The following is a 108,992-nucleotide window of genomic DNA, read 5'->3' as shown; positions in this document are numbered from 1 at the left end:
TAGGGGCTCTCTCTCTCAGTTCCTGAAATTAGCATTGCAAGGAGAAGCAACCAAGATGGCTGAGTGCTGAAGACGAAGCCAGTTTGTGCAGAGTTTGTGCAGAGAGAAGGAGATGGGGAACAGAGGTGAATAAGGTTGGTGAGATACAAACCTTTGATTCTAGGAAACTTGGATAACTCAGTGGCTTTGGGAGCCCTGAATGGAAAGGGAAGTGTTTTCTCACTGTGTGTATTTCTCGCTCACTGGGTGCAAGCTAGTATTAAAGCTAATGGCCCACCACTTCTTGGCTCTGTTGTTTAATTACCATCTGTCCGAAACTAATGCGAACCTGCATGCGCCAGGTGGCTGTGATTATGGCCGTAGCTACTGGTTTTACAGCATTTTATTTAGATGGTCAGCAATTTGGGGAGACAAGGGCTGCATTCTGAAATCATCTCAACTCCCTATCCCCTGCCAACTATTTTATAAGAAGAAAAGGGTAGGTATAGGTTTTGGGATTTCAAGGCTGAGTTAATCAGATCATAGTCGAAGTTCATTGGATCAAAGCAAATTTCTTTCCTTGGAGTACAAAAGTTTTGCTTGCAGTCCACAGGGGCATAAAGGTGGGTTGCTCACAGAAAAAGGGATCACTATCAGCTCCCTGAGGCACAAAGGTGGATCACTTGCAGATCTCATTAAGTCCTTTAGTCCTGTTCAGTTATCCCAGTTCCTGGAAAAAAAGATTTTATTTGCATTAACCATTATGCCCACTGACTATTATCAAAGCCAACATTACTCAAGGTAAAATTTAAACTCTTAAGTTTCCCCTATCAAAATTACATAGGTTTCAAGTGTAGCATTCCATAGCACATCATCTGTACATTGCACCACTTGTTTACCAACCAAAGTCAAGTCTTCTTTCCATCACCATCTATCCCTCCTTTACCCTCTTGTACTCCCTGACCTCCTCTTTCCTTCCATAATCACCACACTGTTATCTGTGTCTATGATTTTTTTTCTCTTAATCCCTTTACCTTTCCTTCCCCTGCAATAGCTGTCAGTCTATTCTCGTATCTATGAGTCTGTTAGTTTATGTTGTTCATTAGATTCCACATATAAGTGAAATCATATGGTACTTATCTTTCTTGGATTGTGTTATTTCATGAAGTCACTGGTTCTACTGTCTGCCCAGTGTCCTGTGTTTCAGATGAGTAGTAAGATGTCCATAACTGTGAAGAATCTGTTAAAGAAGCACAAGTGTTGTTATTGAAGATTGTTGGGCAAGTAAGTTTTGTAAAATGTGTTTTTTAGGTTTGCTCGATTATATTTTGCATTGGCCTGAAAGAGCCCTGTGTATTAGTCTACGAAAGGCTGCAGTGCTTGCCCTCAGGGTAGCAGATGGCAAATTGCAAATTGCAGATTACCTTCCTGCTTGGGAGGGGCATTGTATTGCTAATGTTTTCTGGAAAAGGGATTTTTTCCCCCATCTTGGGTTTTGCAGGAAGGGCAGAGGTGTGCAGTTGTGGAACCAGAGCTGAGGGGCTTTGGGAGCTCTGCTGAGGTTGGTGGGGGCCTTTGATTCCAGGAGGAACAGGAGAAGGTTTTCTGGGTTGTGGAACCGGAGAATGTGACAGGGCTTTGGGAGCTCTGAATGACAGGGACGTGGTCTTCCCTGCCTGTTTGCTTGTCCACTGGTACAAGACTTTAATAAACGAAATAGCCCACCATTTTTTGGCTCCACTGTTTCTTTACCATCTGCCCAAATCCAATGAGAACCCGCATGGTCAGGCACTGATCATACGAAGATATATAGATTCAAGCTTAATTTGTGGTAAGGTGCCAGAGAATTAGTATTGGCAATGCCATTTTAAAAGAAAAAGTCAGGCTTTCTGTCCTGTCCTTTCTTTGGAAAATGGAGGGAGAAGGATATGAAAGTCTCCTGACTTACAAGGACAACTGGGTCATTTGGTTTTAGTTCTCTGAAAGGATTAAGGTTTCTGAAGAGCTTCCTTTCCCTTCCAATAAAAGGCAAAATTTACATACCACCCTACACTGATTTTGGTTCTCTTTTCCTTCCTGGAATCCCAAGATTAACTTGTACCTCTAGGCAAAGGAGGAGAGATAGACACTAAAAGGTTTATGAATGTCTTTGATTGTGTTACTTGAAAGTTTTAAACATTTTTTAAATCCCCTAGACAAATGTTATAATCTTGTTCATGACTGTGTCATACTGTCATGCCTCCCCCCCAACCTGTATGTGGTCAGAGGGTATATACCAGCCTCTGAGATGTATTTGGGGCTGCATGATTTTGGTCTGCTATGCCCTGTGTCAGTCATATGCAGCTGGCATATTAATAAATCTCCTCTGTAAAGCCAGAAGCCACGGCCACGATCAGAGCAGCCCAGCTCATGCAGGTTCGCATTGGATTCAGACAGTCGGTAAAGAAACAACGGAGCCAAAAACTGATGGGCCATAGTCTTTAATCCTAGCTTGCACTCAGCGGGCAAGCAAAAAACACACACTGGGCTCCAAAACCCACTCACATTCAGTGCTCACAAAGCCACTGACTTATCCGAATTTCCTAGAATCAAAGGTTTCTAGCTCACCAGCCTTATTCTCCTCAGTTCCCCATCTCCTTCCTTATCCCAGATACAAACTCTGCACAAACTGGCATCTCACTCAGCACTCTGCCATCTTGGCTGCTTCTCCTGGCCACATGGCCTCTTTCTGCTCTCTGCTCTGCTCCCTCTGCTCTCTCATGCTAATCATCCCAGGAACCAAGAGCCTAAGCTCCCGCTCCATCCCCATTTTATAGTGTAGAAATCCAAACCCTTAATCCAATATACAAAATAGGGAAGTCTCTAATACAAAGTCACTTTCTGAGGCATGATTGTATTGTACCACCCCACATCAAAAAGGGTAGGAAAGGCTTAATCCCAAAACCAAGCCCCAGGCTACAAGGATTCTGCCTGCCTTTAGCCCACCCCAACACACATTAATATCACCTGGGCGACAGCCTCCTCATGCTATCTTTAACAAAGTGAGCATAATACATTTTATCTGCCCAACATCCTCCTTTTAATAAAACCCTTCAAAATTCATCTGGACTTGGTGTCTCTGTAAAGCCAGTAGCCACGGCCACTATCACAGCAGCCCAGCCCATGCAGGTTCGCATTGGATTCGGACAGTCGGTAAAGAAACAACGGAGCCAAGAACTGATGGGCCATCACCTTTAATCCTAGCTTGCACCTGGCAGGCAAGTAAAAACACACACTGGGCTCCAAAACCCACTCACATTCAGTGCTCACAAAGCTACTGACTTATCCAAGTTTCCTAGAATCAAGGTTTCTAGCTCACCAGACTTATTCACTTCTGTTCCCCATCTCCTTCCTTCTCCCTGCACAAACTGCACAAACTGGCCTCTCACTCAACACTCCGCCATCTTGGCTGCTTCTCCTGGCCTCCTCCACGTGGCCTTTCTCTGCTCTCTGCTCTAATGTTAATCTCAGGAACCAAGAGGGCAAGCTCCCGTCCTGCCCCCATTTTATAGTGTAGAAATCCAAACCTTTAATCCAATATACAAAATAGGGAAGTCTCTAATATGAAGTCACTTATCTGGGGCATGATGGGATTGTACCACCCCACAGCAAAAAGGGTGGGAAAGGCTTAATCCCAAAACCAAGCCCCAGGCTACAAGGATTCTGCCTGCCCACAGCATGCCCCCAACACACATTAATATCACCTGGGCAACGGGTTTCTACGTGGGCAGCGCCATCTTTAACAAAGTGAGCATAATATATTTTATCTGCCCAATAGTCTCTATGTAAAACCGCAGAAGTAAGGTACAGTACTTGTTGGACAGATAAAATATATTATGCTCATTTTGTTAAAGATGGCGCTGCCCGCGTAGAGGTCTGTCACCCAGCTGATATTAATGTGTGTTGAGCTGTGGGCAGGCAGAATCCTTGTAGCCTGGGGCTTGGTTTTAGGACTAAGCCTTTCCCACCCTTTTTGATGTGGGGTGGTACAATCCCATCATGCCTCAGATAAGTGACTTTGTGTTAGAGACTTCCCTATTTTGTATATTGGATTAAAGGTTTTGATATCTGCACTATAAAATGGGGGCAGAACAGGAGCTTGCTCTCTTGGTTCCTGAGATTAGCATTAGAGAGCAGAGAGCAGAGAAAGTCCACATGGAGGAGGCCAGGAGAAGCAGCCAAGATGGTGGAGTGCTGAGGGAAAAGCCAGTTTGTGCAGAGTTTGTGCAGAGAGAAGGAAGGAGATGGGGAACAGAGGTGAATAAGTCTGGTGAGCTAGAAACCTTTGATTCTAGGAAACTCAGATAAGTCAGTAGCTTTGTGAGCACTGAATGTAAGTGGGTTTTGGAGCCCAGTGTGTGTTTTTACTTGCCCGCCGGGTGCAAGCTAGGATTAAAGGTAGTGGCCCATCAGTTTTTGGCTCCATTGTTTCTTTACCGACTGTCCGAATCCAATGCAAACCTGCATGGGCCAGGCGGCTGTGATAGTAGCTGTGGCTCCTGGCTTTACAGTACTTTACATCATTTGGGGGCTCGTCCAGGATCTAGTGTTTCATTAAACCAGGTAGAGACACCCTGAATCGACTGGTTTCTCTGGGGGGGCTGCCTGACCCCGCTGGAATCTCGAGGAGAGGTGCTACCTGAGACGTTTTCAGGGCTCCCCATTTTCCTGTGGTTTTGAACAGTTCTTCAGTAGATGCCCCCAGTTCCCAAATTCATCAATTTGGCAGAGAAATCAATGAGGTAGGTAAAGCAACTCTTTTACTTTACTGAATTCTAGCTTTTCTTCTGTTCTGAATTCTAGCTTTCCTGTTTGGGACTGGTCAGTTTGGGCCATTGCATAGAGGACTGGATGCAGTCACACTCTTGCAGTGGGCTCTCTGAGACTGAGATGTCAGTGATGAGGTTTTAGGTCTTGCCACAGGCTTTGCTGGGAGATGTCTGGTTGCACTCTGGAAAAGACATCCATTTGTGTTTGCACATTTATTTGTACTCTAGGAAGACAATTAGTGGGAACTGAGTCAACCAGGTTGATCAGTTCTGCCTCGGGCTTCCAGAGCCGTCTGTTTTTTGTTGTTGTTTTTTTTTGGGTTTTTTTTGTATTTTTCTGAAGCTGGAAACGGGGAGAGACAGTCAGACAGACTCCTGCATGCGCCCGACCGGGATCCACCCGGCACACCCACCAGGGGTGATGCTCTGCCCACCAGGGGGCGATGCTCTGCCCCTCTGGGGCGTCGCTCTGCCGAGACCAGAGCCACTCTAGCGCCTGGGGCAGAGGCCAAGGAGCCATCCCCAGCGCCCGGGCCATCTCTGCTCCAATGGAGCCTCGGCTGTGGGAGGGGAAGAGAGAGACAGAGAGGAAGGAGGGGGGGGTGGAGAAGCAAATGGGCACCTCTCCTATGTGCCCTGGCCGGGAATCGAACCCGGGTCCCCCACACGCCAGGCCGACGCTCCACTACTGAGCCAACCGGCCAGGGCCCAGAGCCATCTGTTTGTGTTTGCAAATTTGTTCGTACACTTAGAAGACCATTAGTGGGGACTGAGTTCTGCCTTGGGCTTCCGGAGATGTCCATTTGTATTTTCACATTTATTCATGCTCTAGAGAGACAATTAGTGGGAACTGAGTCAACCAGATTGATCAGTTCTGCCTCAGTGTAAGGCCAGTATCCATGGTCACCATCACAGTTGCCTGGCCCATGCAGGTTTGCATTAAATTTGGGCAGTTGGTAATGAAACCACGGAGCTAAGAACTGGTGGGCCATCATCTTTAATCCTAGCTTGTACCCAGCGGGCAAGTAAAAACACACACTGGGCTCCAAAACCCACTCATTCAGTGCTCACAAAGCTACTGACTTATACAAGTTTCCTAGAATCAAAGGTTTCTAGCTCATCAGACTTATTCACCTCTGTTCCCCATCTCCTTCCTTCTCCCTGCACAAACTGGCTTTTCCTTCAGCACTCCACCACCTTGGCTGCTTCTCCTGGCCTCCTCCATGTGGCCTTTCTCTGCTTTCCTCTCTAATGCTAATCTCAGGAACTGAGAGAGCAAGCTCCCAGTCTGCCCCACTTTATAGTGCAGAAATTAAAACCTTTAATCCAATATATATACAAAATAGAGAAGTCTCTAATACAAAGTCACTTATCTGAGGCATGATGAGATTGCACCACCCCACATCAAAAAGGGTGGGAAAGGCTTAGTCCTAACACCAAGCCCCAGGCTATAAGGATCCTGCCTGCCCACAGCCCGCCCCCAACACACATTAATATCATCTGGGCGATGGCTTCCATGTGGGCAGCACCATCTTTAACAAAGCGAGCATAATATATTTTATCTTTCCAACACTCAGGCTTCCAGAGATGTCTATTTTTGTTTGCACATTTGTTTATGCTCTGGGAAGACAATTAGAGGGGACTGAGTTAGCCCCAAACTTCCAGAGGCATCTAGTTGTGCTCCCAGTAAAAGATATTAGTGGGGACTTTGTTCGTGTTCTAGGAAGGCATAGTGGGGATTGAATTGGCCAGGATTAATCAGTCCTGCATCACACTATGTAAAGCCAGTAGCCAGGGCTACCATCACAGCCGCCTGGCCCATGCAGGTTTGCATTGGATTCAGACAGTCGATAAAGAAACAACGGAGCCAAAAACTGGTGGGCCATCATCTTTAATCCTAGCTTGCACCTGGCGGGCAAGTAAAAACACACACTGGGCTCCAAAACCCACTTACATTCAGTGCTCACAAAGCTACTGACTTATCTGAGTTTCCTAGAATCAAAGGTTTCTAGCTCACCATACTTATTCACCTCTGTTCCCGATCTCCTTCCTTCTCTCTGCACAAACTCTGCACAAACTGGCTTTTCCCTCAGCACTCCGCCATCTTGGCTGCTTCTCCTGGCCTCCTCCATGTGGACTTTCTCTGCTCTTCTCTCTGCTCTCTCCTCTAATGTTAATCTCAGGAACCAAGAGAGCAAGCTCCCGTTCAGCCCCCACTTTATAGTGTAGATTCATACCCTTTAATCCAGTATACAAAATAGGGAAGTCTCTAATACAAAGTCACTTCTCTGGCGCATGATGGGATTGCACCACCCCACATCAAAAAGGGTGGGAAAGGCTTAGTCCTAAAACCAAGCCCCAGGCTACAAGGATCCTGCCTGCCCACAGCCTGCCCCCAACACACATTAATATCACCTGGGTGACAGTCTTCACGTGGGCAGCGCCATCTTTAACAAAGTGAGCATAATATATTTTATCTGCCCAACACACTGCATCAGTGGAGACTGAGTTAACCAGGTTGATCTATCTCACCTCGACTTCCAGAGACAGTTTTGTGTTTGTCAGATCTTGGTCTTTGCTTTTAATGTTTCTGTCTAAACACCCTGAGTGATTGATATGTAAGTGGAAATCTCTGGTGCTATGCACCTGAGAGGCCACTAGGGGGAACCACTTCCTTTGTCTACTGAGCTGTGTGAAGTAATCTGTTTTGTTTCTGTCAAGAAAATCTCTGGTATAATTTTAATTAGAATAAGTAAAATGTGCTCATTTAAATTTCTTGATTTGTGATTTATGTATATGAACTCTTTGTTTAATGTTTAAATGTTTCTGATTTTAAGGCCTGGTTTAAGTTCTTGTGTCAAAAATTGGAGGTTTCTGGCTTAAAACTAGAGGGCAATCTTTAATGGTGAATTGTCTGAGCTGTAAATTCTCTTTGTTACATATCTTTCCTTGAATCCAAGATCTATAGCTTCAGGGCACTCTGTCAGACTTCTTCCCTGAAGAAATTATTCTCTTCTGTTGGCTTCTTCCCTTTGTCTTGTGTAATAATTAATACCTCTATAGTCAAACATCTTTTATTCTGAGTGCTAGTTCATTATTGTCTGTCTTATCTTTTTTGCTTTTATTGGTGTGCTAATTCCTGGATTTTCCAGGACCATTTCAATTTTGTAAATTGGTGGCCCTTTGCTATTAAATATGGAAGGAGGGCCCAATACACAGAGGACCCCCTTAGGTTATCTCCTGAAGCACTTTCAAGAAGCTTATGGAGACATCCATGGGTATGGAATTAAATAGTCCAAAAGAAGGCTTCACACTCTCTGTGAATCAGAATGGTGCACCTTCGGGGTTGGATGGCCATCAGCCAGGACTTTTAATCTCCGGCTAGTAAGGGCAGTTTGGAACATCATAACTGAGTGTTGGGCAGATAAAATATATTATGCTCACTTTGTTAAAGATAAAACGAGGAGGCCGTCACTCAGGTGATATTAATGTGTGTTGGCTACAGGCAGGCAGAATCCTGTAGCCTGGGGCTTGGTTTTGGGATTAAGCCTTTCCTACCCTTTTTGATGTGGGGTGGTACAATCCAATCATGCCTCAGAGAAGTGACTGTATTAGAGACTTCTCTATTTTGTATATTGGATTAAAGGTTGTGAAGCTACACTATAAAATGAGGGTAGAACGAGAGCTTAGGCTCTTGGTTCCTGAGATTATCATTAGAAGAGAGAGCAGAGGAGAGCAGAAAAAGGCCACGTGGAGGAGGCCAGGAGAAGCAGCCAAGATGGTGGAGTGCTGAGTGAGATGCCAGTTTGTGTAGAGTTTGTATTTGGGATAAGGAAGGAGATGGGGAACTGAGGAGAATAAGTCTGGTGAGCTAGAAACCTTTGATTCTAGGAAACTCGGATAAGTCAGTGGCTTTGTGAGCACTGAATGTGACTGGGTTTTGGAGCCCAGAGTGTATTTTTACTTGCCCGCCGGGTGCAAGGTAGGATTAAAGGCTATGGCCCACCAGTTTTTGGCTCCATGGTTTCTTTACCGACTGTCCGAATCCAATGCGAACCTGCATGGACCGGGCTGCTCTGATGGTGGCTCTGGCCCTGCCTGCTGGCTTTACACTGAGGATCCAGGCCACCCTGATCAGTTTCTATACATTGATCAATGGCTAAATTTAACAATAAATCCAGCACAGTGGCTAAAAGCATGCTTGATACAGAGAGGGTGCCACATCCTCCTAGTCAGGCCAGATTTGAGTCTGAAACAGAATAAAAAAAATAACTATAGTGACAGTACAACACTTCAAGAAACAAACTCTTTTAAGGGCAAGGGGCCCCTAAGAGAGTGAAATATAAAAAGAGGGGAAGAAAAAGATTTGAGAACAAATAGGACTCTGCTAGGAAAGAATCAATGTGCATATTGTAAGGAAGAAGGGCATTGGAAAAATAAATGTTCCATATTACAAGCAGCCAAGGAAAGTGTTTCTCCAGCCTCTGGGGGGAAGGGCTTGCCAGTAAGCGGTTTGGGTGAGAGAAAAGCAGGGCCGGGATGTGCTGTAGGCAGAGCAGTGGAGGAAGGGCTCTGGAGTAAGGTGACAGGGAAAACCAAGGGTGAGGTGGCTGGAGGAAGTATAGAATAGAAACTAATTTCAGATATTCAGATATCCACCTATTGACCAGAAGAAGTTTTGCCCATTTGGAAAATACAGGGTAGGAATAGCATTAAAGATTAGAACTTTGCTTTAGAAAAATCTTAGGAAAAGAAAAAAAATAGGGCCTAGGTAAAAAGGCTTAGAAATTAACAAACCATAGGTGTGGACCTTGCTAGTTATCAGTTCCTTGAAATAAATTGCAACTCCAGGATGAGTGATTGAATCATGAGTAACAGGATTATAGGGATGGGGTTATCAGAGACAAGCCCTCCAGCTGCCTCTCCCCTTCCCCTCCCTAGGACATAGGGGTCGTGTAGGCCCTCCATGGGTTGGGATTAATGGCTTGTTGTCCTCCACTGGTGTGTGAAAAAATATGAGAAAAATATTTTCTATGTTAAAATTGTATATGTTATTTCAAAGGCCTTTAGGTTAATTCTCTTTTTTATTTGCTGTTTCATAGCCCTGTGATGTTGAAATCTTGGTTTGGATATTTAGGAAATATGTAATGATTGTTAATAATGTCTTTTTATGTAATGTTTGGTTTATTATCATTTTTGAAGCAGTATTGTTCAGTGTTAGATCACCAAACTCCAGAGAGACAGATATTACTATTGATTAGCCTAACAGTTTGAATGCTAATGTAGTGAGTTATTCAGCAGTGGAGAGACTCTGGAATCCTACAAGAGATGCCAAACCTGTTTTTTCCTGCAAACTTCTATCCTCTTTTATTTCAACCAGCTAATAATGCTGTTTTGTCTTTCTCCAATCAGTTCCAGATATACAGAAAAAAGTTTATATAAGCAGGTAAGGACTCTCAAGCCCCTCAGCGAGTTCTTCTGAGCATGGATTTTAAGGTCTATAATGACCAAAGGAGAAACAGAAAAGGCAAATAGAGCCCAAAAATAGATCAGGTAAAATACCAGCTCTTGGCATACACCCTTAAAGGAGCTAATGCCCCAAAGGGGCTTCATAGGACTCCATCAGGGCCTTTCTTCAAGAGTGGAAAAGAAAGTCTTTGAGCTAAGGTCTGCCAGGCTTCTCAGCCCCCATCAGGGACATACCTTTGCTATGGGAAAAAGGGACACTGGAAGGTAAGCTTCCCCCTCACTCCTTTAAGAGAGGGTTCAGTCTTTTCCAGCTCTGCTCCAGCCACTTGTGACCTGACCTTGCCCAGCCTACTGAGACTTGCTACTGAAGGCTAAAGGTGTCCTGGGAAGTTGGCCCCATCTCACATCACCATGGACAAACCTAGGGTATTTCTTCTAAGTAGCAGGTAAACTGATCTCATTTCTTGTGAACACAAGGCCACTTACTATGCCTTGCCTGAGTATTCAGGGTGTTTTTTTTTTCTTTTTTTTTTAATTCTATTTATTTAATTTTCTCCTCTGTCCTGTGTGCATACGTTGTTTGTTATTTGCCTCTATTTTAGCAATTTGTGTCTTTCTTTTTTTACAGAGACAGAGAGAGAGAGTCAGAGGGATAGACAAGGACAGACAGACAGGAATGGAGACAGATGAGAAGCATCAATCATTAGTTTTTCGTTGCGCGTTGCGACTTCTTAGTTGTTCATTGATTGCTTTCTCATATGTGCCTTGACCGTGGGCCTTCAGCAGACTGAGTAACCCCTTGCTGGAGCCAGCGACCCTGGTGAGCTTTTGCTCAAGCCAGATGACCCCACGCTCACGCTGACAACCTTCGGGGTCTCAAACCTGGGTCATTCCACATCCCAGTCCAATGCTCTATCCACTGCACCACTGCCTGGTCAGGCTCAGGTTTTATTTATCCCTCAAAGATCTCTGTCATGGGTATTGATAGTTCTATTTTCTGCTGTTTTTTTTTAATGTATAGTGTCTGCTTTATTTCTCTTGTCTCAATGCCCCATGCTTATTTTAGTCTAGGACCTGCTCCTAATTTAGACAAATTTACCTCTGCCACCTAGCATAGTGTATCCCAAGGTTCTCTTCACCACGCCACAGTTGCAGAGCTCCAGGGAAAGGTCCCCTGGGTTCATCCCTCCAGTTTAAAGAAAACGAAAGCTTCATTTTCATACGTGCTGTGGACAGCTTTTCCAGTCTACCTGAATCATTACCAGCTAGAAGCAGTGGTCATTAGAACCTGGACTCTAACTGCAAAGTGTGGAAGTGTGACCACAACTCCAGTGTCTTGTGGACTTTTCCCAAATATATGTGACTCCTGCTCCTTGGGACAGTTCTCAGACTGGAGTGGGGTTGGGTTACATTTACAAATAATGTAAAGCAGTAATAATGTCAACATGGACTTGGTGAAATTACATTAACATGTAAAAGACATTTAAGACTGTAAGAATTTTAGGCCCTGGCCGGTTGGCTCAGCGGTAGAGTGTCAGCCTGGCGTGCAGGAGTCCCGGGTTCGATTCCCAGCCAGGGCACAGGAGAAGTGCCCATCTGCTTCTCCACCCCTCCCCCTCTCCTTCCTCTCTGTCTCTCTCTTCCCCTCCCACAGCCAAGGCTCCATTGGAGCAAAGATGGCCCAGGCACTGGGGATGGCTCTGTGGCCTCTGTCTCAGGTGCTAGAATGGCTCTGGATGCAACAGAGCAAAGCCCCAGAGGGGCAGAACATCGCCCCCTGGTGGGCATGCCAGGTGGATCCCGGTCGGGCGCATGCAGGTGTCTGTCTGACTGCCTCCCCGTTTCCAGCTTCAGAAAAATGAAAAAAAATAAAAAATAAATAATAAATAATAATAAAAAAGACTGTAAGAATTTTATTTTAGATCCTGTTGTATTAGTTAAGATTTTGTTTAATAATCTAATTGGCTTTTATCACTTCATTGTATTAGAACACTTGTTATAGTATCTGTTAGCATTGGCTATTTTAATTTTGTTGTTTATTTTATGTTTTTCCAGTCTGCTTCAGAATCAGAATATAGGAACATAGGAATTCAAATAAGTATGAAGATACTACCTAAAACCAGTGGGGTTTTTAAGAACTTCACTAAAACCCTTGTTAGTAGAGGTTTATTAGGAACCAATCAGAAAAAGATTTTACCAGCAGGAAAGGAATAATTAAAAAGACCAGACTTAGAATCTATTACAGAGGCATAATATCTGAGTGTTTAGTTTATGCCCAAGTAAATACTAAGCAAAGTAAGAAAATTGTGAAAAGAGACAGAGAAAGAGGAACTTTTCCAGGTAAATATTTAGAAACAGACCTTAATGAAATAATTAACAGACAAATAGAAGCTTTTCCTACTGGGAGTGGGGCCACAGTGTCAGTTGTTAGGAAGTTGCTGTGTGGAATTCTTTCCAAATTTAGCTTGCCCATTCTAATGTTAGGCCTGCATTTATGTCCAAAGTCTCACAGCTAGTAGAAAGAGAACCCAATATTAATTAGAAACTAATTTGAAGGTACATTGTGCCCACAGGCCCCAAAGGTTCAAGGCAAATAGAATGCATAAATCAAATTATAAAGGAAATGTAACCACTCCTTCCTTAAGTACTTGCAGGGTCTGCAAATTACTCAGCAGGCTGTTCAAAAGACTGTCCAATAATCACTTGCAGCACTGCCAGGAGATCCAGTACTTCCTTTTCAGCCTGGAGACTCAGTCTGGGTAAAGAAGTACATCACCCAAGGACTGATTCCCACATGGACAGATTCATACACCATGATTCTAATCACTCCCACTACTGCCAAGGTAGAAGGCATGCCTGCCTGGGTCCACCATAGCCGGCTGAAGCCTGCAGTCCCATCAGAGACACCTTTGTGGACAGCGAATACTGACCCCACCAACCCTTGTAAGTTAGCCCTGAGAGGGATGGCATGCCCTGCTCCAACAACAAACCGGAAGCTGGTTGGTCTATGCATGGCTAATACATGAAGAAACTCACTAAGGACTCTTTTTAATTAGACTTTAAGAAAAAAGGGAAACTAGGGTAAAAGAAAAGCCAGCTTAGTTGTCACTAAAGGTTAAGTTTATTAAGAGTTCTGACTAAAAGGAATTGTATAGTAATAAAAGATATAGGGTAGAGCAATACTTTTTGAAAGAGAAAGAAAGAGAGTAAATTGTTGTAAAAGCCAGTTATTTCTGAATAATTAATAAAAATTATAAAAATTAAGGATTGCCTCATGCACCTCATTAAATTAAGTCAAGGATTTGACTTAGGATATAAAACCAGTGGGGAATGTGGTAAGGTGCCAGAAAACTGTAAAACTTACTATTGGCAACACCATTTTAAAAGGAAAAGTCAGGCTTTCTGTTCTGTCCTTTCTTTGGAAAATGGAGGGAGAAGGATATAAAAGTCTTCTGACTTACAAGGACAACTGGGTCATTTGGTTTTAGTTCTCTGAAAGGATTAAGGTTATCTGAAGAGCTTCCTTTCCTTTTCAATAAGAGACAAAATTTACATACCACTCTACACTGATTTTGGCTCTCCCTTCCTTCCTGGAATCCTGAGATTAATGTGTACCTCTAGGCAAAGGAGGAGAGATAGACACTAAAAGGTTTATGAATGTCTTTGATTGTGTTACCTGAAAGTTTTAAACATTTTTTAAATCCCCTAGACAAATGTTATAATCTTGTTCATGACTGTGTCATACTGTCATGCCTCCCCCCCAACCTGTATGTGGTCAGAGGGTATATACCAGCCTCTGAGATGTATTTGGGGCTGCATGATTTGGGTCTGCTATGCCCCAGTCAGTCATATGTGGCCGGCATATTAATAAATCTCCTTCTTTTAATAAAACCTTTCAAAATCATCTAGACTTGGTGTCTCTACATAAAGCCAAGTAAGTGAGGTATGGTACTTTACAACATTTTGGGGTACAGTACTTTACAACAAATTAAAGTTAAGATAGGGGGAGGAGTATATGTCATAGGCCATAATGGTACTCATTGACATTCATAGGACAATGAAGATCAATATAAAAATATATATTTTCGGCCTTGGCCGGTTGGCTCAGTGGTAGAGCGTCAGCCTGGCGTGCAGGAGTCCTGGGTTCGAATCCCAGCCAGGGCACACAGGAGAAGCGCCCATCTGCTTCTCCACCCCTCCCCCTCTCCTTCCTTTCTGTCTCTCTCTTCCCCTCCCGCAGCCGAGGCTCCACTGGAGCAAAGTTGGCCCAGGCACTGAGGATGGCTCCATGGCCTCTGCCTCAGGCGCTAGGATGGCTTTGTGGCTTCTGCCTCTGGTCGCAACAGAGCAATGCCCCAGATGGGCAGAGCATCGCACCCTGGTGGGCATGCCGGATGGATCCCGGTCAGGCGTGTGCGGGAGTCTGTCTGCCTCCCTGTTTCCAACTTCAAAAAAATACAAAAAACAGCCTGACTTGTGGTGGCGCAGTGGATAAAGTGTCGACCTGTGTAAAGCCAGTATCTAAGGCCAGGGTCACCAACACAGCAGCCTCCTGGCCCATGCAGGTTCGCACTGGATTCAGACAGTCGGTAAAGAAACAATGGAGCCACAAACTGGTGGGCCATAGTCTTTAATCCTAGCTTGCACCCGGCGGGCAAGTAAAAATACACACTGGGCTCCAAAACCCACTCACATTCAGTGCTCACAAAGCTACTGACTTATCCGAGTTTCCTAGAATCAAAGGTTTCTAGCTCACCAGCCTTATTCTCCTCAGTTCCCCATCTCCTTCCTTATCCCAGATACAAACTCTGCACAAACTGGCATCTCACTCAGCACTCTGCCATCTTGGCTGCTTCTCCTGGCCACATGGCCTCTTTCTGCTCTCTGCTCTGCTCCCTCTGCTCTCTCATGCTAATCATCCCAGGAACCAAGAGAGCAAACTCCCGTTCTGCCCCCACTTTATATTGTAGCTTCACAACCTCTAATCCAATATACAAAGTAGGGAAGTCCCTAATACAAAGTCACTTCTCTGAGGCATGATTGGATTGTACCACCCTACATCAAAAAGGGTGGGAAAGGCTTAATCCCAAAACCAAGCCCCAGGCTACAAGGATTCTCAACACACAATATCACCTGGGCGACAGCCTCACGTGGGCAGCACCATTTTAACAAAGTGAGCATAATACATTTTATCTGCCCAACAACCTGGAAATGCTGAGGTCGCCGGTTCGGAACCCTGGGCTTGCCTGGTCAAGGTACATATGGGAGTTGATGCTTCCAGCTCCTCCCCACCTTCTCTCTCTGTCTCTCTCTCCCTCTGTCTCTCTCTCTTCCTTTCTCTCTCCTCTGTAAAATGAATAAATAAAATAAAAAATTTAAAAAAAATACAAAAAGCAAACAAACAAACAAACAAAAATATATATATACATATATATATATTTTCTAGACAGAACAGAATTGGAGAAAGAAAAGAACATCCTTGATATTGTTTTTAGAGTTAACTTCTGGAGCAGGAACGAGTATTAACAATATATTTTTTTTAAAGTTACGTATGTTATTCAAAGCAAAGATATTGGCTTAAATATAATATGAGACACAAAAGTTGAGAGCTGCCTACTATAAGCTTGGCAGATAACAGAGTGGAGTCTCTCCCAAGACAGAGTTCAAATCCACATTAGGATAGTTACAATATATTTGTGAAGGAAGTTAAATGATAACTGGGTCATTTGGTTTTAGTTCTCTGAAAGAGAACAGGTGTGGCAGTAAAATGTTAATTCACTTAACACAGCTATGACTCATTTTTTTGACAATCAGAGTCCAAGAAAAGGAAGCCTGATACTTTTGTAATTGCTTGCTTAGATAGAAACAAGCCAGGATAAGACTCATGCTTTCATACTGCTCAAAAAAGAAAACCCTGATTCAAGGGTTTAGGGCATGAGTGGGTATTTGAACACCACCAAATTACAACCAATTTGGAATTTGTCTGATTCTTTTTCAGGCAGAAAGGAAACTCCTGAGCAGTGGCAAGGAGATAAAATGAGCCGTATTGGAATGAGTACAGCCCTTCTCTGGCTCTTACGCTGTTACTTCTGCTCTTTTCTGTTGGCATGTGACTCATGGAATTTGTTCATTATTTGTACTGTATAATACCTCTTGTGCTTTCATTATCTTCTCTAGCAGAAAGCAGAACCTAAATAGTAACCGCTATTGGGGCAAACACATATTTGTCTGGCCTTTCATGCTCTTATCCTGCTTCTCCTTCTGAAAACTTGCCCTGTTTGTATGAGCTTCCCTTTGCAATGGGAGTGATAAAATCCACAGGGTAAGTCTTTATTGAACTTATTGACCTAAGTTATATGGTGCCATTTTAGTTTATGGCCTGAGATTTAACTTAAATTTAAATGGCAGTAGGATCAATCTCACTTATTGAAGTTTAACTCTTTTTGGAGAAAGTTTTTAATACTAAGTGTAAGGTCGGTGGATAATGGGGCATGGTCGCGTGGGGAACTCAGACCCGCCCACTTTGGCTAGGACCACCCACAATCAAGCCCGCCAAAGGAAGCTTCCCAGGAACCATTTGGAAAGAAGCGGTCGTCTGCCAGCCAGTGAAATTTCACCACGTCATAGTAGCTCCACCTCCCTAGAGGGACCCTTTAAATATCTGCCACGCGGTTTAATCTTTGCAACTTCCCTAGCCTCCATGTTTCTTTCCTCGGGGCCAGGGAACCTTGCCGGGCGGGGTGTGCGCTCTGTACTCAATAAAGCCGTTTATTATTCCACACTTTGCGGCTCCGGCCCCGTTCCTTCCTTCTCGGCGGGGAAAAATACCTTACACTAAGAAGTGGCAATTTTCTTAGCCACATCTACATTCATCATTTCCCATGAGAATATTGTTGGTGTAATAAGTGGTTAGTAAATAATGCAAGAATTCAGATTTGGTAACTCTGCCTAAATGTCTTCACTGTTTTCTAGTCTCAGTATCCATAGTGAAAAGAAATACTTACAAAAGAGACTAAAATTTAAGTACCTATGACCCATGTGGTGGGAAAAACCTCTAGAATTAAATATCAAACTTAAAGCAAAATGATACACGTTTCAGTAAGTGGGATTTTTATTCACTGGCCTGGAAGGAGAGAGTATGAAGCTTAGATGTGGTCTCTATTCTTTCTCACTGTATAACCCCAGGTCCTTAAATGAACTACATTGATTTATTAATCACAGACAAGAACGATGATTGAGAAATTAATTAAGAATTGGAGTCTAGGCCAAAGGTGGGATTCAGTCAGTCACACCAGTTTGGCAGAACCGATACCTCATTTTCTGTTGAGTATGTTGTTGTTGAGTATGTTTTAACAACCAAGCCGGTTGCTAAAATGGCACTTGTAATCAGGGTTCTCTCTCAGGTGGGTGCCTGGTCAACAGCCCAATGTGGCAATCACAAATTTACATCCCTTACTCTTTTTTAACATCCATCTGCCCAACAGTGTATTCTAAGCGCCTATTGTAATGCTCATTTCGTCCATAGGTGAGAAAAATTGCAAATGAGAATGTCAACCAAGAAGCAATATGGAAATCTCTTAAATAACAGTTTTATTGTTTTTTTCAGGTATTATTTAATATTTTAAAACTCTTATAACATAATCTAGTTTTGTGGACTTCTTTTATTGTTCTTATAAGCATTAAATAATAAACTACTTTACAGTATATTGTTTTTTATGTTAAAACGGTCATTAGGGCAGAGAACCAGTTGTTAAATTATTTGAATCTCACCACTGGTCTAGGCATTCAAAAGGTATCAAATAAGTCTGCACTGGTTGCTGTAGCTTTTAAGTCATCACATCTGCTCTTTCTTTTTACTGATACTGACTCTTACAGGGGAATTACACATGATATGGATGGTATCTCCATACATGAGCCTTTATTACCAGATCATAAGTTTTAGCTGAAGGAAAAGTGCCATCAAAATGTCAAAAAGAATATTTTTTGTGAATCTGCAGCAAACTTACAACAATTAATTGGTCAACAGCTAAGTATGGTGGGGCTGAAGTCTTTCTCTGTTGCCACTGAGTCTTTAATGTAGATGGTAAAAGCCTTACTCCCACACTTATGTGTTCTTTTATCAGTGAAGAAGGATTTGGGAATTTAGTGGAATAAGCACTTAGCAAGGCATGAGGTAAATTCTAAAATGTCCTCATTCTGCTTGCTGGTGTAGAAAAAAAAATATGGATAACCCAAGATTCCTTTTCCTTTTTCCAGAGCTTATTTGATCCTATAACAGGAGTTTCAGTGTGCAGTTTAAAGACATAGGGATTCAGGTGGAGGTAGAGGAGATAACATCATCAGATCTCCCACCCTCACCATCTCACTTACCTCTCAGGGTATAAAGTAGACCAAAAATGAGTAGGGTGAAAAATATCATCAGTGTAGTCAGGATCACAACCATATCATGCGTCCAAGTACTATAGAATAGGGCTAAGTCATCCAGACCAAAGACTGCAAAAGAGAGAAAAAGATTTAAAAAATAGTACATATTTTAAAATAAAACCAAATAGAGACTGGAAAAGATGAACAGATAAAGAAAACATATCCCACTTAACAAAGGGAAGAGGGCAAGTTCACAAAGGAAAATCTGCCTTCTAGCCCTCATTTAATTTTTTTCCTGAGCCTAATTTGGGATAGCAACTCCAGGCTTTATGATAGGATAAGACTTGATAGTTCATCTGAGCCATGAGGTGCTGAGCCATAAGTGCAAACTGCGAGGCGTCTACTCATGTATCCACAGGTAACTGAGAACACGCTCTCACGTGCTTTCATACCCTTGGTTAGGAGCTGGAGAGGCAGAATGGTTTAGAAAGGTTATAGAGATAATAGATTGGACTTCTGAGAATTTGAATAAAACAAAATTGTTTGTAATTTCAGCTCAGAGGTAGAAAAGAAAACTTGAATATGCAATGTGCACTGGATATAATCATGATATTGAAGGCACTCAAGTTCAATCCACTTAAGTAACAAATGGACAGACTAAGATAAAAAAGCTATGATTACTAAATTCAAATCTTTCAAATGCAGTCCTTGTGACAAGACCCTATAAGGACCTATACAGAGGTTAGAGATTGTAGTTTGCATTTCATTAATGCCAAACATTACCACTAAAATATAAGCTGCAGAAGGTCAGGATATTTTTTTGCTCAATCCCAGTATTTAAAAAATGTGCCTAGCACATGTAGATTAGGCCCTTATTAAATATCTGTGAAATGAATTAGAGTTGTAAAGACCACAGTAAGCAGAAATCAGAAATAGTTGCTAAACCATTTTAGGTTATGAGACAGAATATTATAAAATACACATATATTTTTCAAAAATTGAAAAAGACAAGTTGAAAATATTTGCAGGACAGAAAATGATTTTAAAAAATAACATGAGAAAAAAATAACATGAGACATAGTATGTTTGAAAAATTCTGATATGCAAGAAAGAATAAATATAAAAAATTGTAAATATATGGATAAATATAAATAGATAATGCTATGTAAAACAATTATAATAACCCTTAAGAGGCTTCAAGATCATACAATTAAAATCTTCAATGCCTATACTAGTAACTCAACAGAGAAAAATTGTAAAGGTGCTCCAACGTACTTGTTTTATTTCCTGAGAGTATTTAAGGTATTGATTCACTTTGTACTTAATAAATTATGCTTAGACTTGAATGTTCCTCTTGCAAAAAGTGCATGATAAGATTTAAATCTTTTAATCTATCCTTCTGGAAATAATTCTACTTAAACATATTATCCCTTTTGCTTATTGATGATTCAAATTTCTAACATTATCTTGTGCTTATTTGACCAATCTCTTCTATCTATATATTTCCATTCTTCCTTCCTTTAAATTCAATCATTAAATCTAATCATTTCATCTGTTTTCATAATTGAGTAAATTCTGTTGTTTATAAGCTACCCAATCTGTGGCTTTTGTTATAGCACCCTGCATGGACTAAGACATCCACTTAGTCTTTCTATGTCTGCTGTTGTTTACAAGGCCAAGTGATAATACAACATAAAGAGAAATAGCCAACTGGGTTTTTTGTTTTTGTTTTGAAAGAGAGAGAGAGAGAAAAGGAGAGAGATGAGAAGCATCAACTCATCATATTTGCATTATTTTGGATTTCTTGGGTTGTTTCTCATACATGCCTCGACTGCAGGGGTCAAACCAGCCTAGTGACTCTTAGGTTTCATCTCTTCAACCCTGCCAGTAAGTCTGTTTCAGGGCTCGCAGCAGATGACCAGCCACAAAGGAATGTCTGATGTCACAATCCGAGAAGTCTTGGCAGACTTCCATAAAAGACAATCCTTTGTCCAGCAGCCAATTAAATGCTCCATGACCCTTCCTACCCCCCCCCCAAAAGCCCCCTTAAAACCCAGGTCCCAGGCTATGCTTAGCACGTGACTCTCCCTTGCAAGTCAGCCTGGCAGGGTTCCTTTCTTCCTTTTAATAAAGCCTGTAACTCTGGTCTTTTCAGACTACCGTGGATTCTAACATTTGGTGCTGAAACCTGGGACAGGGTACCAGATGCCTGGACGATCCTCTTCACCAGCCAAACTACTACCAGGGAAGCAGTGGGCAGCGGCAGCTCATGCCAGGCTAACTCCCTGATTCTGTTTGGCTGTGTGAACGTAGGTTGATTGGCCAGTGATCTGATCCTGTCTCGAACCCCTGCTGGACCAGAAGGTAAGGAATTTCTGCTCTTTCCCATCTCTGGTAGGCCTCTATTTGTCTCTCACTCTCACTCTTTCTCTTCTCAGGGTCGCTAATTGGGAAGTCTCTATTCCAGGCAGCCTGAAACATGGACTTTCCTGAAAGTCTAGGTGCCTAGCCAGGTTGCTCCATTTTTTTCTTTGTTTGTTTTTTGTTTTGTTTTTTTTATTCATGTTAGGAAGAAGAGAGAGAGAGAGAAGGGGGGAGGAGCAGGAAGCATCAACTCCCATATGTGCCTTGACCAGGCAAGCCCAGGGTTTTGAACCGACGACCTCAGCATTTCCAGGTCGACGCTTTATCCACTGCGCCACCACAGGTCAGGCGCTCCATTCTCTTTTGAAAGCAAGGTTCCCAGTGATAATCAGCCTTCTCATTTTCCACATTCAGTATAAAGAATAGTTGAAAGAGTCAGAGGACTCTTTCTCTATTCTCTGTCCACATGGGCTCCTCCCAGTCCCGATCCTCAGAGACCACTGGCCCAAAAATGGAACTTTTGATATTAACATTCTCCAGGATCTAGATAATTTCTGCCACTGGACTCAGAAATTCCTCACATGCAGGCTTTCTTCTCCCTTCACTCCTGTCCTTAATCTCTATGCCACCTGTTCTACACGCAGGCCGTTTTTGGCCAGAGAAACCTCACCTAAAATCTCCACTCCTAATCTTTCCTTCTTTGCAGACCCCCAATTCTCTCCCCCTCCTGCTTGACCTCTGGGGGCGCCCCTCCCCTGGGACCCCTCTCTGGTCCCTCTGCAAATCTCTTTCACTTGAGTCTCTTCCCTCCAGAAACTCCCCTCTCTTCACAGAATCCTGTTTCTCATTCACTTGCAAATACCATTCTCTCTTTCTCCTCCCCTGCTTGCCAAGGGCCCCTCCCTTCTCCACTGTGTTCTTAAACCCCTCCTCCCTCCTGACAGATGGGTGGCTCTATTTTTTCTTCTTCTTTGACCCATTCTTCCCTCCTTAGAAGCTGTGGCTCTGGTGGCAGTGCCTGTCTCTTCCCCCTCCCCACCGGCTTTGGCTGTGTCTCTCCCCTCCCCACCAGCTTCAGCCATCCCTTTATCCATCCTTCCCCCTCCTCAGAGACTGCAACTGTGCCTTCCACTCCCCCTCATTCCCTCCCCTCTCCTCAGAGCTCTAATCTTTTTAACTCCTCTGACCATGGTGCACCACCACCAGCACTTCAAACTCCTCTTCCTCCTCCTACAGATTCTGACCCTTCTTTCCATCTAGCTGTTCATGTTGTCCATCCATATGCTTCTTCTCTTCCTCTCCTCTATGCTGACAACTCCCTACTATCTCTATTTATATGTAAAATCTTTATTTAATGTGTAACTGTGTCTGTTTCTAAGGCCTTAAACCAATAATTACCTGCCTCTTAAATCAAGGCTTACTCATCCCACAAACTCTCCCTGCAATACCCCCATCCTTTCTGTTCAAAAACCTTCAGGGGCTTATCACCTCATACAAAACTTACACCTAATCAATGAGGCAGTAGTTCCCCTCCATTCAGTAGTCCCTAATCTCTACACATTATTGTCACACATTCCCTCAGACACCACTCACTTCATGGTCCTAGACCTCAAGAATGCCTTCTTTACCATTCCTCTACACCCTGACTCTTACTTTCTGATTACCTTTTCTTGGACTGACCCAGACACTAATGCAGCCCAGCAACTTACATGGACTGTCCTACCCTAGGGGTTCAAAAACAACCCACACCTGTTTCTAGCTCAGAATTTAGCAGCATGCAATCTCAAAACTAGTACTCTCTTACAATATGTAAATAACCTACTCCTCTGCAGCCCCTCCCTACCTGTCTCAAGGAGACACACCGCCACCCTTCTTAACTTCCTCACCATGAAGGGATATTGTATCTTCTCTGCTAAGGCTCAACTTCAGTCTTAGTCCATAGTCTATCTGGGCATCACTTAACCCCCACCACCTGAAGTCTCACCCTAAATCTAACTCAGACCCTCCGCAGTCTCCAACCACTTATCACCACAAATCAAATCCTTTCTTTCCTCAGTCTAATAGGTTTCTTTAGACACTGGATTCCCAATTTTACTCTCTTAGTCAAGCCCCTCAGTGAGATCTTCTGAGCATGGCTTTTAAGGTCTATAATGGCCAAGGGAATAACAGAAAAGACAAATAAGGCCCAAAAGAGGTCAGGAAATACCAGCTTTTGGCATATGCTCTTAAAGGCTGTAGCACCCTAAAGGGCTTCATAGAATTCCATCAGGGCCCTGCTTCAAGAGTGGAAAGAAAGGTCATTGAACTGAAGCCTGTCAGGCTTCCCAACCCCACCAGGGACACATCTTTGTGCTGGAAAGAGGGACACAAGAAGGTAAGCTGCCCCCTTGCTCCATGGAGGGAAGGTTCAGTCTCTTCTAACCCTGCTCCAGCTACCTGTGACCTGACCTTGCCCAGCATGCTGGGAATTGCCACTGAAGGCCCAAGGACATTGTTCACAAACCTAAGGTATTTCTTCCAAATAGCAGATAAACTGATCTCATTTCTTGTAAACACAAGGACCATCTACTATGGCTTGCCTGAATATTTGAGTTTTATTTATCCCTCAAAGGTCTCTACTGTGGGTATTGACAGTGTGATTTTGTTGCTTTATTTAATGTATAGTGACTTCCTTATTTCTCTTGTCTCAATGCCCCATGCCTATTGTAGGCTGGGACCTGCTGCTAATTCCAGCTAGAAGCAGTGGTCACTCACTAGGACTTAAACTCTAGCTACAAAGTGTAGAAGTGTAACCACCCTTTCCCTAAGTACTTACAGATTACTCAATAAACTGTTCAAAAACTGTCCAAGAAGTGCTTTCAGCATTACATCACCCAAGGAATGACTTTCATGTGGACAAGTCCACACACCACAATCCTGACAACTCCCACTGCTGCTAAAGTAGAAAAACATCATGCCTTACTTCAACCACAAACAGGGAGCTGGTTGGTCTATGTATGGCAAATATATGAAGAAACTAAGGACTCTTTTAATTAAACTTTGGGAAGTGAAAAACTAGGGTAAAAAAATCAACTTAATTATCACTAAATGTTAAAAATTTTTTAAATCAAGAGTTCTGAATAGAAAGAAATTGTATGGTTTTGATAATAGAAAGTATAAGGTATGGAAATACTTTTGGGAAAAAAAAAAACCAGGAAAAAACAAGTAGTTATAAAAGCCAGTTATTTCTGAATAAGAAAGTTTATGAAAGTTGAGGGTTTAAGTAAGTTGTAGGTTTGTGCAGGTTGTAGGAGATTTGTACAGAGAAAAAGAATTTAAACAGTCAGAAAATTAGTTTTCAAAGAATGTTTAATTAGTCACCCTAGCTAACAATCCTCTATTCTCCCCACTTATTGGGGTGGCTCTTTCCTCCACCCTGATTATCTGGAGCTCAGAAACAGAGAAACAAAACCAACCCCTTGTTCATCAATTCTCTATCCACCTCTCATCTTGTATCATCCAATCAGGGACTTTTTACTTGTGTGGGACCAACAGCTACATGTGTCTCCCTACTAATTGGACAGAAACCTGTACCCTAATCTATCTCACCCCAAATATCAACCTAATCCCACTCCATGAGCCTCTTTTAGTTCCTAGTACACTACCCATCAATCTAAAGACCATAAAAGCTACACAGGTAATTCCTCTACTTTTTGTTTTAAAAATCTCTATAAAAATAGGTCTAGGGGTAGGAGGACTGGCCACTGCCCTGTCTTATTCCCTCTCTCTCTCTCTCTCTCTTTCTCTCTGAAGCCCAGTGAATTCGTAAAACACAAACCGAGTCATGGAATCAGTGGTTGCGCACAAACTGGGTGTCTTGACTATTGCCTTTCATTGGCCGACTCACTCTCCTATTTATTTTTCTAACTTTTGGACCCTACCTCTTACGTTTGTTCACTAGTTTCTTACATAACCACATGCAGACCTTCGCCAATCAGAAAACTGGAAAAAATCTATCTAACCGTACACACCAACCCTGAAATCTGCCCTCGCAAAACAAAAAAATCTGGAACCCTATAAATACACCCCTACCTGACAAGAAGCCATTACTGCATCTCTCTACCCCTCACTGAGAGTAATCCTTAGAGAAGCCATAACCCTTCACTGCCCCTACTCGGCAGGAAGAAGTTACAGAAGATAATGACTTCCATCCCTTTTCCTTGAGGCCTCTCTAGGAACCTCTCTCTCTCTCTCTCTCTCTCTCTATATATATATATATATATATATATATAAAATAGTCAGGAATCTTAGGTTTCATTTCTTTAACCCTGCCAGTAAGTCTGTTTCAGGCTTTGCAGGAGATGACAAACCACAAAGGAATGTCTGATGTCACAAGCCAAAAAGTCCTGGAAAAATTCCATAAAAGACCCTCCTTGGACCAGCAGCCAATGGGCCAATGCCCACGACCCACCTCACTCCCTCTCCCAAAAACCCTTAAAACCTAGACCCAGGCTGTTCTTGGCATACAACTCCCCTTGCAAGTCAGCCCAGCAGGGTTCCTTTCTTCCTTTCAATAAAGCCTGCTACTCTGGTCTTTTCAGACTCCCATGGATTCCAATAGTGACCCCTTGTTCAAGTCAGCAGCCTTGAGGTCAAGCCAGTAACCATGGGATCATGTTGAGCTGGATGAGCCTGCGCTCAAGCCAGCAACCTGAGGGTTTCAAACCTGGGACCTCATTGTCCCAGGTTGACACTCTATCCACTGTGCCACCACTGGTCAGGCTTCAACTAGGGTTTTTAAAGAACTTAAGTCACAAAGAATATTCGAATAGATTTACAGGAGAGGGGAGGGGTGGAGAAGCAAATGGGCGCTTCTCCTATGTGCCCTGGCCGGGAATCGAACCCGGGTCCCCCGCACGCCAGGTCGACGCTCTACCACTGAGCCAACGGGCCAGGGCCCTTTCAGTTCATTTTTTATAAGATTTGAGGAGTGGGTTTTTAACTGGAGATGCAAGTATATACCCTTGACTTTGTTTGGGGCCAATTCAGAAGTATGTAATAAATTTGAAAAAGCCTAAGCAAATAAGAAAGTGATTCTTTTCCTTACTTAGGCATTGTCCTATATAAATACTTCCCAGTAACTACAAATGAATGAAAGGTATTGCTAAATTTTCTTACATGCTATCATAACATGGTGTAGTATAACATACTTGTAAATAGCATCTAAAGATACAGTCAAAGGGTAAAATGAGCCTGACCAGGCAGTGGTGCAGTGAATAGAGCATTGGACTGAGACCCAGGTTCAAAACCCCAAGGTTCAAAACCCCAAGGTCGCCGGCTTGAGCATAAATTCATCTGGTTTGAGCACAGCTCACCAGCTTGAGCCCACAGCTGCTGGCTTGAGCAGGGATCACTTGGTCTGCTGTAGCCCCCTGGTCAAGGCACATGTGAGAAAGCAATCAATGAACAATTAAGGTGCCACAATGAAGAATTGATGCTTCTCATCTCTCTTCCTTTCTGTCTCTCTGTCCCTATCTCTCTCTCTCTCTCTCTCTTTGTGTCACACACACACACACAAAGAGGGTAAAATGATAGCTTTCAATACTGTTGAAACTCAATAGGAAATAAAATAAGTAAAATTATGCTTTCAGATTTTTTCATTAATTTTTCAAAGAAGATCTATAATTCAAAAATGCTTTTAAAATATATTTTATTTATTCATTTTAGAGAGGAGAATGAGAGAGAGAGAGAGAGAGAGGAACAGGAAGTATCAACTCCCACATGTGCCTTGACCAGACAAGTGCAGGGTTTCAAACCGGCGACCTCAGCATTCCAGGTCCAGGCTTTATCCACTACACCACCACAGGTCAGGCCAAAAATGCTTTTGAATCATGGCTTTAGAGCCAACTTATAGGTGATATCAGTAACTGTGTTTTGCAAATGACGTCTGGACTTGATAATTTTGAATGAAATGATCATAAGACCTGAAGAAATGTACCTTTTCCCTTGGTGCATGAGCAACTGCCATGAGTGATGGCAGAAGTTCAACCATCAGTACAGCCTAAAACTCCAGACATCAAACAGTTCAGGAAACAGAATCTGAAGACTCTGATATGTGTCCTAAACCCTACTCTTCCTATTGCTGCTACAAAGATCACCCAGTTTTATCAAAATAACTTTTAGTAAATGGCACTAGCCAGAAAAGACATGACTGAAAAATGTAGTCCTCCAGGCCTCTAGGAACTACCAATGTCACATGAAAAAACATGCTCAAGACACAAACTATTGTCAAGAGAAGAGGGAGAGGCATTCAAGGGAGACAAAAATCTCTTCAGTCCCTTTCTCACACAGCTTTTATTGATCATAAGCAGAAAACTTTTTATAAGAACAAAGGTAACAGGATTACAGAAAAGGGAGATGAGGCAGTAAGGGGAAAGAATGACTAATGGACTTGTGTGTGTGTGCGTGTGCGTGCGTCTGTGCATGTGTGTGTGTGTGTGTGTGTTTTTGAAATTAGAAGTGGGGAGTCAGTCAGACAGATTCCCGCATGTGCCTGACTGGGATCCAGCCAGCATGTTCACCAGGGGGTGATGCTCTGCCCATCTAGGGCATTGCTCCACTGCAACAGGAGCCATTCTAGTGCCTGAGGCAGAGGTCATGGAGCCATCCTCCACACCCGAGCCAACTTTGCTCCAATGGAGACTTGGCTGCAGGAGGGGAAGAGAGGGAGAGAGAGGAAGAAGAGGGGGAATGGTGGAGAAACAGATGGGCACTTTTCCTGTGTGCCCTGACTGGGAATCGAACCCAGGACTTCCATACACTGGGCTGATGCTCTACCATTGAACCAACCAGCCAGGGCTGGACTTCTTGCTGAGATGAAAAAAGGGCTAGTTTCTGGTCAGTACATTCTTTTTTTTTTTTTTTGCTAATTAACAAGCACAAAGCAAGTGGCAATTTTTACCTCTAGGCCAACTTCCTAAAGCCTATTCACATGTATTCTTTTGTGTTTGCACAAAGGTCACTCACTCACAGTTTCTTAATATTTGCATCCAAGAGCACATTTGTTGTAAGGTACCAAAAAGCTGAAAAATTAATATTGATATTCTAAGAGGAAAAGTTAGGCTTTCCTGTCTTATCCTTCCTGTGCAGAGGGGAGGGAGAAGAATGTAGAAATTTCTAGCTTGCAAGAACAATGAGTAATCTAGTTTTAAATCTAAAATAAAGGTTAACCGAGAAACTTCTTATCTTTCAATGGGAGACAGAATTTACATACCACCTTACATTGATAGAGGTATCTCCCCCTTCCTGGAATCCTGAGAGTAACATATCCCTAGGCTAGTGAGGAAAGATGAACCCTAAAAGATTTGTAAACATCTTTGACTGTGTCACCTTGAAAGTCTTAATGTTTCCATATATCCCCTAAACAAATGTCAGCTTGTGCCATGATGTCATACTCTCCCCCACCTATGTGTGATCAAGGGTATATAAACAGCCCCTAAAATATTTTTGGCTTGCACATGATTTTGGCTTCCAGAGTGCCCCATGTAAGCTATATGCAGCCAGCATATTTAATAAATCTCCTTTAATAAAACTCTTCAAAATTCATCTGGACTTAGTGTCTCTAGGTAAACCCATGGAATTGAGGTACGAGTACTTTACAACATTTGGCACCCAACGTGGGGTTGTGGTGTTTAGCATCACCGGGTAGAGACACCCCAAATTGATGAACTCTCTGGGGTTGTGGTGTTTAGCATCACCGGGTAGAGACACCCCAAATTGATGAACTCTCCTGACCCGCTTGAATCTCGAGGAGAGGCACCACCTGAGACATTTCAGGGCTCCTGATTTTCCTGTGGGTCCAGACAGTTCTCCAGTAGACACCTCCAGGTTCCCAAATTTGACAATTTGGACAATTTGGCAGAGAAATCAAGGAAGTAGGTAAATTTAGAAACTCTTCTTGCTTTACTAAATTCTGGTTTTCCTCTGAATTCTTGCTTTTACTTTTCTGTTTGGGACTGGTACTGGTCAACTTTGTTTGTGACTACGATGTAGGTATGGTAGATTTATGACTTTACTAATTTGTAACTCCAGAGTGTAACTAAGGCAGATCTCCTGCTTTGCTGATTTGGAACTCTGGAAACTTGTACGAAGGGTCAATCTTAGATTTGTGGCCAATCTTAGATTTGTGGCTTTGCTAATTTGCAACTCCAGTCTGTAGGTAAAGTAAATCTTTTGTTTTGCTGATTTGAAACTCTGGAAACTTGTAGGTAAAAGCAAACCCTTTTGCTTTACTAATTTGTAACTCCAGTAGTGTGTAAGTGGAACAAAACTTCGGCTTTGCTGATTTGCAACTCCAGTGTATGTAGGGCCAACTACTTTGCTGTTTGAAACTAGTCTATCTGGATCAGGGACTCTCCAAAGACTGAGACATTAGTAGGAAGTCTATTGGTCCTACCTTAGGATTATCTGGGAGGCATCTAGTTGTGCTCTCAGAGAAGCCTGAGGGGGGACACTTGGTGGTGCCACATTTGGTGGTGTTGTCAGGAAGAAATCTGAGTAGAAACTGAGTTGATACTGAGCTGATCAGTTCCGTCTCAGGACTTTCTGGGACACCTTTGTATTTGTCGAGATCTCAGTCTTTGTTTTTAATGTGTCTGTTTAGAAACCCCTGGTTTAAAGGAATCTCTGCTGCCATAGCCTGCATGCACCTGAGAGGCCACAAGGGGGAGCCCTTCTCTTGTCCATGAGCTTTGTCTTTGTCAAAATTATCTGATATTATTTTAATTGAAATAAAGTGTGCTCATTTGTTTGTGTGTATGTCTTTGTTTATTGTCTAAATGTGTCTGTTTTTAAGGCCTAGCTTGAGTTTTGTGTCAAAATTGGAAGTTTCTGACTAAAAAGCAATCTTAAATGGTGATTTGTGCATACTGCAGATTTTTTTTTGTTCCTTTGAGAAATCTCTTGTGACATTTCATGGTTTGGACCCCTCTCCCCTGCTCCACTACATATCTCCTCTTGGATTCAGGATCTCTGGCTTCAAGGGGCCCTGTTAGATTTTTCCCCTGAAGAAATTATTCTCTTCTTTTGGCTTCTTCCCCTTGTCTTGTGTAATAATTAATATGTCTATAGTCAAACACCTTTTTTTGTTTGTTTTTTTGTTTTGTATTTTTCTGAAGCTGGAAATGGGGAGAGACAGTCAGACAGACTCCCGCATGCACCCAACCAGGATCCACCCAGCACGCCCTCCAGGGCGCGATGCTCTGCCCCTCCGGGGTATCGCTCTGCCATGACCAGAGCCACTCTAGCGCCTGGGGCAGAGGCCAAGGAGCCATCCCCAGCACCCGGGCCATCTTTGCTCCAATGGAGCCTTGGCTGCAGGAGGGGAAGAGAGAGACAGAGAGGAAGGAGGGGGGTGGAGAAGCAAATGAGTGCTTCTCCTATGTGCCCTGGCCAGGAATTGAACCCAGGTCCCCCGCACGCCAGGCCAACGCTCTACCGCTGAGCCAACCGGCCAGGGCCAAACACCTTTTTATTCTGGGTACTAGTTAATTATCTGCCTTATCTTTCTTGTTTTTATTAGTGCACTAATTTCTGGATTTTCCTGAAGTAGTTTTAACTTTGTAATTGGTGGCCTTAGTTATTAAATATGGGAAGAAAATCAATAGAGAAAAATAAGGACTGAATTGGAGTGGCTTTCCCCTCCACTAGACCTAAATGCGGTTACAACTCCCAGGAGGGAAAAGCCTCGTAGGACACTTTTCACCGGTATCTCTTAGAGAGACTTAAGGCTGCAGCCCGAAAGCCCACCAACCTCTCAAAGGTTGCTGGAATTATCCAGGATCCACAGGAATCCCCTGCCGCATTTTTTGAATGCCTTTGTGAAGCATACCGGGTCTATACCCACGTAGGCCCAGATGCTACAGAAAACAGCGTGGCTATTAATTTGGCTTTTGTGACTCAGACAGCCCCAGATATTAAAAGAAACTTCAAAAGCTAGAAGGGTTTGAGGGCATGAGTAAGTCCACATAAGTTAATTTCAAAAGCTTGGAAAGTTTTTCATAATAGGGAGACAATTGAGGTAAAACAGGATAAAAGAATAGCTAAAGTAGTAGTAGAAGTGCTCCTAGAGATGAACTCTTTTAAGCATAAGGGGCCCTCAAGGGAGAAAAATAAAGAAGGGGAGGAAAGAAGTGATTCGAGAGGAACTAGGGCTCTATTGGGAGGAAATCAATGTGCTTATTGCAAAAACGAAGGACATTGGAAAATAAAATGTCCCAGGTTACAAGCAGCAAAGGCAAGTTCTAAGGTCCTAAATCTTGAGGACTGAAGGGGCCAAGGTTTTTTCCGTTGAACCCCCAGGAGCCTAGTAACAGCAGAAATAGGAGAGACCCACTGCATTAGCCATAATAGTAAAAGCTGTAAAATAATTTTCAGGGAATTGTGGGAAAAATTGAAAACTCTTATAAGCTAAAGCAACTCACTATTGAGAAAGTAATTTTGAGTAAATTGTATTTAACTGCTCAAAACAAGGCAGTTAGTTACAGGTAATAAATTGGATTATACAAGACAAACGGCAGGAAAAAAAAAAAAAGGCAAAAGTGGCAGATTCCACTCCCAGTCCTTGGAGTCTGCTTCCCCTTAAGCATCCCGCCCCTCATGTTGACTTAATAGTGTAAATTACTGTGGGTCAAAAGAGTTAGTATCTCTTTGCCGGCTGGGTAGTTTGTGCCAAAAATCCCTTATTGTGTAAAAAGTATTTTCCATTTTAGAAATGTATATATGTTCTTTCAAAGTCCTTTTGCTAATTCTTATTTATTATTTTATAGCCCTGTAATATTGAAATCTTGATTTAAATATTAGGAATTGTTAATAATGTCTTTCTATGTAATGTTTAATTTATTATCATTTTGAAACAATATTGTTCAATGCTAAGTAATATAAGAAAAGGAGTCATATCCTGGAACTCCTGCAAATCTATCTTTATCATGCTCTTTGTTTAAAAATTATTTTGAATGCTAATGTACTGAGTAATTCATCAGTGGAGAGATTCTGGAATCCTAAAGGAGACACCAAACCTGTTTCTCCTACAAGCTTTTACCCTCTTTTATTTAATCCAGCTAATAACTCTGCTTTTGTCTTTTTCCAATAGTTTATATAGACAGGAAAGGACCCTTAAGCCCCTCAGCAAGATGTTCTGAGCATGCCTTTTAAGGTCTATAATGACCAAAATAGAAAGAAAAGGCAAATAGAGCCCAAAAGAGACCAGCTTTTGGCATACACTGTTAAAGGCTCCAGTGCCCCGAAGGGGCTTCATAGGATTCCATCAGGGCCCTGCTTCAAGAATGGAAAGAAAGGTCATTGAGCTAAAGCCTGCCAGGCTTCTCTGCCCGCACCAGGGGACATGCCTTTGCTGTGGGAAAAAGAAACACAAGAAGGTAAGCTGCCCCCTTGCTCCGCAGAAGGAAGGTTCAGTCTTCCAGCCCTAATCCAGCTGTCTGTGACCTGACCTTGCCTAGCCTGCTGAGACTTGCCACTGAAGGCTAAAGGTGCCCAGGATCATTGGCCTCATCTCATGTCACCGTGAACGAGCCTAGAGTATTTCTTTCTAGTAGCAGGTAAACTGATCTCATTTATTGTAAACACAAAGGCCATTTACTATGCCTTGCCTAATATTCACGTTTTATTTATCCCTCGAGGATCTCTACTGTGAGTATTGACAGTCTTATTTCTGTTGTATAGTGTCTCCTTTATTCCTCTTGTCTCAATGCCTCCATGCTTATTTTAGGTTGGGACCTGCTCCTAATTCCAGCTAAAAGCAATGGTCATTAGAACTTAGACTCTAACTGTAGAGTGTAGAATATGACAATTTCAGTGCCTTGTAGACTTTCCCTGAATATATGTAACTCCTGCTCTTTGGGACATTTCTCATAATGAAGTAAAATTGGGTTACAATTACAAATAATATGAAGCAGCAATGGTATTAACATAGACTTAGTGAAATTAGGTTAACATGTTAAGAACATTTGTAACTAATAATTTTATTTTGAATCCTGTTATATTGGTTAGAACTTTGTTTTTGTTTAATAATCTAGTAGGCTTTAGTCACTTTGTTGTATTAGGACACTTGTTATAGTATTTGTTAACATTAGCTGTTTGAATCTTATTGTTTATTATATATATTTTTTTCCAGTTTGCCTCAAAATCAGAACATAGTAATTCAAATGAGTAGATGTCACCCAAAACCAGTGGGGTTTTGGGACCCTTATTGCCAAAGGTTTATTTGAATCCAATTAGAAAAAGATTTTGCCAACAGGAAAGGAATAATTAAAGAAACCAGACTTAAAATCTATTACAAAAGGCATAATATCTGAATGTTTAGTTTGTGCCCAATTAAATACTAAGCAAAATAAGGAAATGATAGAAAAAACAGGAAGAAAGAAACTTTCCCAAATAAGCATTTAGAAATAGACTTTAATAAAATAATTAACAATCATTAGGAAGTTGCTATATAGAATTCTTTCCAGGTTTAGCTTGCCCATTCTAGAGTTAGGCCTGCATTTATGTCCACAGTTTCAAAGCTGGTAGGAAAGAAACTCAATATTAATTGGAAGCTAATTTGAAGTTACATTGTGCCCACAGGCACCAAAAGGTTCAGGGCAAATAAAATGCATAAATCAAATCATAAAGGAAATGTAACCACCCCTTCCTTAAGTACTTTTAGAGTTTGCAGGTTACTCAGCAAAACTGTTCAAAAGACTGTCCAAGAGGCACTTCCAGCATCGCCAAGTGATCCAGTACATCACCCAAGGACTGACTCTCATGTGGATGGGTCCACACACCATGATCCTGACCACTCCCACTGCTGCCAAGGTAGAAGGCATACCTGCCTGAGTCCATCATAGCTAGTTGAAGCCTGCAGACCCAGCAGAGGCACCCTCATGGACAACGGAGACTGACCCCACTAACCCTTGTAAGTTAACCCTGAGAAAGACAGCATGCCTTACTCCAACCACAAACCAGAAGCTGGTTGGTCTAAGTACAGTGAATGAGTGAAGAAACTTACTAAGGACTCCCTTTTCAATCAGACTTTAGGGAAAAGGGAAACTAGGGTAAAATGAAAACCAACTTAATTGTCACTAAAGGTTAAAAGTTTTAAAATTAAGAATTCTGACTACTGGTAAATTGTTATAAAAGCCAGTTAGTTTTATGTAAATTGCAAAAAGGTTTGGGTAATTTATAGGAAATTAATCAGTAATATTTGTTTCTTTAGTAAACTGTATTGCTATTAATGCTGTCTGTTATATATCTATTACATGTTATAAGTTAATATTTCTACAAAACAGCCTCATGCTCATCAGTAAATTAAGTCAAGGATTTGACTTAGGAAATAAAAGCAGTGGAGATTGTTGTAAGGTACCAAGAAGCTGCAAAATTAATATTGATATTCTAGGAGGAAAGGTTAGGCTTTTCTGTCCCATCCTTCCTGTGTTTTTTTTTTAAACAGAGACAGAGAGAGAGTCAGAAAAAGGGATAGATAGAGACAGACAGACAGGAATGGACAGAGATGAGAAGTATCAATCATTAGTTTGTTGTTGCACATTGCAACACCTTAGTTGTTCATTGATTGCTTTCTCCATATGTGCCTTGACTGTGGGCCTTCAGCAGATCGAGTAACCCCTTGCTCGAGCCAGCGACCTTGGGTCCAAGCTGGTGAGCTTTTGTTCAAGCCACATGAGCCTATGCTTAAGCTGGCGATCTCAAGGTCTCGAACCTGGGTCCTCGGCATCCCAGTCCGATGTTCTATCCACTGCGCCACTGCCTGGTCAGGCTACCTTGAAAGTCTTAATGTTTCTCTATATCCCTTGAACAAATGTTGTCAGCTTGTGCCATGATGTCATGCTCTCCCCCGCCCATGTGTGATCAAGGGTATATAAACAGCCCCTGAAATATTTTTTGGCTTGCACATGATTTGAGCTTCCAGAGTGCCCCATGTAAGCTATATGAGGCTGGCATATTTAATAAATCTCCTCCTTTAATAAAACTCTTCAAAATTCATCTGTACTTGGTGTCTGTATGTAAACCCACAGAATTGAGGTACGAGTACTTTACAACACATTCACACTCAGGGCTTTTAAACTAAAGTTCCCCAATCCAACTCATAGAGGGCCCAAGATTAGATAGGTGATTCTTTCCATTTTTCTAGTTCCACTTACCTCTATTCCAGCATTTCCAGTAGACAAAAAAGATGATAGAATGTATTAGGAATGGTAAACACTCAAACACAATTTCAAAAAGAATGGGATACTTATCCTGTAGAACTGAAAAAGATTAAAGAGAAAGACAATTAGGAAGAAAGATGTTGGGTAAATGAGTTTGTAAAATTAGTATTTTTTGAGTTTGCTCACTTTTATTGTTAAAAAATGGCATTGCGTGTGACCAGGCGGTGGCGCAGTGGATAGAGCATTGGACTGGGATGCAGAGGACCCAGGTTTGAGACCCATAGGTCGCCAACTTGAGCGCGGGCTCATCTGGTTTGAACAAAAGCTCACCAGCTTGGACCCAAAGTCGCTGGCTCAGGCAAGGGGTTACTTGGTCTGCTGTAGCCCCATGGTCAAGGCACATATGAGAAAGCAATCAATGAACAATTAAGGTTTCGCAACAAAAAACTAATGATTGATGCTTCTCATCTCTCTCTGTTCCTGACTGTCTGTCCCTATCTATCCCTCTCTCTGTCTCTGTTAAAAAAAATGGCGTTTGGCAGCCACATGTGTGATTGCCCTCAGAGCAGGGCTACTAATTGCAAATTGCAGATTGCATTCCTGCTTGGGAGGGGCCATTGTTTTGCTAATGTTTGCTGAAGGAGGGGTCTTTGTGGCCCCAGCCATTTTGTACAGAGAGAGCAGAGAGAATGCAGAGTGCTGAAGAAGAAGCCAGTTTGCAGAGGGACAAAAGATGTGCAGATGGGGAACCAGAGCTGAGGGACTTTTGTAAACTCCACTGAGACTGGTGGGCCTTTGATTCTAGGAAGAACCAGAGAAGATTCTCCTGGTTGTGGAACCAGAGAATGTGTTAGGGCTTGGGGAACCCAGAATGAAAGGGAATTTTCCCTGTGTGTTTGCTCATTGGCCAGTGTGAGATTTTAATAAAAGAATGGCCCACCATTTTCTGGCTCCACTGTTTCTTTACTGTCTTCCCAAATTCAGTGAGAACCTGCAGGCCATGACAACAGTGGCCACTGGCCATACAGAAGGCTTTAGGGGTACACTGGAATAACAAAACAACTTGTCAGACACAAGAAACTTCTTAAGGTCTCATTGCCATGTCTATTCAAACTATGTCAAAAGTCAGGCATGAAAGGCAGGATTGTGGGTGAAGATAAAGCCAGGAGTCAGGGCTTACAGTACTTTAAGCTAAGGATAGAGCAAGGTTAAAAGAATGACCTCTTCTTACTTCTCCTTATCCCATGCAGCATGTAATCAGCCTGGAAATAAGATCTAGAAAAATTAGGGTTCTGGTACTGTAATTTGTGAGTGCTTAAGGATCTAAATTTTTTTTTTTTTTTTGCATTTTTCCGAAGCTGGAAATGGGGAGGCAGTCAGACAGACTCCCACATGCACCCGACTGGGATCCACCTGGCATGCCCACCAGGGGGCGATGCTCTGCCCATCTGGGGCATCACTCTGTTGCATCCAGAGCCATGCTAGCGCCTGAGGCAGAGGCCACAGAGCCATCCTCAGCATCCAGGCCAACTTTGCTCCAATGGAACCTCAGCTGGGGGAGGGGAAGAGAGAAACAGAGAGGAAAGAGAGGGAGAGGGGTAGAGAAGCAGATGGGCGCTTCTCCTGTGTGCCCTGGCCAGGAATCGAACCCGGGACTCCTGCACGCCAGGCCGATGCTCTACCACTGAGCCAACCGGCCAGGGCCAAGATCTAAAATTTATAAGATAAAATAGTGGTAGTTTTTGGAAACTCTGAGCTATCTAAGAGAACAAAAGTGCTTTGAAATCCAACAATTTTTTTTACAGATGTAAAGACCTTAAGTTATAATGCAAGGCTCTTCTCTATCGCATCCCTGTTGTTCAGATATTTAACCCTTGCTTGAATATTTGTTTTCTAGGGAACTTACTGTAGGGTGAGAAAGATCATTTCAAAGCTGGACAACAATTCTTATTAAATCATGATTTCTTGTATCAAACTAGATTTAAAAAAAAATTTATTTACAGATTCATAACATTGCTCGAGGAAAATGACAAGATTGCTGGGTAATTCTGAGACATATAATACATGGAAAATAATTTTGAACACGTGGCTTAATGTGGAGAAAATCCAGATAGGAACATGACTTTATGTTTGTTTTTTATTTTTTATTTTTTATTTTTTTTAATTATAGTTGGCATGTAATATTATACTACTTTAAGGTGTACAACATAATGATTAGACATTGCTATACCTTATAGAGGGGTTTCCACTATAAGTCTAATACCAGCCTGGAACCATACATAGTTATTACAATATTATTAACTATACACTTTACACCCCTATGACTATTTTTAAAACTGTCAGTTTGTATTTCTGAATTCCCTTAACCTTTTTTACCCTCCTATCTAGCAATCATCAATTTGTTCTGTGTCCACGAGTTTGTTTCTGTTTCGTTTTGTTTGTTTATTTACTTTGTTTTTAGATTCCACATGGATGGACCAGGAGGATATTATGCTAAGTAAAATAAGTAAGAGAAAGACAAATATTGTATGTTTCTTTTTTTTTTAACAGAGACAGAGAGAGAGTCAGAGAGAGAGATAGACAGGGACAGACAGACAGGAACAGAGAGATGAGAAGCATCAATCATTAGTTTTTCGTTGCGCATTGCGACACATAGTTGTTCATTAATTGCTTTCTCATACGTGCCTTGACTGCGGGCCTTCAGCAGACCGAGTAACCCCTTGCTTGAGCCAGCAACATTGGGTCCAAGTTGGTGAGCTTTTTGCTCAAACCAGATGAGCCCACGTTCAAGCTGGCACCACGGGGTCTTGAACCTGGGTACTCAGCATCCCAGTTCGACGCTCTATCCACTGCGCCACCGCCTGGTCAGGCTGTTGTATGTTTCTTAAGACACAAATACCAGCAATTACCAACAAGAAATTTTTAAAGGGAAGAATTTTCTCACATTATGGTGAAAAAGGTAAAGGAATTAAGAAAAAAAATTCTTACAGACACAGACAACAGTGTGGAGATTGCAGAAGGGAAAAGAGAATGGGGGAGGTGACAAAGGGTAGAAGGGGGATACATGCTGATGGAGGGAGACTTGACTTACTGATGGTGAACACCCAATGCAATATGTAGATGATGTTGAATTATACACCTGAAACCTGTATAATTTTATTAACCAATGTTACCCCAATTAAAAAAAAAAAGGTCTATGAAGGGAAAGACTTTGGGTCCCTTCCCCTTTCCTATACTGTCAATATCTAGAACAGTGGCTAGTAAGTAGGAGATATTCAGTGTACATCTGCTGAGTGAATGAATGAATGAATAAGTCAAACTGTCTAATGAGTTAGTGACCTCTCCATCACTGCAACAATGCAAGAATGGTCTTCATACCCGTAAAACATGAAGAAGATCATGATGGTTGGAGCAAAGTGGCTGGCATTTGACACATCTAGTTTACAATGTTGGTTCTATATCTATATATTGTTTGAGCTTGAGCAATTTTTCCAAAAACTCTGATCCTTAACTTCTTCATTTTAAAAAATAGACTGGAACCATGAGTTGTTGGCTATAACCAGAAAGCCATAGAACAGGTTTGTTTAAATAATTTAGTAATATATTCACTACAAATTATTTACCACATCTGTTGACACATGATAAATACTTATTCAAAGTTGTAGAGTTCTTTATAAATTGGGTAGAGGGCTGAACAATTCAAAATTTTATTCTGTTTTAGCCTTATGTTTCCTGAATTATAGACAAATATAATTTTCATGAGAACTCTCAAAAGGCACTTTGTGAATTGTATATATGTCACTATAGATTAAATTATCTTCCCTAATCTCCCAGTCCATCTGGGAGAGCTTATAATGTACAACAGCTCTTTTCTTTCCAGAAATATTTGTATGTTGAGTATTAGATGTCATAATCTGTTACTTTGATTATTCATCTTGCATGTTCTGAAGGTCCTAAGGTCAAATACTTAAGGAATCATTCTCAAATGTACTGATACCTACTCTACTTCCTGCTATCAGTTCCCTGAAATTAAGCCTTCATTTCCTATCTCTAATGAGGATGAGAGAAGATTTATTTAGGTTAATTTCATAAGAAGAGCAAAAGGGGAATTGAAAGGAGATTCAGGAAGACCAAAAATCTGGTTATTGGTTCATCTATTTTTCTTTCTCTTGCCATCAAAAGAAAATATTCTGAACAATTTCAGAATATTTTTCTAAATATCCCTGGTTGTCTGTGGAAGATGATAGAATTACTATTATTGAGATTCTAAGTGATGGAAAATCAGCAACGATAGTTCTGAAAAGATCAAGAGATCTTGGTGATTATGGACACTGTAACAGCAGCAGTACCTGAGCCCTGGAGAGCCACAAAAGGACAAAAGATGCAGCTTACCATGAGCAATAATTCAGGATATTGAGACTTCTTTGGCAAAAATAGTAGTAGGATACATTGAGATTCAGGTTTAGATAGTTTTATATAAAACTTCTCTATGCACTTAATATCTGAATAAAATACCTTTTGGTCTGAAATACAGAAGACCTTGCACAGTGATAAAATACATCAGGAGGCATACATTCATACAGGACATTGTCAATGTAAACTCTGGTTTGAACAAGATATCTGAAAGAGAACAAAAAGTCTTAATCAGTAGGGCAGAAGGATCACAAGACTTCAATGGGCATGGAATGTTGGTGTTAAGGAAGGAGGACACACACTTATGGTCCCCGTAACACTCTGTAGTATGAACTTTGGCCTCAGATGAGGGCCACTGGCTAATGAAGCTGGACTAGGGCAAAGACCAGGACTTGGGAGTTATTGAGCAAGGACAGAACAGCCTTGAATGGAAAAATAACTTTGTACTTCTTCTCTTTCATTGCAGAGTACAAATCTATGAGATGAGGGAAATTACAAGACAGGGTCCTGAGCACCACATGGAGCTTGGGGAAGACACTGGCTGTGAAATTGGGTCAGGTGTGCCCTTGGTGATAGAGCTAGGAACTCCCCAAACTCCTCAAAGTTCAGAATATAGGGAAAGGGCAATAGCAGCATTTGTTCTACTGCTGCTGCCAATCACTAGTGACCTGGAGAGTGGGGTTTTAAAAGCCTTGAGAATGAGATATTGAGAAAAGAGAAAAGAGACAAGCATTGTTTCCCGGGAAATGAAGAAGATGAATTTAGAGACAGACAGACAAACCACAGAATCATACACGTAATACCTTCGTAAATTGTAATTTTCAGATGCAGAACACAAAATAAATATCCTAATGCAGTAAATGGTTTGAAAAAAAAAGCAAGCTACCTTGAGGTTTTGGCACCACATTATTGGAATTTGAGGGACACATGGATTCTAGAAACAGACAAAAAACAAAAACAACGGCTCCATTGTCAAGGTATCTCCCTTACTTGGCTATCACCGGAACTGAATTTGCTTTTTCATTATATAAAAGGTTTTCATTCAAATAAAAAAAAAATCAACCAGAAAAGAGTATGAAATTCAGAACAACATTGATTAGGTTGGCTAGTCCAAGACTCGTGGATGACTCCAAATAGAAATATAGGATTGAGGGGGAAACCAAAAGTAAGTCTCCCATGATGTAAAACAGAAGGTTGAAATTATGAATTGACTAAGGGAGTCAATTTTGGATTACTAAGGGACCAAAGCATGTATAGTTTTGATGGACAAGAGCAAAGGGCTTCCAAGATTTACTTATCAACTTTCTAATTATGTTTCCATGACGATGAAGAAAAAGGACATTTTGTAATTGTCTGATGCTAAGCCTTTGTGAACTGGACCTAGTTACACAGTTACTTTCTTCTGTTCAGGGGTACTCTATGAGTAAGGCTAAAACTGATCTGAGCTCACATCCAAAGACTCTCTGGTAGACACTGATGATGTCTTTCAGGGAATGCTTTCTTTTTCTTCTTTTCAGCAATAGTCCCTCTTGAAAAATACAACCAAAATAATTTCTTGTCCCTATGTTAAATAATACCAGGACCAATTTATGTCCTTGTGGTGAACAATTTTGGGGTTAGACACACTTTCTTGTTTCTATACTAAACAACTGAAGGCTAACAAGTTAGCTACTCATTCCAGGAAATAGTTATTCCTGGGAAATAAGACTGTGAATCAAATAAAATAGCTTATTTACCAAAACTAATGATGGGCTGGCTCATCAAGACTCACTTCAAGACCTTCATCTTACTGTGCTCACCAACCCAAAGCTGTTATAGTATAAGCTCCATTAATTCTAACTAGTTTCTCACCTTGCAAGACTTACTTTAAAATCACCAAGTAGAGGCTCTAAAACTTTAATTATCTTCCCCTAATTACCCAGTTTAGAATGCTATTAATATTCTGTCAAGATGATGTTCTCACTGCATTAGGTCTAATAAACTTAGTTTTGCTTGATCAACAGGTTTTCCAGATCTTTAAGGGAATTAGTCAATAATCTATTTGAATCTGAGTGTTTGAGTTACCTCATGGTGTACAGCCACATGAACTATCTAATTATTTCTATTATGTTTGAACTGCTGATGGGGAAGTCCTTTTGTATAACAGTTGAGTTATCCTACCTAAAAATTTGACCCTTTCACTATTACCTGTTGTCCTGTTCACTCACCTTAATTTCTCTGGGGACTACACATAGTCACAGACTGAAGCACAAATGACCATTTTACAGTGTGGACCTCTAATCTCTCTGATTACAACCATGCTTTTCCAGAGAAAAGTAACCTTGGCTAATGGGTGAGAAACTGGGATCTAATTCTAGATATATCACGTGCTGGTTGATGAATCTTAAGTAACTGACTTCTTTGCATATCTATTTCTTCACAAGGTAGTCGTAAAGTACACTTGTCACATCCATAATTTTAAAATCAATCTTAATTCTGAATATTACTTTATGTCTTATAAAGCTTACTTGTAATATTTTATTTCAAATTAAAAAAATATATTTTACCATATCTAAATGAGAAAAATCAATGATATTGAAAATTATATGACCCAAGTTTATAAAGCTAGGAATAGTGGCTCAAGCAACCCAAGTGACATAAAACTTTTGGAGCCTTGAGATGCTAAACAGAATAAAGACTCTCTCTAATTATTGCAAGACCTTCAATTTTTAAGAACAACACTCTTAGCATCTGGTGTTTTCCTTGTTCCTGGAGACTTAATTAGGTTTAAACATTCCATGCCTGCAGCAGTTCACTATTTATAAAGAAATCCCACCTAAGTTTGCAACACTGATGAAAAATATTCTTTCTTGATAGAACCAAGCTACAAGTACTCACCTGGTAGGGCTATACCTGCTCTTTTCTCTTGACCAGTAACTGGGTTAAGAAGGCAGCAAGTGACAGAACCATGACTGTTGTCTTCAAGAAGAACACTCATGTTCAGGTGTAATAATCCAGCTCCATCCAGAGAGAAGATTTTTGATGAGGCTGGAATTATATTCCCTCTGCTGTCTCTCCACTGCATCCGGGGTTGTGGGAACCACCCTTCTGAGTTACATTGCACCATGAGCCCTTTTTTATCAAGAACCTGAACATTAATCTGTATATCCAAGCCTAGAGCTAGAAGAGAAAGAAATGACATTAATTATTGGTGTGAACTCAAGAATTAAGAAGTAAATGTTTCTTTTCCCCTCTGTTGCCATAAATTTAAGAGTGATGACCACAGTTAAGGCAAGGATAACAATTCAATCCAAATTCAAGCTAGAAGGGTGCCAAAGGTATTAACCATAGAAGAAATTATTGATAAATTAGGCTTTAAATTTAATAATTTTTTCATCAAAAGACAGAATGTAGCAGGTGAAAAAGCAAACTATAGACTAGAAAACATTTATAACATATCTGAGAAAGGAGTGAGTCAAAAATATATTTGTGGCCCTGGCCGGTTGGCTCAGCGGTAGAGCGTCGGCCTAGCGTGCGGAGGACCCGGGTTCGATTCCCGGCCAGGGCACATAGGAGAAGCGCCCATTTGCTTCTCCACCCCTCCGCCGCACTTTCCTCTCTGTCTCTTATCTTCCGCCGCACTTTCCTCTCTGTCTCTATCTTCCCCTCCCGCAGCCAAGGCTCCATTGGAGCAAAGATGGCCCGGGCGCTGGGGATGGCTCTGTGGCCTCTGCCCCAGGCGCTAGAGTGGCTCTGGTCGCAATATGGCGACGCCCAGGATGGGCAGAGCATCGCCCCCTGGTGGGCAGAGCGTCGCCCCATGGTGGGCGTGCCGGGTGGATCCCGGTCGGGCGCATGCGGGAGTCTGTCTGACTGTCTCTCCCCGTTTCCAGCTTCATAAAAATGAAAAAAAAAAAAAAAAAAAAAAAAAAAATATATATATATTTGTAAAAATACCATAAATCAATAAGACAGACAAATATAGTTTTTACAATGGGCAAAGATTTAAAGCAGTATTTGAGATATATTTATATATATATATCAGAATCTTATATACTTAAATACCTTAATATATTATAAAACCAACAAGTGTTTACAAAGATGCTCAATACCACTATATCAGGGAAATGATAGTACTAATGAGGATAATGCTTACCAAACAGTAGCTTCATGAATATGTATGATAGCATTATTCATAACAGTCCAAAACTGAAACTAACCCAAATGTCCACTTATAGCACAGACTAGTACAAAAAAAAAAAGCAAAAAAACAAATTTTGCTGTTCATATTGTAATAACATAAATGAATAAGGGTGAGTCAATGTATGATTCCACTAATATCAAGTTCTAGAAGAGGTAAAATTAATCTATCATGATGAAAGTTAAAGTGATGATTACTTCAGTAAGAGGAAAGGGGTACTGACTGAGAAGGGGAAAGATAGAACCTTCTAGGGGGCTGGACATAGTCCATGTCTTGACCTGAAATGTGAGTTTATGGGTGACCCCATGTATAAAAATTGACTGAGCTGTACATTTAAGATGTGTGCACTCTAGTGTTTGTAGAGCACACCTCAATATAAAAAGAAAAATAATTTTTAAAAATCTAAATTAGAATAAAATTTCACTGGGTATTTCCATCTCTACATTGGCTATTTTGAACTGTGTATCATTCCTTTTTGAGCATTGAATCTGAATCAAGATTTTTTGAGAAGTATATTAGTATATAAATAATAAATAAATACATTTTTAAAAAATAGAAATGATTGGCCTGGCTGGTGACTTAGTGGATAGAGTGTCGGCCCAATGTATGGATGTCCCAGGTTTGATTCCTGGACAGGAGAAGTGACTATCTGCTTCTTTCTTCCCCCCTCTCCCTCTTCTCTCCCTTTCCCCTTCCTGTAGCCAATGGCTCAACTGATTTAAGAATGGCCAGAGGTGCTGAGGATAGCTCATCCTCACTTGGTATAAGTGCATCAGCCTCAGGCACTAAAAATAGCTTGGTTGCGAGCATGGCTCAAGATGGGCAGAGCATTGGCCCCAGACAGGGGTTGCTGTTGGATCCTAGCCAGGGCTCATATGAGAGTCTGTCTCACTATCTCACCTCCTCTCACCAAATAAAGTAAAATAAAAATAAAAAAATAAAAATAATAATAATAAAAAATAAAATAGAAATGATGTGTTTAGAGTTTTGGTTGCCCATTTTCCTGTTGAAGACAAACCAAATGTGGATGAAATACAAAAATCATTTTCTAAAAATCTCTCAAAGTTTTAACAAGATAAAGAACAATTACAGGACCCAAACAGGGGAAGGAGTGGAATTCAGGGAGGGCTTAGCCATTTCTGCCTCTGAATGTTTACTTGTCAGGGAGGATAGCTACTAACACTGAATTTCTTTCAGAGAATTTCTGGGAGTAAAATAGAGAGGATGGGAACCCAGTGGCTCAAAAGGATAAAGATCTGGTACATTAACCCCACCTAAACATATCAAATTTAATTAAATATAAATTAAAATAAAGAAGGCTGAGTAAATGTTCATCAATGTAATAAAGAAACATAGCAAATCTCTCTAAATCAGTCTGTAAGTTCAATTCCATTTCAATCATAATTTTGTAATTAAAATTCATACTATAAAGAGCTACAGCAGTTTTGAAGAAAGATAGCAAGATTAGAGGATATGTCCTATCATATACCAAGACACATAGTTATAGTAATTTATATAAAGTGGTATTGTATTAGGTATGGAAAATTAGATCATAATGACATAAAAGATATTCAAAATAACAACCCATTAAAAGACTCATGCAGAGATACGGACTTGGTAGACAACCGAAGTACCTTACAATTATTGGGAATAGTCAATAAACGTATATTTTAATATTGAAAATTATCTCATAAAAACACAAAAGTAAAATTCATATAATCAAGAATTAAATGTAAAAAAAGAATTTTAAAATTTTAAGCAGGTATCTTTACACAATGGGGATAGGAAGGGATTTCTTAAACAAGTCATAAATTATAATTAATAGACTGAATATTTGATAATATCAAAATTAGATATGTGTAACATAAATTACCATAAAAGTTTTTTAAAAATGCAATAGACTAAAAATCATTGCAACATAAATAAAAACTGAAATGTAATATCCAGAATAAATAACTATTCACATAAATTTTAAAAAATAAAAAAACTCAATAAAATGGGTAAAAATAATAAACAAGCAAGAATCAGAAAGGAAAAAAAATCAACTCTCCATTATATAACAAATAAAAATTTATTATTAATAAGGGAAACAAAAACTAAAATAAAAATTGCCAACATTGCCTGACCGGGTGGTTGCACAGTGGATAGAGCATCAGACTAGGATGCAGAGGACCCAGGTTTGAAACCCTAAGGTCACCAACTTCAGTACAGGCTCATCTGGCTTGAGCAGGGGCTCACCAGCTTGAGTGCTGCGGGCCACTGGCTTGAGCAGGGGATCACTTGCTCTGCTGTAGCCCCCCAGTCCAGGCACATATGAACAACTGAGATGCTTCAATAAAGAATTGATGTTTCTCATCTCTCTCCCCTTTTGTCTGTTTGTCCCTATCTGTCACTCTATCTGTCTTTGTAAAAAAAAAAAATTGCCAAAGTTTAAAAGCATGATAATTCCAAGTATCAGTATGGATTTAGCTTTTGCATGACTTGTGTCAAATATAAATTGATCCAATCATTTTGATGGGTAATTACCAAAGTAATTTGTCAATATTTGTACACAGTGGCCTAGCAACTTAACTGCAAACTGTATATCCTAAAAGAACTATTGCATGCAAATATTATAGTCTAACATAGGAACTGAAACATGTCTACTATCTTAATGTCTATTGATACTATTGATATGGGAATATATTAATCAATAGTCATATATTTATGGGGTAGAATACTACACTACAGTTAAAAATAATGAATATACCTACTTGAATAAGGATGGGTTAATATCAAAAATAAAATACTAAGGCCCTGGCCGGTTGGCTCAGTGGTAGAGCATCGGCCTGGCGTGCGGAGGTCCCGGATTCGATTCCCGGCCAGGGCACACAGGAGAAGCGCCCATCTGCTTCTCCACCCCTCCCCCTCTCCTTCCTCTCTGTCTCTCTCTTCCCCTCCCGCAGCCGAGGCTCCATTGGAGCAAAGATGGCCCAGGCACTGGGGATGGCTCCTTGGCCTCTGCCCCAGGCGCTGGAGTGGCACTGGTTGCAATAGAGCGACGCCCCGGAGGGACAGAGCATCGCCCCCTGGTGGGCAGAGCGTTGCCCCCTGGTGGGCGTGCCAGGTGGATCCTGCTCGGGCGCACGCAGGAGTCTGACTGTCTCTCCCAGTTTCCAGCTTCAGAAAAAAATAAAAATAAATAAAATAAAATAAAATAAAATACTAAAAGTATAATTCTATTAATAGAATATGTTTACTGATACTATGATGCAAAATTTAAAAACACACAAAATAATACCATCTATTTTTATGAATGCCTGTACGTAAATCAAAAGAGACAATATGAGTTTAATGGTTATTGCTGGTAAAGGAAAAAAATGAATGGCATTACTGATGTACAAAGGTGACTTTAATTTGATCAGAAGTAAATACAGCAAATTGTTAACCAAGTATCTAGGTTATTATATCATTCTATGTATTTTTCTATAAATTATATTATTTAATTTTATTTGAAAGTTATAAATTTTAAAAAATGCCCTAAGATCTATTTTTCATGGTTCGGCATTCATGAATTCTGGATCATGGATCCAGAGCAGCGCTACCAAGGAAACTGGGAGAAGACTCCTCCATCCTTACCTGCTACCTTCAGATCCATGCTGGCTTCTTCAGAGGTGCCCCCATCTTTAAAGAAGCAGTGGTACTTCCCCTCATCAGAAACACTGATATTGTGGATTCTGAGGGTCATTCTGCCCTCTTTCAGGGCGTCCTTCAGGAACACTGTGCGATTCATGTAGTTCTGAGCGCTTTTTTCAGAGAGCTCTTTCTCTTTCTTGTAAACGGAAACCAGTTGGTAGTGGTCCCGATACCAGCCCACCTGCATGTGCTCTGCACTCTGTGGTGGGGAGAGCTGGCAGCCGAGTTCAGCGTGTCCGCCTACCATGACCACCTGGTGGCTCCTGGAGCTGCTCACCGTGAACTGCTCTGTGGAGGAAGTCAGAGACCAAGGTTTTAGTCTGAAGGCCACAGAAGCATGCTTCATCCTCATCCCTCTGCTCCGGACACACTGGCCTTCTTTCTGGTTCTTGGTGTCAAGTCCTTTGTGACTCAGAACCACACTCTCAGAGGTATCTTCACTCTGACAGCAGCACTCCAGTCTCTGCCTCAGTATCTCTCAGATCCCAGCTGAAATGTCAATTCCTTAGGGAATTTTTTTATGACCACCCACTTAACATTTTCCCTAATCATACTTGACTATGACTTCATAGCACATATCACTACCTGATATTTTAAAATTTCTGACTTTATTTTCTTTCATGGCCCACTAATATACAAGTCACGCAACAGCAGAGTTTTGTCTTATCCCCTTTTTAAATTCTCTTTATTATCCCCCATGTATAAAACATTGCCTGAACATATTAGGCCCCCTGTAAATACTTAACAGAATAATGGAACATATTCCCATTGTCTAGAGGGGGGATATGGACCACTATTGCTGATTAATACCCTCTACTTATCAAATACACAGCTGCTATTTTCAGCATCCATTTTTGGCAGAATAAATATAGCCACACATTTTTGATGCCTTGTCCATGTAGAGGAAGGGTTTATGTTCCTTCCTCTTGAAACTGTGTACTCTTTGCTCAGTAGGTAGAATATGGAAGAAGAGGACCTGCAATAATTTATGAGCCTATTTTAAGTGAACATCTCTCTCTCTCTCTGTAACAGTCTTTCTGGAAGCCATAAGCTGCCAAAAGGAAGTCTGACTACCCTGAGACCTCCATGACAGAAAAGCCATGTTGACATACCGTTTGATAATGCCAGCCCATCCCCAGCCTTCCAGCCTACGCCATCAAAGAGCCAAAGGTGAATGAAGACACCTAGGGCTCTTCAGACTATTCTGCTCACCATCTGAATACACCAAATGACCTCAATCTGTGTCCCATGGAACAGAAGAATGCCTTGGCCGGATTCCTGACACTAAAATTATGAGGTACAATAAAGAGATTGTTTTAAGTCGCTCATTTTGGGGATAATGTGTTATGAAGCTATAGGCGACTGTCACACAGCTCCTCCCATACTCTGAGTTTCGGCTCCTTTCAGCTGCACCAAGTTCCTTCCTGTCTCTGCCAACAATGTTTATCCTCTCACAGTAAGAAATCGGCATTATAAAACTGAAGGCCCACGGCACTAAGAAAAATTTGTGGCCAGATCCAGCTCACACCCACTACTTTATTTGAGGTTCTACTGAACTTATAACTCTAAACTAAACTTAAAGTGACATAAATGATCATGGTTTGTTTTTAAGTATAAGGGACTCATTAAGATTTGCCAGTGAGAATCTGAGCCTTTTAGAGGGAAATAGTTTTCATTTATCTCTCTTCTCCTAGGCACGTCATCATAGTTCTGTGGCATGGAGTTGGGATTGAGAAAGAGAGTCACTGAAATAACATTTCTTAATCATAATTTGTTTTAAGACTAATTGCCACCCTCAAAACTGTAACAGAAAGAGTGGAACCTGAGGAACACTGGTGGTAAAGTGTCCTCATTTCCTTCACAGTTATTTACCTCCATTATCTTTCTTTATCAATGTGACACAGCATGAAAAAGAAATAGATATCCCTACCTGAGGTGAGCACCATCTGTAAGAGAAGTATGGTCGCAAAGTATCCAGATACAAAGGAAAATGGAGACTCCATCACACCTGGAAGATGAAATGCAATTATGGGATCAGACAGCAAGAATCATGGTCACACACACACACAGCCCAGAAAATTTAGAAATTCCGTCTTTTGAGAGAATTCCCTTTTACGTGCAACCAAAGGACTTAGTCAAACCTCAAATGTCAGGTCCATTGAGATGATTTCTTTTTCTCTTTCCTTCCTGTGCTCTTACTGTGGCTATTTGCCTTCCCCTAGTTTCTATTCTAAAAGGCAGCTGTGGTAGACAAGAGCATCGAGGTCCACAGAACCCAGCTAGGCACGTCCCCACTCACTTGGCCCCTTCTGCCCCTTGGCCTGGGCCATGTCCTGAATGGAGAGTCCTGTCTGCTGCTTCTGATATTCCTCATTTCCTGAAGGAAACACGTGTGTGCCTTCTCCTGGGGGGGGGGGGCAGGCCAGCATTAGCAAAATATTGATAAGCTCACTGTTATAAGCAGAGCCTGACCAGCCTGAACCCATGGAATTTCTGGCCGCACCCACTACTTCTATATTCAAAGGAAATACCACATCAGGGAGGTAGGATCTAGATTCCCCAGTAGCTGCCCAAAGGGCCTGAGTGAAATAATTCATATGTGAAGGGGTGTTAACAGGTAATAAGAATAAGCAAGCAGAGCCTGACCAGGCAGTGGCGCAGTGGATAGAGCGTCAGGCTGGAATGCGGAAGGACCCAGGTACGAGACCCCGGTCACTGGCTCGAGCGGTGGGTTACTCAGTCTGCTGAAGGCCCGCGGTCATGGCACATATGAGAAAGCAATCAATGAACAACTAAGCTGTTGTAACGAAAAACTGATGATTGATGCTTCTCATCTCTTTCCGTTCCTGTCTGTCTGTCTCTATCTATCCCTCTATCTGACTCTCTCTCTGTCCCTGTAAAAAAAATAAAAAATAAAATAAAAAAAAGAATAAGCAAGAAGATAAATGCCACTCCTTTCTTGCTTTACTTCCTAATTCCTCCCACTCCCAGACTTGCTGCCTAAGTGGCAAAGCCCACCCCTAATAAAATCTTAGTAATAAGTTGGGCTCGTTTTCTAAGAATCCTGGATGCAAAAAAATAAAATAAAATAAAAAGACTGCTAAAATATGGAGACACATATTATTAGCATGCTGGATTAAGGGACATATATTTTGTTTCATAATCTCAACAGTTAAGCAAAGTCTGGTTCATGAAGGTTTTCATATATGTCAATAAATAAAATATTGGATTTTACCTGCTAGAATATATTACATGCAAACATAAACAGTGTAATTTTATTTTGAGATTGTTTTATAATACAAGAACATAAACTTATGTATCAAAGGAGAGAAAAGATACAGGTTAGATGTCTCTTGTAATGGTTTAATCTACTCAATAAAAAGCAAATGGAGTGGGAAAGAATGAGATAGATGAAAGCGATGGCACAGATTAGGGGTAGATATTTGCAAAACTTCAACTGATAAAAGCATTCATATTCTGAATATATATTTAAAAGATTTTTAAGTAGATAAGTCCAAAGAAAAATAGACCAGGGATCTGAATAGTCTTGACATAGAAAATACCCAAATAGGCCTGACCAGGCAGTGGTTCAGTGGACAGAGTGTTGGAGTGGGACGCAGAGGACCCAGGTGCGAAACCTGAAGTGCAAGCTCATCTGGCTTGAGTGCGGGCTCTCCAGTTTGAGCATGGGGTCACTGGCTTGAGGAAGGGTCACTTGCTTTGTTGTAGCCCCCTGGTCAAGGCACATAGGAGAAAGCAGTCAATGAATAACTAAGGTGCCGCAATGAAGAATTGATGCTTCTCATCTCTCTCCCATTCTGTCTGTCCCTATCTGTCCCTCTCTCTCTGTCACAAAAGAGAAAAAAAAATTAATTAAAAAAAGAAAATACCCAAACATCAGAAAAGATGTATAACCTCATAAGAATCAGGAAACTGTACATTAAAATCCCAATGTAATATTGCTTCACCCACCAGAATGGGTACAATGGAAAAGGCTGACAATACCAAGTTTTGATGAGGATGTGGTGTAATGTGGCATACAGGGCATTCCTCATGTTCATGGCTGGTTTTGAGTGCATTAGTTGGTAGTAAGATAAAGCAATCCCCCCTATTTGTGGTGATACATTCCAAGCCCCCAGAGATGCCTGAAACTGTATATAGTACTGACCCTTATATGTACTATGTTTTTTCTTATACATGCAAATACTTTATAGCTTCTCTTTGGCATATCTGAACTGCCGGCATCACTATTCTTACACTTTGGAGGTATTACTAGGAAAAATAAGGCTGACTTGAACCAAGCACTGTGATACCACAACAGTTGGTCTAATAACCACGATAGCTGCTAAGTGTGTAATGTGCAGCATACACAGTGTGCGTCCATTGGACAGCGGGATGATTTTTGTCCTAGGTGGGATGAAGCAGGTCAGTATGACATTTCATCATGTTACTCAGAATGGCATGTAATTTAAAGTTCATGAGATTTATTTGTGAAATTTTCCATTTAATACTTTTACACCATGGTTGACTCTGGGTAACTGAAACTGCAGAAAGTGAAACCACAGATAAGAAGGAATTATTGTATTTATATTTGAAAGTAATTCAGCATCTTCCACTAGAGTTGTAAATAAACATAGCCTATGATCCAGCAATTCTACATCTGAGTATATAATTAATACACTGGGGAACAATATTTTTTCATTTTTCTGTTGCATAAGGTTTTAGAACTGTTTCTATATATTTCTGCATCGCTGATTCCAAATCTGAAATCTGTTTTTTGGTGTATGCTCTAGTTTTTATGCAATTTTAATTTCTTTTTGTTACAGTTATTGGCATGCATGGGTTTTTAAATTGGAGTTAAAGGGCAACAACTCTTGGATTGAACATAACCACAAGGCAATTAATGTTTTACAAACATCACTTTTACATAATTGTAGTTTTTTTATTTTTTAATTTATTTTTATTTATTCATTTTAGAGAAGAGAGAGAGAGAGAGAGAGAGAGAAGGGAGAAGGAGCAGGAAGCATCAACTCCCATATGTGCCTTGACCAGGCAAACCAGGGTTTTGAACCAGCAACTTCAGTATTCCAGGTCGATGCTTGATCCACTGCGCCACCACAGGTCAGGCCTGTAGTTGTTTTTAAATGTAAAAAATTATCTGATAAAAACACTCTCTTATTTTGTTTTAAGATTGAATCATGGCTTCTTCAAGTAGGCGTAAATGTAAGAATAGTCCTGACACCTTCTGTTATATATGAGGCTGTTATATACTTCAACGTCAAAGGCTCAATATTTCATCATTTATGACATGTACATATATTCCCTATTTTCAAGTTCCCCTTGGTAATCAAGAAAAGAATTGGGCTCCTCATATTGCATGTCATAATTGTGAGGAAATGCTTCATGACTGGACAAAAAGAAAACACAAAGGAATGCCTTTTGATATTCCCAGGGTTTGGTGTGAACCTAAGGACCACAGCAATGACTGTTATTTCTGTCTGATCCATACGAAGGGCATCGGCAAGAAAAGATGGCATATGATCGCATATCCTAATATTCCTTCAGCAATACGACCTAGCCCACACTCTGAGACACTCCCAGTTCCAGTTTTCAATGGTTTTATTTCTTCTAAGGACTAAGAAGGTGAACATGGTGATCAAGTGTATTTTGATACGATGCATGAGGAAATGGTTTTAGAATCTGAAGCGTCTTCTTCTGATGCCAAGCAGTCATTAACCCCTCAGCAGTTTAGCCAACCCGAATTGAATGACTTAGTAAGAGATTTGGGCCTATCAAAGAAAGCAGCTGAGTTATTAGCCTCCAGGCTTCAAGAAAAGAATGTACTTCACCAGTCAGCTAGTATCCCATTTCAGGAAGCATAAACAAATTTTTGTGGACTTTTTTTCTGAAGACAAACATTTTGTTTTCTGTTATGATATCAGTAGTCTTCTCAGCCAGCTAGGTATTACAACTTAACAGTCCAACAGAATGGCAGCTATTTCTTAACAGCTCTAAATAGAGTCTGAAATGTGTTCTACTACACAACTGTAATGTTTATGCAGCAGTTCCAATTGGTTATTCAACTCATCTGCAAGAAGATTATAATGACATAAAAATTGTCCTTGACTTTCTAAAGTATGAGGAGCATAACTTGATCATTTGTGTGGATCTTAAAATAGTAAATTTCCTGCTAAGACAACAGAGAGGTTTCACGAAGTATCCTTGCTTTCTGTGTTTGTGGGACAGCCGAGCTCGGGAGAAACACTGGACACAGAAGGAGTGGCCGAAACATGAAGCTCTGGAAGTAGCAAAATATTGTGAATGAACCTGTAGTTAATCAAGACAGGATCATTTTCCCCCCACTTCACATCAAACTTGACTTAATGTAGCAGTTTGTTCAGGCTTTGAATAGAGAAAGTGAATGCTTTCAACATATTATTTCTGCTTTTCCTGCCTTGTCTTTTGAGAAGATAAAAGCAGGTGTATTCGATGGACCTCAAATTCAAACCCTCATATGTGACGAAGAATTTGCCAGGAAGATGAATAAGGAGGAGAAAGCAGCATGGCAGTCTTTTGTGGCAGTTACAAAGAACTTCCTTGGCAACAACAAAAAAAAAGCAGAAAACTATGAACTTCCGGTTCAAAGGATGCTGTTGGCTTTCTGTGACATTGCATGTAACATGAGCATTAAGATTCACTTCCTGAACAGTCACCTTGATAAGTTTCCCGAAAATCTTGGAGCTGTTAGTGATGAGCAGATTACTGCTGGAGCATCAAACGAGATTGTCCTCAATAAGTACACAAACGCAAGAGCTACAAACGCAAATTTTTGCCTGAATAAAATTTAAATAAGTTTTGCGCAAATTTTATGATTAAAATAAGTGTTTTAATATGTTCTATTTCAAAATTGTAGACAAATTCTGATGCCATCATATCTTTTAGTGTATTTGCTGCATTATATAAATTATTATATTTTCACAAAGATGATGCCCAAGAAGACATTCTATTTCATTATGTTAAACTAAATGTTGAAAATTTTACAATAAGATGAAAACCTGGCCCTGGCCGGTTGGCTCAGCAGTAGAGCATCGGCCTGGCGTGCGGGGGACCCGGGTTCGATTCCCGGCCAGGGCATATAGGAGAAGCTCCCATTTGCTTCTCCACCCCCCCCCTTCCTCTCTGTCTCTCTCTTCCCCTCCCACAGCCAAGGCTCCATTGGAGCAAAGATGGCCCGGGCGCTGGGGATGGCTCCTTGGCCGCTGCCCCAGGCACTAGAGTGGCTCTGGTCACGGCAGAGCGACGCTCCGGAGGGGCAGAGCATTGCCCCCTGGTGGGCAGAGCATCGCCCCCTGGTGGGCAGAGCATCGCCCCTGGTGGGCGTGCTGGGTGGATCCCGGTCGGGCGCATGTGGGAGTCTGTCTGACTGTCTCTCCCCGTTTCCAGCTTCAGAAAAAAAAAAAAAAAAGATGAAAACCTAAAATCTTGAATTGCAAGAAAACTGTAGCTTACAGAGAAAAACTAATGTCAGATTTGAGATCAGCACACTCGAATTAGGTAAGAACAAGTATTTTTGTGGATGCAACAAAAATTTTGTTCCCCAGTGAAATCAAAGAAATACATGCACATATGAACAAGAGATATGTACAATAAATTTCATAATTATTAGTAATAACTAAATTAGGAATAATATAAATATCAGAACAGCAAACCTACACATATAATGCAAAATAATATTAACACCCAACAAACAATTTTGCAAACATAATGCTAATAACTGAGTGTTAATCACTTTTTAAAACTCTTAATTAACTGCATATTCTTTTATGAGTTTTTTTATTTTTTGAGAGAGAGAGAGAGAAAGAAAGAGAGAAGCATTAACTCAATGTTCCACTTAGTTGTGCCATTGATTGCTTCTCATATGTGCCCTGACCATGGTTCTAACTGGCCACCTCTGAGGTCAAGCCTGAACCTTGAGGATAGAGCCCATGACCCTGGGATGTAGCCAGTAATCTTGGGCTCTGAGACAGTGCTCTATCCACTATATCACCAGCCAGGGTCTTTTTTTTTTTTTTTTTTTTTGTATTTTTACACAGAAAATAATATTTTTTGAAATAATTATTTTTGTTCTATTTTTTAGAGAATTGCTTATATATAAAATACTTTTATTGAATAAGATTATTTGCAGCCACTAAAAAATACACCATGCAAAAATATGCCTAATAAAATTTTACATAAAAATAAAGCTACAAAACAGACATATAAATACAAAGTAGTCATATCGTGCATAGATATGGTACTATATTTTCATAAAAATTATCTCACAAGCAACTATTATAAATGCTTATGCCCAGGAAAAAATACAAAACAGAGTCAGTTATGATTTTGTCTGGATGATGAGATAAATCAGAAATTTTATCTCTGTCTTTGGCTTTTCCATAATTTCTAAATCTCATAAAATTGGTACAAATAAATTTTGTTTTGGGGTTGTTGTTTTTTTACAGAGACAGAGAGGGAGTCAGAGAGAGGGATAGACAGGGACAGGCAGACAGTGACAGAGAGAGATGAGAAGCATTAATCATCAGTTTTTCGTTGTGACACCTTAGTTGTTCATTGATTGCTTTCTCATATGTGCCTTGACTGCGGGCCTTCAGCAGACTGAGTAACCCCTTGCTCAAGCCAGTGACCTTGGGTCCAAGCTGGTGAGCTTTTGCTGAAACCAGATGAGCCTGCGCTCAAGCTGGTGACCTCGGGGTCTTGAACCTGGGTCCTCCGCATCCCAGTCCGATGCTCCATCCACTGCACCACCACCTGGTCAGGCGGTACAAATAAATTTTGAAAACAGGAAATAATGTATTAATTAAAAAATTTTTTTCTTTTCTTGATCTGGTACCCCACCTCCAAGTTAACATCTGAATTATTTATAGTCCTTTACCTCTGCATTTCTTGAATGAGTTGGTGATGCTTATTTTTCCTGTACTTAAGTACCATTAATTCACTTCATAATCTGTTTCCAGTCCAGACTCATGATACTTTTTTTGGGGGTGGGGGGACAGAGACAGAAAGAGAATCAGAGAGAGGGATAGATAGGAACAGACAGGAAGGGAAAGAAATGAGAAGCATCAATTTTTCTTTGTGGCACTTTAGTTGTTCATTGATTGCTTTCTCATATGTGCCTTGACCGTGGGGCTACAGCAGACCGAGTAACCCCTTGCTCAAGCCAGCAACCTTGGGGCCAAGCTGGTGAGCTTTTCTCAAGCCAGATGAACCCACGCTCAAGTTGACGACCTTGGGGTCTCGAACCTGGGTCCTCCCATCCCAGTTCACCACTCTATCCACTACGCCACTGCCTGATCAGGCCAGACTCATGATACTTTTTTCTTCAAGGTAGTATCTGCCATCTAATTTCTGTTCTCACCTTGACATCTCTGAAGTATTTAGAAGTGTTGACACTGTTAGAGTCTTTCTCTTTCTTGAGATAGTCTCCTCCCTTACTTCCCACAATTTATTTGTTTTCTTACAAATGTTTATCAATATTTGATATATGGTAGGCAGCATTCATTCTAGGCTGCTGGAATATATCAATGAAAAGAAACAGACAAAATATTTTGTTTCTTCATTAACAAAATACTTGCATTTCTTCCAACAGGGTTAGTATATATAGATTTTTGAAACTATCAATTATTAACAAAAGTAGCAAAAATATTAAGTCCTCAGGAATAAATGTAGCAAAAATGCAAAATTTTTATTAATTAAATTATGACACTGTTATAATAGTATCTATTGAAAGATCATTATTCTAAATCCCAGAAAGATGAGTGTTTATGGATTAGAAAATTCGATGTTATAAATGTTGAGTCTACACAAAACATTCTTTTGATTCACTGCACTGTCAGCCAAAATTTTGAATTTTTTGTTTTTTTTGTTTTGTTTTGTATTATAAATCTTAAAACAATGATTCTAAAACAGAGAGAACAATGGTGAGTCAAGAAGAGCCAAGATTCTCCTTCTGAAGAAGAACAATGTGAGAAAATTAGTTAACTGATATCAAGACTTACAAAACTATTAAAATTTTAAAAAGTTGGGGTATTAGTGTGGAAATAGATGACTAGATTAATCAACAAAGTGGAGACACCAAAATAGACCCAAACAGCCCTGGAAACCTGATCCACGATAGAACTAGCATTGTGAATCAATTATGAATCCTATCCCATGAATAGTGCTGAGACAATTACTTGGGTGAAGTGAAGATTCTAAGTCTATAAGCCATATATATATAAGCTAAGTCAAAACTATAAAAATGTTATGTCATTTAATAATAATATAATTTTATGAAATTGGGATGTGGAAAAATGTCTTAAACCATGAATAAAATAGCAATGGAAAATATTAAATTCAACTGTATTATACTTAATAATATGCTTATCTGAACACTTTATGAAAATAGCAAAATGGCAAGCCCTGATATAGAAAAAGACATCTGAACTACCTAAGAGGTGTTTCAAAGAATCATAACATAGGATCAATATCTAAAATGTATAATTACTCCTTTTTATATAAATCACTAGTTGTCTCTTAACAGAAACAATGTTCTTTTTCTTCCTTAGTAAAGAACATCCAGTGTATCTGGAGGAACTTGAACAATCTAAACAAAACTACACTTTTCAGACTCCTTGCAGCTAGGCGAGGCTGTATGACTGATTTCTGGCCAACCAATGTAATGTGAGCAGAATGGTAAACAGCTTTTTTTAATCCCTGAAAGCAGGAGGTACACACCTCCTTCTCTTCTTCCTTGGAGCCAGACTGAAGCCATTCTGACGGCTAAACATCAGCTATACCTTTATCTTTGAAGTGGAAGCCGTAGGCTGAAGATGATGGAACATCAAGTAAAACAGAAGGAGCTTGGGTCCTTACATTTACAAAGCTGCCCCTCTAGCCTTGGAAACTCACCTTTGGTCTTCTTTTATCTTGTTTAATGATGAAACTCTTATGTCTTTTCTTAAATGGGTTCAGTTTACAGTTATGCAGTTGTTTAGTTTATTTTTGTTCTTTAATTCAAACATACATACTATTTATACCTATTCAATATTTACCTTTATCTTTAAGGTTTTCTTAAACCAAATCAAAGAAGACAAACATTTCAATACTGGTATATCAGCTTCCTTCTCAAGATTGTTAAGGACCTAGATTCCTTCCAGATATTTTGGATATGTCCTTTCCACACCTCCTTAAACATTCATACACCCCAAAGAATGCTTGTGTGCAACAGCTTATCTTTTCAGTTCAAGAGGTATGTACATCCCCTCACAAGAGAAATCCGAAGGTGGCAACTCCACCCAGAATGTAGGACTGTTTATGCAGACTCATTTTTGTCATCAGGTCAACAATTTCCAAGGGAGCACAAGTTTCAACTTGACTTGCCTCTCCTTGAAAATAGAACATAAAACAGTGTTGTTTATTATGTATTGCATGATTTGAATTATTTAAATTTTCTCTGATAAACAATTATAATAAAGTGCCTTAAAATATTATATCATGGAAGGTTGCAAATGATAATTAAAGTCTTTGAAAATGGAGCTAAAAAAGATAAAAATATAAACAATAAAATAGCAATAAATACATATTTATCAATAATTGACTCTAAAAAGCAAGACAAACAGAACAGAAATAGATTCATAGATACAGAGAACATTTTGATGGTTGTCAGATGGAAGGGATGTGTGAAGATGGGTGAGAAAGGTGAAGGGATAAAGAAGTACAAGATGGTTGTTACAGAATAGTCACAAGGATCTAACGTACAGCATAGGGAATATAGTCAATAAGATTACAGTAACTATATATAGTGTCAGATGGGTTTGAAAGTTCTTTGGATGATCACTTAGTATGTAATATAATGTCTAATCACTTAAGTGTGCAACTGAAACTAATATAATATTGTATGTCAACTCTAATTCAAAAATAAAAATGATTTAAAAAATGAGACAATGGAAATAGAAAGGATTATCTTTATCTTGATAAAAGCTACCTATACACACCTCCATAAAAATTGTATTAATGGGAAAGAAATCTTTGGAATCTTTCTCTTTAACTTTGAGTAGTTAAAGTTTTTACCTAACACAATAAAAAAAATAAAATTGTCAGTGTAGCATAAATATTAGAAATGAAAGATGAAAGGAAAATATATAATGATATAATTTACAGAGAAAGTGATAAAAATGGACAAATATAAAGAAAAATTTTAAATAGTGCTACTTTTCTCCAGCTTAAGTTAAGTAGTATATGAGATCTCTTTGAAGTTTTAAAAATATGCTTTAAAAATTTTTTTTAATATTTTATTTTATTTATTTATTTTTTAGTGAGAGAAAGACAGGAAGGGAGAGCGATAAGAAGCCTGAATTCACTATTGCAGCAATTTAGTAGTTTTTTATTGATTGTTTCTCATACAGCCTTGACTGGGGGGCTCCAGCTAAGCCATTGACCCCTTGCTCAAATCAGTGACCTTGGGCTTCAAGCCAACGACCATGGCATGATCATAGTAATGATCCCATGCTCAAGTCACCGTGACCTTGGGGTTTTGACCTGGGGCCTCATTGTCCCAGGTTGATGCTCTATTCACTGTACTGCCACTGGTTGGGCTACAAATACATTTATATACCTAAATAATTGGATAACTACATAATTTTCAAGGAGAGAAAATATTAACTTTTTTTTTTTTTTGCATTTTTCCGAAGCTGTTAACGGGGAGGCAGTCAGACAGACTCCCGCATGCGCCCAACCGGGATCCACCTGGCATGCCCACCAGGGGGCGATGCTCTGCCCCTCTGGTGCATCACTCTGTTGCATCCAGAGCCATTCTAGCACCTGAGGCAGGGGCCACAGAGCCATCCTCAGTGCCCAGGCCATCTTTGCTCCAATGGAGCCTCAGCTGGGGGAGGGGAAGAGAGAGACAGAGAGGAAGGAGAGGGGGAGGGGTAGAGAAGCAGATGGGTGCTTCTCCTGTATGCCCTGGCCAGGAATCGAACCCAGGACTCCTGCACGTCAGGCCGACGCTCTACCACTGAGCCAACCAGCCAGGGCCAATATTAACATTTTAAAGAAATTACTTTATATTAATATATAGTCTCAATGTAGTTCTAATAAAATGCTAGCAGAATATTAGGAATAATAGAAGAGTTTAATCTCAAAATTATATGAAAGAATTGATGCTTACTAATAGCTAAGACAATTATAGAACAACAGAGAAGTTTTTTAAATTCATCTACCAGATATTAATAAAACCATAGGAAAAGAAAATACACACACACACAGTGGTCTTGGTGCAAGAAAACTCAAATCCAAATGAAACAAAATAGAGAATAAAAACAAACAAACAACTAAATGTGGTATTTGATACATGTGGTATAAGCTTGTCTTTCTTCATTGGTCTCCTCCAATCAATCCCTTCCCCCTTTCCCTCATTCTGTAGCTTGCAAAGCTGCCCTCTACCAACTCAATTATCTGAGGCCCTTCCCTGTTTTACTTATGGGAGGTACCAGCAGGAGACTAAAGGATGGGACAAGAAAGAGGCCAGGTGCTTTCCTGCATTTTTCTATTCTGGCTCACACTTCAGTCAATGGGTTCATTCTTTACAACTACAGCTCCTGCTCACAGCTCATCACTCACCCATGGCGCTGGATCTCTCAGGTTTTGCAACATTACTTCATCTTTTGTTGTTAATGATGAGGTAAGATAACTCTTCATTAGCCAGATCTTGAGGATCTTGTTAGCTCACTTAATTCTAGTTACTCTTGAATAAACATTCTCTTCATTTGATTATCTTCAGAATTTCATCTGAATTTTCCTTTTGTTCACTACCACAATCCTGACTAAAACAGGTAGAATTATATACCAATTTCCCTGAGGAAAACTGGCTCTCTCTATGGAAAAAAAAAAAAAAAAAAAAAAAAAAAAAATATATATATATATATATATATATATATATAAAAATTCAGGATAATGTCTTTGTGACATTGAGGTAAAAGGATTTCTTAATAAGTTCTCAAAATATGAACTACATGGGAAAATTAATTTTACAACTTTAAATTAAATATCTATGCTGAATTAAGGGTATTATAAACAAAGTTAGCAGATGTCTGACATGTTGGGAAGATATATTTATAATAATAAGGGATTAATATTTAGGGGCATAGAAAATTCCTGTAAATCATGCAGGAAAAAGACAGAAAACCAACAAATTGATAAATTGTGTGAATAAGAAATCCACCAAAAGCTAGAACTGAATAGCTAAGCCTGTATGAAGAAATTAATAATCTCACTAGTAATCATATAAATGTAACTATTAAAAAAAGAGATGTAATTTTTTACCCATCGAGTAGGCAAAATAAAAAGGTTGAATAATGTTGAGTATTGAGGAGGATTGGGACAATGGGAGGTAACATCCCCTGCAGGTAGGAGTGAACATAAACCCATTTATTCTGAAATGTAATCTCTTAGTTTAGCATTAAATGAAGGATTCATGCATTTGTGACATACTAAAGAGATATACCAAAATATACTATCTGTGATATACCAAATATACTATTTGGGTATATACTTCAAGAAATTCTTTCACAGACCCTGGCCGGTTGGCTCAGTGGTAGAGCGTCGGCCTGGTGTGCAGGAGTCCCGGGTTTGATTCCCAGCCAGGGCACACAGGAGAAGAGCCCGTCTGCTTCTCCACCCCTCCCTCTCTCCTTCCTCTCTGTCTCTCTCTTCCCCTCCCGCAGCCAGGGCTCCTTTGGAGCAAGGTTGGCCTGGGTGCTGAGGATGGCTCTATGGCCTGTGCCTCAGGTGCTAGAGTGGCTCTGGTTGCAGCGGAGCAATGCCCCAGATGGGCAGAGCATCGCCCCCTGGTGGGCATGCCGGGTGGATCCCAGTCGGGCGCATGCAGGAGTCTGTCTGACTGCCTCCCCATTTCCAAATTCAGAAAAATACAAAAAAAAAGAAAGAAACTCTTTCACAGATGCCCATGTAGATGTGTAACAGAATGTTTCTCATAGTTCATTCAAACTATGTAAAAGTTGGATACATTAAATATGTATCAAAGACACAGAAAGATTAAAAGTAAAATCTTGAAAAAAGCTATACCTTCTCAACAGCAAGCATGTTGATTAATACCTTACTATATTACTATCAGACAACATAGACTTTAAGAAAAATATTAGGAGACCTAAAGAGGCACATTTCATAATGATGACAATACAATTAATCAAGAAAACATAGCAATTTTATGTACATACCTAATTAAAGAGATTCAAAAGACATAAAGCAAAAACTGGCCAAACAAAAGAGAAATATATGCAAATAAATCCTCAACTATAGTTGCAGATTTTAATGTTCCTTTTTCAGTAATGAATAGGAAAAGAAAACTGAAATCAGTAAGAATAAAGAAGACTTTTAAAATCCTATTAAATGGTGATGACAGGAGAATTTACTTGGGGTGGTATATAAATGATGTATTATGAAATAGTACACCTGAAACCTATGTAATTTTATTAATCAATGTCACTCCAATAAATTCCTTTTAGAACAACTGCTACTATATTCATAGAAGATTATACACAGAAACTGAAGATACACCTGGAACATTCACCAATATAGATCAAATATCAGACCATAAAACAAGTCACAATCAATTTCAAAGAATTAAAATCCTAGAGAATATCCTCTTACTATAGAAAATTAAAATAGAAACCATCTGTTTTAATCTAGAAATAGCCAAAATAATTGAAATTTAAATAGCACATTACCAAATAGCCCATGTGTCAAAGAATTCAGAAAAGAAATTAGAAAATATTGCGAACTGAATGAAAATTTAAACACGGCACTTCAGTATATGTGGGATTCAGCTAAAGCAGAGCTTAGAGACAAAATCATAGCTTTAAGTGTCTATATAAAAAAATAAAAGAATTAAATCCATGTCTAAGCTTCTATGTTAAGAAAGTGGAAAACAGAAGCAAATCAAACTTTAAGAAGGCAGAAGTTAAAATAAAGACTAGAAATCAATAAATAGAAAATAAGCATTAAAAAATCAATTAAATACAAAAATGGTTTCTTGAAAAGATGCATAAAATTGATTAATCCTTGGTAAGACACCAAAAAAGAGTGTGGGAAAGCAAACTGCCAATATCATTTGTGTAAAGGAGGCATTCTGACAGAAATTAAACAAATATTGTGAACGTTTTTATGTCAATAAAGTCACAATGTAGGTTAAATGGGAAACTATTTTGAAACAGAACTAAGAAATATGAATAATGTATAATTATTAAAGAAATTTTATTTACAATTAAAATTTTTTTACAGAGAAAACACACTGCCCACATAGCTTTCCAGTTGAATTTAATCAAATCAAACACTTATGGAACAAAATAATACTAAGACAACATATAACATTCTAGAACAACTCATTTATTAACCCATCATTACCTTCATACTAAAATAAATCAAGAACTTTACAATAATAATAAATAATGGAATAATAAGAGCTAGACTTTTTACAGTTTAAGAAAGATGCTAAAAATATGAAAAGAGACAAAGCTAAAATAGGTTTTGTGACATGTTGGAGTTAAAATAATTTATATAAAGTCACAGATTTTAATATATATAGGTAAATAAAGAATAAATGTAGAATATATGTGTATATGTATGTGTATGTCTATTTGTCTCTATCTTAACATGAAATCACACAAACAACATTTATAGAAACACAAATCTACATTGAGTCACAACAGATTGCAAAGGACAGGTAAAAACAAAGAAAACTATTGGTGACTAAATACAGTGAACATACTTATGTCTGTACACTAGTAAGTATTTTACCAAATAATCATCTAAGATCAACAGAAGATTAGTCTTCAGTGTTATCCTATAAGACAGGTTACTTTAGCATCTCCCCTGTCTTCAATATTCTCCTTTGTATTTGGCTGGTATATAATAATATAGCTAGTATATATATTCTTAACTATGTATATATACACACATTTGCAAATACATATATACTCTTAGCTAAATATATATGTATGTGATTTCTTCCTTCCATCCTTTTTTAGCTCTGTCTAGTGAAAGGGCCTAAGAGTAGTAGCACTTCAGGAGCAACAAGTATATCTAACACCCTGTTCTTGGTCACTAAATACTACTTCACTCAATGGAATCACAGTATTTTAGACAAATAACTAATTCCAAAGTCATAATGTAAAAGAAAAACACAGGATGAGACTGAAGTTAAGGTATAATGGGAACACAGAATTCAGAGTTCCCACTGGCTAAGTTGGAGTAATTTGAGCTTCAAAGTAGATAAAACCATAATGGATTATACCTATTGAATAACATAGAAATCTATGAGTTCAAACTAATATAAACATAAAAATAACTAGGTAAATGAGAAATCTTATCCTTACAGGAGAATAACAACTAATAAGTAGGAATGAGAATATTAGAAAACCAGCTATTTCAACAATGATAAGAATAATTAATTTGACAATTCATATTAATGAATACTGAAACTAGTAGGTGAAAGTAAAAAAAAGGAATAAAATTTTACATAATCTTAAATAATATTCCCTACAAAACAGTTTTTAATAAAAATGAGAAAAATATGTAAAATATATTTTTACAATGGAGAAATATAGCAGATATTTCAATTAAGTGATCAGTTTCTACCAGAAATAGGATAAATTAACCTCATGTTCCACCAGACATAATGCAATAAGAATAACATAGCATTAATCATGTTGTATTTCAACCTAAAATTATTAACTTGAATATACCAAGAAGAAACATCACACAAATCCAAGTTGATGCATATTCTACAAAAAGAATGTCCTATAGTTATTAAAAATCATCAAAGTGAACTTTTAAAGATTTAAGAAGGCAAAAGAGACTGGAAAAGTAGGTACTATGCATAATCTTGAATTGGATTCTTTTGCTATAAAGAACTTTATTGGAACAAATAATAAAACTTTATAGAGTGTCTGGACATATTGGTTCTTTGTACTATTCTTAAAACATTGATGAAAGTTGAAAATTGTTTCAAATTTTAAGTATTAAGAGATGTTACTTCCACCTCAAAAATGAGAATGTTGATAAGCTATGAAATTACAGCTTTTTAAAGCCCACACATGAGCTAAGAACTCAAAGAAACTTAATAAACTAAATTCCAGGAGAAAGTCCAAAATTTTTTTAAAAGAACAAAGTTGAAGACCTAACCCTATTTAATTTCAAGATGTATAGTATAAAACTATACTAGTCAAAACAGTGTTGTGTTGACAGAGGAATAGATATAGCATATATTAATAACTGATTTTTGATAAAATTTCAAAGTACAAAAAATTTGGGTTTAATTCTGGACTCTGTTCTATTTCATTGATCTATTTGTGTATCTTTATAGCAATAGCAAACTGTCTTGATAGTGTATATTGAACTATTGAAATCAGATTGTCCAACAGAGTTCTTTATTTTTAAGAATAACAGTGTAAATATCTATAGATTTGAAGAAAGGACACATCATCTTCCACAAATAACTATTCTCCTTTAGAGAATCAACTTCTGGCTTGTTCTTGGGCTGTGGTAGACACCTCAAATTGGACACTACGTGACCATAAAGGTCTACACTGGCTCATGAACACCAGCTAATAGATTAGCCAATTGGTCAGACTCTTGGAATGAACCAAGTAGGAAGATTAATGAAAGGCAGTCTGGTAAAGTTTATGTATGAATGCACTGCTCACCATGAGCACAAAGTATGAACATATTCGTAACTTCTTTGCATGGTTATTCAAGGTTGCCAATTGCAGAGGAAGCCCTCAATAATCAAGTGGACAAGGTGCCCCATCCTGGGGATGTCAATCAACCTTTCTTGTGAGAAACCCTGGTATTTATTTAATATGCTTATATACAAATCAGATATGGTGGTGGGAGGAGGCCTATGCATGAGCTCAACAGGGTCGATTTTCCTCCCCATAGTTTCTGCCTACTGACACCACCGATTGCCCAACTGCCAATGGCAGGGATTCAACATCAAGTCCCATGTTCTCAACTAGTCCCCTGGATGAGAAACCATTCTCCATTAATTAATTATATTGGACCTCTGCCACGGCAAAGAAAAGGGTGATGTGTCCTCACTAGATTGGATCATTATCCCATCGACGCACTTGCCTTGTTTGGTGCCGTGTTTCTGCCAGCATCACCAAGAACAATTCTGTAATGCTGCCTTATCGCCGGCATGCTGTTCCACACAAAACGTCTTCTGGTTAAGAAACTCATTTTACCATAAAAAGTGCAGCAATGAGCTCCAAAGTACAAAAGTGATGGATCATACCATATATTCCTTGACACAGAAGCAGTTGGTCTTATAGAACACTGGAATATCCTATTGAAGACTCAGGACTAGTGTTAGCTGGAAAGCACAATCTGCAAGGCTGCTATGCTACCTCATAAGAATCAGTTTATCTTTGAATCAATGACTTATATGTGGTGCTTTTACATTCCATTGACAAAATCCATAGTTTCAAGCTAGAGAGACAAAGGTGAGGGAGGCTCTCTTACTAACACACGCAATAATCCATTTGTTATACACTTAATTCCTGTTCCCATAATTTTGAATTCTGCCAGTTTAAAGGTCTTCTCAAAGGAGGAATAACTTCACACATGTAAGCAATATGTACCTGGTAACATGGAAGTTGAGACTGCCACCTGGCCAATTTGGGGTCTCTATACCACTGAATCAACAGGTAAGTAAAAATATACTGAAACCTAGTTATTAAAGAATGATAGAGATTACCAAGGCAGAGAGGACTATCCCTGGAATCCAGGGTATTGTCTTGAACACATCTAATTACTTCAGGTTCAGTAGTAGATATTAATTGAAGACCACAGTAATGCAATAAAGGCAAAACCTTTCATGACTCAGATTCTTTAGGGATGAAGATTAGGGTCTCCCCACAAGTAAAGAACCCCAATTCTCTGAAGTGAGGAAAAAGGGAATCTAGATTAGGTAATGAAAAAGTTATAAATATTATTTATAGGTTTATAACTAGTTACTGACATGAGGACCATAGGAGTTATACCTTTTTTTTTCCTTGCTGGGGAGGTATGACAAGCAAACTTCACATCATTTTTTCTTGGGGGAGGGCTAGGTAATAGCATAGCTAAGATATTGGCGGTCAGGAGGTTTGCTATTCTGAAAAGCATGCCCTATTTTATTATATATTTCTTAAATATGTAATATATATTTTATATATTATCTATATAGTTCTCTATTATTCACTCATACATCTACACTGGGAGAGCATGAATATGTCCTATCCATAATGGCCTGCTTCTAAATCATCACACTGTGGCACATGGACACCTCGCCTTTTACGTTTCTGAAGATGGCAGCACCTTTAATCTGAGGAAGATCCATTTAAATGATACCGATTATAAGGAAAAATAAGAATGAGTCATTGTCTTAAAGAGAAATACATATCCTTTGCTCTAATCCTGAACCTGGACACACTTCCCTGCACTTCTGTTTCTATTAGTGTCTACAACTTATCTGAGAAAAGAGAGAGCAAACTTGTCTTCTGTATCTGCTTTTCCCAGAAACTATCTGCCTCTGAACTCATCATGGGAATCAAATAGTTTATCTCTGTGAGCTTTCCCCAAATAGGCCAGTAGCGATTTCCCTTCTTAGAGCAGAGAAGACAAGATAATAAATTAGATTTTTTTAAAAAGAGTTACTGAATATAATCTAAGAAAGTCCACTGCTAGCTTGGAAGAAGAAGATTAGACTACTCACCTGAATATGACTTAATCCATTCAAAATTTAAACAAGTCCTTGCTGCCTTCATGTTCGCAGAAACACCAGCTTGTTAACCGTGCTGCTCCGTGATGGGAACGAGGCAAGGCGGGACTGCACTGGCAGACAGCTTACTCTCAGAGGTGATTCAAATGAACAGACTCAGGTCAAGCCAGGGCAAGTTATCACCAGCAGTAGAACATCTCAGCATTAGCCAAATTCCTAAATAAAGGAAATTCCCTGTCAAATATCACCTTTCAAAATTTAATTTTGTATTTCATTTTTTGTTTGTAATTGCAAATATCAGTTATCATTGTATTCTGAAATCCTTTTAAAATAATCCTTACATTTGGAGTAAAAAGAGGTTACTCAGAGAGGAGATTTGAATGCAACCCCTTGGCAGTTACAGTCAAGAAGTTAGAGATCAGGTTTTTTGTAAATTAGAGTCCAGAGTGAGGACATGATTTCTCATCAACTACTGACAATGGGAAGTATGCTTGCCCAGTGGAGACTCTCTCAATTCACACCTTAGAGCATCTCAGTGCATAGCGTGGTCATGCTCAAACATACATTTTCCCCTTTTGGAGCTTGGACTAGTCTCTTGCTTGTGTATACTATACAGTGATGGATTATGCCTATTGAATAATAGGACTTCTCAGTCTCTCAATAGTGACTTATTAGCGATTTCTACTGCATAAAGCCCATCAGACTCCAGACAACAGCCACCAACAGTTCCTGCTCCACATATCCACAGCCCTGGTGGAAATGAGATCAATTCAGTTTTAATTGTTATCATGACAAAGCACAGAGTGAGTTTAGGGTTATGTCTTCTTGAGATAAAGGACCAGTTATAGTCGGAAAGTGTGTGAGAAAGTCTGAAGGTATAAAGATACGGTCAGAAATAAATATTTTGTGCTTTAAAATTTCAGGCAGGTAAAGCAGTTTTTAGTGATGACAAGTTAGGTCTAAGAAGCCTAATAAAGTACAACTCGTTATCACCAATAAAATTGCTGGCTTAGTTTAAGAGCCAAATGGGCTTGTTAGCACTCCACTGCTCACCCGTTCTTCCTACCCCTATCACCCTGGGACAACCGGAAACGAACTGGTATTTGAAGAATAATTATACTGTCTAGGATTTTACACTGGTCTGGATTTAGAAAAAAGAAACGAATTCTTGTAGTCACTGACTTTTGACAAGTTATCTCCAGGCAAATTGAGAAAAATTGGATCTAATGGTTTCACCAACAGACCAGAACTCCTTCTCTTCTTTTGATGGGAGGAGTACAGTGGTGGAACAAGCGGTAAGTAGTAGTCAGGGAAATTTTTTTTTCATAGAAAGCACAGGGATGGCCTTCTTAGGTAAATTTTTTTTTTTTTCCTGGCTGAAATATATAAAATGAGTTTGTGGTATTTGGGGACTTTTAAGGTACATTCTTCCTTTTCAAACTAACAGAATAAGGGAGACTGCTGTGATGTGAGTGGCCAAAAAGGAGTTTAGGTAAAAGTTTTTGGAGTGAAGGTCACAGGATTTAAAAACCAGAGATGTTGGATGGCTTGTCCTTATGGTCATTGGAGCCTCATCTGGCTATACAAGTACCTGTATTAAATAGAAACAGTAATTGTTAATAGCTCCTATGTATCGAATGCCTACCATTGGCTTCAAGGTGTAAGGTATTTTACACATATTAGCTCTAGTTCCAACAACTACCCTTCAAGATAGATATCTCTGTCCCAAATACATAGGCTAGAGCCAGATACTGTTATCTTGAATGAATAAGTGAAAGTGATGTAAAGGTTGGTAGATGAAACAATTAAGAAATATGAAATAAGTAGTATCTTGGTTGGATGGCATCAATAACAAACAAAGATGGGTTTTTACCTGGTAAGAAAGAAATATGACTTCTGAGGAAGTAAATGGGAGGCTTAGAAGTTGCTCACTTGTTTCCTGCTCCTGTGGTCAACTGTGGGAGAGAAAAAGCAGTTAGTGACACCTACTTTGTGGGAGGTGATTTCCATGGCTGAGTCAAGTTTCCTTTAAGGGAGTGGATTATTTAAGATTATCCATAGGAACAAACCCAATAGGATGTATATATTCAGAGAGATTTATTTGATCTTACGCAAGTGTGGTGGTTGCCAGGTCTGAGATGTGCAGGGCTGGCCGGGAGTATGAAAACTCAGGGACGTGTTAATGTTACAGTCTCAGGTCCAAAGGCAGGATTCCTTTTTCTTCAGGGGACCTTAATCTTTTTTTCTTAAGGCTTTTAGCTGATTGAATAAGGCTCACCTACATTATTGAGGGTAATCTGTTTTATTCAAAGTCTACTGTTTTAAATATTAATAAAATCTTTTAAAAATATCTTTAGAGCAACGTCGAGACTGGTATTTGACCAAAACCCAGTCAACTTGTTTTTGGCATATAAAATTAACCAACACAAGCAGGAAGAATTATATAAATAAGATAAAGATCTAGATAGAGTGAATTTACACAGAATGAGTATCCTGGGTCAATAGATAGAATGGGTAGAAAAAGGAAATGAAAGAGTAAAGGTTTATAAAAGGATCTAAGAAAAGAGGAGGTTGCAGGACTTTGCATTTTGTAAAGGCCTATCATGACAAAGACAAGAAGCATGGTGCAATCGGTATTTGTCAAAGGAAGACCGGAGCTGGCGAGTTTCAGTGCTGTTGAGGCCTGAGCAGGTCAGTAGACTGAGTGCTTCTCATTGTTGAAACAGAGTGCTACTGAGGCACCATTCTGACTTCTTGGTGAGGATCTTCTCTTAATTGGGAGCAGAAAAGGCTGAATCATCTTAGCCACAACTTAATGTTAGCTCCTCCCTGTGGTCAGGAAGCCCTGTGTATGGACTTGAGACAGACACAAGTCTTTCTATGCTATAGGAGTTGAAATACTAGCTATTCTAGACTTTTCCCAATCTTCTATCCCACACTTCTAATATTCATATTATCAGATTTGATAAGCCTTTGAGATCAAAGTGAGCAGGTCGAACATATCAGACACTCTCTGCTTCCCTTTTTAATATTTCTGAGGTTCACTCAGTCCACTTCTCCCTGATCAGAACTCAACTGGCTTCACAAGCCTTGCCTAGAACTGGTTTATAGGAGCTGTCCTTCACTAGAATTTGTTCTGCTTTTGTCTGTGTACCTGCCTAGTATCCCATGTGTGGACATTGCTTCTGCCACGGTCCCTTCTAAATTCTTGAGAATGACTCTTTAGCACTGCTCTTGCCTAGATCCAACCCAGGTTCTTTGTTGCAGAGAGCACTTCATGCAGCATCACAATGAAGTATATCCTACATGAGTATATTCTCATGTTTATGAAACCAAACTACCACCACACCACTGAGTCAATTAAATGTGAATATGATGAATAGAAATATGACTTTGACATCTCACTTGCATTTATCTGGGGCAAGAGAAACGTAAGGACTACAGTCCTACTCACTAAGCAATAACAACCCCCCCTCCCTGTCCACTCTGCTCTTTGGGGCTATTTTAGCTAATTCCCTGTGCTCCTGTATCCTGAGCCTTGCCATCTGATGAATAATTACCCACTCAGCCTGCCTCATCTGATATAGATCCTAGACTCTGTTTTTACTGATTTCCTGGCTCCTCTGTTAAGGAGAACTCCAAATTCTAATGCCCTCCTGGTCTGTGTGATACCCCCCTCCCCCATGCACCTTATGAAGCAAATGTGAAGTAACAGACTCAGTCACACTGGCCTACGTTATAACCCTGCTGGCTTTTGCTGTGTGCTGCATGATCTGTGGCAAGGTTTTATCAAAGAGAAATATTAATTTTGTTCTCAAAGTATTACTGTATGGATGAAATGGGGCTAAGTCTCATGTTTATGAAACCAAACTACCACCACACCACTGAGTCAATTAAATGTGAATATGATGAATAGGAATATGACTTTGACATCTCACTTGCATTTATCTGGGGCAAGAGAAACGTAAGGACTACAGTCCTACTCACCAATCAGCCAGAAAAACTTGATTATCACAGCCTTGAAAGTGGTCAGACATGAGAACTCCTCACAAACACGGAGGCATAGACCATTCACTAAGCAAAAGATTCCTGAAAATGGCAAGTTCTTCCTCTTGCAATTAAATTGTATTAAGATACTAAATATCTGTCAAAGTAGTTGCATGGAGGGCATGTGGGAGAAAGAGATTTTTTAGTCTTGTTATTCCTTTACTCACTCCATTACCCAAGCCGAGTTCTTGTTCTTGAATGTTTGAGGAGGAAAAGAGAGGGCAGAGTGAGACACATCATTCTCTCCCACTGCCCCCAACACATTTCCTTCCTCAGAGGTACCACTGATGCGGCAGACGTTTTGTAAAGTGGAAGAGCAGGGGTCAGAGTTCCAACAGAGTCTTTGTAGATACAGTGTATGTGGTATTATCTGTGATATCTTAAGTAAGGATTTTTCTAGCTGAAATGTCATAGAAGATGGGATGGTAGAGGCAGAGTTTTAAGAAGCGTGGTAAATACCCACTACCTGAAATATCAGGGTGAATACTTTGTAGATGATTATCTAACAGCTATGCTGGACAGCTGAAACTAATACAGAATGATGTTGAATGCAAACTGCAACTGAAAAATAAATTAAATAATTGAATTGACGAAGAAGAAGAAGCAGAGGAAGGAGAAAGAAGGAGAGGAAGAAGAGGATGAAGAAGCAGCAGCAGCATGGCAGAAACTATTTTGCCAGATAGGAGCTTGGACTTAAAAGAAGATATAAACAGTCTGACCTGTGGTGGCGCAGTGGATAAAGCGTCAACCTGGAAATGCTGAGGTCGCCGGTTCAAAACCCTGGGCTTGCCTGGTCAAGGCACATATGGGAGTTGATGCCTCCAGCTCCTCCCCCCTGTCTCTCGCTCTCTGTCTCTCTCTCTCCCTCTCTCTCTCCTCTCTAAAATGAATAAATAAAAATTAAAAAAAAAATAAAAATAAAAAAAAAGAAGATATAAACAGAGAGCCTGGATTATACTCTACTCTACTGATAAAATAGGAAATAGAAAGAATAATTGACAATAGCATGTACCTTGCACTGCCATTCTGTTATTCTGTTCTTCTTTTTTTTTTTTTTTTGTGACAGAGACAGACCCGAAGGGAGAGAGATGAGAATCATCAGTTCTTCATGCGGCACCTTAGTTTCTCATTGATTGCTTTCTCATATGTGTCTTGACCAGGGGGCCACAGCAGACCGAGTAACCCCTTGCTCAAGCCAGCGACCTTGTGCTCCTGCTGGTGATCTCAGGGTTTCGAACTTGGGTCCTCTGTGTCCCAGTCTGACGCTCTATCCACTGTGCCATCGCCTGGTCAGGGCCATTCTGTTCTTTAGATGTGTTGTTTGATTTCTTCAGTTCGGTTCTCTGTCCTGGCCCTGCCTGGAGTCCCGTCTTCTCTGGTCTGAGCTACTGCCTGGTTTCAGTGGATGCTGATAGGATATGGAGGGCAGGAAGGGTAGGGGATGGCCAAAATGAAAATAATGTCTTATTAGGACTTTTCATTCACATTTTAAAACTTTGCTTCTGTAAAGCACATATAATTTTGCATTATCTTAAGCAAGTTTCTTACATTTTCTAAACCCTTATTTACTTATTACTAAAGTGATAAAAAATTAAGCAGTTCATCAACCTAATTTACAATCTTGATGGTCCTTGAAGCAGGCTATTGAGAGAGTTTTGAAAAGAACAGAGCAATTGGCACAGTCACTAAACAAATACTTTTATATAATATAATATTGCAGAGAGCCCTTCCATACCAGAGATTTGTCTTTCCTTCCCAGATTCAACTAGAATGCCTGGGGTCTAGTAATCAGCAGCTACCCAGATTCTGTCATACTTTTTTTAATATAAAGTGAACGGCATCTGCTGAAGCCTGAATTCATAGGAAAAGAATGCAGGGATCCCAATTGAAACAGAATAAGTTGTTATTTGATATAAAGTCCCAGTCCTTGAACTCAGCAGGCACAGAACAGAGGAGGAACGCCTAGATAGAGAGTTCAAATAGGCCACTTGGCCCTGTTTGGTCCCCAGAAGGCATGGTAACAGTTAGTGGTCACTATTGTTGGTGGCAAGTGGCAAAATCCAGGAGCAATTCTCTTAAAGGTTACCAAGCCCTACATTACAAAGACTTGCAAGTCTGGTAGCTAATGGTATGCAGTATAAGCTGTCAGAGTCCAACTTCTAGAAGAACTGACAGAGGCAATAGATTAGGATCAGAAGTACTGTCTCTATCAGGATGAATTAGAGCTAGGCAGAGCCCCAATTCTAAAGAAAATATGGTTCAAGGCAGAGCCGGGGGAGTGGGGAATAGGGCTAAAGAAATCAAGCAGAAAATTTTAAAAAGAGATTCGATGTACAAGAAGAAGCATATGGCATTGTTAATACTTCCTTGCAACGATCTGATGTTATTCCTAGCATAACAGAACCAATCATAAAACCTCTCTGCTCATCATAAATTTAGGGAAAGTAATGCCCAGAGAGTAGCAATGATATGTGAGGGGGCACAGTAAGGCTTCAAAAATCATATTTGAATATTGTGGAACTTGAAGGATATGTCATACAAGGGCTAAGCAGTAGAACAGACAGACTGCAAACTCCCTAAAGCACTAAGAAGTCTCTCACATTCACCCGATCAGTTCCTGATCCATCTCCCGTACCAGTAAGGCCCTTGACAGAGGCAGTGTCTCAAGAGACAGCAGGTGGGGCAAAGAGCTTGGCCTGTGAAATATTTTAATTTTAAATTGGATTTTATCCAACTATAAACCAGAAAGTTGAGGGGCAATAGTCATGAGGGCTTTGGTTAATTGGTAAGGATAAAAGGAGGCTATGAGTGGGACATTCCCCCTTTAACCCCAAATTGGGGACTTATACCAGTTTGGGAGGTTCACAGGCCAGTATCTGGGGGCATAAAGTGGGTGCAGAACTCCTCTGGCAGCTTCAGAAATAAGACTGGATATGACAGAGTGGGACATGAAATTTACTGAATGTACATGTGATCCCAATCTCACTTGGGAATCTCCTCTTCCCCAATGTCCTAGATGAAGTGTCCTTGAACCTTAACTAGTTCCATATTTTGGGGAAGTCCAGAAACCTCTGAAACTTCTATAGAATCAAAATATCTATGTCACCTATATCTCTAGCCACTTCATTTAAGCAGTCTGGCTGTTTGGCTTCCACACAAACCCAACAGACTTTAATAATTTCCACAAGGAATCAAATACCCCAAACATATGTAGTATTTATTGCTTTACTAATGACTTGAGGTTCATAGAAGTGTTACATGATTTATGACACATGATACTATTATAATGTGATCTCCTTCTATTCTTCCCTTTTCCTTTTTGACTCTGTCCCACAGAGAGAAAATACTTTCACCTTCTCTATTATGCATATTCTCTCACCCTTCTCAGGAGCCTTGGCACCAGCTGAAGCCTAGGCCTGTCAGAATTTGCCTACCTTAGGAGGGTTTAGCAAGCCATCGTTTCTAATAAAGGCAGTATGATCACTGAGATAAGATAAAATTTCTCACCACCAGCAAAAAAGAAATATATGTTCTATATAATTAGTTTTCTTGAAAATATTCATACCTTACACAATTTTTTTTTATCTGAGTTTGGCTAGGTCACATGCAAGAAAGCTGGAAATTGATAAGGAGGACCGATCCCTTGGGAGAGGCAGCAATCTTGGCACAGATAAGGTGAATCATGCAAGCTCAGCCAGGTAGATCTTATTGCCCAAAATATAATGTTATGAGACATTATTTCTAGAAGGAGAGACTGTATACCAGACCAACACCTTATTCAGAAAGTCTATGAGGTACATGTTCATGCTATTTCTTAGGTGACAATGTCAGATAAGGCTGAAAGCCTTGTTGGAGCACAGATAAAAGCAGAAATGTCAGGCTCCAGGGAGCTAGAAACAAGGGTAGTATGCAGACACCAAACCATAGACACCAATAGAACTTACAAAAGCTAACAAGAGCCTCATGTAAGAAGAACAAGGGTTTAGAGAAAAGAAAGGTAAGCATTCTCTTAGTCATTCAGGCTGCTATAACCAAGTATTATGGGCCTGTTTAGCTCAGGCTTCAGATTTTCCTAAATTCTCTCAAACAAGCAGCATCTGGCCTCAGTTTGCTCTGTACCTCTCACTAAGTGGCCCCAGGCTTTGCACCAGCAATAGCTGGCCTTGGTTCATAGCTTGGCCTAACCTGGTCAACTCCAAACCCAACATAAGTGGCAGCCATCTGAAGATCACTTTGCAGCTCATAGCAGGTGGCCCAAGGCAGAACACAAGTAGTGGCTGACCTTGGTTTACACCTCCCAGGTGGCCCCAGAGCCAGTGCACCTGATGGACAGCTTCAGACCACATGAAGCATCACTACCCAACCACCTCCTTAAGCCACACACTAAAGGAATGGACTCAGTGGGCACCAGACCTTGCTATAGTAAGTCCTACTCTGTGGGGTTGGGCCCTGCACAGCTGAGCCTCCAATGTGATCGGAAGTCACAGATTGGCACTCACAGGCAGTCCTTACAGCTAATCAGCTTGGTGGTAAATCCCTCCCATTGACATGCCAACAGCAATCAAGGCTCAACTACAAGAGCAGGGTGTACACAACCCACACAAGGGTTTCATTTCAAGTGCCTAGTTTGGATGATCAAGGAGGCTGTGCCACTAAACCCTACATGACATCTACTACAAAAGGCCGTTCTCCCAAGCCTGGGAAAAATAACATCCCTAACTAATACATAAAAACAAACACAGGGAAGTTGCCAAAATAAGAAGACAAAGAAACATGTCCCATATGAAAGAATAGAACAAAACTCCAGTAAAAGAATGAAGACAAGAAATCTACTAAATGCAGAATTCAAAACACTGGTTATAAGGATGCTCAAAAAACTTAGAACTTCAACAGCATAAAAAGGGACCAGTCAGAAATGAAGATACATTAACTAAAATAAAGAATAATTTACGGGGAAACTAACAGTAGAGAATATGACACCAAGGATCAAATCAGTGATTTGAAATTCAAGGAAGCAAAAACCACCCAATCAGAACAGCAAAATAAATAAATAATTTGAAAAATGAGACTAGTGTAAGGAGCCCCCAGACCACCTTCAAATGTACCAACATTAGCATCATACCAAAGAGAAAAGAGAGAAAGAAATTAAAACCTACTAAAGCACAGGGAATATAGTCAATATTATTGATATAATTCTATATATGGTGTCAGATGGGTACAAGATATATCAGGACGACCACTTAGTAAGTTATGTAATATTTAATCACTGGTATGTACAGTTGAAAATAGTATAATAATATATATCAACTGTAATTGAATAATAAAAAATAACTTAAAAGCAAAAAAAAAAAAAAGAACAAGGAGAAATGGAATAGAATATACTCTTTCCTTCTGCTGATCCAGAGCCGCATGTCAGGCATGATATCAGGGAATGGGAAAGTTTGAATTACAAAAGAAGTTTTAAACTTGATTTTAGGACTTTCCTATACATGAGCATGTGACTTAATAAACTTAATACAAATATTATTACAGCTGAATGTGACAGATTCAAGATGATGTCATGGGACTTGGATAGGAGATTTGATTTCTTATATTTGAAGGCAATGATAGAATAATTAAAACAGAACACCAACAACCAATAACCTCGATAAACCAAAGCCCAGAAGTGTGAAAGATGAGTCACATTTTGATAGAGTGATCATCTGTCTGGCTTGCCCAGGCCAGTCCATAATTATGCTTGGTCTTTCCAGAGTAATTATTAACAACACCCTCTTTTGTTTTCGGAAATAATACAGCTTGGATGATGACAAAACTCATGAGGAATAAGCCATTTGGTCACAGACAAGCAGCTAAAAAATGGCAGCTCTGAAATTCAAACCAGGCTTATCTGGTTCCAAACTTTGTGGTCTTTCCACTACTATTAAATTTTTTTTTTAAATTTTTTTTTTAATAAATTTTTATTAATGTTAATGGGATGACATTAATAATTCAGGGTACATATATTCAAAGAAAACATGTCTAGGTTATCTTGTCATTAAATTATGTTGCATACCCCTCACCCAGAGTCAGATTGTCCTCCGTCACCCTCTGTTTAGTTTTCTCTGTGCCCCTCCCCCTCCCCCTAACTCTCTCCCTCCCTCCCTCCTGCGTCCTCCCTCCCCCCACCCGTGGTAACCACCACTCTCTTGTCCATGTCTCTTAGTCTCATTTTTATGTTCCACCAATGTATGGAATCATGTAGTTCTTGTTTTTTTCTGATTTACTTATTTCACTCCATATAATGTTATCAAGATCCCACCATTTTGCTGTAAATGATCTGATGTCATCATTTCTTATGGCTGAGTAGTATTCCATAGTGTATATGTGCCACATCTTCTTTATCCAGTCTTCTATTGAAGGGCTTTTTGGTTGTTTCCATGTCTTGGCCACTGTGAACAGTGCTGCAATGAACATGGGGCTACATGTGTCTTTACGTATCAATGATTCTGAGGTTTTGGGGTATATACCCAGTAGAGGGATAGCTGGGTCATAAGGTAGTTCTATTTGCAGTTTTTTGAGGAACCACCATACTTTCCTCCATAAGGGTTGTACTACTTTACATTCCCACCAACAGTGTATGAGGGTTCCTTTTTCTCCACAGCCTCTCCAACATTTGCTATTACCCGTCTTGTTGATAATAGCTAATCTAACAGGGGTGAGGTGGTATCTCATTGTAGTTTTGATTTGCATTTCTCTAATAACTAATGAAGCTGAGCATCTTTTCATATATCTGTTGGCCATTTGTATTTCTTCCTGGGAGAAGTGTCTGTTCATGTCCTCTTCCCATTTTTTTATTGGATTGTTTGTTTGTTTGTTGTTGAGTTTTATGAGTTCTTTGTAAATTTTGGATATTAGGCCCTTATCTGAGCTATTGTTTGAAAATATCAGTTCCCATTTAGTTGGCTGTCTGTTTATTTTGATATCAGTTTCTCTTGCTGAGCAAAAACTTTTTATTCTGATGTAGTCCCATTCATTTATCTTTGCCTTCACTTCTCTTGCCATTGGAGTCAAGTTCATAAAATGTTCTTTAAAACCCAGGTCCTTGAGTTTAGTACCTATGTCTTCTTCTATGTACTTTATTGTTTCAGATCTTATATTTAGGTCTTTGATCCATTTTGAATTAATTTTAGTACACGGGGACAGGCTGTAGTCGAGTTTCATTCTTTTGCATGTGGCTTTCCAGTTTTCCCAACACCATTTGTTGAAGAGGCTTTCTTTTCTCCATTTTTTGTTGTTGGCCCCCTTATCAAAGATTATTTGACCATATATATGTGGTTTTATTTCTGGGCTTTCTATTCTGTTCCATTGGTCTGAGTGTCTATTTTTCTGCCAATACCATACAGTTTTGATTATTGTGGCCCTATAATATAGTTTAAAGTCAGGTATTGTAATGCCCCCAGCTTCATTCTTTTTCCTTAGGATTGCTTTAGCTATTCGGGGTTTTTTATAGTTCCATATGAATCTTATGATTTTTTGTTCCATTTCTTTAAAAAATGTCATAGGAATTTTGATGGGAATTGCATTAAATTTATATATTACTTTGGGTAATATGGCCATTTTAATTATATTTATTCTTCCGATCCAAGAACAAGGAATATTTTTCCATCTCATTGTGTCTTTTTCTATTTCTCTTAGCAATGCCTTGTAGTTTTCGTTATATAGGTCCTTTACATTCTTTGTTATGTTTATTCCTAGGTATTTTATTTTTTTTGTTGCAATCGTGAAGGGGATTATTTTGTTGAGTTCATTTTCTAATATTTCATTGTTGGCATATAGAAAGGCTATGGACTTTTGTATGTTGATTTTGTATCCTTCGACCTTACTGTATTGGTTTATTGTTTCTAGTAATCTTTTTGTGGAGTCCTTTGGGTTTTCGATGTATAGGATCATATCATCAGCAAAAAGTGATACCTTTACTTCTTCTTTTCCGATATGGATGCCTTTTATTTCTTTGTCTTGTCTGATTGCTCTGGCCAGAACTTCTAGCACCACGTTAAATAAGATTGGAGAGAGTGGACAACCCTGTCTTGTTCCTGATTTAAGGTGGAAAGTCCTCAGTTTTACGCCATTTAATATGATGTTGGCTGATGGTTTATCATATATGGCCTTTATCATGTTGAGATATTTTCTTTCTATACCCATTTTGTTGAGAGTCTTAAACATAAAATTGTGTTGTATTTTATCGAAAGCCTTTTCTGCGTCTATTGATAAGATCATGTGGTTTTTGTTCTTTGTTTTGTTGATATGGTGTATTACGTTAACCGTTTTACGTATGTTGAACCATCCTTGAGATTCTGGGATGAATCCCACTTGATCATGATGTATTATTTTTTTAATATGTTGTTGTATTTGTTTTGCCAGTATTTTGTTTAGTATTTTAGCATCTGTATTCATTAGAGATATTGGTCTGTAGTTTTCTTTCTTTGTGCCATCCTTGCCTGGTTTTGGTATGAGGGTTATGTTGGCCTCATAAAATGTGTTTGGAAGTATTGCTTCTTCTTCAATTTTTTGGAAGACTTTGAGTAGAATAGGAACCAAGTCTTCTTTGAATGTTTGATAGAATTCACTAGTATAACCGTCTGGGCCTGGACTTTTATTTTTGGGGAGGTTTTTAATAGTTTTTTCTATTTCCTCCCTGATAATTGGTCTGTTTAGGTTTTCTGCTTCTTCATGACTCAGTTTAGGAAGGTTGTATTGTTCTAGGAATTTATCCATTTCTTCTAGATTGTTGTATTTGGTGGCATATAGTTTTTCATAGTATTCTACAATAATTCTTTGTATATCTATGATGTCTGTGGTGATTTCTCCTCTTTCATTTTGGATTTTATTTATTTGAGTCCTGTGTCTTTTTTCCTTGGTGAGTCTTGCCAAGGGTTTGTCGATTTTGTTGATCTTTTCAAAGAACCAGCTCCTTGTTTTATTGATTTTTTTCTATAGTTTTTCTGTTCTCTATTTCATTTATTTCTGCTCTGATTTTTATTATCTCCTTTCTTCGGCTGGTGTTGGGTTGTCTTTGTTCTTCTTTTTCTAGCTCCTTAAGGTGTGAAGTTAAGTGGTTTACTTCGGCTCTCTCTTGTTTGTTCATATAGGCCTGAAGTGATATGAACTTTCCTCTTATTACTGCTTTTGCTGCATCCCAGAGATTCTGATATGTCGTATTTTCATTTTCATTTGTCTGTATATATCTTTTGATCTCTGCGCTTATTTCTTCTTTGACCCATTCATTTTTTAGAAGTATGTTGTTTAGTTTCCATAATTTTGTGGGTTTTTCCCCCTCTTTTTTACAGTTGAATTCTAGTTTCAAGGCTTTATGATCAGAGAATATGCTTGGTACAATTTCAATTTTTCTAAATTTGCTGATATTGTCTTTGTGGCCCAACATATGGTCAATTCTTGAGAATGTTCCATGTACACTAGAGAAAAATGTATACTCTGTCGCTTTGGGATGAAGTGTCCTGTAGATGTGTATCATATCCAGGTGTTGTAGTATTTCGTTTAAGGCCACTATATCTTTATTGATTCTCTGTTTGGATGACTGATCTAGAGCCGTCAGCGGTGTATTGAGGTCTCCAAGTATGATTGTATTTTTGTCACTTTTTGTTTTAAGGTCAATAAGTAGCTGTCTTATATATTTTGGTGCTCCTTGGTTTGGTGCATATATATTAAGGATTGTTATGTCTTCTTGATTCAGTGTCCCCTTAATCATTATGAAATGACCATTTTTGTCTCTGAGTACTTTTTCTGTCTTGTAGTCAGCATTATCAGATATGAGTATTGCTACACCTGCTTTTTTTGGGTGTTGTTTGCTTGGAGTATTGTTTTCCAGCCTTTCACTTTGAATTTGTTTTTATCCTTGTTGCTTAGATGAGTTTCTTGTAGGCAGCATACAGTTGGATTTTCTTTTTTAATCCATTCTGCTACTCTGTGTCTTTTTATTGGTAAGTTTAATCCATTTACATTTAGTGTAATTATTGACACTTGTGGGTTCCCTATTGCCATTTTATAAATTGCTTTCTGTTAGTTTTGTATCTTGTTTGATTCTTCTGTTTTGTTTTTCTATTGTTGTTTTTGTTTGTTTGTATTCCATACTTCTTTCTTCTGTTGCTACCTTTTTTAAGTCAAGTGTTTTTGTGGTGGTTTTTTCAAGGGTGGTTACCATTAAGTAATGAAAAGGGTACCTACCATATTCATTGTAGTACCCTATCTTATGAGTATTTCTGCGCTTCATCGTCCTTTGCTACTGTTAATCTTCATCCTTTCTCCCCCTTTTTTTTTTCTTTTGTTGTCACAGTTTAAGTTTGGTTTTATTGTGTTCTTGGTGGAGCTGTTATTTGTGGTTTTGTTTTCTTTTGTTCTTTGAATCTGGTTGGAAAACCCCCTTTAGTATTTCCTGGAGTGGGGGCTTTCTGATGATAAATTCTCTCATCTTTTCTGTATTTGTGAATATTTTTATATCTCCTTCGTACTTGAAGGATAGCTTTGATGGGTATAGTATTCTTGGCTGAAATTTTCTCTCTTTCAGGGCTTTGAATATTGGGGTCCACTCTCTTCTAGCTTGTAGAGTTTCTGCTGAGAAGTCTGATGATAATCTAATAGGTCTTCCTTTATATGTTGTATTCTTCTTTTCCATGGCTGCCTTGAGAATTTTTTCTTTGTCATTGGTTTGTGTCATCTTCATTATGATGTGCCTTGGAGTGGGTTTGTTGGGGTTAAGAAAACTCGGAGTTCTGTTTGCTTCTTGAATTTGAGGCTTTAGTTCTTTCCACAGGCTTGGGAAGTTCTCATCTATTATTTGTTTGAGTATATTCTCCATTCCATTTTCTTTCTCTTCTCCCTCTGATATACCTATTATTCTTATGTTATTCTTTCTGATGGAGTCAGACAATTCCTGTAGGGCTTTCTCATTTTTTATTATTTTTGAGTCTCTTTCTTCTTCTCTCTGTTGTGCCTCAAGTTGCTTGTCTTCTATTTCACTAATCCTATCTTCTATCTGGGCTGTTCTATTAGCTAAGCTTGTTATCTCGTTTCTCAGTTCGTGAATTGAGTTTTTCATTTCTGTTTGATTTGTTTTTATAGTTTCAATTTCCTTGGTAATATATTCTTTGTGATCGTTGAGTTGTTTTCTGATTTTTCTAAATTGCCTTTCTGTGTTTTCTTGTATATCTCTGAGTATTTTTAAGATTTCTATTTTAAATTCTCTGTCATTTGGCTCCAAGGCTTCCAATATGTTAAATCTTTTCTCCATAGATTTTTCCACATCTATTTGTGTTACCTCTCTATCTTTTGTATCCATAATATTCAATTTCCTTTTTCTTATTGGTATCTGAAGGTTGTCTTGTTGATATTGTTAATTAGAATTAATAAAGAATAAAAAGGGAAAAAAAAAAGAAAAAAAAAAAAGGAAAAACACTCCACACACAAAAAAAGTAATGATTTATTATTTCCCCCTTTTTTCTTTCTTCTCCTCCCCTCCTCTCACCTCTTTAGGTAAATATCGTGATGACCTGTGAATTATATTATGCTAAATGGAACAAAAACTGCCTATAATGGAGGGCCTGATTTGGGGTGAAGAGTTCAACGGGCAAAAAAGGGAGTAGGGACCTACTAAATGCAAAAAAAAAAAAAAAAAAAAAGGAGGATATCTTAGACAAGCATAAAATGATTTGCTTGTAAGTGATGATCGACTAAGAGATATAATGAGAGGGATAAGAGGGAAACAGAAAAAAGGAGAAAAAAATAATATTTAAAGAAGAAAAAAATAAAAATAATAAGTAAAAATCTGTTGTATTAAGTGGAGTGAAGACTAAATACAATGGAGACTTTGGGTTGGGAGGAATGCTAGTGAGTTAAAAAGCAATGTAAAAAGTACCCAAAATGCCACAAAAACAAACAAATAAAGGAAAACCAAGAACAAAAGCAGAAAAGAAAAGAAAAAAAAAACAACAAAAACAAAAATCTTGAGTCCCAAATTAAATAATTTGTTCGTGATTGAGGATTAAATGAGAGGAAAAGTAAAAGGAGAAAAGAATGAACGAATAGAAAGGAAAAATAAGAAAAATAGAGAAACAAAGGAAGAAAAAAAGGAAAGGGGAAAAAAAAAAGAAAAAGAAAACAAAAAGGGAGAGAGTGAGAGTTAAGGGTTTTGGAGTGTAACCCTAAGGGAGAGTAAGGATGAAGAAAAGAAATAAAATGTAACACTCATAGGTAGTGTAGTTCAAGAAAAGGGTAGCATAAGATGGGCAGAGAATAAAAGGACCGAGGTGGAGAAAATACAAATAAAGGCAATAAGAAAGAAGAGAGAAACAACAACAACAAAGAATTAGTGGAACAAGTTATAAAATCTGTGGATTTTTCTTGATTTTGAGAGATTAACTTCTTCCTTTTTCTTTTCTCTCCCTCTTCCTGGTCGGTGACTCTGTACCCCAGGTTCTGTCCCTGTGTCACACTTTGGTAGGGATTTGCAGTTGATGGGATTCTATGGCAATGTCATATAATTGGCTTTAGTCTCGCTGGTAGTCAAGGCTTGTTGGCATTTGTAGAGTCCAACAATGAGAGAGAGTTTGCTTTCCTGGAGTCTCTCCCCTAGTCTCCCCTTCCTGAATTAGCAGCCTGGTGATCCAGCTATGAGGCTGCCACTGCTTCTGTCTGGGGAGTAAGAGGCTCAAAGAGCTGGGAAATCCCCACTCTATCCTCACTCAGCGCAAGGCTCTGGGTAAGGCTCTGGCAGTCAGAGCCTCTAGCGTAATCAGGTGGGGCTGGGAGTCAATTGTTGTCAAGGTGACTGTTCAGCGCCTACCATTCAGTTGGACCACTCAACCCAGGCTTTCCACACTTTGTAGCCTGTTTTGGCTGGAAAGAAGATGCACTATTCGCTGCTTGCTATATAGATCTTAATATCTGCCAAGTCCCTCTTGTTAGGTATATCCCTGAATATGGAGGCTCTGTCAATCAGAAGTTGCCCCCGCCCCTTTAGCGAAAGGCATTGAAAAATATTATGCCTCTTGTCTTGGATCGCTGAACTGGGAGAGATCTTATCAATTAGAGCCCCGTGGGTGCGTAGATTTCGTGGGTTAAGCTAATTTCAGTGATTGGATCCGCAGCTGTGTTCCAGAGAGTATTTCAGGCTGCCTGCGCGCCCCTCCCCCAACGCTTGATTGTTAGCTCGAATGGCTGGGTGAGGTGCCCCATCCACGGAGAGAATCTCCTGACTAGGAAAGACAGGTTTGGCGCCCCTCCCGGACTGCAGCACGGGGCGCGCGCGCGCGCGGCTTCTCAGAGCACGCCAGTGGTGGCTGGCACTCCCCGGGACGCAGCTCGGGGCGCGCGTGCGCGGCTTCTCAGAGCACGCCGGTGGTTGCCGGCACTCCCCGGGACGCGGCGCGGGCAGTTGCACGTGTGGGTTGACTCACCACAGGCGTATTCCCTCCTCGGCAACAGTCCTTTCACTTTCAGTGTGTGTGTGGAACTCTGGGATGCTCCGAGGATAAATTTTTCTGTTTCTAGTTGATAAATTTGTTGAGATTTTGGGGAGATCTGTCGGACGCGCTGCTCACGGCGCCATTTCCGTGACGTCACCCCCAAATTTTATTAATCTAGAGATGTTTACCTGAAACCTATGGACCCTTATTAATTCATGTCACCCTGTTAAATTTAATTTTCTAAATTAAAAAAGAAAAAAAAATTTATTATTAATCTGGACTAGCAACCTGAATCAGTAAAGTTCTGCAAATGAAGTAAAAAAAAAATGAATTGCAACTATTACTTTCAAGACTATACCATACTTCATACTTAAGCCAGTAATTGTTGACACATAAAAACCCTTGGAGATTGGTTTTAATGAGTAAATAAGATGTGCATACAATGTAAGCATCTGGTTTTAAAAAAGATTAAAATATGTATTTTCTTAAATATATCAAACACAAGGGTTTACATTTTCCATTTGCCTATATATGATATTTCCTTATTAGCCAAACAAAAGTGAAAGTCTATGCTTAACTGATCACAAATTTCAAGTTAGTAGAGTTCAGATTAAATTGTTTTTATGTGCATTAATAAAACTGATAAAATGAGATAATTGTTATAAAAGCTTAAAATATCAAGCAATAATTTTAACACTATGTAAAACAATGTAAACATTAAAAATTACATATTACTTCCTTTTAAATATTAAACTACAAAATTTTGGCTCTTCTTAAAGAGAGAAACTTGAGTGTGTATTCACAAAGAATTCTTCCTTAGGGACATATTTTGAAATATTAAAAACGTCTCTGAAAACCACAAAAATAATGCGTCTCATGGAAGAAGTATTTTTAACTTATTTTTAGCCATTATGACAATTATCCTTCTATCTGGAGTATTCAGTCCCTTTTAATGTAATTACTAAAACATTTGAGTTGCTATACATCATCTATTATTTATCTACTATATATTTCCTATTTGGTCTCTCTGTTTTATAGTTCTTTACCACTTTTCTTCTTGTAAATTAATTAACTTTTTATTATTTTATTTGTAGTTCTTTCATTAATTTATTAGTTAGACAATGTTCTTTTTATCTTCTTTCCTGATTTCTTTTGGATTAAATAAATGTTTTCATTTTACTCTTTCTTCTATTTAATTTTTAGTTTTACATTCTACTGCTATTTAGTAATTATCATTGAGATTACATCATTTACCCTTGATTTATTACCATAACACAAAATATTACTTTTACCATTTATCAATACTGCTTGACCTACAGAACTTTTTTTTTTTTCATGAGAAGAGAGGAGGCAGAGAGACAGACTCTCACATGTGCCCCAACCAGAATCCATCTGGCAAGTCCACTAGGGGCTGATGCTCTGCACTCGAGGCAGAGGCTGCATGGAGCCATCCTCAGCATCCGAGCTAACTTGCTCGAACCAATTGAGCCATGGCTACAGGAGTGGGAGGGAGAGAGACAGAAAGAGAGAGAAGGAGGAGGGGTAGAGAAGCAGATGGTCAATCATCTCTCCTGTGTGCCCTGACTGGAATTCAAACCTGGGACATCCATACTGCGGGCCAAGCCATACACTCTACCACTGAACCAACCAGTCAGGGCCTAATAAAACTTTTAAATGTCATTTAACTTCTCCTGCCTTTTGCATTATTATTTTATCCATATAATTTATACATATGTATTCTAGTATATAATCCATTTCATTTATTAAGTAGTAAATGTCATTTACCCACATATTTATCTGGTCTTGTGTTCTTTATTCTTTCCTGTCTTTTTGTATTTCGAAATGGAATCATTTTACTTCTGCCTGAATAAATCCCTTTAGTGTTGGTCTTAGTGCAGCTTTTACTCTTAAAAAAAAGTTTTATTTTACCTTATTTTTTTCTGAAGAATATTTTTACTGGGCACAGAAGTCTAGGTTATTATAGGTGTTTGTGTATGTATGTGTGTTGTTCAACACTTTATATCATAGATGTCTACCCACTGACTTATGGATTTTATAGGTTCTGTTAAGAAATCATCTGTCAACCTTGTACCCTCAAAGTTAATTGGCCTTTCTGGATACAAAAGTGGGTACAAAGCTATTTTGTAATAAGTCAGAAGGTTATAATATCCTTGTGAAATCAGTAAACCCAATGAAAAATATAATGTGATAGCTCAAAAATATAACATTTCAAATCAGAGTGATTCATCAGAGAAACTCCATTTTAGCCAATGGGCAACAAGAGTGTAGCCTTTGAATATCAATGTTTTAATAATATTTATGAGAGAGCTTCCCAACTAATATGCAGTGAGTGGGTTTTAGGTGAACCAAGTGATACTTACCCCTTAGCTTTCATAGTGGCCAGGCCAGGCAAAAGGGTTAGACTTCTTATATGGGTCTCCTCATACCAGAAATTGATGTGAAGCCTTTAGATGGTGGCCAATGCAGAGTGGGGACAGATGGTGGCCCTGGATCCCCACAATACACTGAACAACTTTACAACTGCTTTATTACCTGTAGAGTACACTACTGCCAATTATGGACAAAGAGCCCTCAGAGTTGCAAAAGGTGTTCCTTCATTAATTTCTAAGACGTAAAGCATGTAGCTTGAAGATTGATCATTGGAAGGAAGAAAGAATGGACATACCATACAAAGGTCCTAGCAGGCATAGCTTCAGATGGTGACCCAAATCTTTATCTTAAAAATTATCATATATTTTTTTCATTTTTAAAAAAAATTTTAAGAGAGAGAGAGAGGAAGGGAGAGATCATGAGAAGCATCAACTCATAGGTGCTTTTACTTTAGTTGTACATGGAGCTTCTCATACGTGCCTTGACAGGGGTGTGCCAGTGTCTCTTTGCTCAAGACAGCAACCTTGGACTTTTCATGCCAGTGACCTTTGGGCTCGAGCTGGCAAGCTTTGGGATTGTGTAGATGATTCTCCAACTCAAGCTAGGAACCCCATGCTGACAAGCACACACTCAAAGCCAATGAGCTCAGGGTTTTGAACTGGTGACCTCAGTGTTCTGGGTTGACACTTTATCCACTGTGTCCATATGCTTCTTAACATTTTACAACTGAAACTCTAAGGAGGAAAAAGCTATCAGTGTACCCAACACTACTAATGAGATAAAAAGTCTGTCAAAGAGAGAAAAATTACTGCAGTGAATGTGATAAAGAAAAGGTACTTTTCTGTGGTGAGATGGACTTCTAAATTGGCCCCCAATGATCTCTACCATTTGGCATGCACTCCCTTGTGTAATCCACCCCTCTCATTGAGTGTAGGCTGGCCTATCAACTAATAGATTATCAAACAATAGATTACCTCAATGTTGAGGGCATTTTACTTCTCTAATTGGTTGCGAATGATCCTGACTTCCATTTTGCTAATTCACTTTCTCCCCTGTTAGCTTTGATGAAGCAAATTGCCATGTTGAGAAAGCTTGTGTGGCAAAGAACTAAAGGTGGCCTTCAGCTAATAGCCAGCTAGGAATGGAGGCACCAGCCCAAGAGCCCAAAAGATGTGATTCCTGCTGACAAACATATGAGTGACTTTGGAAGCAGATCCTTCTCCATCAAACCTTCAAGTGAGTACTTATCATGGCTAATACCTTAATTGGAGCCTCATGAGAGACTCTGAAACAGAGGACTAGAAATAAGCTATGCCCAGATTCCCAACCTACAGAAACTATAAAATAATAAATATATGTTATTTTACATTGCCAAGATTGTGGTAATTTTTTATGTAGCAAAAATTAATTTTTCTTAACAGCTTAATAGCTAGAGCTCTTTCACATTACTACTGTTGTTGGGTGGAGTTCTCTATAAAAGTGAATGAGGTCAGGTTGATTCATACTGTTGCTGAAGTCTCTACTGATTTTCTGACTACTTAATAGTCAATTATTGAAGGAGAGAGTTTTGAAATCTCCAAATAAATACAATATGTAAGAGCCTTTGCACATCAATAAGAAAAATAAATATCTAAATTGGTCATCAAAAAAATTGATGGTAAAAAGTAAATCAAAGCCTTAACATTATTTATTTATTTATTTATTTATTTATTTTTTGTATTTTTCTGAAGCTGGAAACGAGGAGGCAGTCAGACAGACTCCCACATGCGCCCGACCGGGATCCACCGGACATGCCCACCAGGGGTGTGCTCTGCCCATCTGGGGCGTCACTCTGTTGTGATCAGAGCCACTCTAGTGCCTGAGGCAGAGGCCATGGAGCCATCCCCAGTGCCCGGGTCATCTTTTGCTCCAATGGAGCCTTGGCTGCAGAAGGGGAAGAGAGAGACAGAAAGGAAGGAGAGGGGGTAGGGTGAAGAAGCAGATGAGTGCTTCTCCTGTGTGCCCTGGCCAGGAATTGAACCCAGGACTTCCACACGCCAGGCCAATGCTCTACCACTGAGCCAACTGGCCAGGGCCTCAAAGCCTTAACATTTTTATATTCTATGTCCCCTAATTTCTTCAGAATATGAAGCAGGTTTGAGGACAAACAGTTATGCTGGGAGTTGTTAATCATGGAATTTTTAATGATAACACTTTAGAAACAATCTAACATTCTCTCATAATATAGTCTCATCATCCAAGTATTTCTCTAACACAGACTTTTTTCCCCCTTATATCACATGAAGTTGAGAGACAGTTCAAGTGTAGTGGGGTGACTCCATTAGATCATCAGGAATGAAGGCTTTATTCGTTCAGCTCTGTCATCCTGAATTAGTTGGCTTTTATCCTCAAGATCACCCCATGATCATGATGACTTCAGAACTCAAACTATTAAGTCCACTTTCCAAGCACAAAGAATGAGGAATGGGGAAAGGTTAAGTGTCATATGACAGCTAGGTCAGTCTTCTTTAAAAGACTTCTCTCTATGCCCACCCTACATCTCATTTGTCACCCCTTTTCTGCAAGGGATGCGGTAGATTCAGTATTTAAGCTGAATACATTGCCACCCTCTTGTGGGCACATTTGTCAGGGCCAAGTTCCAAGATTAAAGCCACCCCAGATGTTTAAATATGGAATTTTTAACATAAATTATTATTGCCTAGAACAGTAGAATGTGATCAAATTGCTCAATAAACTCTGTGGGGTTCGGAAGTAGCAAGTACAAAAGACAGCCCTAGGCTAAAGACAAATATAAAATAAAGAAACTAAAGAGTGAGAGGGTGTTCTGAACCAAGGTAAATATTTTCAGCTCTTTGAAGAGGGAAAGACTACTACAAATACATGCATTGTTATTGGCACACATACTGACAGAAGGGGGTGGCCAATTCTGGTCTGTAAAGCAGCCGAGTTCAGATGACAATGTGGGAAGGCTGGAGATGCTCTGTAGAAGTGTTGCAGAAAGATGGATGGACCAGAACTGTTCTGTAGAAGTTGTCAGAGGGCATAGGCAGGCTGCAGTTTCTTAGGAATGACTGTGATCGCAGACACGGCAGGAGCTCTTCTACGTGTCTACTGTTGTTGGGTGGAATTTTCTATAGAAGTGAGCAAGGTCAGGGTGACTCATAGTGTTGTTGAAGTCTTCTACTGATTTTCTGACTACAGGGGATCCTCATATTATGACAGTCTCAACATACAACATTTTGAGTTTATGATGCTCACTCCTATAAAAACTTTAAAAAATTGAGATGTGAGTGTTTCAGCTGTTATGGATGCTTTGCAATGCTATAGGCAGATTTTGGAAGAGAAGAAGTCATCAACCTTCCAGACTAGCCTGAAATAACTCTTTAAAAAGGTAGAGAGGCCTGCAACAGATCCTGTACCCTCTACATCAGCTGCTTCTTGAGATGAAATACATGTAGTACAGGTAGAATCATCTGCAGCATCTCCTGTATGTCCTTAGGCAATCCTGATTCATCTGACCCAGTATTTCCAGCACCTTCTTCAGGTTCTCCTGCCTCTCCAGATTCCTCCTCCCACATTGCAATGTCCCTTCCAGTGTGCAAGCCAACCACAGAAATAAAGGTAAGGGATTTTTTTACACTCATTTTTTGTTACTGCAGTACAGTATATTTATGTCCTTTTCCTTTTTTTGTGGCTTAGTTGTGCTTTTATGTTCTAGATTATGATTTTATAACTGTGTTAGGTAACTGACTTAAGGTAGGGTGTGTTTTGACTTACACCAAAATTCGGGTTACATCACTGTGGTAAGAATGGCACTGTGTCATAACTCGAGAACACCTTGTACTTATCAATCAGTTATTGAAAAAGGGAATTTTAAAATCTCCAAATAAATATGTGAATTTGCCTATTTTGTTTCCTAGTAGAATGTTCCTTTTATAGTTATGAAATGACTGTCTTTATCCCAGGCAATATTCTTATGTTCTGAAATCTATTTTTGATATTAATATAGCTACTTTAGCTTTCCTTTGATTAATGATGACTTAATTGTGCCTTTTTATTTAGAGTGGGTTTCTTGTAGAAAGTATATAACTGTTTTTTTGTATTTGACTATCTCTGCCTTTTAATTGAGATGCATAGACCGTGCATATTTAATATGATTAGTGATATGGTTGGATTTAAATCTACCACCTTGCTATTTGTTTGTATTCATTGCATTTGTTCATTTTCTTTTTAAATGTAATACTCTGCTATTATGCAAACTTGCAAATACACATGGAAATAAAAAGTTAATAAAATAAACTCCTATGCCTTGAGATGAAGTATGGTTCATACTGTTGCCTTTATTTTGGGTTTTCATCCTTTAAAAGTATGAGAGAATAAACTTCTGTTGTTCTAAACCACATGGTTAATGGTACTTTGTAATGGAAGTCTAATGCAGTGGGGAAGTTCTTCAACTTGTAATAAAACAATCTACAAAAAAACTACAGATGACATCACATTTAATAGTAAAAGCCTGGATGCTTTTCCCAAATATCAAAGAACAGACAGGGATATTCCTCTCATCACTATATTCAACATGATACTGAAGTGATAACAAATTCAATCAGACTTTGAGGGGAGGAGCAAAGAAAAGAAAGGTATATATATTGGGGAGAAAAAAATAAAACTATCTTTGTTTGCAGATGACATCAATGTCTATGTACAAATTCTAAATAATTGACATATTCCTGGAACTAAAAAAAAAAGATCATTGCAAGGTCATGAGACACAAGATTAATGAAAAAAAAGTCAATTGTTTTCCTATAGACCAATAAAAAACAAATAGAATTTGAAATTGAAAACACAATACCATTTAAATCATTTCAAAAAAATGAATGTTTAGATATAAATCTAACAAAATATTTGTTTGTAAGACCTATATGCAAAAAACTACAAAACTCTGATGAAAGCAATCACAGATCTAAATAAATTAAAACATTTTATGTTTATAGATAAAAGGATTCAATGATGTTAAAATTTCAATTCTTTCCCCACTTAATCTATAGATTAATCATAATCCCAGTCAAAATTTCACCCAGCTATCTTGTAGATACTAATAAACTGACTATAAAGTTTATCTAACCAGCCAGAAGACAGAGAATTGCAACACAGTAACGAAGGACAGAGTCAGAGGACTGACACCACCTGACTTCAAGACTTACTATAAGACTACGGTAATTAAGACAACATGGTATTAGTGAAAGAATACTTTAAAATTAACACAGCAACTGAAAAGAATAGAGACCTAGAAATAGATTCATACAAATATAGTCAACTGATCATTGACAAGGAGGTAAAAGCAATTCAGTGGAGAAAGGATAATCTTTTTTTTTTTTTTAACCAGTGGTGTTGGAACAATTGGATATCTATGTAAATTTTTAAAAATGAAACAGAAAAATTTATACACAGACCTTTCACTTTTCAAAAAATTAACTCAAAGTAAATCATAGACCTAAATAAAAGTTTTATAATATTGTATAAATTATATAAAATTTAGACAATATTATAAAACTTCTAGAAAAACAAAATAAGAAAAATCTTATGGGACCTCAAGTTTAGCAGTGAGTTTTTAAATACAATGTCAAAAGCATGATTCATGAAAAAAATTGGTAAGTTAAGGTTGATTAAAATTTAAAACGTCTATGCAACAGACACTGTTAAGAGAATAAAAGAAAAATCACGAGTGAAAGAAATATTTGAAAAACATATAAGATCTACCAGAAAGTTCTATCCATTTCTATAACAACAAGTTTCGACACGTAAGCACATGTTTATTTGGCGCATGTGTGCCTCTCTATTTTTATCACTTAATGTATACATACTGATGTAGCAAATTAACTAAAACAAAGTTGACTCACGTTAGTCTTATGTGTGAAGCCATAGTGTACCCATGGCTACTGATAAAGTTCATTTACGCCACTGTATTGTATACAAATTTCAACAAGGAAGAAATGCTACAGAAGCATGTAGAAATTTATTGAAAGTGTTTGGTGAAGGTACAGTTTCTGATAGGACATGCAGAAGATGGTTCGAAAAATTTGAAACAGGTGATTTTGACCTTTCTGATAAGCCACGTTCTGGGCAACCATCTTTGATCAATGACGATGTTGTTAAGACCATGTTGGAGCAAGATCCTTTTCTGACAACATCGGAGATCGCAGAAAGGCTTAATTCAGCTCAACAAACCATTTCGGACCATATTTGGAAGATAGGATTAGTGTGGAAATATTCAAGATGGGTGCCACATGAATTAAGTCAGAAGAATTTGGATGATCGAGTAGTCATATGCACATCTCTGCTTGCTCGAAACAAAATCGAGCCTTTCTTGAACCAGATGATAACTGGGGATGAAAAGTGGATTACTTACGAAAACATCGTAAGGAAAAGGGCATATTGTGAACCCGGAAAACCTAGCCCTTCCACCTCTAATCCAAATTTGACTCTGAATAAGAGAATGTTGTGTATATAGTGGGACATTCGAGGACATTATGAGCTTTTAAAACTGAACAAAAAGCTCAATTCGGAGAAGTATTGTTAGCAACTGGATAATTTAAGGACAGCAGTCCAAGAAAAGAGGCCGGCGATGTTCAATAGAAAGAACATCATACTGCATCATGATAATGCCAGGCCACATGCTGCTTTGGGTACTTATCAAAAAATTGCAGAACTAGGCTGGGAAATTCTGTCACATCTACCATATTCCCTGGACTTAGCACCCTCCGACTATCACTTGTTTTTGTCCTTACAAAATTTTTTGAAGGGCAAAAAATTCAAAAATAAAGAAGATATCAAACAAGCACTGGTTCAGTTTTCACATCAAAAAATAAAACACTTTTCAAAAATGGGATATACAAATTGCCCTCACGCTGGTAAGAAATCATTAATAATAATGGCAATTATATTATTTAATAAAGTTTATTGACGGTAAAAAAATTTGTATTTTGTTTTATTTCAAAAAACGAACAGAACTTTCCAGTAGACCGTATATATCTGTTAAAGGACTTGTATTGAAAAATTAAAACGAAAAATAGAAAACAACCACCCAATTAAAAATAGGCAAAAGATCTGGACACCTCATTAAAAAATATATACACATGGCAAATAAGCATATGAAAAGATACTAATTTGTCATTAAGGAATTACAAGTTAAAGTAATGAGAATCCATAACATAGCTATTAGAATGGCTAAACCCCCCAAAATTGACAATATCACATGCTGGGGAGGACATGGAGCAAGAGGAAATCTCATTCATTGCTAGTGAGAATGCAAAATGGTACAACCATTTTGGAAGACAGTTGGGAAGCTTCTTATAAAACCTAAACATAGTCTTATCAGACAATCTAGCAATTCCACTCCTAGATATTTGTCTAATTGATTTGAAAATATGTCTACACAAAAACTTGCATGTGAATGTTTGTAGCAGCTTTATTCATAATTGCCAAAACCGAAGCAAACAAGACGCCCCTCAGTAAGTGAATGGAAGAATAAATGGTGATACATCCATAAAATGGAAAACTATTCAGTAATGAAAGAAAATGAACTCTTAAGCCATGAAAAGACATGAAAAAAACTTTGAATGTGTATTTATAAGTGAAAGAAACCAGTCTGAAAAATCTACCCACTGTATGGTTTCAATTATTTGTCATTCTAGAAAGGGAAAAACTATACTAACAGTAAAATAATCAGTAGTTACCAGAGTTGAAAGGGAAGAAAAGAAGGATATGTGCAAAACACAGAGGGCTTTTAAGGGCATATTAACGATTCTGTATGATATTTTAATGGTGGATACAGGGCATTATGCACTTGTCAAAACCCATAGAAATTTACAACACAAATAGTAAACTTTAATGCATGCAAATTTAAAAAATATTTGGAAGGTCAGATGATCCAGGGAAGGAATGCAGATCGTGACAAGAGAATCTACCTCTTACAAATGTATGAAACAAACTCACTAAAGGGGAGGAAAGGGACTGACCTGAGTAACTTTGGAAGTAAATGGAGTCTTAAGTCCAAATGCAAAAGGAACTGCACATCAGCTCTGTATCCTAGTTTGATAAAGTTGTTTCCCAAGGGGATATGGGTTAAAAATTCTGAATAGTGCTATACTTATATCCTAGATTCTCCCTAGAGCCTCCAGAGAAAGTATGGTCCTGCTTTTGCCTTTCCATTTTATACAGAGATTTACATAATAAAGTATTTATATCACTTTTACTTGTCATAGTGAAAAAGTGGAAATAACCCAAATACCCATCAACAGGTCAATAGATAAACCATGATGTAGGCATACAATGGTATACTACTCAGTAATCAAACTATTGAAACATAAAGCAACATGGATGAACCTCAAAACAACAATGCTGAGCAAAAGAAGCCAAACAAACATATTTCGTCTTCCCCATTCTCTTGTTCCTCTCCTTGGTGACAATGATTAGACAATTACTATCCCTAACACTATGACTCAACTCTCATGTCTCTTACATTCCACTATGTTTGGAATTCTTTATCTCTCTGTGCTTCAGTTTGGATGCTTTCTATTTCCTTGTCCTTATGGTCTTTTGTTGTGCTTAATGAACTCTTATCCCATCCTTGAGTTTTTAATTTCATATAAGGTTTTTATTCAGTTTTAAAATCCCAATTTAATACTTTTCATAAACTCCAATTCTCTATTGGATTTTCTGTCCAGTCAGCTATTTTAACCACCTTTCCCACTCTTTTTAAAAAACATATTAATCATAATTATTTAAAAAATCTTGCTAACTGCAATATCTGAATCATCTGTGGTTCAATTTCTAATATTTGCTTTTTCTCTTGTTTTTTTTTTAATCTAAAATCCTTTTCTACATATTTCTGGTAATAATTTACTGAATGGCAGGCACTATGTATTTAAAAATATTGGCATTCCAAAAGGTGTTACCAGATGTTTACTCCTTCCCATTAGGCAGCTAGACTAAAGGAGATGTTCATCTTCATCCAACCAGGTGTGCCCAGATCCTAGACTGCTTCAAACAACTGTTTTGGTTTGTCATCAGCTGCCTCCTCACCTCCAGCTTGTATATTCCTAGTTTGTTGTTAATTCTATCTCCTTGGCACACTGTGGGTTCACTATTTCTCATGATCTTTCCAAACACAATGCTTATGATTTGATATTGACTCTGCATACCTTATACCTTCATCTTGTCACCGATCTGTGTTTCAAAAGACTAGGATAGATAAGAGCAAGCAAGGGGTAATATATACAGAATTTAAAAAGACATAATTCCTCTGCTTCTCATCTGAGACAAAACAGGTATTTTACCCCAGGGCAGGGCTCTGCCAGGATCTTGTTCCTACAGAGCCACCTAGCCCAAGACCCGGCCCTCTGCAAGTATACAGAGAGGTGGGAAATTGCTGTGGCATCAGAAAGACTGTCTCAAGGGCATCTGCTACATCTGCCCCAAATATGTATAACACAAGATGCCAGACTGTTTAGCCTCAAATCCATTTTAGGCTGAGAGGAGGTGTACATGACCAAATTAATAATAAATAAAATAAAGACGTGTTTTTCCTCTGATATTTTATTGACCACTAGTGGACACTGTGAAAACCACAATGTAGTTGGATAGACGTTGGACAGAACCACTGGCTGAATTCTTTCAAAAGCTAAGTGGTAAAGGCTATAAAAGTACATGAGTGCCATCTAGAGGTAAGACTAGTACTGCAACTTATTTATTTATAATTGTATTGGGGTGATACTGGTTATAATTAAACAGGTTTCAGATGCCCAATTCTACATCTCTGTGCAACATATTGTGTGTTCATCCCCCCAAAGTCAATTCATCACTATTGATCACCCCTATACCCTCCTCTACCCTGCCCCCAGAAATCTCCACACTGTTGTCCATATTCATGAGGTTTTGTTTTTGTCTTATTTTTTTTGTTTTGTTTTTACTGCAGCGTTTTTAAAGGCTGTTCATGCAAAAAGGGCCACTGAAATTTGTTCCCAGAGACCAGTAATTATCAGAGCCTAGTGGACATTTCTACTATTGTCAACGAGTGCAATAAGCAAGTTTTTTTTTACATCTGGGTCAAAATCTGCCTCTACCTTCCTTGACCACCTCAGACCACAATAACCTCCCCTTCCCTGATAGTTCCTAGTATATTTCTTTATCCTTTAATCAGTTCATAGTCAGAACACTGTCTATCCTTAACAATTTTTAAATTAACTGAATGCATTTTATTGAGCTTATATAGTCAAGATAAAATGATAGGCATTAACTTGCACAGAACATAGACATGATATATGTATCAGTCTCAGGGTAGGCAGTCAGCACTTGGCCAACAAACATTTTTAACATAGTCTTTCTGCCAGAGTGCACTCAGCAATGGGACTATCTGCTGATTCATGACGAGTCTATCTTTGGGCTGGAGGGGACATTGTGCAGTCCCCTCCTTCTCTCAGTGGGAATACCTTGCACAACATCTATGAAATGTGCCCTGCCCTTGCTAGGACAGGATCCTTTAGAAGAGCACCATCTCCAGGACAAGTGGACATTTACCAGCAGGTCACTATATAATACAAAACATAGGTTTTGGGAGTCAGCAAAATGCATTACTGAATCCTAGCTCTGTCACTTCTGGAATGTGCAAACTACTGAACCTTGGGCTAATTACTTCTCTGAGACTTCATTTTCTAGTTGTTTGTTTGTTTTTAAGAAAAAGAGAGAGAGAGAGAGAGTGCCTGACAGGAAAGAGATGAGAAGCATCAACTTGTAGTTGTGACACTTTTTAGTTGTTCATTGATTGCTTTCTCATATGTTCCTTGACTGGGAGGCTCCAGCCAAGCCTGTGACCCCTTGCTCAGGCCAGCAAGCTTGGGCTCAAGCCAGTGAGCTTGGACTTCAAGCCAGCAACCTTTGGACTCAAGCCAGCAATTTTTGGGCTCAAGCCAGTGACCATGGGGTCATGTCTATGATCCCATGCTCAAGCTAGTGACTCCACGCTCAAGCTGGTGAGCCTGCGTTCAAGCCGGCAACCTTGGGGTTTTGAACCTGGGACCTCAGTTTGCCAGGCCAATGCTCTATCCACTGCACCATTGCTTGGTCAGACAATTTCTTAGTTGTTGTTTTTTTTCCTGTATTTTTCTGAAGCCGGAAACGGGGAGAGACAGTCAGACAGACTCCCGCATGCGCCGGACCGGGATCCACCCAGCATGCCCACCAGGGGGCGACGCTCTGCCCACCAGGGGTCGATGCTCTGCCCCTCTGGGGCATTGCTCTGTTGCGACCAGAGCCACTCTAGCACCTGGGGCAGAGGCCGAGGAGCCATCCCCAGCGCCTGGGCCATCTTTGCTCCAATGGAGCCTTGGCTGCGGGAGGGGAAGAGAGAGACAGAGAGGAAGGAGAGGGGGAGGGGTGGAGAAGCAGATGGGTGCCCCTCCTGTATGCCCTGGCCGGGAATCGAACCCGGGACTTCTGCACGCCAGGCCGACGCTCTACCACTGAGTCAACCGGCCAGGGCCAATTTCTTAGTTTCTTAAATGGAATAATAATACCTACCTCGTGGTCTTATGGTAAGGATCAGCAAGAGTATTTATGACTTATACACGACCTAGCTTGATTTCTGAAACCAAGAAGGTGCTGAGAAAATATTAGCTTTTATCATTATTCTGATAATAATAACTTATAAGATTAACTTATCTACCTTACAGAATTGTTGCAAGGATTAAATTAGGAACACACGCATATAGACTGCCCAGTGAGACATCAGTTCAAATTTTTTCATCACGAGAAGCTGCCAGAGGCTTCTGTCTGACAAACACTGTAAGTTTGGTCACCTAGAAGTCGACCTTTGATTTCTCTCTGAACACTTCAGTTGCGCACCTCTTAGTTAATACAAACAAAAGACCACAAAATACACACTGGGATGTGGACTAGGTGTAATAGGATTCTTTGAGGTCTAAAAAGATTGTCCTTTGCAAACCCTCCCAAAATCTGGCTACTTTGCAAAAGGGACTAAATTTGCACAGGGTTGAGGAATCTCTAAGAAAAGGGATTAAAGTCAGTCTCTTCCCTTCTGAGAATCAACAAGATTAAGATCTCTCTGATAGAGGGAAGGCACTTGGAAGCATCAGCGAAGGCTTTAACTCAGGGGGAGTCAACCTTTTTATACCTGCCGCCCACTTTTGTATCTCTGTTAGTAGTAAAATTTTCTAACCACCCACTGGTTCCACAGTAATGGTGATTTATAAAATAGGGAGGTTACTTTATAAAATTTATAAAGCAGAGTTACAGTAACTCTTGGTAAGTAATTATAATAATAATTACTTACCAAGTACTTTATGTCAGATTTTCGCTAAGTTTGGCAGAATAAATCTTTATAAAACAACTTACTATAGTTAAATCTATCTTTTTATTTATACTTTGGTTGCTCTGCTACCACCCACCATGAAAGCTGGAATGCCCACTAGTGAGAGGTAGGGACCAGGCTGACTACCACTGCTTTAACTATAGGATGTTCTTGGAAAAGACAAAGAAGGTAGCTATTATAAGCAAGTAGGCCTTAAACAATTAAATGAGAAGTAAAAGCCTTGTAACCATTTTTTTTTATGCCTCAGACCGGAGAAGGGGGCCATTCAAGCATTGCATCTGGAATATGGTAGCACTCAATCAATAGCGGTTCTTATTACTGATACTGTTCCACATGGTTTCTTGCTAATCCAAGCCAGAGCTGTGTCATCTGGCAGCAGCCTCATCTGGGTCCCGTTAGCAGCCTCTCTGCGAATGCTCACTCAGTGGCGAGGCCAGAGCCCCCTTAGGGCGGAGGGAGAGACTGCAAGGCAGGGGGCCCGGACCAGGCTGCCAGACACAGACAGGGCTCAGAATTCTAAAATATTCCCCACATACTTCTCCCCTTCGGTGCTTGGTTTTCCCTAGCAGGGAGACATTCAAGAAATGCCTCAAAATAATGCTTGCCTTTGAACATTTCTAACAAGAACAACTTGCTGTAAGTGGCGTATCTAAAGAAGGCTGCCCAAGCGGCAGATGGTTTTGTTTTCTCTTTTTTCTCCCCCTACCAGTGTTATGTTTCTTGCACAGTTCAGTGCAGAATAGAGGCAGAACAAGCAGGGGAGAGAATGAAGTAATAGTTCTTGTGGATGTGACAAAGTCCAGAGGCCTCGAATTATCTCTTGAGTGTGTTGCATGTTCCCTCCCCGAGGACTTCCTGTGCTTGCTACATGGATAATACACTTTTAAGGACTTGAAACCGCAGAATGGCAACCTCAACAAAACTGGCAATTGGACGATAAACTGCCATTACTAATTTGCATCCCGATAGGGCAGGTTTCATTATAATGCACACTTAATTACATCAGAGGCATGGGAAATAAATCATATTCCCCTGACCTATTGCTGGGATTACCTTATAAATACAAACAGCCAGATTTATCTCTAAGTTTATTGGTGACAAATATCAGCCCGTTGTCCTAATGATGCTATAACATCATCTACTACCATGGGATGCAATTTAGGGAAATTCCTCAAAAATAATCTAGGAATGGCAGGCAATGGGAACTTGCGGGGCCCAGAAAATAGCCCATGCTTCCCCAGCCTTGGCAGCATATGTGATCACCTGGGGCGAGTTAACAGAACAGCAATGCACAGGCTCCACCCCAGACCTATTAAGTCAGAATCTCTAGGGAGAGGGCCCAGTTATCAGGATATTTTAAAGCTTCCCTGGTGATTAATATGCACAGCCTAGGATGAATGCCGGGGATATAAATCAGCCTCCTGATTATGCAGGCGAGGTTGAGGCCTTGCAGTGGAGGTGGCTGGTGCGACACTCCCAGGGGTGGCGGGGAGAGCTGTGACTGGAGCCACGGGCTCTGCCCAGTTGGCACGCTTCCAGGCTGGCTGCCCTGCCTCGGCAACTCTTTGGTTTGGTTCCCTCTCCCCACATGACCACACCTCTGCCTCCATGTCTCTGTTTCATTCAGTGATTCGTCAGATTTGTACAGAGTACCTACTATGTGCCAGAAATCTCCATTGTTGGACTATGCTCCCACCTTCTGGGTGGCTAGTCCTTTTGCATTGATTGAAGTGACTGTCCTAGCATTCCTGTAAGCAACAGCTCCTGGCTGATCCAGCCACAAGAGGGAGCCAAGGGCCCCACTCTTCTCTGCATAGACCCACAAGTTAGGCAAATCAAATGGAAGGCATACATATAGCAGGAGGCAAGCAGTCCAGTGGTAGGGAGAGATCTTTAAGAAATGACCTCTGACGAACTCCCAGGAGTGAGGCGCTCTGCTACCCACCATAAGAAAGGCAGTAGGCTACCCAAAAGGGAGCGGGCTTCACAGCCAGGTGTCCCATGGGCCTTACTGGTTGCTAGTGCATCTCAGGCCTTCATCTGAAAAAATAAAATCCTAGAGGGTTGTACAGGATTAAATGTGATCAAGTAATAGTAAATGCCATCTTCAAATAAAATATTCCCTTGCTTGCCTGACTGGTGGTGGCACAGTGGATAAAGCATCAACTTGAAACTCTGAGGTCCCAGGTGCAGAACCCCAAAGTCACTGGCTTGAGCATGGGATCATCAGAATGATCCAATGGTCACTGGCTTGAGCCCAAGGTCGCTGGCTTCAGCAAGGGGTCACTGGCTCAGCTTGAGCCCCCCCAGTCAAGGCACCTATGAGAAACAATCAATGAACAACTAAAGTGAAGCAACTATGAATTGATGCTTCTCATCTTTCTTCCTTCCTGTCTGTCTACCTCTGTCACTCTCTCTCTCAGGCATGCACGTGATGAAAAAAAAAAAAATTCTCCCTGCCTTTTCTCCCCCAGCCTTTCATCCTCTGCTGTGGATTAAATGTTTGTGTCTTCTAAAACTCATATGTTAAGATCCTTACTTCCAATGTAATGGTGGTAGGGCCTGTGGAAGGTGATGAAGTCATGAGGGTAGACCCCTTGTGATGAGACTGGTGCTCTTATGAAAGAGACCCCAGAGAGCTCCCTTCCTCCTTCTGCCCCCTGAGGACACGGAGAGAAGACAGCCCTCTCTGCACCAGGAAGCAGCCCCCACCAGACACTGACTGCTGGCGCCTGGATCTCGGACGTCCAGCCTCCAGAACGGAGAGAAATACATTTTTGTTTTTATATGCTACCCACTCTGTGATATTTTGTTCCAGCAGCCCCGGTGGACTAAGAAACTATCCTATTCTTTGTTCCTTTCCCCGAAAAGCCGAATCACGCAGGGAGAGCCGGAGCCGCAGAGTATCTACAACTCCGCGGTGGGCAGGAATCCACTTTGTAGCCTTCCCTGAAGGACTGTCCTGTAAACTGGAAACTATAAACTTTATATTCTCCAATTACAAGAGGAACAATGCCTCAAAGGGCCCTGTTTGTCACCAATCCCTCCACCAGATAATTAGTCAGGGGATCTGGGGCATCGCAGCCCAGCCCCCCGCCCCTCCCTGACTGCCCAGCCCCACTGAGGAGCAGTCCTCGGCTTCCAGACTCCGGGGGACACTCCCAGGTTTGGAATTTGCTGCTTCCATTGGTAGGATGGCTGTCTCTGTCTTAAGCTAAAGCTCAGTTCCCCACCGGAGCTTCTTCCTTGGGCCTTTCAGAGATTTGGAGTCCGAGATACAGCCCCTCAGAGTCTTCTCTCTGTCAGCCTTTAACCAACAAGTCCCTCCCCATCCTGGTAAAACCTCCCCCAACTTGTGGTTCCCACCCAGGAAGATGACTGGTTTCAGTGTGTTCTGACCAGGCTCAAGGGCAATGGACTGCTCACACGTCACTGCTGGCCAGACTGCATACACCTTGGAGCAACCAGTCAGCCTTCCCCTTCCTGTCCACCCAGGGCTTTCCCTGGTTCTCAGATTGTCTTCATATGAATTCTGCAAAAGACTGAGCTCCTTAAAAATTGATGTTTCTAGATGGGGACTTGGACATAAAGCCAGACCAATACAACCAGCCCTTTCCTCTCTGTCCCCTGTGTCCCCTCCTCCCCTTCTCCCTCCCCAGCACACAGATGGGTGTCTATCTTCTCACCAGCACCCACAGAGCTCAGCTCTCTTGGCCTCAAAAACCTTTTATTGAAAAATTCCAATTCTTAGATTCTTTTCTGGGCAAATACAATCTCCAAAATGAAAAGTCTTCTTTCCCCTCAACCCTGCACAACCAGAGCTGGTCCTGACCAGCAGGTGGAGCCACTGGCTCCTCCCCAGGCTGAAAAGGAGAACATACCTTTTACGTGGATGCATCAGTCCTTTCCTTTCTTTCTCCCTCCCTCCCAATACACACACACACATACACACACACGCACGCACACACGCACACACACACGCACGCACACACACACACAAACACACGCACACAAACACACACGCACACAAACACACCCACACAAACACGCGCACACACACGCGCGCACACACACGCACACACACAACACACACACACACTTACTATCTAGCTGCAGAACTGAAAAGCCTCCTTAACCATTGGGGATTCATCCCTGTGCCTACAAAGACCTGGCACTTAGCACATTCTCAGCGAATGTGTGTGGGACTGAAGATGGCCCCCAGGAAGCAGCTACTCAGAGAAGCAATGAGAAAAATGAGTCCCATCTGGAGTTTCTGCTGATTAGATCCTACATATAAAGTTCTAACTGAAAGTTTTAAATTATAAAAACATTTCTGTGAGATCCTCCTCTCTTCTTTTCCCACAAAATTCAGGCTCCATTTTGGGCGCCAAAGATATGGCTCCTTATCTTTTGGCTGCAGCCCCTCGGGGGAGGGAGCAAGGCAGTTCTTTGGAAGGTTTCTAGTTCCTTCTTGGCCTACCTGTGTGCTCCCCCAAAACCTGGGATCCTGGGGAACCCCATCATCAGACAACATCTGCCTCACTGAGAGTGCTTCAGTCCAAGGATTTCCTGTGTAACCGCAGTTTGTCTCACTCCAGAGCTTGTGCCTGAAACCACTGGACCACACAGCCTCTGGCACTGTCAGCAATTAGAGATCCCCTGTGATGACAGCAGTATACATCAGCCAAGCCGGCGAGTGCATGCACTATAGAAGGAATTCACAGGAGGGCTAAACCTAGCTTCCAAAGGAGGCAATTAAGGTTGTCAGAAAAACTACACAGGTTGGATGACTATGTGTAAGGGAATTCATTCATTCATTCATTCCTAGCGAAGAGGCACTAAGAATATGGTAAAAGCAAAGTTTCTAGAATCAGACAGCCCTGGTTTTAAATATTGGCTCTAACACTAAAAATCCGACATAACCTTGAGCAAGTCACTTGAACCACCACCACTCCCCACTCTCACTCCACTGCAAATTTGAGAACAATTATATCTCTATTTCCAGGGTTGCTGTAAAGATGAGATAATGTGTATAATGTAGTCATTTAATCCTCATAAAAGTCTGGCAAGACAGATACTGTTTTTCTCATTACACAGATGAGAAAACCGAAGCACTAACAAGGGAAGACAGTTTTCCAAGTTCACACAGCTTGGCCCTGGCAGAGTGAGCCACAGCATACAGTTCTGCCAACCTGGTCAGCCTGTGTTACTTGTCAGGGTGTGTGGGGTCTCCTGCCATCTGGGTGCCCACCCTTGCAGAGTCAGGCATCACCATAGCCCAGGAAAACCGGCCTCAGTGCCCTCAGAATCGACATTCTTCCCAAGAGTCTTTTGCAGCATCAAACATGAACTTGTCTCTGTCCCACGTCCTGCCGGCAACACGTGCATCAAAAATGGCGGCCTTGCTCCCATCTGTGATGGGCAGAAGGTGCTGCCTCCACCTTCATGGCTCAAGCTGTGTCCAGCTTCAAGAAATGACCTGCGCAGTTCTTGGCTGCTCGGGAAGCCCCCCGTCACAGGCCCGTGTAAAGGGAGAAGCCTAGTGCTCAAAGAAGGTTCACATCCATCTCTCTGTCTGGCTGCTACTGGAGACAGTACCCCAGTGTGAACTCATTCGGCCACTCTCGAGGGGACCTGGCTCATCTCACCTTCTCTCGGTGTCTCTCTCCTCTCTGGACAGAGGGTTCCTTGTTCTCACAGTTCTCTTGTCCCCTTATCTGGAAGACAAGCTCCCCGAGCCCAAGCACTTCTCTGGGAGTAACCATTTCCATATCATGAGCAAAAGGTAGATTTGATGACTGACAGCTGTTAGCACACAAAAGTCACCCCAGATAGTTGTTTGAAATAATCCCCCTGCAATAGATTTTTATTTGGAAGAACCTGGAGTAAGGTCTAAGAAGCTGCAATGTTAACTGTGGGGACTCCTGATGCCTACCAGCCCTGGAGAGCAGACTGCTTTAATGCTCCTGACCTGGGGTCTTGGGGCAAGACACCAGCCACTAAAACTCAGCCAAGGTCTCCGAGTTGAACCTGGCAAAAAGCACAGGGTTCAATGGCAGACAAACCCAGTTTACTTCCCAGCTGTGCCACTTCCTAGCTATGCAGCCTAATGACTTCACATCTGTGTGCCTCGGTTACCCTGTCCCTGGGTCCCTCTTATTTTTAGAGCTATCGTGAGGATGAAGAGAGGTATGATACATCATCCGTATGGTCCAGAGCCAGTGACATCAGATTCTCTTCAGTCTCTGCTTGCACTTGACCACAAGGTCTCACTCCCATGTCTCCGGCTTAGCATATGAGGTAACAGATTGAGAATGTTTGGGCATGTCTCTCTCTCCGAGTGAGCTGTGAGCTCCTCGAGGACAGGGGTCACGATTAAACCCTCTCTCTATTTCCAGGGCCTAATGCAGAGCCTGGCACACAGCCGGTCTCTGTGAGCTGTAGGAACTATTAAAATAAAGAGAGAAGGCCTTCAATCTGTTCTTTCTCCCACGGGTCCTTGTCAGTTTGTGCAAGAATAATAAAACCTCCCAGAGTTTATTGAAAAACTACTAGGTACCAGGCACTATGCTAGGGACTTGACATACCTCACTTTTAATCCTGATAAAATACCTGAGGGTATGGATTACTAATCCTGATCCCCAACCCACCCCAATTCTTTTTAATCTCGGAGATGACTGTGATTTGGAAAGGTATCCTGCCCAAGGTCATGCAGCTAGAGGATGTCAGAGTCAGAACCAGAACCCAAATCCATCTAACCCCGAAGCTCCTACCCTTCTCACGGCAGCCACGTCCTCTGCCTGCAGCCCCTTTCTTGTCCCCAGGACTCGTGGAGGTCATGGTGAAAGGCACAACAGAAGCCAAGCAAATCCCCAGGCCCACAGCCTACCTTAATGCCCATCAGATACACACTCATCTAAAACTTTCGGCAGACTAAAACCCATAAAAATCGTACCCTTATTTAGTGTTTCTCCAAGCCTAGCTCTGAGGCAGCTCCATAACTCTTGGCTGGGAATATTATTTCAAATAACTCATGCGGACAGCTGTGTAACCAAGAGGAGAGATAGATGGGTCCCGGAATGCCCCTTCGCTGTAGATCACAACCCCCCCACTCCCACACCCTCCCCCAAGCTGCCCGGACAGAAAGGGTCAATGATTAATTATGTTAAGATAAACAGAGTTAATTTTCTTCCTGGATAAAACTAATTACAACTGTGTTTGTTTTGGTAGGACACGGAATTACTGTCCCCAGTGACAAATCTTCCTAATTGAAAAGAGTGTTTATTTTAAAGGGGTGGGGGCTGGGGTCACTAAACAACAGTTAGCTAGTGTTTTCCCCATTTTTCATGTGAAGAGGGACAGTGATTAGGTGTCGGCCTCAAAGGAACACGCAAACTCTCTCTCTCTGGGTCCCCCTCCCTCAGGCCTGCCAAGAGCCTCCCCGGCAACAGGGTGGGGGAGAAGTATGTGGCGGTTTGGAAGAGGTTTCCTGGAACCCAAGCGTTGTGGTTGTTTAGCTCTTAGTGGTGGGTGAAAGCAGGGAGCACCCTCTTCGGCAACCCAGTGAGGAGTGAGGAAGGAGTATTTTGAATCCCACTGCCCACCACTATCATAAACTGTGGGAGAACATACAAGCAAACTCAAAGAAATTCTCATAGCATTACACTAGGTCAGATTCAGTGCTAAGAGACTGGGGAGGAAGAAAAGAGAGAAACAGAGTCCCAGCTCTCAGGGAGTCCATAACCAAATGAGGGAGGTAGGGATCACCTTAAGGTGCTGCAGGACCAGGGGGAGAGGCCAGGAGAAGAGGGGGGTGGGGACAGGAAGAGCTTCATGCCGAGGCGCCAGCATGAGCGAAGGTGTGCATGTGTCTGGTGTGTTCCGAGCGCAGTAAACCATCCAGAACTGAGGCACATGGCGGCAGAGGAGGCTGGGAAGATAGCTGACATTTGGATCATGACAGGTAGTATTAGTTTGCTAAGGCTGCCATTAAAAAGTATCACTAACTGGGTGGCTAAGACAACAGAAATTTGTTGTCTCACAATTCTGGAAGCTGGAAATCCAAAATCAAGGTGTTGGCAGAGCCAGCTCCTTCCAAAGGCTCTAGGAAAGGACCCTTCCTTGCTTTTCCCAGCTTCTGGCAGCAGCTTCAGGTGCCCACTGGCTCACAGCAGCTTCATGCCGATCTCTGCCTCCATCTTCACTTAGCCGTACTCCTCCGTGTCTGGGTCCAGACCTCCCCTTTTTACAAGGACACCATTCATATTGAATTAAGGGCCCACCCGCCTCCACTAGGACCTCATCTTAATTCACTAATTACATTTTAACAACCCCATTCTCAAATAAGGTCTCACTGTGAGGTACCAGAGGTTAGGATCTCAGCACAGCTTTTCAAGGGACACAACTCAACTCTTAACGCAGGTTACAGCGGGCACCTTCAGAAG

The 108,992-nt window shown here is 40.0% G+C and overlaps 1 protein-coding gene across 1 annotated transcript; it reads right to left on the bottom strand.

Moving 5' to 3' along the window:
- Positions 1-8,957: 8,957 nt before the first annotated feature.
- On the bottom strand, positions 8,958-107,380 carry LOC136397661 (selection and upkeep of intraepithelial T-cells protein 1-like). Its single transcript, XM_066372166.1, has 10 exons — positions 107,322-107,380; positions 70,142-70,223; positions 68,263-68,484; positions 49,381-49,458; positions 47,394-47,738; positions 42,473-42,754; positions 39,698-39,802; positions 35,177-35,281; positions 18,627-18,749; positions 8,958-9,036 (listed from the first exon to the last, which is right to left on the bottom strand). The coding sequence occupies exons 3-10, from the start codon at positions 68,312-68,314 to the stop codon at positions 9,020-9,022; spliced, it is 1,107 nt and encodes a 368-aa protein (XP_066228263.1). The 5' UTR covers positions 68,315-68,484; positions 70,142-70,223; positions 107,322-107,380; the 3' UTR covers positions 8,958-9,019.
- Between the last annotated feature and the right edge of the window lie 1,612 nt (positions 107,381-108,992).

This window comes from Saccopteryx leptura, chromosome 3 (assembly GCF_036850995.1).
Source record: "Saccopteryx leptura isolate mSacLep1 chromosome 3, mSacLep1_pri_phased_curated, whole genome shotgun sequence".
In the NCBI taxonomy this organism is placed as follows: domain Eukaryota; kingdom Metazoa; phylum Chordata; class Mammalia; order Chiroptera; family Emballonuridae; genus Saccopteryx; species Saccopteryx leptura.
Note: the sequence above shows the minus strand (reverse complement) of the source record. Positions and strands in the feature narration are given on the sequence as shown.

What these genes read in the sequence shown, in the direction of transcription:
- LOC136397661 (XM_066372166.1), bottom strand. Translation starts at nt 68,314, where the DNA reads ATGAAGGCAGCAAGGACTTGTTTAAATTTTGAATGGATTAAGTCATAT. An exon ending in AGCAGGTATAGCCCTACCAG is followed by an intron (nt 39,803 to 42,472) that starts GTGAGTACTTGT and finishes GTTCTCTTTCAG; the next exon opens with ATATCTTGTTCAAACCAGAG. An exon ending in TCTGTATTTCAGACCAAAAG is followed by an intron (nt 35,282 to 39,697) that starts GTATTTTATTCA and finishes AATCTTTTTCAG; the next exon opens with TTCTACAGGATAAGTATCCC.